General features: G+C 34.9%; 3 protein-coding genes across 8 annotated transcripts; 1 reads left to right on the top strand and 2 right to left on the bottom strand.

Moving 5' to 3' along the window:
• Window positions 1-24,288: 24,288 nt before the first annotated feature.
• Window positions 24,289-27,406, bottom strand: LOC121739330. The gene is made up of 2 exons (XM_042131721.1): window positions 27,148-27,406; window positions 24,289-26,889 (listed from the first exon to the last, which is right to left on the bottom strand). Exon 2 carries the CDS (start codon window positions 26,886-26,888, stop codon window positions 24,642-24,644), a length of 2,247 nt encoding a protein of 748 aa, XP_041987655.1. The 5' UTR covers window position 26,889; window positions 27,148-27,406; the 3' UTR covers window positions 24,289-24,641.
• Window positions 27,407-35,056: 7,650 nt separating this feature from the next.
• Window positions 35,057-92,085, top strand: LOC121738705 (gamma-aminobutyric acid receptor subunit beta). 6 transcript variants are annotated; one of them, XM_042130926.1, is made up of 10 exons: window positions 35,057-35,200; window positions 79,956-80,056; window positions 86,024-86,091; window positions 87,532-87,758; window positions 87,870-87,952; window positions 89,385-89,522; window positions 89,907-90,191; window positions 90,674-90,846; window positions 90,926-91,057; window positions 91,242-92,085. In XM_042130926.1, the coding sequence occupies exons 1-10, from the start codon at window positions 35,124-35,126 to the stop codon at window positions 91,404-91,406; spliced, it is 1,449 nt and encodes a 482-aa protein (XP_041986860.1). In that variant the 5' UTR covers window positions 35,057-35,123; the 3' UTR covers window positions 91,407-92,085. The 6 variants fall into 6 exon arrangements, with proteins under 6 accessions (XP_041986860.1, XP_041986862.1, XP_041986859.1 ...); XM_042130928.1 differs by lacking the exon at window positions 89,385-89,522 and adding an exon at window positions 88,992-89,129; XM_042130925.1 differs by lacking the exon at window positions 86,024-86,091 and adding an exon at window positions 85,694-85,761.
• An 8,814-nt stretch (window positions 92,086-100,899) lies between these two features.
• LOC121738649 (UDP-N-acetylglucosamine--peptide N-acetylglucosaminyltransferase 110 kDa subunit-like) lies at window positions 100,900-141,155 on the bottom strand. The gene is made up of 7 exons (XM_042130851.1): window positions 140,761-141,155; window positions 116,712-117,106; window positions 113,228-114,459; window positions 112,854-113,145; window positions 112,536-112,716; window positions 112,032-112,136; window positions 100,900-102,048 (listed from the first exon to the last, which is right to left on the bottom strand). Exons 1-7 carry the CDS (start codon window positions 140,892-140,894, stop codon window positions 101,895-101,897), a joined length of 2,493 nt encoding a protein of 830 aa, XP_041986785.1. The 5' UTR covers window positions 140,895-141,155; the 3' UTR covers window positions 100,900-101,894.
• Between the last annotated feature and the right edge of the window lie 3,024 nt (window positions 141,156-144,179).

Below are 144,179 nucleotides of genomic sequence, written 5' to 3'. Positions count from 1 at the left end.
ATTTATTAACGTTCGGAATTAAACACGTCACTTTGTAATTCACTGAGTAAAATGACAAATATTTCTTTGAATAATTAAGACCTTGAAAGGGGAACTTTTAATTATTGTATTATTTATACTTATAAACTACAGTGGTAATAATTTGTATCTTAGATTTTAAGGCCTTTTGACGACCTCTGTGGCTCAGTGGGTGGGCTGTCGGTAGTGTCGGTAGTAATAAAAATCTTAAAAATATGTATAGTATAAAAGTATTTATATATATATATATATATATATATATATATATATATATATATATTTATAAATACTTTTATACTATACATATTGAAAGGGGAACTTTTAATTATTGTATTATTTATACTTATAAACTACAGTGGTAATAATTTGTATCTTAGATTTTAAGGCCTTTTGACGACCTCTGTGGCTCAGTGGGTGGGCTGTCGGTAGTGTCGGTAGTAATAAAAATCTTAAAAATATGTATAGTATAAAAGTATTTATAAATATATATATATATATATATATATATATATATATATATATATATATATATATATATATATATATATATATATATATATATATATATATATATTTATAAATACTTTTATACTATACATATTTTTAAGATTTTTATTACTACCGACACTACCGACAGCCCACCCACTGAGCCACAGAGGTCGTCAATATATATATATATATATATATATATATATATATATATATATATATATATATATATATATATATATATATATATATATATATATATATATATATATATATATATATATATATATATATATATATATATATATATATATATTTCCACCCCGGAGTTGATATTGCGTCCTACATGGCGGTTTTTACCGATGATATTGCGTCCGACTGACTTGTTGCATCCTGTATACGGACGCAAGATTGACCATCTCTCAAATTCAGCCAGAAGTAGTGTTAAGGTTAGTACAATGGCTGGGTGAAATATTGGCATGGACGTTGTTTTGTCACCGGAGTGCTTTTCGGCGTATTTCTTAGTTCCGCTATTTGGCGCGCGAATTTTGGAGGTCGCTACTGTGCGCCGTATATCGGTGGCGTATATGCGATACTTTGTTTACGTATAACACGCCGATAATGTGGATTCCTGTATATAATAAAGTTTTTATCAATTCTAATGTGTGATTTAATTACGTCCCACAAAACGACATCGTCCCAGAGGAGACGCGGGGGTGACAGAGGCGAGGGGGCGGAGTTCGCACGCGACATGCAAGGGCATGTTTTTGTTTATATTTTTTGCCGGCCAGCGCGGACGTAATGACGCTTGTGGTATAAATATTGTGTAGTGGGGCGAATATTTGAGAGACACTAAATTCATGTCTTCAAAGTTGGGTTCACAACGCCTTCGTAAATTTGATGTAACATTACACATTTCAATGTCTAATTAACTTACAAAAATGCTGCTAAAACTATTTGAAAGTAGAGTTAATATTTCAAAAGTTATTATAAAAAAAAGTACCAAATTATGAAATTTTTGCGTGTCGTTTCGATACTGCCGCTTACAATTTATTATTTATAAAAAAAATGAGCTAGAAAGGATTAAAAATTTAATGTTAATTTGAAGATAAAGAAGAGAAGAATCCGATACCAACAAATAACACATCAACTTACATTAAATAACTAAAAATTATATTTTTAAAATGTTCATAAAATTCGCGTCATTGTCCTGCGCATTGTTTGTTTTGAATGCCTTGCTACTATACTCAACGTGACGGGTTGAAACCTATTTTGCGATAAAATCTGCTGGCTCACTTTATTTGATCGCAGTGCTTTGGTGTGGATAGAGGTCTTCGTTTTATGCTCTCTCTCTCTCTTTGAAATACGTTCTACAAAAATTTCCAAATAAGACGTCATTTACATTTCTCGACTGTGCCAACATTTGTCTGTTTTTCACTACTTTTTTTATACCAAGTTATAAAGGCCCGCAACATTTCTAAGTTCTTAATAATTTTCTTTATATCAATACTTAATTATAAACGAATTTAGTGAATTCCTCATTTTCCTGAACGTCTTTTTCCTGAATAGCCCTAAAAACATAATGACGATCATTCAGAATAATGATTAAATCTGTAACTGTATTTCAGGAAAACAGGAACAAATATATCGAATCGATGCAATGTCGATATTACAATTAGGTAGTTATTTGACACATTTTCGAAAAATAGTAGTAGAATAGTAAGAAAAGTAGTAAAAATGTTATCTACACTTCAATATTATAAAGCAGGAGAGGTTGTTTGTTTGTTTGAACGCGTTAATCTCAGGAACTACTAGTCCGATTTGAAAAATTCTTTCAGTGTTAGATAGCCCATTTATCGAGGAAGGCTATAAGCAATATTTTATCACGCTAAGAATAATAGAAGCGAAGAAATAGAGGAAAATGTGGAAAAAACGGAGGGAAATTATTTGAAAGGGCTTATTTGAACGCGCTTATCTCAGGAACTACTGGTCCGATTTGAAAAATTCTTTCAGTGTTAGATTGTCGTGTCAATGGTTGTTGTGATTGATGTAGATCGTTTTTTTTAAAAGAAGTGATTTTAAAAACTATTTTAAAGACAAAATAAAATGGCCTTGGCCGTCGACCCATTTTGTAATACAAAAAAAATGTTTTAATTGTGGTGCAACGACCAAGAATAATATCAATATTATTACAAATAATTTTGTTCTACCTATGAAACGAAAGAACATAAAATCGCTTTATAAATCTTCATTTTTCTGGTGCAGCATATTTATTTACAAATAAATATGCAATTTACGATCATTATCCTGACGTCCAGTGTCCTGTTTGTTGTTGAACTGTTTATATACTTACCAGTCTAAAAGTATTTTGGATCGATTGTATTAACTACTATGTCCCTACCTACATACCTACGTAAATGATTTTCTTTGATAAGTACTTACCTATTGTATATTTTAAACAAAAGCCCATCAGTGAGTGAGTTTAGACTGCGAATTGGGTTGGGACTAATGTATTTTTAAATATCTATACTTACTAATATTGTAGAGACGAAATATTTAATCGTTTGCTTATTACTATTTAACTTACGAGTTACGAGACTACTGAACCAATTTAAATAATTCTTTCGCTATTAGAAAGCCACGGTAATGAGAAAATAGCCCAAAGTGCATCGAAACTCAACGTCAAGTGGTTACCGGGTCATGGGCTAGGCTGTACACTGTACAGTGTTCTGAGATTTTTTTTAAATCTTGACTTTGTTCATTCATAAATCGACACCCTTGACAAGATTTATAGTAACTGTGATGGCATACTTATAATAATAATAATGTACTTTTATTCAGCTCGATAACATAAAAACCTTGATCTAGACAATTACAACATGCAAATTATTTTATTTTCAATGGTTTTTTATATTAGAATGTTAAGATCGAAACCGGCAGCTTAGCTAGGTTACAGTATAACCTGTGTTAAAGCCACCGGACCCTTTCCCAACTACTGATCGCATATCGCTGATTTTACATTTCAGGCAATTAAAATTAGATTACAAATCAAATCAATGTTTAAAATTAATCAAACTTGATACAATAAACGGGGGCGGTGGTTACTCGCGTCCGTAGGAATTACCTTTTACTACCCTACACGTGTCCTCCGGGTGGTGCTAAACGAGTAACAACGCCGAGTCTCAGGCGGCGGATATGATAACCTGACTCCTAGGCAGTAGTGGCCTTGAGGACTAAATACCCTCAAAAAGTCTAGCGCGGAAAGCAACGGGAAACTACCGCGACTATAATCCCAAGAAAACCACCATGATTAAGAACGCCACCAGAGATAATATGATGTCACGTGACCCGACTAACGCTCGGCGCCAGCTTGGTTCCGGGCCGACTGGTGTGAAATTGGCTACCGGCTGCAGTTGGAAACATAACATCTTGCTCTAGCAAACTAACACCCAAGGGAAGGGCAATAACAATAGGAACCTGGAATGTCCGTGGACTTTTAAGGCCAGGAAAAATCGAAGTTGTTGAAGCGGAGATGGAGCGCTATAATCTGGCTATACTAGGATTGAGTGAGACCCATGTCAAAGATAACGGATACCACATCACACCTGAAGGAAATATGGTAATCTACTCTGACAGGCAAGACAATAGTTTTAGTGGTGTGGGCTTCATAGTTGCTAGCTGGCTACGAGACAAGGTATTGGGGTATAATACCATCAACAATAGAATTATATCCTTAAAAATTTCAGCCCATCCACACCCAATTAACTTTGTACAGGTCTATGCGCCGACCACTGCAGCCACCGAAGAAGAGATGGAGGAATTTTACCACGAGCTAGAATTAACCTGCAAAGCTTTACCAAAGAAGGAATGTACTATCATCCTGGGAGACTTTAATGCTAAGATAGGGCACACTGATAATGATCAACACCTAAGGAATGTTATTGGGGAATACGGCTTAGGAGCCCGCAACAGTCGAGGTGAGATGTTGTTAGAGTTTTGCATTGAAAAAGGACTATTCGTAACTAACACGGCATATAAACAACATCCAAGACGCTTATGGACATGGCGATCGCCAACAGGTCATAAAAATCAGATTGACTTCATATTAATCAGCAGCAGATGGAAGTCGTGCATAACTCTCTCAAAGACTTTTCCGGGTGCAGATTGTGGCAGCGACCATCAGCTGTTAATAGCTCAATACAGAGTCCGCCTCAAAGTAGTTTCAAAGCCTCCACCATCCAAAAATATTCTTCTAACACAAGAAGCGAAAGTTTTGAGGACACACTACAAACTCGACTGGACAGTGAAACGTATTGCCCATTTGACTCAGCCAATACATCATGGAATCAGCTTAAGGCCGCATTAGAAGAGACAACTAGAACAATCACAAATGGACGGAAAGTAAAACACCCTAGATCTGAGTGGATGACCACTTGGGAGGCAATCGCACAAAGAAAGGCTCTAAAGACTGGAGGAATTCGTTCAAAGGAAGAACAACAGCGATACTCTGAACTTGACTCACTAGTACAGCGTCTCTGAAGACATGACAAGAATGCATATATCAATTCTATATGTAGAGATATACAAACACACTATGATACCCTACATCCAAGAGACATGTTCCAAAAGGTAAAAATTCTCACACGGGAACGAAAATCAAAATCTTGGAACATAGAAGATGAAAAGGGTAACCTGATTTTAGACAAGAACCAAGTGATGACAAGATGGAGGAACTACTGCCAAGACCTGTACAAATATGACGCTGATGAACCTGACACTAGATTAGATTTTACAGATAAAGAACCCGACATCGTTCTCCATGAAGTAGAAGCAGCTATAAATAAGCTAAAAACAAAAGCTTGCGGTGGAGATGGTATACAGGCACAAGTGCTTAAGAGCTTGGGTAAGTGTGGAATCAGAGTAATGCATTCAATATGTCTTAAAGTATGGAGAACAGGACAGTGGCCAGACGATTGGACAGAATCTCTCGTGATACCACTACATAAGAAAGGGTCGACTAAAAAGTGTGGAAATTATCGGACCATCTCACTAATTTCACACGCCAGTAAGATTCTTCTCCATGTTATAAACAACAGATTGGCACACTATATAACTAGACAGATATCCAAAGAGCAGGCGGGATTCGTAAAGGGCAGGGGTACCCGAGAACAAATCCTAAACATCCGTCAGCTGATAGAAAAGAGCAGAGAATTCAATGTCCCAATAGTACTCTGTTTTGTGAATTACGCTAAGGCCTTTGACTGCATCGTCTGGTCCAAAATGCTGGAGGTGATGAGAGAGTTGGGCGTCCCCGATCATCTCATATTTTTGGTACAAAACCTCTATCTAGAAGGTCGATCAAGGGTGCGATTAGACAATGATCTGTCAGAGCCGTTTGCTACAGAGCGTGGTGTCAGACAGGGTTGCATCCTCTCTCCACAGCTGTTCAACCTCGTAGGCGAATATATAATGCGTCGAGTGTTGGAAGATTGGGAGGATGGTATTAAAATTAACGGATACCTTCTCAACAACCTAAGTTTCGCTGACGACACCACGCTTATAAGTACTTGCGAAGTGAAACTTGCTGAACTTCTAGCGCGGCTCGAAAAGATTAGTCGAGACTTTGGCCTCCAAATCAATCGCAATAAAACCAAACTGATGTACGTCGATAAGCTGAACCAAATACAAAAGACATCCTTACTACAAGATCTCCAACCCGTAGAGGAGTTTGTCTACCTGGGATCGTTGATTAGCAACAATGGTAACTGCGAGAGGGAGGTTGTCCGACGGGCTCAGATGGCTAAATCTGCGGTTGGGCGCTTAGAAAAGATATGGAAGAATAAGAACATCTATCGTAGCACAAAAATAACACTAATGCGTTCCCTAATCTTTTCAATATTTTTATATGCCTCCGAGACATGGACACTAAAAGCACGTACTCGAGCTAAGATTGACGCTTTTGAAATGTGGTGCTGGCGTAAAATGCTCGGCATCCCTTGGACCGCACACCGGACCAACACGTCTATACTTCAGCAACTCAAAATTACCACCCGCCTGTCCACGCTTTGTCTACAACGATCACTTGCCTTTTTTGGCCACATAGCCCGCCGGGAGCCTAATAATCTTGAGAGTCTCATACTAGCTGGGCAATTAGAGGGGAAAAGAGGCAGAGGCAGAGTGGCTACACGATGGACAGACGCGATTGTCAAGGCTGCTGACTGCACGTTCCAGGAGGCATTTCATCAGGCCAAAAATAGAGACAAGTGGAGAGCCCTATCCCAAAAAGCAAATTTTGGTGGTCACGTCCCTCAGCCATGAGGATACGACTAGGAAGAAGAAGATACAATAAACAATACAAAAAACGATCGAAACGATCTACATCAATCACGACAACCATGATTGACTATGACTATCACAGCACAGAACGCAACGTCGCGTCGTGTTTGCTTACGCGCGCGCGTTAACCAACTACTTACGAAAAAATTTATTATTATTGTGAACTTGTATTATAATCAAATACCGTCCTCTTTTTGTACAAAACAAATAAACAGAAATAATAGGTACTATTATAGATAATAACCATAATTTAAATTTACAAACAAAGTATATATATTGTTGTGTAATTTTTGTGTAGTTGTGTAATTTTTTGAGATTTTGGACTGTTTTATCTTATTTTTGATAGGTACGTTAATAATTTTTTAAACGTTTTTATTTTTCTTTTCGACGCCTAAAGGGCCTTTTTTGAGACTTTGTACTGATAGGTATGTCTGATATGTGATTCTTCAGGTTAATATTTTTCTAAGCATTTTTGTTTTATTTTTTTAACGCCTAAACGGCTAATAACGAATTTCAATTTGTTAAATTTTATCAACTTGTCACGTGGGCAGAGCCACGATTGAAAACTAGTATTGCTTACATACACAAGTTAACTATAGTCAATGTCACAGTAAATTAGCCTCTCAACTGGTCGTTCTTAAAATTGTTAATTTCTTAAATTACTTTTATGTTCCTATTTCGGTGTATTTGATTTGTCCGACACTTTGATTATTATGACTATGGGTTTAGTATTGTACTACTAAAAATACCTACTACCGAAACAATTGTTTTATTTTGTGTTCATACTTAAGTTCAGAAGAAACACGCTCACATAAATAAAATGATCATATCTATCATAATTATTCTTTATATTTTTTAGTTAGCCTAGCGGACTTACCTAATTATAATTTAAAATTTAATTAATCTATGTAATATAGGGATAACTTGTTTTTAATGTCTGTTATGTACTCCAAGTTATAGAAATAAGTATTTCATTTTAATCGACTTCATAAAGAGGGATGATTCTCTATTTATACATACATATCGTCACTCCTGTCCCTCATTGGGGTAGACAGAGACCACATCACGCAATGAATTTATTGGGATCTATTATATAGGTACCTATGTATGTATCGATATAACATATAAGGTTAGGAGGAAGCAACAAACTCAACAGTTTATGGCGTACATAAAAAAATAATATACGGTACCGATATAATCTCAAATATAGTAAGGAGTCATTTAATTAGTAGAATGCATGGAATTAATATAGTACAATATACGGTATCAATATAACCATACATTTAAATGGATGTAGGAAAAACGATTAAATGCATGGAACGAATACAAAAATATACAATGTGTCACATTATTTCCATCGAGAACGGAAGCAAGAAACCAGCGAGAATTATTTGAAATTGAATATCTAATTTTCGTACGTAAACAAAATTTCTCGTCGAGAATAGAATTCACATGACAGCAATGTAACTATATTCGCACGGATAACAATTAAAAAGTCATTGGGAATGGTAGACGCCATAGGGTTCGACTTTGAAAAGACGCAACAAGTCTTCGGCGATTTAAATATATATATATATATATATATATATATATATATTATATATATATATAATTATATACGAATTTTTTTTTTCACTTTTGTATGGGCAAGGGCCCGAGCGTCACGAGTTTCCCCATACAAAAGTGAAAAAAAATTTTGGTCTTTCAGCGCTGCTACTTTCACAGTGAACTCTCTACAAGGAACACGTACACACCCTAAAGTACTATCACTAAATTTTTGTTACACCCTGTATATCTAAAAGTAATTAAAAAAAAATTGGACATAAAAAATGTCAGTTCAAAACTAAAACCATAAGCCATTTCGCTAGCCATGTAACAATAAACCCAAATATTTCACGAAAAAAGTGTCTGTTACTTTAGTTTGTCGTGAAAAAGCTGTGGCGGCCAAAGCTCGTTAGTACCAGGTGTATGTGAGGCTGATTGATTGATACACCGGAAACTATTGCACATAACAGCCAGGCCCTGGCCTATAAAGCGAAAAAAGTAACCAAAGTTCACTTATACAAACGGTTGTGAGAGTTTGTGGTTTTTAGACAAGGTGATGCTGTTGTATAACTTATTTACTCACGCGACGCGACAAAATTATGTAAATTTGAGACAAACAAAGAATATAGGTGACTGGCCCACAGACGACCCTAATTATTGTAATAATAATAATATTCACTCTCTTTGTTGCTACTCTCTCTACTCGAGAAGAGAACCATAATTTTCCTTAAAATCATGTCTGTCTGCTCTTCTCTTGAATAAAGAGAATAACTATAATTATTCCTTTTTTATAAGTGGCCAAATATTATACAAAGTGATTCTCTCAAAGAACTCGAATCCTTTTGAAGGCAATTTTTTCAGAGCTTCAGTCTCTTTTGCATGGTAGTACTCAACCAAGTTGATTATTCTTATCTTTATATTTATATATTTTATATTTATATTATACACGAGCTTTTGCCCGCGGCTTCGCTCGCGTTAAGAAGTATTATTATACAGTGTGTAACAAAAATAAGTGATAATACTTTAGGGTGTGTACGTGTACCTTGTAGAGAGTTCACTGTGAAAGTAGCAGTTCTGAAAGACGACTTTTTTTTTCACTTTTGTATGGGCAAGGGCCCGAGCGTCACGAGTTTCCCCATACAAAAGTGAAAAAAATTTTTGGCCATGCCAAATTTCAGCCCGATCCGTCCAGTGGTTTGGGCTGTGCGTTAATAGATCACTATGTCAATCAGTCAGTCACCTTTGAGTTTTATATATATAGATAGAAGATAGATATTAGTTTTCCTCACTTATGAATGTATATTACTTATTATCAAAAAAGTTTGTGAATTCAGCAATCTCCTTTGGGATCAGTTATCCCCGACATGAGTGACAAATTGTTAAATATTCCACAGCAAATTTCGTATTTATTGTCGGAATAATTTATCGCTAAAATCTCACGGGGCCTCTTTGCGGAAAAGGGGACGAAAATTACGTGAGACCCAATTATTGCTGTATAAAAAATAAAAGCTTCAAAATATTCGCTTCCATTAATTTTATACTCGCGCGTTATTCAGAAATTACATAAAACAAGAGGTTTCCCACAGAAACGCATAAATAAATTTTCACGCGATAGCTGCAAAATAGCTTATATTGTCATCTTAATTTCATCAAATTAGGTACAGCTATTCAAATTCATATTATTTTTTATTATACTTATACTTTGTAAGGTTGATATAAAACTTAGTTACTTAACTAAAACAACATCTTATTCGTATGATTTTACTCATTTTCTAGATAATATAATATAGAAACGCTACAAAATACCATTAAACTAAGAAGTACGTTTTACTAGTTTTGTAATCCTTGCCTTTTTCTAACCGAAGGGTGACAAGTTAATGGATTTAGCCTTATCACGAATTGAAAACCATTTAAGACCTCGTTTACTTTTAAAATAAACCACAAATTCCTATGTTAAACCTTAAAATGCACTGGACATTTGAAAACTCCTATGGTTTAGGTTTTAGTTTTTTGTTTTTATGGGAAAATCTCCCGCCGGAAATGGAATTTTAAAATACGTTTTAAAAAACAATATATCCGGAGTTGAATAACACTGATATTTTCAACTTTGAAGATAGATTTTGCGTTATAGCTTTAAACATAGTATTCTGTCTGGGTGTCGCAAAAATACCTATCAGTATTTACTATTTAAATTGCTGCTTTGAAATGCCTTAAAATTATAACCAGCATTGAAGTAAATGAAGTATGTGTTTATGGTTCAAACAATTTTCGTAAGTGTCGAGTCTTTAAATGCACCGCAATGCGACTTTACTCACGTTATAACCGTCACAGACGTACGAGTATTTTAGTAAATAGTTTGGCCATGCTTGTAGCTTTCTTCTTTATAAATAATATTATGTTCCTGCATAATAATAATATTATTGTTAAACATTTTTCTACTTTTATTAATTACTTACTCAGTGTCATTGCAATAAATCACACCTAAATATGTATATATAAAACTCAAAGGTGACTGACTGACATGGTGATCTATCAACGCACAGCCCAAACCACTGGACCGATCGGGCTGAAATTTTGCATGCAGGTTGTTATTATGACGTAGGCATCCGTTAAGAAAGGATTTTGATCAATTCCACGTCCAAGGGGTTAAAATAGGGGATGAAATTTTATATATAATAATACTTCTTAACGCGAGCGAAGCCGCGGGTAAAAGCTCGTATTATATAAAAAACCTGAAAGAAAGGTTGCAGTGTCAACCAATTTTTGAGATTGCCGTTTATATAAAGCCACCGAACTTAAAAAACTTCGATATCGCGATGCAGTATTGTCGCGCTATATTTTATGTACGCCACAAGCTAAATTATAAGCGTCTTAGGCTTCGGAATAGGTTATTTATTATTATAATAATCTATCCAAAGTTAAGGCAATTATTTGGTTCACTACATGATCGTATATATGGGGCATAAGCTTGTACCGCATCAAGAACTTTATGTTAGCGTAAAGGATCTAAACTTTGGAAGTTATTATTTTTTGTTGGCATCGTTACTGCAGATATTCTTACGCCATAATTTTACACTTATAGTCGGGGCATTTCATAGGCCACATTTTACATAATATGTCAGTTTTGTCTCCATAGTGAGGTAACCTGCTTAAAACATCGAATAAAGTGAGAATCGATACGGATTTGTAACACATTTGTATTATTTTTAACAGACTACAAAAAAGTAGGTTATCAATGCGATTCGTACATTGTCCTACGTAATATTCCCCAGTTTTCGTATGTCATACATTTATTGTTTATTATTGTTCTTGTTTGCTAATCGTCCGCGGAAACGCGTTCGTAAATCAATCGTAAATCCAGTCGTAAGCAATTAGAGTCAAATCACAGAGAGCACACAATAAACGCAGTCACTTCGCAGATCACATTGATAAGTTTAACTTTTAAGGTTACGTTACTGCATAGATAAAGTACTGAGTTATTTAATAATGTAAAAAAGTAATAACAATCGAAAAAAATCGAAAGCCGAATGTAAGATGATACCACCTCTTATAGAAAGAAGTCTGGGCAAGCGTCACCGCGATGTAGGAGACGCACGGCGCCATCTATTATGAATTTTTGGATTAATTTGAACAAATTTACGAATTTTCACCCCCTTACAACCCTTTTTTCCAGTAAAAAAGTAGCCTATGTCCTTTCTCAGGCTTTAGACTATCTGTATACAAAATTTCATTACAATTTGTTCAGTAGTTTTGGCGTGAAAGTGAGACAGACAGACAGACAGACAAACAGACAGACAGAGATACTTTCGCATTTATAATATTAGTATAGATAGATAGCATAGATTACCGTTGATGCAACTTCTTCAATCTGATACATTTTAAATTAACATTTCATAATAATTATCTTATTTTAACTTGCAAGTTATTTTTAGTCTTTAGTCTTTTTATAGTTTTATTAATGATGGTCTCTGTATTAACAGTATCAGTTACGCCGATGATATGGTGTTGCTCAGCCCATCAATAGCCGCCCTCAGAAAAATTATAAGTGTATGTGAAAGTTACGCCAGGTCGCACGGTCTTATATACAACAAGCTTTTGCCCGCGGCTTCGCTCGCATTAAGAAGTATTATTATATACAAATTTTCATCCCCTGTTTTAACCCTTGGAGGTGGAATTGATCAAAATCCTTTCTTAACGGATGCCTACGTCATGACATCTACCTGCATGCCAAATTTCAGCCCGATCCGTCCAGTGGTTTGGGCTGTGCGTTGATAGATCACTATGTCAATCAGTCAGTCACCTTTGAGTTTTATATATTACGAGCTTTTGCCCGCGGTTTCGCTCGCGTTAAGAAGTATTATTATATACAAACTTTCATCCCCTATTTGAACCCCTTGGGGTTGGAATTTATCAAAATCCTTTCTTAGCGGATGCCTACGTGCATCTACCTGCATGCCAAATTTCAGCCCGATCCGTCCAGTGGTTTGGGCAGTGCGTTGATAGATCACTATGTCAATCAGTCAGTCACCTTTGAGTTTTGCGCATTGCGCTTGCGCTGTGTTTCGCCGAGTAAGTGAGTTTACCGGAGGCCCAATCCCCTACCCCATTCCCTTCCCTACCCTCCCCTATTCCCTTCCCTTCCCTACCCTCCCCTACCCTATTCCCTTCCCTTCCCTACCCTCCCCTACCCTATTCCCTCTTAAAAGGCCGGCAACGCACTTGCAACTCTTCTGATGCTGCGAGTATCCATGGGCGACGGAAGTTGCTTTCCATCAGGTGACCCGTTTGCTCGTTTGCCCCCTTATTTCATAAAAAAAAACGGGTCTCCTGATGGAAAGCAACTACCGTCGCCCATGGACACTAGCAATATCAGAAGAGAATTGTAGGTGCGTTGCCGGTCTTGTAAGAGGGAATACGCTGTTTTCTAGAAGGTTTGCAGGTCGTATTGATCCGGAAATAATGCTGGCGACCGTTTGTTTGATTGTTTTAATTATTATTATTAATCACTAGATGACGCCCGCAACTCCGTTGCCCCAAAACTCGTTTATCGCGCGGGAACCGTACATTTTTCCGGGACAAAAATATATTATGTCCTTTCCCGGGACTCACAGTATCACCATGCCAAATTTGAGCAAAATCGGTTCAGGGGTGTGGGCGTGAAGAGGTAACAGACAGACAGACAGACAGACAAGCAAACGGACAGACAGACAGACGGACAGACAGACAGACACACTATTTATAATATTACTATTAATTTTATGCCTTTAATAATGTTTTATTGTATATAAAACATTATTAAAGGCATAAAATTCGTCGTCGTATTTATCTAGTCTTAACGTGTATGATCCATGTGAAATACAATATCTGTTGTTACAGTATCCATAGCTTTTAGATATTGCTCGAACATTGCTGATATGTCTATTAGACATGCTATCGGAACCATAATTACTCGGGTAGTGTTTCGATATTATCCTCCATATTCCTGGTTCAGGGAAATAGTAATTGGCATGTGCACGTATATTGTGGATATCCTGGAAATTGTCCTAGCATCAAGAATTGAGGTAATCAAAACTAAGCTTAGAGCTAGCGTGTCAGCATTTGATATCTCTAATCAATAAGTTAATGATCAGCCATTTTCGTATATTGTAGGCAAAAAAGTAATCAAAGTTGATAACTGTCATTCGGAACGAGTTTTATACGACCACTAGGAGTAATTTAACATTATTAGATGCTGACTTCCTTGTTTGCTTAAAACGTCTTACAAGTTCTGGATTGTGCCAAAGAAATAACCTAGGTATGTCCTTTTTTCGGGAAAATAAAAATAAAATGTGTTGTAATTATTTTTATTTCATATCAAATTTTCTAATAAATTAATAGTTATTATGATAAAAAGTGGAGTAGTTAAATGTTTTATGAGTATGCTAAGGTCGACTTTTGCATGCAATGCACAATGCAACTGGTCGTAATTATTAAAATTATGTTCATGTGAAATTGCACGCTAAGGGAGATCGCTGACGACAGACTATTTGTGCGATCGAGTCTGCGGCGCCCTGATGGCGCGGGCGCGGCCATGCCGACTGTATGGGCGCCGCAGACTCGATCGCACAAAAAGTCTGTCGTCTGCGATCTCCCTAAGTCTAATCGGCATAAAACAAATTGTATTTTTTCAGTACACACCTTCATTTTTTAACCTTGGATACTATTTTTATAACATTATGTTATAATTTAAAAATACGCGAGGATTTTAAACTAAAGCTGTATCAACCTCAAATTTCTTCTGCAATAGAATTATAACGCTAAATATTTTATTGTTTACTTATGTTATAAATAACAGCATTTCTGTATTCATTGCATGTTACACCCAGCCAATTATTTTTAAAAGTGTGATATTATTTCTAGAAGCTTCGTGGCGTAGGTAAATAAGGTAGCTCTCCGATCTCGGCGACCGCGACTCGCGACTTCGATCAGCAAAAATTCGTAACAAATACATAAAAATCGAAAAATCGAAGCAAAAGGTTGAAAAGGAATCAAGCGCTTTAATAATTTTTATTGTTTAGTAAGATGCATGTAAGTTGTAACTATTATCTCTTACATTTTTATTTCCTTTACATTCAAACTTATTGAAAGCTAACTAGCTTACTTATAAAACTTTATAAAAGTATGCTTTTTTTCTAGCTTTTCTGATCGATCGTGTAACTATGTTGGCAACGCTCTCAAGACGTCATAGCGTTTTAGTAAGACATTGTGCTATAATTTGGAAGAGTAATAGATAACTTAATATAATAATTAATAAATAATGAAGTTGGTAGTTAAAAATATTATATACCAACTAAAATATTCACTGATTTCTTAATGTACCGTTACATGTTTTTTATAATATTATGTATGATCCTATGGCTCAACAGCGTAGAGTAGAAGGAGCGGCAGTAAGTGTCTAAGGTTCAATGCGCGCGTTGCGGTCTGAGTTGACCCTATAACGCAAGTCGCGAGAAGTTACTGGTCGCAGTCGCCTGAATCGGAGAGCTACCTTACCTGCAAATTCTTGTAGGTTTACGTGACATTATGTCGTGATCAAACCGAACATATTCCAGTACACAAATGTACTCAATTTACTTATATCGAACTTTACATCTAGAAATTTTTAATTGACCTTATAAATGCTAATTTATTCAACAACAAGTAGGTCAAATTATTGTTAATTAAGCGACTTTTGAACGCGAAGGATATTAAATCATTTTTTACAAGCGTAGGTAGATAAGAGCGCATATAATAGCTCCCACGCCGGTTTCGGTGACGGTGGCCGGTTTCATTGAAACCAGGACGCAGGAGTAATTTTATAGTGCCCAAGTGTGTGCGCAGTACACAAGAGTACTCTCTATTCCTTTACTCCCATAACCCAGTGGGACGGAAGACCGACACGACCGGCGAGAGATCAGGCGCAGGACCGACTTTTTACATGCCCATCCGACGCATGGATCATCTTACTTGTCATACAATGAGGTGATCAGCCTGCACTGCCCTAATCAAACTTGGAAATAACATGTTCCCAACGCGGGAATCGAACCCACGACCTCCGAGTCAAGAGCCTCGCTCTATACCACTAGACCACGGAGGCGTTAAAGAGCGCATATGAAAATTGTTGAAGTGGGTAACATACATTTGGCCGCGATAAAAAGTGGCATGTGACCTTCTCTTCACTCTACATTTGTGAAAAATTTAATTAAAATTATCAATACTTATATTTCGACTTTGTGTAGAGACTAGAGTGTACTCCGACTCCTTACATAGGAAGCATTACACGGACAATAAATACTACTAGGGTGGTGGTATTTTTTTAGAATACCATTCATTATAACACTAACAGCATTCCTCTACAATTACTCTAAAATTATAATAATGATGGGTTTAAACCCATCGATGCTAAAATAATATATCTATAATGCAAGAAAAAAATTTTACTCTGAAATTTGCAACTAGGCTGAAACAATAAAATTACTAATTTTAATTTCTAGGCAGAAACAAAGTTCCCAGGCAACTAAAGTTTATAACCTTTATTATAATCAGTTAAATATGATGACTTAGCATTTAATGATATTCCAGTGCCTAATATTTTAGGATTTAACATTATTCAAATACTAAATAATTACTTACATTGAGTAAATAAAATGTAAATAAATAAAAGTAAATAAAACAGATCGCGCACAAAGGTCAAAGCACCAACTGAAAGACAGCAGGAAACTTACTTATCAAAAAGCGGTTTTTAATATCAAAAACCTTTCAAATCCACCCGGTTACTTCCTCATAATACAAATCCGTACCCATTAATATAATAATTATGACGTGTTGTGTTATGTAAAAAATATGAGCGGATGAAGTGGGTAACTAACATTTTACAAAAAAAAAAGAGTAAGTAAATATTATATTTTTCCCTCATAATTTTAACAGACCTTGTAAAAAGTTAAACATAGAATTCCCTTATTTATTTTAAATAATTTCCTCGATCCCTACAGCCTCTATATACAAAAAAGGCAATTTTTAAATTGTTAGTTACACACTTCACCCACTCATGTCTTCAAATCTGGGTGAAACGTCCGAAACCGTTGAGGATTTATCATGAATTTGACGTGAAATCGATATGGATGCAAAGCGCCATCTGAGCGAGGTGCTGCGCAATGGGCAGGTGCCCCCTGACCCCGCTCTACAAAGTTACAGTTTGGGAATCACAGGTTTGCGATAATCGTAGTAAGCACTATTTATATACTACTAGATGACGCCCGCAACTCCGTTGCGCCAAAATTAGTTTATCGCGCGGGAATCCACTTTTTCCGGGATAAAAGTATCGTATGTCCTTTCCTGGGACTCAAAGTATCTCCATACCCATTACCCAGCAAAATTGGTCCAGCTGTTTGGGCATGAAGAGGTGACACACATATAGATAGACAGACACACTTTCGCATTTATAATATTTTTAAGTATGGACAACAATATTACGAAGGGTAAACTACCCAATCGTTGGCAGTAATCATAATATTATTGGCATCTCAGATTTTTGTTTGAAAATAACGGAAATGCTAATAATCAGTTTTTTGTATTATTAAACTTTAAAGTGCTCACAGTAAAATTTGATATTTTTTTTAACTTTTTGGGAAGTACTGTATATCAGTATTATTATTTTTTTCATTTATTATTATAACGTATAGAAAAGTGTTATTAAGGTGCTCCCTCACCGGAGGCATTAGCTTGTAATGTAACGTTACAGAGTCGAGCATTACATTAGTTTGGGAGGAGAACCGAGCATTACAATGTGCACCTTGTAATGTTACAATGTGTAATATCTTGATACAACTTGTAACATCAATGCTACGTGGCAGTGAAGTCAACTTGCTATGGAATGCTCAGTCGAATCTATAATGCTAATTACACGCCAATGCCAATCGTCAGTCAGGGAGGTAGTATTGTAATGTAGGTACTGCATAAAATCGAATCTTTAATGTTACATTACCTTTATAATAAACGAGCTTTTGCCCGCGGCTTCGCTCGCGTTAAGAAGTATTATTATATACAAATTTTCACCCTCTATTTGAACCCCTTGGGGTTAGAATTTATCAAAATCCTTTCTTAGCGAATGCCTACGTCATAACATCTACCTGCATGCCAAATTTCAGCCCGATCCGTCCAGTGGTTTGGGCTGTGCGTTGATAGATCACTATGCCAATCAGTCAATCACCTTTGAGTTTTATATATTATTTTGCCCGCGGCTTCGCTCGCGTTAAGAAGTATTATTATATACAAACTTTCATCCCTTTTTTGAACCCCTTGTGGTTAGAATTTATCAAAATCCTTTCTTAGCGGATGCCTACGTCATAACATCTACCTGCATGCCAAATTTCAGCCTGATACGTCCAGTGGTTTGGGCTGTGCGTTGATAGATCACTATATATATATATATATATATATATATATATATAGATACGGTTTTTTTAATTTGCTACAAATAATTTAAATAAGACTTGGCAGGACATAAAAAAGCGAATAAAAACCAACCAAGTGCGAGTTTCACTCTTGCACTACGTGCTGTTTTTAATTTTAAGAATTTACAAAGTTTCAAATAAAAGTTCTTAACTCTTTTGATCTGACAATTCAGCCTGAAGATAATCATCTTAGATAGGAAATTGGTATTACGTCAAAGCGAGTGCGATGTCTAGCCAATAATTTGATAACCCACGTTGGGAATACTTGAACCATCTTTTATGAAAAGATGTTATAATATTTTATAATGGGTATTGTCCATTTTTTTTTATTTTTGCTAATTACAAAAACATTTCGAGGAATAAGGTCAGTGATCGTTTTTCTGTATATAAACGATAAAAATACCTATTAGTTACTTATTTTTTGAACAGATATGTTTAACCTTAGTTTGACCTTCAATGGCGTTAAATTAGCAATAAATTCGACCAACATTACGTTTCGAACTTTTGGTAAGCTTCTCGTATCAGCTTTCACATATTGAGAACTTGCATTTGACGAACCAGCCATTATAAATAAAATGGAAAGGAAATTTAAAACACTGCAGAGGTCAATTGGCCGCCGTTGATGACGTCAGAGCGAAACTTTAAAAATGTATTGAGAAAAAACTAGCCAATGAATTTCAAAATTATTTAATTTGTATTCGTAAAATACCCTATTTTAACGAAAAAAAATATAAAAGTACATGTGATTTTTTTGGTCAAAGCCCATTCAAGACGTGACGTGAAGGAGCATAATAAAGTAGAAGTAATAGTAAAAAAATTGCCATTTTTTGCATAAATAAAATCTAAAAACTGTGAATCGTATGTGTCGCCAGATATATTAGGCAGATGATGAAGTTGGTAAGTTACAAGATTTGTTCAAATAATAAAAAATGCGTAATTGTTCTTCTGTTGTAAAATGTTAGTTATGTGGTTCTTCTACATACGTCTTCAATTTATATATTAAAATAAGAAACCTTTATAGTATAACTTTCTACCTACCTGGCATGCATTGACGGTTTTGATCCATTTTTGATACCTCAACTGTTATTATTTATTTATTTAAAAACTTTATCCAAATAAAAAGTACAAAGGTGGACTTATACTCGTAATGCCTAATGGCATTAACTACCAGTCAACCTTTGGGCGATGCAGGAACAAAATTGTGTAAATGTGTAGGTGCCACTCAAGTTACAAAACAAGAATAAAGAAAAATGTACTTATACAAGAAACTTATCAAATAAATTATTTTTATCAATTATACCAGAGACCAGCCATTATACTTATCAAATTTTAACTTATGCTTATCAAAAAAGTTATTACATACACACGAGGAAATAATACAAGAATGAATTTATTCTTTTATCACTGATAAAACATGTTCCTTGTCTCTCAAGTTGCTTTTAAAAAATACGTACTCAGGTTTTCCATTTCTGTGCTACTGCACTGTATAGCTATGTCAGTACTGCAAGGTAGCCAATTAGAATAAACAAAGGACAAGACCGGCCCACATATCACAATATACGGTGCAGTTTTCTGTCTTACGAGACGCGTACTTCATTTGTCAAGTTGTTGAGGTGGAAAAAGAAAGGCTTTTCATATGGAAGTGGCTCATGACTGCAATAAAATAATGAAGATAATCTTGAAGAAGAATTCCGCTATGATTGCCAGAATTTTAAACGTGAGATAAAAGCTTTTAAAGTAGACAGCTTAAAAATAAAGTTTACTCGTAAAAATAAGCTACAAATATTTAAGCTACTATATAATAACCTTTTAGAAATTAAAGAACATGATTTTGCTGTTTATCAAGTAAATTATTATTATAACATCCTTTTTTAAGTCGGTTAAAAAAACTTTTCTTTTTGTGGAGGTCGGTTAAATTTTTCAATAGAATATGAAAAAGTTTTGCTTGCGCATATCCTTAAAATGTCAGAAGTTACGAAGTTGAATGCAAAGAGAATACAAATTACAATTTCTTGCTTCTTTAAAATATCATTGCCTTTTAAAGTTTGTTGGCATCAATTTAAATGTAATTAAGAAAACTGCAGACCTTCAGTAAAAAGTTCTTTTAAATATTTTAAATAAAATGTCTACATTGTAATATTTTAAATTTGATAGTAAGAACATAGTATTGATGTTTTTTTATGCTTTAATATTTGTACTTTCCATGAAATATACTTTGCAACGAAATAAAAAAAAACCTTAAATTAACAGCTGTAAAATAATTGTTAAAAGAATGAAAAATTGTTATAAATATTTGTTGGTAAAAAAATGTTTTATTTACCAATAGATAAAACCTGATAACGTTTTTGGAGGAGAATGTCAATAAAAAATGCAGTGCAAATTATTTTGTAATATTTAAAGCGTTAGTTAATTTTAAAGCGTTTGCTATAAAATTTTTCGTAGTTCAACTATTTAATTACAAAGTTATGCAGTAGGTACTAAATATAAATTTCTTCAAAAAGTTACTCAAACACAGAAACACTTGCAGTTCTTTAATAAAAACATTCCTCCATATTTTAAAATAACAAAAATGGTCGAGAGCTTGTGAAACTGACAGGAGCTTTTAAAATTTACAGCTTTTAGCAACTTCTATTGTAGCAGTTTATTTAAGATATCGAGAGGGACGTTCAGTTAAAATATATAGCACACTATTGTCGGGTCGGGTCGCATCACATTGACGGATTTTAATTGATTTTGCTCACTTGAGGGTTCATTTATATTGTTTGTTTATTTTAAATATTATTAGTTACTATCTGATCCAGAAATCATGGTAATGATGCCGTATGGTGTGTACCGTGTATACTTGAGCATACTGTTATTATTTCAGACGTTGTTTATATCACACCGATCTCATAAAATCTTTGATAGCGTGAAAAATGGATGTTGGAGAATTCTTACATATCTATTGTTCATACCCAGAGAATACGCTATTATTTAAACACAGATCCAGCCGTTTTATTGGAGTTTGTCAACTATAATCGCGACACGAGTTTATATGCAGGCTGTAACAACTAACAATAATACGTATAATATTATGGGTGTATATTATGTCTCCTTAAAATATATTTAATAATATAACTAAGATAAAAGTAGCCTTTCCCTCAATGCATAATATTTCTATCGATTACTAGTAATAGTTTTTCTGCTTATTTTCTAGCGCATTTCGGTAGAATAACAAAGAAAAGAAATACAATTTTAGTTCCTGCATATAATTAGATTATTATATCTGAACTCTCAAAGTCATCCATTGATCTGAAGTGTGATTATTTTCAAGTATTATACGATTTGCATTAAGGGGATCTTGCGACTGGAGGGCTTGAACAGATGGTATCAATTATGTAAATATGTTGCCTTATGCTTATTAAAATATGATAATAAAAATCTGATATTATAATAATTCTACGTGGGAGAGCCATGCTTCGGCACGAATGGGCCGGCTCGACCGGAGAAATACCACGTTCTCACAGAAAACCGGCGTGAAACAGCGCTTGCGCTGTGTTTCGCCGAGTGAGTGAGTTTACCGGAGGCCCAATCCCCTACCCTATTCCCTTCCCTGTCCTCCCCTATTCCCTTCCCTTCCCTCTCCTATTACCCTATTACCTCTTAAAAGGCCGGCAACGCACTTGCAGCTCTTCTGATGCCGCGAGTGTCCATGTGCGACGGATGTTGCTTTCCATCAGGTGACCCGTTTGCTCGTTTGCCCCCTTATTTCATAAAAAAAAAAACATCAGAAAAATACAGGTGGGAGATTATGTCTACTCGTGATGTCTAGTGTCTACGTACTCTTGAATAATAAATAAGTAAAAAGTAGTAATAAAAAATACTCGGAAAATACTATGTAAATTGTAAAGTCTGCTTGTCCTTATCCGATATAAAATATACATTTGAAAAATTGAATAACAAGCATGATCACGGTCCTTGAATAGTTATAATACGAAAATAATATCTTTATTTGTTGTGAGAGGTAATCTGTAAAAAAATGTAACAATCAGTCTTGATTTTCGAAGTTTTTACAATGCTAACAAAATCTTAGTCGTCTACAGTCGTACGCATCTTATTGCTGAATTAGTCTATATACATAATATTATATAAGCTGAAGAGTCTGTGTGTTTGTTTGTTCGAACGCGATTATTTCAGGCACTACTGGTCCGATTAGAAAAAAAATATTTCAATGTTAGATAGCTCATTAATCGGGAAGGCTATAAGTATAATATTATTATCACGCTAAAACTAATAGGAACGAAGAAATCGAGGAAAATGTGAAAAAAATGGGGAAAATTATTTATAAGGCTTATCTCCCGTAGTTCGGGAGTTCTGGAGCAATTTTTATGTGATTTGGCACAGATATAGAGCGGACCACGTGAAGAGATAATATAGGCTATTTTTTTGCGGGAAAATGTACGTATTATGTTAAATTCTTAATTTACGCAAGCGAAGCCGCGTGGAACGACTAGTACATAATAATATATAAGCTGAAGAGTTTGTTTGTTCGTTTGTTTGAACGCCATTATCTCAACGACTTCTGAACGGATTTCAAAAATTCTTTCACCAATGTATAGCTAAGATGTCCCTCAGGGCCTCAGTGCTGTATGCTATGTAATATTATTACGGTACATGGTATACGGACATGTGGTGCCATCTAGCGGCAAACTAGCGAAACTGATCAGGGGACACACTACACATAAATCCCCTACTCGAAACTAGATGGCGCTAGGTGGTACATGCTCGAGCCTCCTAGAAGGTTCCCATACTTGTTTACTTGTTTACGTGAATCGGGAACTTTCTGGAATTCGTCTCGCCATATAAAAAGCCGCAGGTAAACGGCCCGAGAATTCAGTTCGATCTGAGCGATCTTCGAGGCGACAACAAGTGATCAATAGTGAGTGAACCAGTGAAACCTGCGACTTGGCTACGACCTAGGACAGTGATAGTGCTTAGTGATTGGACCTAGTGATTAGTGTTTGGACTTAGTGCTAAGTGTTGTGACCTAGTGTTTAGTGCAGTGTTAATAAAGTCTTCAAGAGGGTCACCAGGTCTTTCTCTCCAAATCCTCGAACCCTAGCACGTAACAACTGGTGTCAGAAGTGGGATTTGGAGATGCCATTGACTCCGAGAGAGGACTTCAAGGGGAGTGTCAGGACAAGGGCGCAGCGAGCTGCTGCTATTGACTCCGAGAGGGGAGTTGCGGAGGCCACACCCACTGGGGACCAAGTTCCGCCCACTGAGGGACAGGTCTCACTCACTGGCCCCGCCCACCTGGCTCCGCCCACTGACCACGCCCACCAGGCTCCGCCCACTTTGGGTGAAGCCACACCCACTGGCTCCGCCCACCGGGACACGCCCACTGGCCACAATATGTACCAGAGTAGACAGAACTAAGTAGTACCACGACTTCAAAGCAACAGGCGAATATACGCGAGTTGGGCGCTGATGTCATTTTCAACATGTTTCACAATACTGAGTAAGGGTCAATTCAGACCGCAACGCGACGCGTAGATGCATTTCTAAATTAGTATGGATTTGACAGATTCGCAAGACGTCTCACGCTGACGACATATCGCACCTACGGTGCTATAACGTCACTTATGTATCTAACGTATTTTTTCAGGAGAAGCGTTTGAAAATTGAACATCCTATTAAATTGTATAGTATTACTCGACTAAAAAAATAAGTTGATAATATCTAAAATAAACTATTAAACCTTACTTTAACATAAAAGCAAACATTTCACTGTTTACTGTTATGAAGATATAAACGTCTAAAAATTACAACCCTCGCAGAAGTGACGTTATGGGTCTAGAAAATAATTTATCGGTCAATTATGTCAAAGCAAATAAAACACGTCATCATGCATTTCTAAAAATATTTATTCAAATAACAAAAAAAAGTAACAAAATTTCTGAATTCTAAATAGTAACTTTTATACTAATCAGACTTTTTAATGGCAGATTATCTTCTTACTATCTAAACTTGAACAATCGTCCCCATTCCAAATTAACCAGGGGGTTAATTTGGAATTGGGAATCGTTCAACATCTTCGTAATTGCAATTATCCATAGAACTTAACTATTGATTAATCTATGAATCACAGTCATTGTACCCTTATTTAAATATAATTAATAAATGAATCAACAGTAGGTATCACATACCAATTACTTCACTTATCCTAGACCTACTAAAAATAACTGTTTACTTTAAACTTAGAATCACAGGCTTGGTAAAGCTTAAGGTAAAATACAAAAATTAAATTAAATCATTATAAAAACTTTCATAGTATCTTGGCACAAGATTAGCTTCCAATAATTGCAATAAATCACGCTTTTTACGTTCTGAAATTGGTATTTTGTTGTTGTAAGCTTGCTTCAATGTAATTTCGTCTATTTTTCGATTGCCTCTATTGCCGCGTAATTTTTTGGGTTGAAGAATAGCTTTTGCTTCCTCCCAATTATCCGTTTTGTATGTGGTTCGATAATGGTAATTTTCAGAATTTTTGCTAAATTTAATACTTTTGATATCACCGGTCTTGATAACACGATCATTGACATTTTTCGCCATATTAAAGTTTATGTTCTCTTCAAGTGCTTTCAAATCGAAGAAATCGTTAAAGTTCATTTCGTTTACTACAAACGGTTTGCCAGTTTTTTTGGCCCCACGGATAAGGGAAATGTATTGATCGGGTACATAAATACATCCAGCATTTTTGGCTCTAGTCACAGATTTTTCTATTACAGAGTGAGCTGCATCACCTTCGTTCTGCGTGTGGCCTCGAATCAAAAAGTTGTGTTGAATGGAGTTAATATTTAAGCGAGTCACTGCATAGTAGTACATAGCAAAAACAAATCTATTTTTTTGCTGACCACAGCAATTGTCAGAGTAAATAATGACATCGCAGCCTGGTTTTTCGAATGCAATCTGTTCTAAGTATTTATACACACACGACCCTATTTCAATGGCTCCTCTATTGGCCAACCCTTCGTGCCAAAAATAACAGGTGGTTTCTTGCTTGTTTGCATTAGATATAGTTAAATTATAACAATTCAGTCTTGATTTGTAGTAAAAAGAGCTTGATTTGCCAACAGGGCATGGTAACACCGCTTGTAAGTCATAGGTGAAAACAATTGTGTTGTTATTAGGTTCATGACATCTTTTCATATCCCTTTCTTTCTCAAGTCTACTTAAGCTTTTTTCTTCTTGATGCAGTTTGAAACTATCACGTAATTTATTTTTTTCTTCTTCAGAGGCATTTTCGTATGCTTCACACTCATCGCACCGATCTTTTTTAGGTTTAAAAAATCCAATGTTAAAATCTTGGTTGAAAATTCGTGAGTAAGCGTCGTAGTTCACAATAGGCTTGTTCTGTTGTTTCTGACTTTCTGAATAATTTCTATGTAGTTCTGCCACTGTCAAACCCCCATCAATAAATTGTCTGCTAGTACTAGCCCTGAGATAGTGACTCTCAATCCTTGGAATTGATTCGATATGATCCTTTACTGCTTGTATAACTTCAGGTCCCAAGGTACATTGTTTTCCGTGTTTTCCTCGTTGATCAGGTGGAATGAAACCATCATTCTGAGCTCTGCCGTCGATAACAGTCCGTATAACCCGTTGTGTGATACCCAAAGTGTTAATGAGAAAAGTTTTACAGACGCGGATTTCTTTATTCTCATTCAGCAAGTAAAATGCGTTGTTTGCTTTTCTGTCATACCTTTTGTCAGTCTTTATGCGGCGGTAAGCACATTTTAGTGGTCTTGTACAGGTGTTTAAAAAACCCCGTTGCCTCTCTAAACTCTCCAACTTCCAGTAAGACTCAAAGATTTCCGTCCTTTTTTGTTCAGTAAATTTAGCAGCACAGGACAACCGACATTTAGTTGTACATGTAGGTCCTATTGTTTTACTTTGATTTAGTTTTTTGGTTTTTATTGAGATATACGTTTTTCCAGAGTTTTTCAATCGCTTAGCAACATTTTTTTTCCAGTTCGTTGGATTACGCGTACGCTTTTTGCCTCTCGGTTTAGTTATCGTTTCCGCTGGTTGGTTATACTCGTGAACTAGACTCTCATTATTAGAATTATTGTTTTCTGCAGGAGAATCACTGGAACTGCTACTAGAGCTACTGGAGCTACTGGAGCTACTGGATGAAGACGATCTTGAACGAGGGCCAGGCCTGTATTCATCTCCTGAATCAGTGCCGGAGAAATCGCCTGTTTGAAAGTCGATACCCTCTTGTTCATACGATTTATTAGTCGCAAATAAAATAGATGGAGAGTTACCGTGGTTCTCGAAGGTAGTGTCATGCTGCTCTGGAGTAGTTATTGTTGGGTCTTCTAGGTTGGATGGTGATACTGGACATTCGGAATTTGTAATAGACAATGCATTTTCTGTTTCTGAATAAGGTAACATTGTAAAATTGGCTAAATTTTGAACTTCAATCGAGTTTTTGTTGCCATCAGAAAGTGCAAGTAGCACTAGGTGTTTGCCGCGTTGGTTCATTCTAAAAAAAAATACAAAATAATGATAATAAATAGGTGCTCAATAAAAAAATATGATAACGATAAATTATTGACTGATTTTTTTATATCAAAAACAATAATCCTACTATACTGGAGCAATATCGTCACAAGTGTAAATATAACGTTAAACTTTACACCATGAAACACAAATATTGGGGAAACAACGTCATTACTTCACTACCTCACTACACAAGTGTCGTTATTGCTCCAAAAACATAAAAAATAATTGTCACAATTACCTTAGTAACGTTGTAGCTCCAGAAGACAACTACTCGTGCGGGGGGCCGCGCGCAACTGAACGATGAAACGTTGTTTCTCCCAGTGCCGTCCAGATTCGCGCCAAAACCGTAACGACACTAATGCCCTCACGTGGACAGTTTGCGTACTACACAAATGACAATAACGCACCAAGTAAAGCGGTGGATTTGGAGTATTTTCTCATAATCAGTTAAGTTTTGAAAAAAATTGCATAAGTGACATTATTGCACCGTAGGTGCGATATTCTGTCAAATCCATACAAATTTAGGTCGCGTCGCGTCGCGCCTCGCCTCGTCACGTTGCGGTCTGAATTGACCCTAAGAGCATGTCCACACGGGCGTTGCGTCAGCGTTGCGTAGACGCAGCGCTGCCGTTTGACGCATAGCCGGTCACACGGGCGCTGGGTCATCGCAGCGTTATTACGAAGCAGTCTTAACGTCAACACCCCTTCCTGCTTCGTCTCGGGGGCTGCTGTGCGTCATTTGTGCGGCCGTGTGAACACCTTGGTTATTTGTATGTAGACCAACGCAACAGCAGCGCTGCGTCGACGCAACGTTGACGCAACGCACCGTGTGGATCGCATTTATACGCCGCGCGCCGGCCGATATGACATACTACGCACGCCTACTCGTTAGTTCTGTTTACTCTGTATGTACCACAGGCGGACCACTAGTAATAAATAAATCTCGTGTCGCTACGGATTATGTCGGTACTGTACCGAGTTACCGACTATAAGGTATACGTCATTATCTCGTCATCAACAAAACAAACATGACAATGAACGAAAATCGTTCAGTCGTAATAATTGTGATGATTAAATCACGAATCAATCGATGACAGACAGTAAACAACGGAATTTTTATATAAAGTATAGTTAATTTTAGTGCACTAGTAAATTGAATTTTTAGGCTTCAGCAAAACCAAACAGTGGTTGGATTTTATTTTCACCAAAGTAAATATTTTGTAGTTTGTTCAACAATTATTATTGTACATGAACGAATATTTTCACTTTATATTTTTGTGTACATACATGATCTAAATGTACTTTGTATTTAAAATAACAGACGAGTATTAATTTTGTAAGGCAGAAGGATTCAAAAATGAATAAGAAAATTTCTTCCGATACTAATTATGTTGTAGAAAATTTATGTTCCCATGTTATTTGATTCAAGATTAATATTATAGATTTTCATATCTAAAAATATATTTCCCTAGTAGCGTAATCCATCTATTGCAATTTGCACTTGATCAAACATAACGCCGCTTGGGAGTTTCTGATCTTAACTAAGAAATAAAATTCATGATAAGAATGACGTGTAATCATATAATTTACTTTACATTATAGAAGCGAAAGTCTATCTGTCTGTCTGACTGTATTTCTCTACCTCTTCACGCCCAAACCACTAAACCGATTTTTTTAGAAATTCGGTATGGAAATACTTTGAAGCCCGGGGAAGGCCATATGATACTCTTTACCCCACAAAAATGTACGATTCCCGCTCATAAACGAATTTTTACCCAATGGAGTTGCGGCCGTCATCTAGTGATATTATAAGGGACTGTGAACAACTTTTACTGAAAATACCACAGACTACCAAGATAGATTGACGACCTCTGTGGCTCAGTGGTGAGCGCGTTGGTAGCTCAAGCCGGGGGTCGCGGGTTCGAATCCCGCCGACGGAACAGAAAAAGTTTTCAATGTTCCCGGGTCTGGATGTGTATTAAATATGTGTATGATATAATAAAAATCTTAAATATATGTATAGTATAAAAGTATTAAATATATTTCCGTTGTCTGGTACCTTAGCACGGGGCCAGACTGACGTGGTGTGAAGCGTCCATAGATTAAAAAAAAAGATCCGCATGTGTATGTGCTTCGGGTGTCATACAAACGACGAGCAATACTCGTCTTTCGAAAGTCTGTTCTTTATTCTGCTATCGGAATCGGACGTCAATCGGAATTTTTAAAATGCCTAAATGCCTAAAAGTGCCGTATTGAGCTGTAGAAATTCAAATAGAAACGTTGGCCTTGATAATGGACACGTTTCTTATCACCGGTACGTCACAGTTGGTAGGAAAAAAGTGGCACGCTCGTTTTCATACAAATGGAGCGACATGCGGTATCTAGTGGAAAATACTTAGATTTTTTTTGGCAGCTTCACCTATACGCTTATAACACAGATCATCGTTATAACTAGGAGTGTATTTAATTCTTTGATAACAAACGGACACCCGCAACTCAGTTGCAGAGATATTTTTTTTATATCAAGGGAATCGTATATTTTCTGGCATATAAACTATCCTATCCTGGGAAAGGACTATACTATGTCCTTTCCCAGCATTTAAAGTATCTCCATACCGAAATTTATCTGACTGGGTTCGGAGGTTTAGGCGTAAAGGGGTAAAGGACTAGGTATTATATTATAAAGTATTTATTATACCTCTTGTATGCAGGATTTATAATAGATAGTAATCATTGAATATTTTAAATTTAAATAAGAATTGAGTATTAATAATATTATAATAACAAAATTTTGAGATACTACATTATCATATCAAAACGATGATAATACTCTTCGTAGTGCGAATAATTATAATATAATATTTCCCAAAAATACTTTTAAAAGTATTTTTGGGTAATATATTTTAATTATTTTTCCCTATCCATACACTCAATAAGCTCTTATAAATAAAATTAAAGCTGAAGCACCAATAACATAACAAGCTTTCAACAAAACCAATTAAGAGGGCGTTAAGCACCACTTCATAAAGAAAGCTCATCGTAAGCCTGTTTCTGAAATTTAAACAAACTAATTTTCAAATTAGCTTTTATATTCATAGCTAGTCTTACCCACTTTCGCTTAAAATTTGTATATCGCGCAAAAAATATACATTTATGGGCTATTTTTCGTTGCAATAAAATGTATGTTTACAAAACACTGAAGGTAAACTGGTCTTGAAAGGCTAGCTCTTATTCATATAGGATATCTTCTAAATGACCCTTCAGCATTTAGACTTCTCAGGCTTGGTTCACACGGCACAATTCTGGACGTTTTTTTACAGTATACGTCTTAACATTCATACGCCTATTGTACTGCAACAAATCGTGCAGTACAATCGACGTGTGAATGGTTCTATAAACATTGTATGCGCCACTATTTATTCGTAAGACGTATACTGGCAAAAAACGTGCAGGATTGTGCCGTGTGAACGTGACCTTAGGTTTTCCTGTAGTTGCAAATATTTAGAGTGGGTTGCACCACAGGCATTGTTATAGTTACAGTTATAATATTATTTTAGCAATAATCTATATTATAACAATGACCCCAGAACTTGGCAAACGTCACTTGCACCAGTATTTTATTGTTAACAGTTAAAGTTAATTCATTTATTAGGGTTCCGTACCCAAAGGGTAAAAACGGGACCCTATTACTAAGACTTCGATGTCTGTCCGTCTGTCTCTCCGTCTGTATGTCTGTCTCCAGGCTGTAACTCAAGAACGGTAATAACTAGAGAGTTGAAATTTTTACAGAATTACAATATGTATTTCTGCTATAACAACAAATAGGTACTAAAAACAAAATAAATTAAATATTTAATAAACATGATTCTTTGCCATTTTTTGGTCTCTATATTGATGACAACAAATAGGCACCTGAAATGTTCACAAAATATATAATTGTATTTACACTTCAATAATAGTCTATATATTATATTATATTATCAATGTAAAAATGAATCCATATTTCACTGTTCACGCCTGAACGGCTGGACCGATTTCACTATTTCTTTTTTTTGATGTGTTTGTTATTGTCAGGAAAAGAAGAATTTGATAGAAAAAACTAAAAAAAATTAGAAAATTTAAAATTTCGTATTTCTAACTTTAATATTAGAGCTTTGGACAATATTATGTACTAGAGATCGCCCAATGGTCGAAATTCGACCTTAGTTTCAACGGACTACTACCTATATTTTGTAAACAAAAATATTGACTTTATCATATTTTTTTCAACTCTTGTCTCTGGGACTCAGCTGATCTCAGACTGGCCGTGTAAGCATTGTCTAATAGTAAGTATCTAACATTAAAAAAAAAACTTATCCATTTTCAACATTCAATTTATCACCTTCACCTTGTTGTCAACAGACTTCAACCATAAATAAAAGAGTATAATTTGTATGTATAATGTATATAGGCTTGTCACCCAAAAATCTGTCATTTTTCCTAATGTGTGAAATGTAATGTTTTATTTGTTAAAAAAATATATGATAAAAGCATAATTTCAAAATAATATTAGCTCGATTACTAATATAAAATAATATTAGCTCGACACTCCTTAGTCCTTCATCATATAAACTATAACTGTGCAAAGTTTCATTCGCCTACGTTTCCTCATTTTTCGTCAAAAGGGATACAAAGTTTTTGGCTCACGTATTGATATATAGATAAACTTTTTTAATGTAATATGACATTTGACATAGAAATTGATATAATATTATATCAATATAATATCATAAATCAATATTGATATATTATTGGGATAGCGATGGACGTTGCCAAGCTGCCGTACTTATTTAGTCACTTCAATAAAATAATATGGGTGAAATCTGAAATACTTAATATGGCAAAACAATGTTTGCCGGGACAGCTAGTTCATAATAAAATTTTAATAAAAAACGTGTTTTTTTTATTACACAAAAAAAAAACAATTTTGTTCCATAATGGCACGGAACCCTTCGTGCGCGAGTCCAACTCGACCTTAGCTGATTTTTTATTCTCAAACCCATTAGGATTGAGAGTATAAAAAATGAATTATCCGTAAAAATGGCAGAAAAAAATAGTTTTGATAAAACTGTGAGCCTTTATAATATTATGTAAAATTTAACATTAGTTTTAACCGACCAAAATTGAGCTGTTACAGTTTTCGTTATAATATATGGTGTTATTTTAACTATTGTGTACCTTAGGTACACATTTTTGACAAGTATTGTAGAACATGTTTTTTGACGGAGTTACTTTTTCTTAGTTTTTATTATTCGTAGAGTGAAACCCTTTCTTAAAGTTTTTTGTTATAATTGAAGTAAGTTGGTGCAACACACATTTTCTGAGTGTAAATTGTTATGTCTAGAGTCTGGAAACCAAGTTATAAAATTTAGATTTGTGTTCATGTGGACCATAGACCAAAAAATATTGAATGTTTAAGGACGCTAACACATTTTTTCACAAATATCAGCGATTTTCAGGTACCATTTTAAATAATTAGGAGTCACTCTGCGAGGATATTTTGGATTCAAATGAAAGATAATATATTCATCTCCACGTCTACACTATAAAAAAATTATAGCCGCAAACAAAATACGTTTTAACCATCACAATAATCGCAAAAGATTAAAAAAGGCATGAAACAGCGCTTGTGCTGTGTTTCGCCGAGTGAGTGAGTTTACCGGAGGCCCAATCCCCTTCCCTACCCTACCCTATTCCCTTCCCTTCCCTACCCTCCCCTATTACCCTATTCCCTCTTAACACTAGAAAGACCGGAATTCTGAACTTCCTAGAAAGACCGGAGCGGTCAAATGACCGCATTTTCGTTTTTAAATTGCGATATTTTTGTTACCGTTGCGTGAAATTCGTTTTCCTCTCGTGACATTTAAAAAACCGGCAACGCACTTGCAGTGAGTGTCCATGGGCGACGGAAGTTGCTTTCCATCAGGTGACCCGTTTGCTCGTTTGCCACCTTATTTCATAAAAAAAAAATACTAGCGATTTTTGTTACTACCCCTTTGGAACAAAAAAATAAAAATATCAAGCCCCGGACTTATCCGCTAAACTACCTAAAAATGTGAGTTGCATTACGCATTTGAGGCAACTGGTGCGCTCGCGCCCGGCCGATCGCTTACCTCACCCCGCCGCCCCCTACCTCATACCACACCCGTTGTCGGCTTGTAATTAGTGCGCCCAAGCGGTTTTAGATTGGATAAAGGATCAATTATTAATTGAAATAAAAAAATGTGAATTAATATACTTACTCTATTTTCGACACCAATGACGTGGTAAAATTTATTGTACTGGTGAAAAAATAATCCTGTATTAATACGCGAAAAACTTAGGATCCCTTTTGACGAAAAATGTGGAGACGTAGGTGATTGAAATTTTGCACAATATGGTGAATATGAAGGAGTGCATCGAGCTAATATTATTTTGAAGTTATATTTTTATCATACATTTTTTAACAAATAAAAAATTACACGCACTATGTAGAAAAGCGTTAAAATTTGAAACGTATAATTTTTTTTTAATTTCATGTCGAATTTCGACCATTGGGCGATCTCTAGTCACAGTTAATCGATCCTAAGAGGGCGACTAACCCTAAAAATCAAACCTCGTCCTTCTCTCTTTACACTCACGGCCGTTTTTCATATGCCAGGTGAAAAATAACGACGCGGATTCATCGCCAAATTAGTTTTTTCTCAATAACTCGATAAATATACAACATTTTAAAAATCCGCTAGGTTGATCTCTCAATGTTAGAATTTTATACAATGTGTTAAAATATTAACTTAGTTCAATGCACGGTTACAGAAATAAATGAAAAATTCGTGAAAATTAGATGCATCTTTGTGATTTTTTTCTATCGAGAAAATTTTAAGATATCGTGTTTTTGCTCAGATCGAATTCTCGGAAATATAATGTAGTATCTAATTTTAGAAAATGAAACAACTCGGGGCTTATTTTCAAGTATAAAAATGAATTATAAAATCGACACTTGAGGGTTAGTCGCCCCCTTAAGAGGCTCGATTCTTGTACCACGAACTAAATTTTCTTAGGATACTGCTTACTTGCATAAATGGAGGTACAAAAAATTTTTACTAATTTTTTACAATATTTGGTCAGTGTCCCGGTTTTCAAATCAAATGGCTAGGCTTCATATTATGACCCGACCAAAACAACTTAAAATTAAAATTGTTTTTCAACTAAAATGTTGCAATATTTTGTTTACATACAAAGTTTAACACTTTAAGTGGCGAAATTGAAAGTTGTATGTCCGAGTATTCGGTGTCAAAATTCCAAATATAATTTAATTTAACTCTAATTACTTTGCACTAACTGAACTAAACTTTCTAGAGCTCGGATGTGTTTAAATGTTTAAATGTTAGATGTAAATTTGAGTGTTGAGCATTTGTAAACAACTTAGTTTGGATGCGCTTTTTGCATGACTTCGGTTGAGTTTGAGCTTGTCAGATCCTTTCTAATTTAATTACACTTGCTTGGATTTTAACACTATCTAGTAATTAATATTATTTGCTCTTGCTTTGGTCTGTTCTTTTTTTATTGAGTTGAATAAGGATGTCTCTTTCAGAAGCTATAACTGGTAGTAAAGACTTTTTTGTAAGACATAATATTAAGTAGTATTTTTGTCACCTAAGTGATATAATATTTTTTCGATTCAAAATTGATAATTTTAGCCTCAATATAGTCCAGATTCCATCAAACAGAAAAATATATATTTTTTTATATTTTTATATTTTATATTTTGTTACTAAAACTATATCGAAACTATATCACAGCTGTTTGAATTAAAATTGCAAAATTAGGGTTTTATATAAGTAATATGTTTTATTTTATTTTTTTATAATAAGTTTGTTATATATCGAGACTGCATCGAAGTTATATCGCAGGTATTGAATCATAATAATTGCAGAATCGAGGCACAGCCCGCGAGCAGCCGCGCGCCAGAGAGGCCGAGCTTCAGGTGGCAGTTTTTTGGTCCGCGCATCACGCTTCCACCGAATTGTCCCGCCACTCATAAGGCCGGAGGAGGTGCTTAGAAAGGCACAGCCAGGGTCCCAGTTGTTGAATCGATAGTAGGGTTGTAGGAGTCGTGAAAACTCGTCACTCCGCCGGCAAACTTCGGCGGTCGCGTATATTCTACAGTACCAACTCCATGAGACCGCACGCACCATGACTCGCCGCCCTCGCAGCGCGCCGCTTCTTTTAGCGATCGCTGCGACTTTTCTGCCGCAAGCTAATTTTGTCGCGTGAGTAACGAAAAAAAAATTTTTGAAAAAAAAAAATTTTTTTGTTAATTTTTTTCCGTTTGAACACACCGAGCGATCGTTAAAGTAGCAAAAACGCGCCAAAACATTTCCACCCCCCCACCCCACCCCCCTAACTGCCGAAAATTTCAGAAGAATCCGAAACAAACAGAAAATACCGGGCGTAAGCTAAAAAACGCTTACAACCGGTTGAAGCAGTATAGTAAATAAAATGAGTAAAAAATAAAGCGGTAACATTGGTGGGCGGCAACGTAAACAAAGCTCATGCTGATGTTTACGTTCCGGTAACACTCCAAAACCAAGCACCAATCAAAAAAAACCTTGGGGCATCCATTTTCATTCTATAACTATAGAAAATTAAAAAAAATCAAAAAAAGAAAGCAAAATTATTTACAATTTTTGCAACAACATTTAAGGTGTTTATGTTGGTTTTGGAAACAAACTCTTCTCAATATCAAGACTTTATTAATTGAGAAGAATAATTAAAAGTATTTATCACAAATATTATGAAAAAACTATTATAATTTATATAATTTTTAAGTAGTATTTTAGCGTCATTTTCTTTTGAACAGTCATTATTATAATTTTATATTTCCTATATTTATAATATTATTTAGATGTAGACTGTAGTAATCTTAATCACTTAGAATTCCTTTCAATGTTATTGTTTGAAACAAACATATTATTAAAAACAAATGAAACATTTAAGGTGCCGAATTCCATAAAGATTTATCTGTAAAATATAATTTCATTTTTAAAAAGAAAAGCAAAGCAAATAAAACTTTGTATTATCTGAATTAAAATTGTCACAAGTGAAATTAAAAAAAGTTATTTCCTAAATCAAATGTAATCCAAAATATCACATTTATTTGCAAAGTTACTCTCTTGTAAACTTTGGTTTGCACCGGAATTGCAACAAAAGTTCAATTCAGTTAATATCAAGGACGTTGGGACGGATGTACCATCAATGCATATGTATACTGCACCTGTATACTATATCAACTTTACTATTCTAAAGCCCTAATCAAAACGTCTAAAATTCCTCTACTGCGAGTCAATACCGACGAACTAGCTTTGATCAATTTGATCGCCAAAGGCTGTCACTGAACTGGGCGTTTATAGGCATCAATTCGTCACCAGCCTATTAGATCAGTTTACAACTATCAAAGCCTATACGGGCTATTATGTCTTGTATCAGTTCCACTATAAAATAGATATTCAGTAGGATAGAAGACCGAATTAAAATAATGAAAGCTTGTTGTTATAGAACACTAGATGACCCGTAAATTCTTAACATTTCCCTCCTAATCATAAAGTTAATATAGGTATATTAACTTTATGCTCCAAATATAAACCTTCCCTGACTTTAACGAATATTTCAAGAATAAAATTAGCCAAATATAGCCAAATAAAATTATAAAATACAATATTTAAGTTCGCCAAATGCTTTTTTTTGCAATTTGATCTGTTGTAAATAAAGGCTTGTTTTATAAATATTAAACTTGCTATGCATCCAATGTAAATAAATATTCAACGTCTGAGTATCGGCAACAGTGTTTATTTAACAAAAAGAAACAAAAAAATAAAACACAATTGTAAGCTAGGAAATTCTACATTGTTTAAATTGCTTTGAATCGCCTCAGGATAATTAATATTGTCTTTACAGAGTTTTAAATATTTCATTTGTTCACCGACTACTATAATATTATTATTATTCATTTTAATAGAAAGCAAAAAGAGAGACTTAAATTTATATGAATGTCGGTGTTATTAGACACATTTTACAATTTATATATTATATAATTTAACACAAGTTTATTTTTTAATAAGCAGGTAAATTAATATTATTTATCGCATATAATATACTTTTTTACTTCTGGATGTATTGTGTGTGTGTGAAACCATAATAATATTTTGTATTACCTAAGCTGTAGAAATTGCAGTATCGCTATCCAAGTTAATGATAGTGGTATTGTAGTCAATACCGTCAGACCTTGTTTCACTGCCAAAATCCACAATTTTAGGTCAAGGAAACTGCATTCGTGAGGTCTCATAATATGAGATAGCAATAAAATACTTATGTTAAACATCATTTTACACGTTTTCCAGAACCAATTCAAAGTTTCGAAATCAAGATTATCCATGGGCTACGGTAGTTGCTTTGGTGACCCGTTGGCACCTAAATTTTATAAAAATTAGGAGGTAAACCGGGCAATGAAAAAAAATATCTAGGAAAATCTCGTATCATGGTATTTGATCCCAAACTGCTCCGAAAGGACCGATTTTTATGAAGTTTTGCGTTCTTATAGGTCTGAGAATCCAACATACATTTTATAACCCTAAATAACTTTTGTTATATATGTCTGCTATTTAATAATGCTTTGGTTCATAAAATAAATGTGAAAATTTGTACTTAATTGTATTTTTCAATGAGTTATGAAAAAAAGCCGAATAAATTTTGGGCCGCACCAACAACTCTTCGATCCATAAATATAATAATACGTATTCATAATATTATGAGTACGCTAGATTCGGTCAAAATTGATCCAGCCGATTTGAAGGTGTCTGGCAAAGAGCACCGTGATACGAAAATAAAACAAACGTAATGTAACGGTCGGATTGAAAACCCTCATCCTTTCTTAAGGTCGGTCAAAAAATAAAGAAAGAAAAATGTAATAAACATTGTTTATTTGATGACAATAAAACGCGCAATTAACATTATAAGTTAAGTTGTACTTTTCATTATAAGCACTTAATTAGTTATCAGAAGTTTTAGTTGTCTTAGATTGTGAGTTTGGTATTTTGAACTAATTATTAAGTTCTCACAACTTATTCGATTTATTGAGACAACTTATTCGATTTATTGAGAAGTTAATAGCTTAACTGTATAATCGAGTTGATCAAAATTTTTATAGTAACCAAAGATCACCAAATGGTCGGAATTCGACCTCAATTAAAAAATTAAATTATGTTATGTTTCAAATTTCAATGCTTTTTATTTTAATTGATATTCTTTTGTCAAAATATTGACTTTATTATTTTTAAGACTTAATTCCTGCAACAGTCTCAGATTCATAAAGTCAAATTTAAGATTATATTTAAGAATTTGACAACAGACTTCAACCATAAATAAGAGTACAATTATTCGTGTGTATGATAATACACACGAATAATTGTATTCACTAGTGTGTGTGTTTTAGTGTGTGTAATGTTTTATTTGTTAAAAAATGTATGATAAAAGCATAATTTCAAAATTATATTAGCTCAGTGCATCGACCATATAAACTATAACTGTGGAAAATTTCATTCACCTACGTTTCCGCATTTTTAGTCAAAAGGGATTCAAAGTTTTTCGCTCGCGTATTAATATTTAGAAAGTTTTCAAATTGTTAGCTACCCACTTCATCCGCCCATGTTTTCGAATAATATTATGTTTTTATACACCAAGGTTTTGTTACTATAACTTCATCACTAAGAGGGCGAACAAAGCAAAAAATCAAACATCATCCTTCTCTCTTCACACTCACGCCCGTCTTTCATATGCCAGGTGAAAAAGGACGACGCAGAATCATCGATATGTTACAGAAAAATGTACACTTTTTCGGGGATAATTATTGCAATTGACAGGACCTGCAAAAGGCCAGAAGAGAAAATGATTTCATTGAGAGTCTCATGTCAAATACACCCACACTCCACTCTTTGGTTCATGTTAATGGACGAATCATTCAATTTTCAAGAAAAGCTCTTATAGTTAATTGATTTATTGTTTGTTCCCGCTGAACTTTTGTGCATTCATGGCAAATACTTATCAAATACCAGTTGTTTTTTTAGGTTATTTTCGAAAACCACTTCAAATTTCATAATTTTAATACCTTTTCAATGCAAACAATCCTTTCTATTTCATAGTTAGGTAAATATAAAAATTCAGATACCCACTGCGGTCTTTTTCACAATTTACTTGGATATTGAGGTCAGTGACTCTAGTTTATACCTGGCTCTTTGCCAAAAACGGCGGACATTACTGACGTAACTGGAAATCTTGGCAAGACCCCGGATTATGCGTGAATTATCCTAAATCTGTAGCCAAACACGTATCCATAATTTAATGGCACTTAGAATCAGGTGCTTGCGAAGCTCGATAATACTGCATAATGTTATGACGCATTGGGAAGACTCTCAAACATGCGTAGAATAATCCTTGTTTATGCTACGTTGTAGGAACGCTACGACGTAGAGACGCTACGTCGTACGGCAGCTACGTCATAGAGGGGTTACCTCGTAGAGATGCTACGGCGTAGAGATACTACGACGTAGAGCCACTACGTCGTAGAGGAGTTACGTCGTAGATTCGCTACGACGTAGAGCCACTACGTACTAGAAGAGCTACGAGAGGTTACGCAGACTGCGGTTAAATAGTGTTACGTTTTCTTAGACCGCTTTCTCGAGTCTTAACACGTCTTTGTTGATTTATTGTAGTTCTCGTTAGATTACAGAAAACAATTTATAAACACTAACATAAAAGCGGAATACAAGCTCTACAAGTAATGTTACCGTAATAAAGCTATTACAGAAATATTTTGTACACAAACTCATCACAATGGACTTAAGAACTCTCATGTCTTTTGATGAAAGAGCCACTCAATATCAAAGAACACTTCACTTTTCTAAAGACGCTTCAAGATAATTCCACTTAAAAGCCTTTCAAAGTATTCTTTTATGTTTTTAAATAAACATTCCGATTTAATTTAATATTGAGTTTTATATTGCCATTCAAATAACAGTTTTTCAAACAAAATGAGGCTATGTTTAAGTAAAAATTATAAAATAATAATTTTACTTACTATTAAAATTTATAGTCAGAGAGAAAAGATTTGAGGCCTTATTAACAGGCTACTTGACTGGACTGAATGACCAGACTGGACTAATTTTTATATTGACAAAATATAATATAATAATTTTAGTGTGAGGCAACGAAAAAAAATGGACGGCAATTTCAGCTGGCAATATTTTTTTATCTCGTGATTATTGTTATCTTGTGATTAAAAAAAATGTTGATATCTAGATATTAAAACCCATGTTTCTTCTGGTGTTATCTTATTCTAATAAATTTTAAATAATAATTCCAAAAAGGAGGAGGAGGAGGCAATGTAAATCATTAGATGGTACACCACTATTCATGCAATCCATGTCGAGGAATCAAAATAACGCTTGTTTTTTTTGTAATTTGGGGCCGTTAGCGCTGTCTATGGGCTATTCGCCCATATCCTTTTTTTGCTATCTTTGTATAAGTATAGGTTTTTCGCACCAAGGATAATTTAAATACAATTTTATTCATTGTAGTCTATCACGTCGTGGTTTTCTTTTTTTTTACGATTTGTTTATTTAGAAACATAATAATAATATAGTGGTTTTGACTTTTCTGCAGAATTTCAAGTATATGCTACGGTGCTACCAAAAAGAAAAATTTTGCACCAATTTATACCCTGGTTCCGAATGAGCTGTACAGAACTCTTGAATCCTTATCACATTGAACATCATCTATGTTCCGGGATTTTTGGAGATTAAGCTACGTCCACTATGTCATAAGACTTTTTTTTGTTTTGTGTGCTATAAAGGTACAAATTATTAGCAAACTCTATCAATTGGCGGTTAATGGATCCCCGAATCCAGAACATTTTAAAACTAAAGATACTTTTTTCGAAAAAATTTAGAGCATACAATAAAACGTTAGAATGAGCAAAAAATCCTAACGAAAACGATTTTACAAGCTATTAAGTCTTTTACCCTTTTAATAAAATCCTTTTGGCGTTCAAATCGTTTACAAATCGAGATTCCGCGTTAAATTTTACAGCAAAATTCCCGTTCCATTGTCGCCATCGTGTTACGTTAGCTGTTTTGAAAATATCACCGAACATGACGAAATGTATTCTGAATATTTCCTTTAATAAACTTTTATTCACGTGGGAGAGCCATGCTTCGGCACGAATGGGCCGGCTCGACCGGAGAAATACCACGTCCTCACAGAAAACCGGCGTGAAACAGCGCTTCCGCTGTGTTTCGCCGAGTAAGTGAGTTTACCGGAAGTCCAATCCCCTACCCTTTTCCTTTCCCTGCCCTCCCCTATTTCCTTCCGTACCCTCCCCTATTCCCTTCCGTACCCTCCCCAATTCCCTTCCCTACCCTCCTCTATTACCCCTTAGAAGGCCGGCAACTCACCTGTAGCTCTTCTGATGCTGCGAGTGTCCATGGGCGACGGAAGTTGCTTTCCATCAGGTGACCCGTTCGCTCGTTTGCCCCCTTATTTCAATAAAAAAAATGTAACAATTTTTCGTTACCTGATTTAAAAAAATATAATATTATATTGAAGAAAGATTAATTGCGAAGAGAATTTTAGTAACGTTCATCAAGTTAATGATTATAATTAATCGTACGTTATTATAATTGGTATTTGTCTAAAAAGTAAAGTTTCTAGACTTTTTAGTTAGTTTTGTGAAATGTAATTAGCATCACTTTTCACTTTAACGTCATACTACGCGCGAAACAGACAAAGGATCAATTAATGAAGCCCATCAAACACTAACACACAAAATCCCAGAGCATCGAAAATGTAAATCTGTATCAACGGTGCCCGAGGGCATTTCACAAGTGAACCAGAATTGATCCGAGTTAAAAAGAGACGGCATGATGTACCCTCACCGAGGGAAAGAGACAGGTGGAGAATAAATTAGCATGCAAATGTAATTTGTGTTCAGTACGCCGCTACAATACTGCTAATTGTAAGAGAAAAATTTAATGGAAACTAGATTCAGTACTGCAAAGTTTGATGGAACTTTGCTGTTATGACGTCATGAGTCACATAATATTAAGCAATAAACTCGCACTTTTTCTATGCAATTTTTATAGAGATATTCAGTAATAATTCTATTATAAAGAAACAATATGAATGCAGATTCGTTCCTCGTGCGGTCTAGTTCGTTCCTTTATAAACGACAATATAATATTTTTTATGAAAATTTAAGCCTACGACATTTATTATGTTTCTAATACTTATATTATGATGTATTCTACGAATAATAAAAACTAAGGAAAAGTAACTCCGTCCAAAAACATGCTCCACAATACTTGTCAAAAAAGTATACCTTAGGTACACATTTCAATACATTTGCAATATTTAGGTGACCTTGAGCGGTACTAGGCTGACGTTACATGACAGATCAAAAGGAACCAAATTTAAAACGGTAATAGTATGGGAGTTACGATTCCTTAGTTTTTATTATTCGTAGGATGTATTATAATATTATGTCAAATGTTTCCTATATTTTTAGGTAAAACAAAAACAGCAAAAAATTGGTGTCAGCTCTTCAAAAAATGTTTCTATGATAATGCAAACGTCTAAATGACGTATAATAATTATGCAGCAACTCATTTGCCTAAGTGGTCGGTGACCATTGTAAGCTGAGATCTTTTGTCATCACCAAACAAAGGATAAATTATCCACACAAAATTCTCCTTCATAAATTATAGACTCCCACTTTGGTTGTTATCTAATTAAAGTGATTCGAAAGCACAAAAATATTATAAATTAACATTATTTAAGTTATTTTAAGTAGCGGTTATCTATGTGGTTATTATGGGCAAATAATATGTGGTTGATATACGCATCTCTCTTCTAATGAACTTTGACGACAAACTTTGTTAAATGTAGATAATAGTAATTTTATATTACGATACGTAACGTTACGTAGCGTATCGTAACGTAACACCTCCGTGGTCCAGTGGTTAAGAGCGCGGCTCTTGACTCGGAGGTCGTGTGTTCAATTCCCGCGTTGGAAATATGTTATTTCCAAATTTGGTTAGGACAATGCAGGCTGATCACCTGATTGTCTGACAAGTAAGATGATCCGTGCGTGTGATATTATGTTGTAATATTCTGTACCTATATGTATGTATTTTTGATGGACTACTCTGTTATTGCATATTACATACCTAGTTCATTCTATCATCATCATAAATAAAGTAAAATATGAAATGCTATAAACAGAATCAATCAATACCTTTTTTTTTTGCCAATAATTGATTATATTGTATTATGTAAGCATCGGGTGAAAAGTATCAAAATCCATTTCAAGTGTTCATTGAACCCTAAAATAAAAAGGTTTCGAAACGTCGATCGACAGCGCCCGGATTTTTGGCTGGAGCTGAATGCTTTCGAATAGAAACGCGTACTTTACGATTGTGGGCGAATTTTCTAGCCAATTTCCCAGTTGTTATTCGCTATTGGAAAGTCCAATATTCTTCATTTCTTATGTGAATTAAAATATTTATTTTAAGAAATTAGAGGTTGTGAGAATTGGAAAGGAGCTTACCGTACATATATAGAAATATAATAATTATATAGAATTGTATGTATTCTATAACGCTTTGTTAAAAAAATATTCAATAAAATTTAAACATCTTTATTATATATTATACGTTACCTTGTAAGTAAGCTGTTAAAAGATAAATAGACAGTAAAGTTATTACCTATAATAATTCATTCACAAAACATACTTTCAATTTAATTTAAAAGATAAACATAAAATATGATAAAAAATATATATATATATTTGACGACCTCTGTGGCTCAGTGGTGAGCGCGTCGGTAGCTCAAGCCGGGGGTCGCGGGTTCGAATCCCGCCGACGGAACAAAAAGTTTTCAATGTTCCCGGGTCTGGATGTGTATTAAATATATGTATGATATAATAAAAATCTTAAATATATGTATAGTATAAAGTATTAAATATATTTCCGTTGTCTGGTACCTGTAACAAAAGTCCTTTAGGTACTTAGCACGGGGCCAGACTGACGTGGTGTGAAGCGTCCATATATATTATTATTATTATTATTATTATTATTATATCCACAATCAATAAAATAATTTTTTTTCTTCGGACAAAACGTGAGTTCAATAAAATATAATATTATGTGATTTGATTTTTTTTTGCCGTTACCTTTACTTTCCTATTAAACCTTCTCAAAGATACCTTTGAGGGACTATAAATAAGATGAAAGGAGGTATTACCATGACTTAATCCGAAACACGTTTTTAATAATATTATGCTTAATGCTTATAGACTGATAGTACCTACATAATATTATATGCTTACGTTTCAAATAACATTGTGTATTCAAATCAGCAGAATCTTATTATGTGCTTTTAAGTAGTATATACTTTATATAAAAAATTAAGTACCTACTATAATATACAGGGTGTAACAAAACAAAGTGATAATACTTTAGGGTATGTACGTGTTCCTTGTAGAGAGTTCAGTTGTTGAAAAAAATTAAGTACCTATTATAATGTACAGGGTGTAGCAAAACTAAGTGATAATACTTTAGGGTGTGTACTGTGTACGTGAGGTTAGTCGCCCTCTTAACGTGATTCACTATAGCCACATGGTAGTGCTATGCATCTGCATTTCACATGATATTGCAGATGCCATGGCTTTTTAGTCCATCAACACAAATAAATTGTATAGTCCCGGCAAATGTTGTTTTGCCGTAAAATGGTTTTCCCTGTTTTCCTGCCTTTCTCTTGAAGTTTTTTCAGAGAAATGTTATAGGTTATAAATTATCACGCTAAGATAAATACTAGCAGGGAAACAGAGGAAAATGGGAAAAAAGGGGAAGACTATTTGAAAGGGCTTATTTTACCGTCTATCGAATGAACAAGGAGTGTTTTTATAGTTTTGAATTAATGTTACATTATTCATTACCTGTTTTATATAAAATAAATAACATTTCATTAAATACATAAACAATTTAACGAATGATAAACTGTGGAAATCGGTTCGGGCGTTCTGGAAATATAGCGTCAGGAAGGAAAACCGGACTTATTTTTATATATTAGATAAAGTTGTCAGTAGCCAGTTGTAGTTAACCCGAATAACGTTAATAACGTTAAAAGCATTTAAATTGCCTTGCAGCAATCTTTAAATTGCCTTGATTAAAAAAATTCAATCCTATTTCTAGACTAGTCTGTTGAATAATAATTGATAAAAATAATTATTCTCAAAACATAATAGAACTTTTAGCGTGATCGCGTGCTCAAAATAATTATAATCCAGGAAAATACAAATGACTCAGGTCATATTCATTTTAGAACCTAGTGCTTTTAGGCATGATTTAGTACTTAATTTAATTATTACTATACTCAGACCCACTTCTATAATTATGTGTAAAAATTAATAATTAAAAGTGCTTACTTTCCCCGTTACTTTTTTCCACGACATTTTCCTCCATATCTTGAAATACTTTTCCTTACAAATTCCGACTTTTTGATAATAATTATACTGGTAAAATGTAAAAGATAAAGTATAATATTTAACTTCCTGTGTAAGTTGGTGTTTTCTTTTCCCATTGGCAAAATTAAGAAAACGTAGAAAAACTTTTTTACTCTGTTTACATAAACGGCGGTTAACATCCATACTAATATTATAAATACGAAAGTGTGTCTGTCTGTCTGTTACCACTTCACGCCCAAGCCGCTGAACCAAATTTGCTGAAATTTGGTATGGATATACTTTGAGCCCCGAGAAGGGACATAGGATACATTTTATCCCGGGAAAATGTACGGTTCACGTGTGATAAACGATTTTTGGCGCAACGTAGTTGAGGGCGTCACAATAAATATTATATGATAATTATTTTAAGAGCTTGCATTTCATTAATTTTGCTTCAAACAGTAATAATATTATAGAGGTAATTTATTAGAAGTCAGGATGTATAAGATATTCCCGTGCTACGAATTATGAGAAACTAGATGACGCGCGCAACTCTGTTGCGCCAAAATTTCTCTATTGTGCGGGAACCTTACATTTTTCCTATCCTGGGACTCAAAATATCCCCATACCAAATTTCAGCAACATTGGTTGAGCGGCTTAGGCGTGAAGAGGTCACAGACGGACAGATACACTTTCACATATTTTGTAATATTAGTATGGATAAGCATATCTAATCTATACATATAAATAAAATTGAAGTGTCGGTTTGTAATATTTAAAGAACCGTTTCTTACTACATGCATATGAATGTACTTACGATACATAATATACCAAAATAGCATTTTTTACAATTTTTGTAAACGCCGAAACGGCTGGGGCGATTTTGACGGGACTTTTTTTGGCAGATAGCTGATGTAATAAGGAGTAACTTAGGCTACTTTTTAACTGACTTTCAATAAAGGAGGATGATATATTTTATTTTTTTATATATTTTATTCGGAAAAATTCTCTCTTTTTTATTATCTTCGTCATCACATTTTGCTGACGCGAACGAAGTCGTGGGCAACAGCTAGTATATAATAAAATTCTCGTGTCACAGTTTTCGTTGCCATACTCCTCCGAATCGGCTTGACCGATTCTCATGAAATTTTGTGAGCATATTGAGTAGGTCTGAGAATCGGCCAACATTTATTTTTTATACCAAAAATTATTTATATGGCAAAACAACGTTTGCCGGGACAGCTAGTTTTTTATAAATTTACTACTGTCACACGGAAACACTCTCTTTCAGCGGAATTTTCTGACCTAATATAAGGTGGACTTTAATACCCCATTATATTAAGTTTGCACCCTTTTTGCTATGATGCAACGATTTGAACCTTAATGCTTTAAAAATAGGGTTGATGTTGGTACACGGTAAGCTGTATGGTGTACATATGATTAAAGTCAGCATTGAGATACGTGACAGCAAGATAAGGTTGAATGCGACGGCCTTATAAATAAAACTTTGTATAGAACTGGGTTGAGTTGAAATGATTTTTGTCTCACTTTATTCACTACCGTTTACTACGTACGTACGTACGGAAAACAGAGCAGATTGGCGCAAATGGATAATGGAGGGTAGTAAGCTTTGCGATGATGCCTGGTTCCAAGCTCTCAAAGATAAAAAATACAAAAATCAAAGTTCTGTACCATGAAACTCTAATTTCTCCTGACATTACTGTGGTCGTCTATGTCGTTCACGTATCGGCTTGCACAGCCATGAAAAGAGCTGTTACACAGACCAATATGCCGTGAATCGTCTGACACAGACGTAAAGGCCAATGATGATGATAAAAGCTATACTTAATATTATAAAGCGGAAGAGTTTGTTTGTTTGTTTGAACACGCTAATCTTAGGAACTACTAGTCTGATTTGAAAAGATATTTCAGTGTTAGATATTCCATTTATCGAGGAAGGAAAAATATAGCCTATAATATTTTATCACGCTAAGACTAATAAGAGCGAAGAAGCAGAGGAAAATGTGGAAAAAACGGGGGAAATTATTTGAAAGAGCTTATATTCTCATAAATTTTTATATTATTTGGCACCGATAAGAAGTAGACCACGAGAAGGATCATAGGCTATTTTTTGTGGACTAATTTGTCTGTAAAATATCTAATTTACGCGGGTGAAGCCGCGCGTAATGTCTAGTTAACTTATAATAACTGAAGACTTAAGTATATGAAGAGGATGACCAACACTTATAATATTTTATAACATAAGTATAATTGCTTATTTTTCCCTTACAATTTCAACAGACCTTCATCTGGCTAATATATAAGTAATAAGTATATTATATCGACGGTCCCTACGTATAAAGCGACATGTCAAAATAGTGGTTTTCAGGAATGCGTTTTTAAGATTCAAACTGTTATTGTAGATTATTATAAAACATAAGCACAATGTTTTTGGTTGATTTGTAAAACTTAATGTAGGCCGTTTGTAATGACAATTCAAGACTGGGTTGTCTTGAATAATTGTCAGCGTAAAAACCTATAAGTCGTAAATATCCGTATTTACGTTGAAAGAATAAAAATATTATATTAGGGTCCTCAATTCATTCAGCACTTTATAAAATGATTCTTATTTTCATATTTATTAACTAATTTTGTTTTCACTAAAGGGTTAAAACATCATAATATTAAAGTTGCCTTTTTCTTCTTCTTGGAAACGTCTTGAGCAAGGTCAATTTCTTTTCCAATTTCCCTTCCCTAGGTGGCCATTGACGACCTCAGATTTTTATTGCATCTTACATGAATAAATTCTTTGTTGCTTCGTTATAACTTCTACAGTGGACAAGTCTGGACGGTAAAATATAATACTGAGTCGATAATAATTATATTCAGCTTTTACTGACTCTTGAGAATTTATGAAGGTCGTAATTTTGAACATTACCGTTGAATAGACAGCTGCATTGATATAATCATCTTACACGTTCCTCACAGGAAGAAAATAGTGTTTCAGTCGAATTTGCGACTGCCAAATTGAATACAGAACACCTTATCTATTCTAATATTATTGAGCTGCAGATTTTGTTTGTTTGAACGCCCTAATTGCAGGAACTACTGGTCCGATTTAGAAAATTCTTCAGTGTTACGCTTTGTTCAAACCAGGCAACTGCGAAGCGGGAGCGTCAAATTGCGTCAAGTTGTCAAATGTGTGTTTTGATTCAAAACACACATTTGACAACTTGACGCTCCCGCTTCGCAGTCGCCTAGTCGCGTTGGTTTGAACAAAACATTAGATAGCTCATTTATCGACAAAGGTTATAGGTTATAAATTATCACGCTAAGATAAATACTAGCAGGGAAACAGAGGAAAATGGGAAAAACGGGGAAGACTATTTGAAAGGGCTTATTTTACCGTCGTTAGTCCGTCTATCGAATGAACAAGGAGTGTTTTTATAGTTTTTAATTAATGTTACATTATTCATTACCTGTTTTATATAAAATAAATAACATTTCATTAAATACATAAATAATTTAACGCGTTTTGTTCGCAAAACAAATAAACAGTCGAAACTCATACTCAATGTTCTTGCAAAGCCGCAAACATAAAAATGTTTTATTTTATTTTTTTAAATAAAGTAACCTATCAAACTTCGCTTTCTATATGTGGTCCGTCCGTCTATCACCAAGGTTCATCTCAAGAACCGTTATAGTAGAAATTTTCACAAATTACGTTTCTTTTTTGTTGGCGCTATAAGAAGTATATTAAAATCAAAATAAAATTAATGATTATTGTGGGGCCTCAAACAACAAACGCGATTTTTTAATCTCCATCCATACCGGTAAGTCCCTGATGGTTGTTCATCATGAAAAGAAGCCTCAGCCTCCGTTCCAGCTATTTTTTCACGTCGCTGATTATTTATAATACTTAAATATTCATATTGGTTTAAATTTGATTGAATGTGTGGCACTAGTTCCACTAAAAACGAACAAAAATCCCATAATAATTGAACGTAAATGAAAACAAGTCTATAAATAATTCTCTACCTTTGAGGTAGAAACGGACATCTACGACATGACGCGGAATGGCGCGTAATTTCCAAGGCAGTACAAGACGATTAGTACAGATGTCCGCATCTACCACAGTAAAATCTAATACAAGTTTCAACTTGTCGTCATTTACGTCTTTTTATCTTTGGAATTAATTGTGATAAAAAAAAAGTAGGAATATGTGTCTCATTATATGGACTTGTACATGATGCAATAATTTTTTTTTACTATTTTGGTCATGACCTTTTATACGTAGGGACCGTCGATATATTATAATATAATTAACTTCTTTTTTTTACAGTAGGCCGTTCCTAAACTCTCTCCATTTATGCAAAAAATAAAATTTTCAAATTACTAGCCAAATTTTTATTAAGTATTAATTTATTATCAAAATCAAAATATTATTCATTTCTAAATAGGTTAACAAATTAACACTTCTAGAACGTCTACATGAGGCCCACCACCGGTTCGGGAACTAACCCGGGGAGCAGAACCGTACTGGATTATGCTTTGATCCTGAGGGAGTAATCGATTTTAGCTACACGAAGTAAGTTTTGCGAACCAGTAATTACTAACCAAAATACATAATATGATTAATTAGGTTATAGTTTAATATTTGTTTAAAACATCTATACATCACATGAATGAAATTTTCAACTTGAATTAAATTATTATCAATGTCGTTTGATTTAATTACGGTGTTAAACACGATGGTCGATCATGTGATCGACCATTCACATCGTATTGATTCATTTTTGGTCGTAATAATGTTATTACGACCAAAAATGAATCAATACGATTTGAATTCTATCACATCTACATCTACAACAATGATTGGCTATACTATTTTGAAGAACATTTAAGGCAATTCTGTAAAAAAAAAACTTGAATTTCCATGCTTTCATACTAACCCTTAAAGGCTACATACAATGAATGTGTGTAATACTATGACTACAACGGGTGCAAAACACCCTTCATCATATCATCTTAGAATTGGAAAATAATGACTTGAAAAAATCTAACTATGCCAAATATTTGCTTAAAAGTAAATTTTATTTGGATTTTAACTCTAAAATAAATTATGCAGAAAAACACATATTAATTATCTATATCTATATATATAAAAATCAATTGCTGTTCGTTAGTCTCGCTAAAACTCGAGAACGGCTGAACGGATTTATCTTATCTTGGTCTTGAATTATTCGTGGAGGTCTAGGGAAGGTTTAAAAGGTGAGAAAAATTCGAATAATTGCCGGGAAAATCCTCAAAACAGCATTTTTCTATTTCCCATACAAACGTTTTCTAAATAAAATGGAGAGTCAATTTGTAATTTATTACCGCTGCATAAAGTTCAAATTCGCGTGCGCGTTGGAGGACCTAATATCGCGTTCTGAAACTCAACAAAAGTGAAAGTGAATCGCGAACGCGACAAAATTGCATAGTCTCAAAATACATAGTACATAAATAAACACAATTTTAGCTAACTTCAGTTGTTACTCTGTCCGATTATTTTTTTATTTTAGCTAACTTAAGTTGTTACTCTGTCCGATTATTTTTTAATAAGACTATATAGAAATCGAAAGATAAATCTATATATATAAAAATCAATTGCTGTTCGTTAGTCTCGCTAAAACTCGAGAACGGCTGAACGGATTTATCTTATCTTGGCCAATTTTGATGAAATTTTTTGTGTGTGTTCGTGGAGATTCGAGAATGGTTTAGATTTACAGTTTGGTCTACTGGAAAATGTTTTTTCAATTGATTTCTTATTTATAAGGAGTTGTTGATTTTGGAATGTTTTACATTAGATCCGGCGGACGGCGCTATCATCGCATTCAATATTATTCTATTTCAATTTTAGTTTGTCCTGACAGATGGTGCTACGATTAATTTGAAAAAAATTTTGTTATTCAATTCATGTGCTGATTAAAATATTAAATAAATAACACATAGGCTACAATTTTAACCGACTTTCAAAATGGGGGAGGTGTTATGTTCGTTTTCTTATATTCAACGATTACTCCGCCGTTTGTTAACCGATTTTCAAAATTTTTCTTTTGGTATATAGGGTATCATCCCAATTTGGTATTATATTCAGAAAAGTGATGATCTGATGAAGGATCCATAAGTAATCGAGGGAACTCCTCAAAACTTATAGGGAAACATATGGTGACTTCGGTTTCGTGAGAAGTATTCTAAGCATATGCTACCAACAAGTAAGATTTTGCACCGAGATATACCTGGTATACTGTGGTTCGGAAGGTGCTGAGAGAATTCCTGATTCTTTATAGATACAAGTTTGGGAGTTTCGGCGTTGTTTTAAGAACAGAAAGCATATGCTACTATGCAAATTACATTCTTCATCATCATCATCATCATCATCACTACCATATCATAGTCTTTTAGATCGAGACTCGAGTTTGTCAAGCGATAATTAAAAAAAATCTATATCTACCTAATATTATAAACCTGAAGAGTATGTTTGCTTGAACGCGTCAATCTCAGAAACTACAGGTCCGATTTAAAAACTTATCTCAGTGTTAGATAGATCATTTATCGAGTAAGACTCATCATTTATCGAGAAGGTTATATTATATTATTACTCTAAGACTAATACGACAGAAGAAACTCAGGAAAATGTGGGAAAAACGGGGGAAATATTTTTTATGGGAAAATGTACCTACGGATTCTGTAAAATTTCTAATTTACGCGGGCGAAGCCGCGCGGGACATCTAGTCTATATATATAAAAATCAATTGCTGTTCGTTAGTCTCGCTAAAACTCGAGAACGGCTGAACGGATTTATCTTATCTTGGTCTTGAATTATTCGTGGAGGTCTAGGGAAGGTTTAAAAGGTGAGAAAAATTCGAATAATTGCCGGGAAAATCCTCAAAACAGCATTTTTCTATTTCCCATACAAACGTTTTCTAAATAAAATGGAGAGTCAATTTGTAATTTATTACCGCTGCATAAAGTTCATTTTGTTTGTTTTAAAATCATTTTATACAAAAGATTAGGTCTTTTATTTATCGATGAGGCAGTACGAAGTCTGCCGGGTCAGCTAGTATTATATATAAATGGATTTTTAAATGAGTTAGTCGCGCTAAAACTCGAAAAAGGCTCAACGGATTGGACTGATTTTAGTCTTAAAATATTCGTAGAAGTCTAGGGAAGGTTTTAAATTGACACGAAGTTCACCGGGACAGCTAGTGTATTATGAAAATACTACCATGACAATGAAACAGAATCCTGAAAATTGAAGAATAGTTAGTTTTACTTGTATATAAACCCTACTCTATTGTATACACAAGTGTTTTAATTTACTGATAAGTGACAAGTCTTATTATTTTTTTATAATACGACATACTAAGACTTATCAGTAAATTATTCATAGTAGAGACAATAATAAGGCGAAACAAAATATTTAGGAACATTCATAATATATTAATTTGAATACTAAAAATTTGATTTACTCGAAATCAGCTTAGAAAGTTTAACTTGACAGTCTGTTTTGGCGACAATGCTTTATCTATAATGTGTTATGTGATGCACATAATGATTTACTTCTTCCATGTGGTCCTATTTATTTGACTGGTCGATGACCGAGGCAGTTTCTGAGACAGCCTACAATCGAAAATGAAATATATGAAATATTTTAAAATTATAAGTTAATTATAAAACTAGGAATCAAAATAAACATTTTACTGTCGAAAAATTGTAATACCTATGACTACAACGGGTGTAAAAATACCCGGTCCACGCTCGTATAGCAAAAACTTGAGAGGTTTCTAAGGACACTGGATGAGACGAAGTTATATAACAAAAAATTAAAACTGACTTCCAAGGTAAAAACAATAATAACATCCTTATAACATGAACTAAAAAGTATTAAATAATTTTTTCTATCTAATAGTGCCTTTTTCCGTATTCGGCTAAAGCTCAACTATTTCTGTATCCAATCATTTTGAATTAAAACTAGCCATGAGCACTTTTAGGTAGGCAAGTAATTATAGGCATATTTGTTTATAAATTATATTTGATAAAAAATATGTCTCATCTGGTTATCAGATCGGTGAAGGTCGACCTCCCACGGTCTCCTCTACTATAGAGATCGTACAATGTTCGACCTAAAATAAAAAATTAAATTAGAATATTGACTTTATTATTTTTAGACATAATTCCTGCGACAGTCTCAGATTAATAAAGTCAAATGATGACAGACGGGCCGTGCATTATTTGTCTAACAGTATTTAAGATTCAATATTTCAATTTCAATGAAAAAAACTAAACAGTCAACGCCCTATGCCCCTACTATGCATTTACTAATAAAAAAGTGTCGTTACAACTTTTTCGGTCTAGCCCCTGCAAGGCGCAACGCGCGATAAGGAACTACGAGTACGTTCCAAAATCTGTGTGTGCTAATCACTGTCTTTCCTTTGCATTTGGGGGCAATTTACTATTCGAAGAACACACGGAACCACAGAGTGATCAGCTAAAAAAAACTATAGCTAAAAGATTACATGGCACCGTAGTAACCTTTAAGGGCTAATAATAAATTATAAATGCGAAAGTGTGTCTGTCTGTCTGTTACCTCTTCACGCCTAAGCTGCCGAACCGATTTTTCTAAAATTTGGTATGGAGATACTTTGGGTCCCGGGAAAGGACATAGGAAAATGTACGGTTCCCGCGCGATAAACTATTTTTGGCACCGAGTTGCCGGAAACTATATATCATCTAGTTCAAATAAATAAATCCGAAAAGACCACAATTTCACCACCCAATCGATACCGAAAATCGCTTTGAATAAAATACAAAGGAATAAAAAATCACCACTTGAACCGTCGATAAGTGAACATTAAAGTGAACCGTCAGTTAACACCTGTCATCGATAAATCCAGTTTTAATCAAACTTCGTTTTTCACTTTGAGGGTCGCACGTGCGGTTTTCCATATTTCATATTTTTTTACTCCCGAAATGTTCCATCGGTTTTCGGAGCGAGGATTGAACAATTTGCTCAAAGTCGCACAGCCATTTCGAGTGTGAACACGATTGAATTTACCCGACTAAAATAACAAACCCTTTTGATTTTTAAATGTTTTATAACAGTTTCAATATTATCTAAACGTAGTCTTTGCTAAATAAATAGTACTATTTTTTTTCTGCTTGCAATTCATTCATTCGTAAAGTTGGCAGTGGCGGCCTTACCCATTGTGAGGCCCGGGTGGACGGTCTTTTCGAGGCCCTGGGTGGCAGGTATTTGCGAAGCCCTTTGTCGTATGAAAAAATACCTTATGAAGCCCCTGCAAGAGCGAGGCCCCGGGCGATTGCCCCGTTCGCCACCCCCTAGGGCCAGCACTGAAAGTTGGTATTGCTTGAGTTATCCGATGCTTGAGTAATTATGTAACCACGCTGTTCAACACACTTCTAATGTGTTATTTTGGTCTTAGTTTTTACATTTCTTCCTTTTATATTAAGTTCTTGTCTGTAAATAAATATTATATTAAACCTATCGCAACGTACATAAGCAGAGTGACTTCGCTCTTAAAGATCCGACCAGATCGGATTGATCTCAGGCCGATCTGACTGAACTGTGTGCGCTCTCGAATGTGCATTGTGCACGAATGCAGACCGTATCCGGTATATTATGAGGGACTTAAAACGGTGTGCTAGCAAAATTAGCGATTTTATAATTCATTTTTATACTTGGTAGCACCTGCATCTGTTGTGTCTGCAATCGTGGGTATTGCAGACACAATAGATTTTCAATTGTTATGCAGCAGCCGGCTGCCGCTTGGGGATTGATGGGATAATAAGCCACGAATTGTTATTTTTTTTTAACCAAGAAACTTATATTCTATACTAGATGACGCCCGCAACTCCGTTGCGCCCAAATTCGTTTAAGGCACGGGAACCGTACATTTTTCCGGGATAAAAAGTATCCTATGTCCTTTCTTGGGTCTCAAAGTATCCCTATACCAATTTTCATCAAAATCGGTTCAGCGGGCGTGAGGGAACAGACAGACAGACAGAAATACAGACAGACAGACACACTTTCGCATTTATAATGTTAGTATGGATTTTTGAGGGTCTGTAATAGTGAGAAAAAGATTTCTTAAAATATTCTCGATAAAAAATGACAAAGATATGCATTTAATTTTCACATTATTTTAATTTATTTCCAAATCGGTGCATTTAATTGAATATCATAAAACATGATGTAAAATTCTATTGCCGAAGGACCGGACTAGCGAATTTAAAATTTTGTGTATTTATCAAGTTATTACGTAAAAAACTACTTTGGCACCGATTTCAGGTTGTTCTATTAACCAGGTGCCTTACTCCCGAATAACGGTTTTTTGACACTTTAGCCATCTAAAATATGTCTAAAAAATGTCAAAAACCGTTGAAATCGATAATCGAAATCGATATCAGTTTCGGGAGTAAGGCACCTGGCATGACGAGCGAAGAGTGAAGAGACAAGGGCGATGTTTTATTTTTTGCTTTATTCACCCCCATATAGCAGTTCAAATGTACCATAAAATCATTATCAGCCCTTCATCTATCATGTGGCCAATAGAGCTTGCATGATTACACACATTACATATTAGCATAGCATGCAATTCGTACATATCATCACATTTCATTATTGAAGGTCTAACTTATTTGCATATGTGCGGTAAGATCACGCAAGCCTTTACTTAGTTCTAATGGAAAATGGTCGGATTAAGATTTGACTTACACAATGTTGTGTGAATAATTATTTTGGGTAAAAAGGTCAAAAGAAACATGATAATAAAATTGCAGGTTTTCATTAGAAACTAGCTGCTCTTATATAAAAGTGATAAGCACGAAGTATAATATTTCAGATGGTTTTATTTGAAGAAAAAAGTTTCCTTTTCAAATTTTTCAAATAGATACTGGTGCTATTTAGTGAAAAACCCGATACTCACTTGGCTGGGTCCCGCAGTAGCACATAATTTTCGCATGGTCAATGATGGTACATTCATAACGTCGTGATTTACACTATTTACAACATCATATCAGTTACGTTCAAAGGAATTTGAACGAAAAGTTCGTTTATTATACTTCTTACTATATATATATATATATATATATATATATATATATATATATATATATATATATATATATATATATATATATATATATATATATATATATATAAAAATTTTAACAGCAGCCTTAACCCGAAACTGATAGTCTTATTAGGTACAAATTGAGCCGCAGCATGATTTTGCTCACTAGAGCAATCAACAACACTACTACTAAGTAGTGTCGAATGTAGCAAAAGCTATCGAGATCGAGCTGATTCGATTCTAGATTCGATTCTAATTCTGTCGGGAGTAAAGCTCACAATAAACATTGACTTAACATAACCTGACCTTTCGTAGCCGCACCATAATATTAACTTGTTTGAATTATCTGATTCTACCTAAAGCTGTCAGCTACAAATATAACATTGTAAAAATAGCAACAAATACTAAAAACAAAATAAAATTAATATTTAAGAGGGGCTCCCAATTCCCATACAACAACCGTGATATATTTGGTCTTGCTTGCTCTATATCAATAATGGCAACAACTTGAATTTTTCTCAAAGCACTTAGTTATATTATGTGTACTTTAATAATAATATTAAAATAAAATTAAAATAAAATAAAAAATTAAGAGGGGCTCCCATACGAAAACGCAACGTTTTGGCCTAATTTTGCTCTATAATGGTATGGAACCCTTCTTGCGCGAGTCCAACTCGCACTTGGCCGATTATTTATTTGTCACAAGAAGTATTTTATACTATTCTTAATTTTGTATCTAGCACAAGAAACGGTCTCATACTAACATCCTCCCTTTATATTATCAAGGAGATGGGATAAGTTAGGTTGGGTTTGATAATTTTTTTTTGTTTCTGCACTATTATGTGTTATGTTAAATATCAAATTTCAGCTTTCTAAGACTTCAGGAAGTACCCTATCTATTTTTATGATCGGTGAGTCAGTGACAAAATTACGGGTTTTTGGATACCTATAAAATCTAAAGAATAAAGATATTCAAACTTAGTGCATTTAATTACTATTATACTCATGTCATTATATCTTTTTAATTTGACATTACTGGCACTATCCAAACCAAAGTTACGAGGGTTCAAAAATACGACGAAACGATTCCAGAAAATAAAGGTAGGTAGTGCCCTTGCGCTTTGCTTGGCTTGTCTTGGGGGGCTCACAATCTTTATATAAAGATTGTGAGTTGGAAAAGTTTTCTGAAAATTTCAAGTGTCTATATATTGCCATTATGGATTACGAGCCAAAAAGACCAAAAAAATAACGTTTGTTGTATGGTAGCCCCCCTTAAATATTAATTTTATTTTGTTTTTAGTATTTGTTGTTATAGCGGCACCAGAAATACATAATCTGTGAAAACTTCAGAAGTCTAGCTATAGCGGTTTTTCAGTTACAGCCTGGAGACAGACGGACAGACGGACAGACATCGAAGTCTCAATAATAGGGTCCCATTTTTACCTTTTGGATACGGAACCCTAAAAATCAGACGTTGTTTGAATACCTTAATAAAATTCGGCCAAGTGCGAGTAGGACTCACGCACGTTCTAAGTTCTAACATCAGCCAAACTATTAATCGTCATTTTAATAAAATAGCAAAATAGTAAACACATTCCTTTGACATCAATTAATATGTTACAGGTATAATGTATCTATATATTATTACGTGAGAGAAAAACTTTGTGACCCTTTTTACGAAAAATGGGGAAACGTAGGTGCATGAAATTTCGCATGGTTATAGTTTATATGGTAAAGGAGTGCATTGAGCTAATATTATTTTAAAATCATGCTTTTATCATATATATTTTTAACAAATAAAACGTTACATACACTACGACACTACTACTAGGGAAAATGATAGATTTTTGAGTGACAAGCCTATACATACGAATTATACTCTTTTATTTATGGTTGAAGTCTATTGACAACAAGTTGACAAATTGAACATGGATTATTGCTTTTTTTATTTAATTTTAGATACTATTAGACAATGCTTAAACGGCCAGTCTGAGATCAGCTGAGTCCCAGAGACAAGAATTGAAAAAAACTATGGTGAAGTTAATACTTTTTACAAAATATAGGTAGCAGTCCTAATGTCGTTGCAAGTAAGGTCGAATTTCGACCATTGGGCGATCTCTAGTTTGTATTGACACGCGAACAGAGTTTAAAATTAAAACAATAATTTTATGCATTGAATTCCGTCAGAACAATATTATTGCAATTGTAATAAATTGCAAATAATTTTAATATTGACATGCCAAATGACTATTTTATAGCTGAATTTTTGAAATTATTACAATGTTATATTTGTAGCTGACAGCTTTAGGTAGAATCAGATAATTCAAACAAGTTAATATTATGGTGCGGCTACGAAAGGTCAGGTTATGTTAAGTCAATGTTTATTGTGAGCTTTACTCCCGACAGAATTAGAATCGAATCTAGAATCGAATCAGCTCGATCTCGATAGCTTTTGCTACATTCGACACTACTTAGTAGTAGTGTTGTTGATTGCTCTAGTGAGCAAAATCATGCTGCGGCTCAATTTGTACCTAATAAGACTATCAGTTTCGGGTTAAGGCTGCTGTTAAAATTTATATATATATATATATATATATATATATATATATATATATATATATATATATATATATATATATATATATATATATATATATATATATATATATATATATATATATATATATATTTTGACGTTTTGACGATTAATAGTTTGGCTGATGTTAGAACTTAGAACGTGCGTGAGTCCTACTCGCACTTGGCCGAATTTTATTAAGGTATTCAAACAACGTCTGATTTTTAGGGTTCCGTATCCAAAAGGTAAAAACGGGACCCTATTATTGAGACTTCGATGTCTGTCCGTCTGTCCGTCTGTCTCCAGGCTGTAACTGAAAAACCGCTATAGCTAGACTTCTGAAGTTTTCACAGATTATGTATTTCTGGTGCCGCTATAACAACAAATACTAAAAACAAAATAAAATTAATATTTAAGGGGGGCTACCATACAACAAACGTTATTTTTTTGGTCTTTTTGGCTCGTAATCCATAATGGCAATATATAGACACTTGAAATTTTCAGAAAACTTTTCCAACTCACAATCTTTATATAAAGATTGTGAGCCCCCCAAGACAAGCCAAGCAAAGCGCAAGGGCACTACCTACCTTTATTTTCTGGAATCGTTTCGTCGTATTTTTGAACCCTCGTAACTTTAGTTTGGATAGTGTCAGTAATGTAAAATTTATAAGATATAATGACATGAGTATAATAGTAATTAAATGCACTAAGTTTGAATATCTTTATTCTTTAGATTTTATAGGTATCCAAAAACCTGTAATTTTGTCACTGACTCACCGATCATAAAAATAGATAGGGTACTTCCTGAAGTCTTAGAAAGCTGAAATTTGATATTTAACATAATACATAATAGTGCAACAACAAAAAAATTATGAAACCCAACCTAACCTATCCCATCTCCTTGATAATATAAAGGGAGGATGTTAGTATGAGACCGTTTCTTGTGCTAGATACAAAATTAAGAATAGTATAAAATACTTCTTGTGACAAATAAATAATCGGCCAAGTGCGAGTTGGACTCGCGCAAGAAGGGTTCCATACCATTATAGAGCAAAATTAGGCCAAAACGTTGCGTTTTCGTATGGGAGCCCCTCTTAATTTTTTATTTTATTTTAATTTTATTTTAATATTATTATTAAAGTACACATAATATAACTAAGTGCTTTGAGAAAAATTCAAGTTGTTGCCATTATTGATATAGAGCAAGCAAGACCAAATATATCACGGTTGTTGTATGGGAATTGGGAGCCCCTCTTAAATATTAATTTTATTTTGTTTTTAGTATTTGTTGATATAGCAGCAACAAATCTGTGAAAATTTCAACTCTCTATCTATTACCGTTCTTGAGTTACAGCCTGGAGACAGACAGACAGACGGACAAACAACGAAGTCTTAGTCCCGTCCCGGGTCCCGTTTTTAATCTATGAGTACGGAACCCAAAAATTACGTGTTAGCCTTGAGAGACCACAGACTCACAGAGGCCCGGCGTGAAACAGCGCTTGCGCTGTGTTTCGTCTAGTGAGTGAGTTTAGCGGAGGCCCAACTGCACCTAATACCTTACTAGCGACCCGCCCCGACTTCGCACGGTTCAAAAATATATTATAGCCTATGTCACTTACTGAAAAAATGATTAAAATCGATTCAGTAGTTTTGAACTTTGATTTAATACTCAACTAAGTCCCGCATTTAAAAAAAAATCTGTAATATCTTCGATGATATTCATTTAAATCATATTATGTTGTAAAGGGACTCTTTATTGTACCCAGCTTTTTTCAAATGCGCCAAAGCCATTTTGTGGTCAATCCCAAGTTCTTCAGCTACATCGTAACTACTAATATTATGCCGATCTTGCTCCACTTTTTCAAAAATGGCATCAGTTTTGTCCGTAACAGGGCAACCAGAGCGACGTGCATCTTTGATGTCTGGGGGCACGGCAGTGCCCCCGCCAAGTCGAGCAAAAAAGCGGCACGGCCGTACCATCCTTTTCCCGAACCAATTCAGGCTCTTTTTGACCCCCTATAACTTCATTGTCAATAAACCAACAAGCCTGAATTTTCAGTTGCTAAGCAAGCATTGTATAAACACGGTATATTTAAAATTGCATTCAATTTGCACCAGTAGTTTAAGAGCTGTAATTTGTTAAAGTTTCTTAATTTTGTCACTGACTGACTGACTGACTGACTGACCGATCACCAAAAGTCTAAGGCACTTCTAGCAGACATAGAACCTTCAAATTTAGAAAATAATTAGTGTTTAGTGTCTAATATAAAGGAAAATTCAAATATTTCAAAATTTCTGTCCATTTTTCTAGATACACTAACTTCGTAAATAACTTTGTAATCCCGAATAAATGTATAGGATTACAAAGTTACATATTTTGCGGTTTATGAATCATTGTACCCGTACCATCAATATTATTACCTGTTTATCGTCGGTAGAGAGATATCTAGCTAGTGTTTAGTGTCTTAATTAAGGGAAAACCTAATAAACATTTCATAATTACTATCCAGTTTTCTTCTTCTTTCTCTAACTTCGTGAATAACTTTGTAATCCCATATATTGTACCATCGAGGTAGTTGATTCCCATGCAATTGACAGACCAATGTTATTTGGACGAATATGTCAATTCAATGTTAATTGTGATATGTCAGCTGGGTTTGACGTAACGCAACCAAACTACTTAGGTCTGCGATTTACATAGGAATCAACTTCTCTGATAGTACATGTATAAGATTACAAAGTTACATTAATTGCAATTTATGAATCATTGTACCGGTACCATCGATATTTCCGTACGTATATTCGAAGGAGTAATAGTTGTAGATAGATATCGATATCAAAAAAGCACTAGCTTTTGCCCGCGGCTTCGCTCGCGTGGAATTCAAAATTCGCGTAAAATACGAATATTCCTGTAAACTTCCTTGTAAAGCTACTTTAGAAACTGACGTTTTTTCAAGACCAAAAGTAGCCTATGTTACTCTTCATCCTTACAACTAAGTCTACGTCAAAAATCAAGTCAATTGGTTGCTTCGGTAGGCCGTGAAGGAAGGACAATCAAACAAACAAACACACTTTCGCATTTATAATAATATTAGTATGGATATTGGATAGTCATGAAAGGCAAGTAGTATTATAGTAATACTGTATACATAATCATTATATTAATATTAATTGTTAGTTTTATTTGTTTCTTATAAAAATCGTTATTGATATATTTTATAGTAGTAAAAGGTACCAAAAAGGAGAAAAGTAGGACTCTACAAAAATAAGTGAGATCCCATCAAAAACATCCTGTAAAAAAACCAGGTCTCGCAACTCAGTTTTTATACCGTAAAAATTTATGAGATCCATGCAATACCAAGTCGGTTAATTTATTCAGTCCCTACCTCGGGGACCTTCTGTCTCAAGTTATTTCGTAAGTTATTATCATATCAATATTAAAAATCTTTTACGTTTTAAATAAATAGATCGACTTGGACATCGCATAAAAACACAATGTATCTTACAATTTATACATAATTATTATATTATTAGATTGTTTAGTTTATTGCGCTCCATGCGATTGATGCAGGCCCGTAGTGCCGTGTGATACTGTATAGTGTAAAGTGTTATACTAAACAATCTAATCATGCGATGTCCAAGTCGATCTATTTATTTAAAACGTAAAAGATTTTTAATATTGATATGATAATAACTTACGTAATAACTTGAGACAAAAGGTCGCGAGCATCATTGTTACTGCCATGGTAACGCGCCAGGCGGTCTATGTGTACCACTTTGAATGTCCCTCTTGGTTGCTTTTGAATCCTGTAAGTCACATCATTCAATCGGGTAACCACTTTGTATGGGCCGTCCCACTTGGTCTGCAACTTTGGAGATTTGCCTTTTCGGCGAGTTGGGTTATGCAGCCACACCAGTGACCCTTCTTCGAAGCCGCTTGTATTCGATTTCCGGTCGTATCTGGTCTTCATGTTCTCACTTGACTGTAACCCATTTTCCCGAACCATGGCGTGTATATAACGCATCTTTTCCCTTAAATCGCAGACATAATCTGGTACGGTCTTTGGTTCTTCCGGTGATCCTCCTGTCAAAAGGTCTACTGGTACTCGTAGTTCTCTACCGTAATTGACATACGCCGGGGTAGCTTTTATGCTCTCATGCTCGGCGGTACGGTACGACAGAAGGAAGAGCGGTATATACTTGTCCCATTCCTTTTGTTTGTCATCTACCAATTTCGCCAAATGCCTCTCAAGGGTCTGGTTAAATCTCTCAACCATTCCATCAGACTGTGGATGGTACGCGGTGGTCCTCGTTTTATGCATTCCCAAAATTCTGCACACTTCCTGGAAGACCTGCGATTCGAAATTCCTGCCCTGATCGGAATGGATTTCTAGAGGCACACCAAAGCGAGATATTACTTCTTCGACTAGCTTAGAAGCAACTGTTGTAGCTTCCTGGTTTGGTATGGCGAACACTTCGGGCCATTTGGTGAAGTAATCCATGACAACCATAAAATACTTGTTTCCTGATTCCGTTACAGGAAATGGCCCAGCTACGTCAACTGCGATTCGTTCCCACGGTGCGCCAACGTTATACAAGCGCAGGCTCCCACGGCTCCTTGTCTGTGGTCCCTTCACTGCAGCGCAAGTAGTGCATTTGCGGCACCAATCCTGTACATCGTCTCGACAATGCAACCAGTAGAATCGTTCTCGCACTTTTGTTAACGTCCTCTTTACTCCTAGATGACCTCCTGATACGCCATCATGCATTTCACGGAGAACATCCGGTACTCTCGTTCTTGGGACCACTATCTGAAGATGGAACTCTCTACCGTTAGTCTTCTCCCATTTCCGGTAAAGTATTCCGTTTTGAAGAATTAGACTGTCCCATTGCGCCCAGTACGCCTTAGTGACAGCGCCAGTGGGTGCAACCTCACTCCAGATTGGCTTTACGTCATCCCGTTTCTTCCATGTGATGATGTGTCGAAGGTCGTCATCTCTTTCTTGAGCCTCTCTCATAGCATCATTCTCCCATGGACCCAAAGGACTTGTTTTCGTTAACTTTAATGTTACTTCATTAGATTCCTGCTTAACACAATGTTTGCAGTCTTCTGAACACGGCCTTCGTGAGAGTGCGTCGGCATTCCCATGCGACTTTCCGCTGCGGTGTTCCGTCTTGAAGTCATACTCCTGGAGTTGTTCTATCCATCGAGCTACTTGGCCTTCTGGGTTCTTGAATTGTAGTAGCCACTTCAAGGCTGCGTGATCAGTTCGCAGTAGAAACTGTCTGCCGATGAGATACTTGCTGAAATGTTGTAGCGTCTTTACGACAGCCAAGAGTTCTCTTCTTGTCACACAGTAGTTTCTCTCTGGCTTAGATAAAGATTTGCTGAAATATGCAATTACAACTTCTCTTTCACCCTGTTTTTGAGATAACACCCCTCCAATGGCCGTGTTGCTTGCGTCCGTGTCGACTATAAACTGACCTTCAGGTTGTGGATACCCCAGGATTGGTGTTTCACACAAATGTTTCTTTAGTTTCTGAAAAGAATCTTCGGAAGTCTCGTCCCAAATAAACTGTCGTTTATCTTCTGTCAGCCGATGTAATGGCTTGGCTATCTCAGAGAATCCCTTAACAAAACGCCTGTAGTAGGAGCATAGGCCGAGAAATGCCCGCACTTCGGTTTTGTTCTTAGGGGTTGGCCAATTTTGGACTGCTTCTAGTTTCTCCGGGTCCGTCTGAATTCCATCACTGGAGATAACATGGCCGAGATAGTTCACCTTACTCCTGAATAAACGACACTTCTTCGGATTCAACTTTAACTTGGCCCCCTCTATTTTGGCGAAAACTCGTTCTAAGTTTCGCAAATGGTCCTCGAAGTCGCGGCCAACAATGATGACGTCATCCAAGTAGACTAAGCAAGCCTCTCCAACTAAGCCTGCCAGTACACACTCCATGAGTCGCTCAAATGTGGCAGGTGCGTTGCACAATCCAAAGGGCATGACGTTAAACTGCCATAGACCTTTACCGGTGGAGAACGCTGTCTTCTCCTTGTCTTTTGGATGAATTTCCACCTGCCAGTATCCAGATTTCAGGTCCAGGGTCGAGAACCATTTCATGCCACTCAAGGTATCCAGAGTGTCGTCGATTCGAGGTAATGGATAGCTGTCCTTCTTAGTGACATCATTGAGACGTCTGTAGTCCACACAAAATCTTGTGCTGCCATCTTTCTTCTTCACTAATACAACTGGTGAGCACCACGGACTTGCAGACGGTTCAATTATCTTATTCCTTCTCATGTCCTCCAAAAGGCCTTCAACTTCTTTTTCCTTTGCAATGGGTATCCGTCTTGCTCGTTGACGAATTGGGTTCTCGCTTCCGGTATCTATCCTGTGCTGAACCATCGACGTTCTTCCAAGGTCGCCTTCCTGACTGGAGAAGATATTCGCGTGGCGTTGTAAAAACTTCTTAGCTTTCATGCTCTGCGAATAAGTCAGATTACTCTTGCAGTCATCGAGTAGCTCAGTCACTATTCCATAGTTGCTGGTGTTTGCTGAGTCTGAGCCTGTGATCGAATTACACTTTCTCATCCAGACAACTTCCTCGCACTTTCCAATGACGTCACCTTTGTTCAAGCAGATCTCGCGATCACCAAGATTCAAAACTCTGACCACAGCGTTACTGCTTCCACTAACAAAGGTTCTTGCCGTCATCAATTTTTGCGCTGATGTCTTGGTAGGTGTGTCTTCGATTAACACGCATCTGTTTGACTTCTTCTTTCCAGCTGGCGGTAGTTTCACCAGCACCCGAGCTTCCGCACGTCCAGGTATTATGACTTTCTTTACACATTCAACTTTCCCGCAGGCGCCTCCAAGGATGAAAATTTCTTCTTCGCCACACTTGAACACTCCGTCGGCGACATTAATTCTGCAGTTGTGCTTCTTCATGAAATCCAAACCCAAGATGCAATCATCCATAATCTCAGCCACAATAACGTCATGAGGGTATGAGAACTCCCCCACATTCATCGTAACTGACATTTCTCCCAGGACGGGTATTGGCTGACCGGAGGCGGTAAGAAGCCGACAGTTAATTCTCCTCTTGTGCCTCCTTGCGGCTTTTATCAAATTTGGGTTCACTATTGTTCTAGAGGCTCCTGTGTCTAGAGTCATTTTGCAATCCGTCCCGTTAATAGTCCCCTGAATCACCAGACTATTCCCGCTGCTTGCTTGGGAGACAACCGTTATTGGGGCTTCCTCCGTGTCAGCCAGCACTCGCCCCTTAGTCCTGGCTTTTATTCGTTTCCCTGCTCCCGGGCAGGGGATGAAGCCCCTTGCTTCTTCAGCTCCTCCATTTGTTCCTCGAGCCTTTTCATTCTTGCCATCTGGGTCTCTTTCTGCGGGCAGTTAAGCTGAAGATGGCCCCTCTCGCCGCACTTGTAGCACATGGCTCCAGAACTTCTCTTCGTAGGAGCCTTAACCTCCTTGACTTCATCAGAGACCTCGCGGATCTTATATGTCTGCCGTATGTCACGCCGAACAGCCTCGACCTCTAAAGCATGCGCCAATGCTTCCTTAAGCGAGGTGTGGTGACGTAGCCTTACTGCAGCTCTGACCTCTAGGTCCCTGATTCCGTCGACAAATGCTTGCACAATGTTCGTGTCGATCATCTTGGAATCGGCTCCTGGGTGTGCCTTCTTGACCAGTTTTTCTATTTCCAACGCCCATTGTTGTAGTCCTTCTCCTGGGCGTTGGACTCTGTCACGCAGTTGGGCACGGAACACGTGCTCCAGGTGTCGCTCCCCGTATCTGGATTCAAGTGCCTCCATCAGGTCTTTAAACCCATTTCCTGTATGCGCTTCTAGGACCGACAAAGCTTGCCCTCTGAGCGCAACTGTGAGAGCGGTCAAGCATTGTTCATCATTCCATCCGTTGGCAGAAGCAACCGTCTGGAATTGCTGACGATAAGCGTTCCAAGAAGTAGTACCGTCGTATGGTGGCACTTTAACTCTTGGTCCTTGTACCACTACGGAAGTTCCACTAGACGTCGCGATTCCTGTGGTTTCCACGCGCACTTTCCACTTCTGTAGTTCTGTGAGGCCAGTTTTCACATTTTCCACATCCACTCCTAGCCCGGTAACGCGTTCGTCCATTACGTCGACATCTTTACGAAGCTTAGTCACCGTGTCACTAACATCCTTTATAGCTCCAAGCGCTTTTTCTTGGAGGTCTTTTTGCTGCTCTTGTGATTCTCGAATCGCTCTGATTTCAGCCTTCTGAAATTCTTGCAAAGCGCCGAGCTTGCGGTCTTGTGACTCTTGTAAAGCGCCGAGCTTGCGGTCTTGTGACTCTTGTAAAGCGCCGAACTTGCGGTCTTGTGATTCTTGCAGAGCCTGAATTAACTCAATTAGGCTTTGTAATTGGGGAGCCACTTGAGGGGCCGCAGAAGCTACGGGCGATGCATGGTGGCTGGAGCCAGTAGGCAGAGGTTGAGTAGACGGAGCTCGGTGGGCGGAGCTAGTGGGCGTGGCCTGGTGGGCGGAGCCAGTGGGCGTGGCCATGCCCAAAGTGGGCGGAGCCTGAGGGGCGTGGCCAGTGGGCGTGTCCCGGTGGGCGGAGCCAGTGGGCGTGGCTTCCACCAAAGTGGGCGGAGCCTGGTGGGCGTGGCCAGTGGGCGGAGCCATGTGGGCGGGGCCAGTGGGTGGGGCCTGTCCCTCAGTGGGCGGAGCTTGGTCCCCAGTGGGTGTGGCCTCCGCAACTCCTCTCTCGGAGTCAATGGCAGCAGCTCGCTGCGCCCTTGTCCTGACACTCCCCTTGAAGTCCTCTCTCGGAGTCAATGGCATCTCCAAATCGCACTTCTGACACCAGTTGTTACGTGCTAGGGTTCGAGGATTTGGAGAGAAAGACCTGGTGACTCTCTTGAAGACTTTATTAACACTGCACTAAACACTAGGTCACAACACTTAGCACTAAGTCCAAACACTAATCACTAGGTCCAATCACTAAGCACTATCACTGTCCTAGGTCGTAGCCAGAAATTTCCCGATTCACGTAAACAAGTAAACAACCGTGGGAAATTTCTAGGCGGCTCGGGCATGTACCACAATAAAACTGCCGTCCTTGCGATAAGTGCAGTAAGTTGAATTTAATTTAGACCTTATGGACTCAGTCATAAGGTCTAAATTCAAACACGCTAACAAATAAAGGGTAAACACGTAAACAAACAATGGACCTTTTTAGAAGGTTCGAGTATGTACTTGCGCATCACGTGTCCGTATACCATGTACCGTAACAGTATGTATGTATGTTACGGTGAAATTTTGGAACTCAATTTTGAAGTAGATATATTTAACCGATTGAGCTGAAATTTTGCATGCACGTTTAGTTTGGATAACAATGCACGATATTGTATTTGACATCACTCTAAATTCAATATTGCCGACCATCCAAGATGGCGAAATAGTTATTTTCTATGTAGTCCTACAATATGGATATTAAATGAATGGGCTTTTTGAGAGTAACTCGAACTGTCTGTCTGTCTGTCTGTCTCGCTTTCACGCCAAAACTACTGAACCGATTGTAATGGAATTTTGTACACAGATAGTCTAAAGCCTGAGAAAAGATATAAGCTACTTTTTAACTGTAAAAAGGGGGTTGTAAGGGGGTGAAAATGCGTAATTTTGGTCAAATTAAGTTAGTTCCAAAAACTCAAAATAGATGGCACCAAGAGTCCCCTAGATCGCGCTAATGCTTGCTCATGCGTATTTCTATAACAGGTGGTACCATGTTAAGCTAGGCTTTTCGATTCTTTCGATTGTTATACACGTTATTAACTAGGAACTCACCTACCAACTTAGATTAGATATCAAATTCAAAAACAAAAGCGCGAAAACTACTGAACCGATTGTAATGAAATTTTGTACACAGATAGTCTAAAGCCTGAGAAAGGACATAGGCTACTTGTTACTGGAAAAAGGGGTTGTAAGGGAGTGTTTATGCGTAAATTTGTTCAAATTAAGTTAGTTCCAAAAACTGGAACAGATGGCGCCAAGAGTCGCCTAGCTCGCTTGCTCATATGTATTTCTATAAGAGGTGGTACCATGTTGAGTTAATAATTCGATTCTTTCGATTGTTATACATGTTATTAAAAACTCACGTACCAACATAGAAATCAGAAACAACAGTCTACCAATAATAAATACTAAATAGTTTATGGCCTATTGGAATTGGCTATTGGGCAAAGCTAAAGTTGTGTAATGCATTATGCAGCTAAGTTGTGTAACGCTAAATAAGCTTTAAAAGGTATAAAAAAGTTTAATTTAAAAAAAATCTTATTATGTGCACACTACACTGCCGTTTTGGGTATTTTCATTTAAGGGGTACCAGGGTTTTAAAAAGCTTTTGACACCAATTTTATTGACACCGCGCGCTATAAACTGAAGTCCACGCGGACGAAGTCGCGGGCAACAGCTAGTAAGAAAAATAAATAGAAATCTCACATTTACCTAATTTGAATTTGGAATTGCCTTCTATAAAATTAGAACTTTTCAATGATACCAAAATCATTAAAAATTTTAATTTTACAGAAGACAATTCAGAAATACACAAGACAATATTATTAGCACTTTGACTGTCGTCTCGTCATACGTAAACTAAGATAGAAGTGATTTGCTATTCTCGCAATTTTCAGAGTGTCTAGGGCCAGTATAAATAGTCAGTACTCAAGATGCATCTCGGTCTCGAGACGCGGATCGGCTCTATGATTGGTCCAAATTTTGACAGCACATCACAGAGCCTGAACCGTGTATTGAGACTGAGATCCATCTTGAGTACTGACTATTTATACCGGCCTAGGAATAAACTTACTCATATTGTAGAGACATACATATTTTAGTCTTAAGACCCAGTGCACATTAAGAGCTTCCTGGAAACATATTATGTTGAGTGTCTGTAGAAGAGCAAAGTCGACGCTAACCTTTAATTCATTATTTGTATACAATATTACGTCGCCCTTAATACATCACTACGGTACTTTGATTTAGCTAAATATTCTTTTCGTTCTTCTTCCATTTTTAACCGATTTAAAAATTAGGAGGTTATCAATTCGACCCGTGTTTCAGTTTTCGTATATTATGTTACTCTATAATATCAGTGTCTGAACAAATGTGCCAAATTTATAGAGTCCGTATTTATGTAATATAGTATTGTTATGTTTGTGATCGCATATATCCGGAACTACAAGTCCGATTTAAGTGATTATTTTGTTTTTGTAATAGGTATTGTTCAATTTATGGAATAATGCAAGTTTCATCTAAATCGGTTTAGTAATTATTGAGATAGAATATTTTAATTCCAAATAATAAACGATTTCGAGGTAGGTTATATCTTTTTAAAATACTATTATTTTACAATCTTGCCGAACACTACTTAAGTTTGATTGTACCTGTCCTTGTCATTTGCTATGCTAAAAATGCGGAAACTTTCTATGAGTGTTTTCAGATTTGGTTGACTTACATGAACATTAAAAGAGGCAATGGCAATGCTTGCTTGTTTTAAATGCGCTTTACTAACGATATCAATCTAGGAGGTTGAGCGAAGATCTTTTCAATTTTTCAATCTTTTTTTATCAAGATCATCAAAATGTGACATAAGACGAGTTGAACGTCAACGTCATAATATTATATTAACGAACACTTATGTCAATTCCATACATTTTGGTTGACGATTCTATAACGAAGCGATAACGTAAAAGTTTTGACCAAATGGTTCGGCCTAGATATTATTATGAATTTGGGTGTTAGAAAGCGTCGAATGTGTGCTAGTCCTAACTTAGATCTGATGTCAAATGCACTGAAATAATCGATAATTGATGTTAGCATAGTAGATTAATTACTATACTCCACTCGGGCTAACTTGTCGCTAGCGGTCATTTACTCCCTGTCAAAAACTTGTCATTTTCCATATAAACCGCGATTGACAATGAAGTGTCAGATATTGTTTATCGTGGTTTTATATAGAAAATGACAAGTTTTTGACAGGGAGTCAATGACCGCTAGCGACAAGTTAGCTCGAGTGGAGTATAGTCTGTTTGTGAATGCAATATGTTACTACTACAGTTATTATTCTTAACAAAAAATTAAAACCGACTTCCAAGGTAAAAACAATAATAACATCCTTATAATATGAATTAAAAAGTGTTAAATAATTTTTCCTATTTAATAGTGCCTTTTTCCGTATTCGGCTAAAACTCAACTATTTCTGTACTCAATCTTCATCATTTTGAATATTATATAACTTCCACGACGCGAAATTCGCGTATATATATATATATATATATATATATATATATATATATATATATATATATATATACAAGAATTGCTCGTTAAGCCCCAATTTCACCAACGTATGTTAGTGTTAACAGCTTGTTAAAATGTCATGTCTTCTCTTTCATTCATAAGAAAAATGAAAGAGGTAACGTGATACTAATTCGAGCGTTAACTAAAGATATAAGAATAGAACAAAAGCTTTGATAAAAGACACCGGTTCTCGTCCGATCACCGAAGTTAAGCAATGTCGGGCGCGGTTAGTACTTGGATGGGTGACCGCCTGGGAATACCGCGTGATGTTGGCTTTAGAAAATACTGATAAAATTATTTACTTTCAACAATTCATAATACTTGGGTAATTTTGGGCTTGATTAAAATGAAGGTACATTACATTCGCCATCAAAACTAAGTAAGTAGGGTATTGACACGGTTATTACAATTTAGCGAATTGCTTTTATGTGGAGATATGAGCTAGGGGTGGTTATTAACTTGTTACGTAGGGCTGTCACGATGCAATTACGAGCTAATAGTTAAAAAATATCATAATTATTAACTAAAATAAGAGCGTAAGGCACACATTTGACATTACTTCTGAGAAGTAAGCTGCTTCGATAATACAAGTAACATTAATTAAATAATTAATGTTACTTGTATCTCTCAATTAAATAATTATACACTTTTCTTGCACTTATTTCACTTTATTTTAAGATATTTATTACAAAATTGCTAAATACACGACCGGTTTCGAAAAAATACACAAACCGGTTCACAAACGGCGGAGTAATCGTTGAACATACACAAATAAAAAAATATCCACAGCCGAACATATAACCTCCTCCTTTTTGGAAGTCGGTTAAAAAATGAAATAAAGTACCACTTTGTGATATACAGGGTGTAACAAAACTAAGTAATAATGCTTTAGAGTATGTACGTATTCCTTGTAGAGAGTTCACTGTGAAAATAGCAGCGCTGAAAGACCAGTTTTTTTCACTTTTGTATGGGAAATCTCGTGACGCTGGGGCACTTGCTGCTTCTTTCACAGTCAACTCTCTGCAAGGAACATGTATACACCCTAAAGTAATATCACTTAGTTTTGTTATACCCTGTAGATATAGGGTTTTATTTGCAACCGACATTGGTCTAGAGACCCATGCCGCAGCTGCTTAGTGGCGTAAAGCAAAATGAATGCTATAGCGTACTCGAATATATTACTACCAATATTATTATGTTATACTAGCTGTTGCCCGCGACTTCGTCCGCGTGAACTTTAGTTAAATTTTGAAAATCGGTCCACAAATGGCGTAGTTGTCCTAGAACAAATACAAAAAAAAAGTAAAATATATCCTCCTCCTTTTCGGAAGTCGGTTAAAAAGTAGCCTAAGTTATTCCTTACTACATCAGCTATCTGCCAAAAAAAGTCCCGTCAAAATCGCTCCAGTCATTTCAGAGATTAGCCGGAACAAACAGACAGACAGACAGACAGACATACAGACAAAAATTGTAAAAAAGGTTTCATATGTATCTAGTAAAAACCGGTTCTTTCAATATTACAAACAGACACTCCAATTTTATTTATATGTATGTATGTATGTATGTATAGATGTATAGATAGATTACTTATATAATAAGAAATATTGTTAATAAAATAAAGTAAAAGCGAAATGTTATAACTTATGAGTATCTTACTCATAAATTATAACATTTCGCATTGTTAACATTTTGTAAAAATATATTATAAAGTATTTGTTCACAATTTTTAAGCAAACGCCTGCACAAGGTACTAAGTCTTTACTTACAATGTTTGTATATTAATTACTTTGTTTGCAAATAAAATCTTTGAATCCTTGAATCTATTTCATAAAGTGACATTTTATTTGAATTTTTGTCGGTCGCGGTCGCTTGCCGCGTTGATCGGAACGGTAACTTAAGATTCATCATGCAATGGATATTCAGTAATCATCATTAAATATCTCTGAATTTTATGTCCATAATTATTTATATCATAACCATAATGCCAAAACGGCATGAAATGAATAAATGGCGTTATAATCTGTTTCCATCACCAGCCTATTCATACAAAATTATTTCAATATATTTTGTATCCAAAATATCTAAGTCACGAATCACGAATAAAACGCTACCCTAAAAGCCTTAAATAATACACATGACGGTTATAGGATTAAATTAAAAACCTTTGCGTCCGTCCCTTTCATACCTCAGGGAATCCACGAATGTAAGAGAGATAGAGGATAAGGCTTAATACGTGGGTTGTAGGGTTGAAAATTTGCCAGTAGTAACGCATCAACAGGCAAGTAACGCCCCCGATGGGCCTTTCTATTTATAGAGAGCTCAAACCATCTGTACTTCTGAAATATGAACGAGTTTCATCCTTTCATGGAAGTAAATTCGATCGCTAACTTAATTTTGTTGCCCTATCTTATGTCATCCAATTTAGGGAATGTTACATACGTTCTGATAACATCTACATCATGCTGTTGTAAGTTGGCATCTTTGTAGATTGTTACGTTTGATTTGTTAACAAATATATTGTGTCACAATAGATATCACAGTTATATACTTACTTTGACGCTATTCTATAGTGTGGTGGTTTCTATACGTACTATGTGCTATATGAAATAATTTTATTCTATCTTAAGCATAAAGTTAATATACCTAGCGGAATAGAGCAACAACACAATAGACATAACTACAACAATCTCGAGCTGTCAAACGAAACCGAAATTGGTTTTCATCTGTGTGAAAAATATTATGTGTACGTATACACTTACACAAGCATGATCACATGAATTCTATTAGATTAAATTGTCGACGTGCGGCACGTGCCGACTGGACGCCAAAAAAGAGTGCTGCTGTCACGTACCACACCTCTCTTTTTACCACACAGTGTTACTGATAGTGACATCTCTCTTGCTCAGGCCTTTGTTTCTCTATTCCGCTAGGAATATTAACTTTATGGTCTTAAGTGATAGGTACGCCTTTTTTCACCATTTTGACCAGCAGAACACAGTAAGCATAATTTTGGCGGTAATGGTTTTCAGACAAAAACATAATAATCATTACCGCTTTGATGGATGACGCTAAGGAACCGTTAAAATATGTGTTATTATACGGTGCAATTCGAAGTTATAAGCTGTAGCTCTAACTAACACATCACATAAATTAGTTTGTTCCTAAATCTCAAGTCAAGCGCTACTTTGTAACTGTAATAAGCTTAAGTGCTAACTTTGTTGCAAGTGAAACGTACACAATACAAGTTTCTAGAAACTTAGCAACTTCGAGTTAGATTTGTTACATTATTGTTGCCTTACTTTACTGGAAATAGGTATTGTGCGCTTTTATAATTCTGGACGTCACGTTATCGTGGACGCCGGCTTCCACGATAAAACATTGATATAACTCCCTTTTGATTTTACGCACCGCGGTCGTTTTGTGGGGGTTCAAAAGAGTGTCGAGTGTAGACGTCGTGATGTCCTCTAACGTGCAGGTTAAAAAGTTATCGTTGACGGAAATTTAAAAGCGTCTTCACTCTTCATATACATTTTCCATACATTTTACTTCCCTATGTTATCGTTTTACCGCGGACGTCCACGATATTACCGCCTCGTCCAAAATTATAAAAGCACACATTATAATATTATGAAATGAAAATGTTTTATTTCTAAATAGTTTAAAAAAATTAACACTTAAAACGTCTTCATGAGACCTACCACTGGTTCGCGAACTAACTCCCCCGGGGCTTTTTACTACAAATATGGGAAAATATATATTTTTTTTAATTTGTAATACTTCAATGACGGTCACGCCTATAGTCTGTCAGAATATTTGTCCCGAGGTGTAAATCACACCTTTAGCCCCCTCCCAAAACAAAAACAAACACAATCCAGAAAGTCCAAAAGTAGGTTAGGTTAGGTTAGAACTTAGACCGTTGTGGTCTAAGTTAAGGCAGAGGGAGCCGAGCGAGCGAAGCGAGCGTGCTGCGGCAGCAGCCGGCGACCGTCATAAAAGAAAAGGGTGGCTTGGGGGGCGAAAACAAAAAAAATAAAGCCAGAATTTTTTGCTTATTCTCTGAGTGCTTACCAAAATTTAATTAAGTATAGGCTACAAATAATAAAAACTATAGGCCACTCATTGCAGCTTTGATGAATAAATAAAAATACTGCTGTTCAGAATGATATACGTTGCAGACTGATTTATAAATATTTGCTGAACACAAGTTGCTGTCCAACTATCAATTTTAGCTTACCAATTATATATTTCTGCTCACAAATATTCCACTACTTTGCTAACCGTTTAAATAGCACCCATTTAGTGGTATAATTTAAAAAATACTTTACGGATTACTAGGTTAAGTTAGTAATTAAATTCTTAGGTTTGGAGCAGTCCCCCAACGCGAAGTATTTTTTTGAAATTTTAATTACTTTTAGGTGCTTTAGGATTAATTTTATTTTATACTTTTTAAAGGTACATACTAGTTTAATGTAGATTTGGTCGTGGTTTTATAATATGCACGTAATGCGCTTTCATATTTTGAGACCCCACTAAATATATTAACAGACATTTGGTAATTATTTCCCACTTTCACCTCCCACTCACTTTTAAAAGGCTCAACTTTTAAAAGGCTCAACCGATTTTCATCAAACATGTCTAAGAACACTCGCACGTAAGTCACCTTTAACAGAAAAAAACATATTGAAATCGGTTCATCCATTCGGCAGCTATGATGCCACAGACAGACAGACTGACACGTCAAACTTATAACACCCCGTCCTCTTTTGCGTCGGATGTCGAGATAAAGATTTATTGGAGTAGAAACTAGCGATTCTAGTCCAATAAATCGAAGTGAATTCCAGTTACGGAATTGTCGTGCGGCTATTTAGCAAATTGCAGGAATCCCAATTGATCGGGCTCCCAGTAGTTTGATCGGGACACAATTATTATACTTTTATCTCCGGAGTTTGAACTTAATTAAAGACAACAGTGGAAGAAGTTAAAAAATTGTTAGGGTTCCGTAGCCTAACGTTAAAAAACGGAACCCTTATAGATTCAGTAATGTTTGTCTGGCTGTCCGTCCGTATGTCACAGCCACTTTTCTCCGAAACTATAAGAGCTATTGAAACTTGATATTTGTAGACATTGTAGTCTGTTAACCGTATTAACCCTCGGTTGGTGGCGCTTTTAAAATAACGCCGTTGGCCGCCGGTCTTTGAAAGCCCGGAAATTAAATGACATCATAAAAATGGCATACATTTATATATCTCTTAACTTTTTTATGTAAATTATTGTTATTTAATTCAATATTAATCAGATTTAATCAAAAGATTAATTATATTTATAATACTTATAACCAAAACTTACAAATTAAAAATTTCAAGTGGAAACCGTGAGTTGCGAAATTTAAAAAAAAATCAACATTATTTTGAAATTGTGGTAAAACGTGTAGATAACTAAGACAACAGTTAAATTTCCTATAACTTAGATTGAAATATAAAAAGCGAAGTCCAAATGACATATAAACGATTGAATGTTAAGCATTGACAAATTTTTAGCACCAAAACATTAAATTTTTTATACATTTTCCTGTTCTAATAATTAAAACGTATGGTAAATATACCGACAATTAGTTTCTTATCATCACCAAAAAATAATCATCATCATTTTGGTCTACAAAGCAAAATATGCATTTCTGGAAAAGTGCGTCTAAAACTTCTTATAAGCAATATAAAACGATAAGAACTAACTAATTGATTTATTATTAAAATACAAGGAAAATCACAAAGAAATCCATTTCGGTGTAAAAACTGAAACGGTATGAAAATATCAAATCGAATTTAGTTACGCGGTTGGTCACCTGGGGTCTTTAAAAACCCCAGCGTGAATAAACACATCTGTAACTCACGTGACACTACATTACTAACAATACATTCACGTGAGCTTAGATAAGTGGCAATTATATCGAATTATAATTCCTTTTAGGAAGCTACCTAAAGAGCGGAGTTGCTACGATTAATTTAAATATAGTTTTTGCTCGATTTCGCAAACTCTGGGCTTTTAAAGACCCCACGCGACCAACCGAGGGTTAAAGACGCTATCACATTTTTTCACAAATATCAGCGATTTTCAGGTACCATTTTAAAGAATTAGGAGTCACACTGCAAGGATATTTTGGTTTCAAATGAAAGATATAAATATTATATTCACCTCCACGTCCATACTATAAAAAATTTATAGCCGCATACAAAATTTTCACATAAATACGTTTTAACCATCACAATAATCGCAAAAGATTTAAGAAATGGGGTTTGATTAGGTACCATTATAGCTAAATACACTCAACTAAGTAAAATAAATATACAAAAAATTGTTGCTTATTTAGTCCCCTATACGAATAACTAAATATTTTATATAAAAATAAATAAAATTTCCATTTATAAGAAAAATAAGAGACGCTCTCAAATTTCTTCATACATTTTCGCCCTATCAAGAAAGCGGCGAGCGTCGTAACCGCCACTGTACAAGACGCGCTGATATTGAATGTTATTTTAATGTCCTTAACGTCGATATTCGTACTGACCTGCTAATTTTTGTCATAATTTTTGTGATAGCGTCCTTAAGATTTTGATAGAAAAAAGGAAAAAATATTAAAAATTTTAGGGGTCCTCATAGGTACAGCTGAAACAAAAAAAAAATCTATGGATAGGTCTTCAAAAATTATATTGAGGTTTCTAACCTGAATAGTTTGCGAGAGAGACTCCTTCAACGTGCTAAAATGTGTCTCGAACTTCTAAAGAACTTCATGGTAAGTCTAAAAAAACTCTTTAAATCAACTGAAATATAAAAATAAATCAATAACCTTTTGATTTCATAAAAATAAACCTTATTGCTGCTGCGGAACCCTTCATGGGCGAATCCAACTCGCACTTGGCCAATGTTTTTTTTTTCATAAATAAACGCTTTAGGGCCCATAAAGTGGTTTGAATTTAAAAAATGTGAATTTATATATGGTCAGATTACAAATATATTAATGGCCGTTCCCAATATTAGGAAAAATCACTAGTAGGGCAAAACCAGAGATAGATTTCTGGTTTTGCCCTGATTTTTCCTGAAAAACTTGACGACTTTGTTTGTTTGCAGGGAACCTTGAGGGAAATGCCAGATAATTTTGAAGCTCGTGTGGTATTCGGGGGATTATTTTTCCGTCCCAAATGTCGGCCAATAGAATTAGAATTTGTTTTTTATATATAGCAACAACCAGAGAAAATTTTCAAAAAATTATCAGTATAATACCATGTAGTTTGTACCACGTGACGTCGAATGGTGCAATTCTATTGGTCGATATTTGGGTCGGAAAAATAATCTAGAATATTTTTTTTATTACTCAAGCAAATTTGCGTGAGTAGCTTCATTTTGATAAGAAGAATAACAATTTCCTCTGCGAAAAATCTCGAAAGTGGTAACTAACAGATATAGTAAGGATTTAGTATTTCGATTTGATGGTCCTAAAATATGGATTGTTCTATTTGTAGGACAATGTTACTCTAAAATTATGTGACTATCAGATGATGCCTGCAACTCCGTTGCGCCTAAACTCGTTTATCGTACGGAAACTGTACATTTTTAACAACAAGTATCCTATGACATTTCTCGGGATTCAAAATATATCCCTACCAAATTTCAGAAAAATCGGTTCAGCAGTTTGGAGTTCAAGAGGTAACAGACAGACAGACAGACACACTTCCGCATTTATAATAATATGAGTATGGATTAACCTATCAATATACAAAAAATTTGCTGGTTAGGGTTCCGTTTCGTTCCGTAACGATGACTTGTTGATTACAGAACCCTAACCAAGTTTTTTTTTTTTAATGAAATAAGGGGCAAACGAGCAAATGGGTCGCCTGATGGAAAGCAACTACCGTCGCCCATGGACACTCGCAACATCAGTAGAGCTGCAAATGCGCTGCCGGCCTTTTAAGAGAGAATACGCACTTTTTTGAAGGTTTGCAGATCGTATATTATGTGCGGAAATACTGCCGGTGATAGTTTGTTCCAGAGTTTTACAGTGCGTGGCAGAAAGTTACGCGAGAAACGCACGGTGTAAGACTGCCACTCATCAAGGTGATGAGGATGGTATATTTGAAAAAGTCTGTATTAAAAGTAATCCTGGGATATTTATTTCTCCCGTTCCTCATATCATTTTTAACGTAATACGAGTAGGTACCTAGTTTATAGTATAATTAATAGATAATATTATTATGTTAACACAGGTATTTTATTCTAAATGGCGAAAGTGGGTCCTGGTCTAATAGGTTGTGATTTCTCTCTTTTTGCATTGTATTTAACCCACTTCCAAAAAATAGGATGTAAGTTCGGCTTTGGTATTTTTTAATTGACATGTTTTTTTCTTTCTTTCCAGGGGGGCTGGTGGGGGTGGCATGTTCGGAGATGTAAATATATCAGCAATTTTGGACTCATTTAGTATAAGTTACGATAAAAGAGTAAGGCCAAACTATGGAGGTTAGTGAACTATTACTATTATTCTAATTATTGTGATAAATGGGCGAAGTCACGTGTTGCTATAATTAACCGAGGATCAGTTCTTATCTTTGCAAAACGCGTATACAAATAAATGAAGTAATTTTGATGATATAGAACTAAGCATTTTATTTGACCTCCATGTATCTTTTTAGGCAGTAAATGCTAGTAAATGTAATAAAATTGTAAAATATACTTACTTAAATGAATACTGTGATTAGCATGTAAACTGAAATAGGTCTTAATCCTTCGATCGTGGATTCTTGGAAATCTATAATTGTTATTCTATTGTGTCTCGCTCACTAGTTAGCTTATGGGGCTTGATGGGTTAAACTGGCCGAAAACAACCAAGGGATTGCGATATGAGAGGCAAGCCTGTTGTTTAGTAGTACTTATGAAAATAATAAGTGAAATTGAGTTTCGTAAATTTAATTTTTTGATTTAAGTTTATTACTCGCAGTACCACAGCAACAGCTGATATTAAGAGTCCCCGCAGACTTACAATTTAAAGTTGGCCGACTATCGTACAAACCACAGAAATAGATCAAGAAGAAGCGCCATGTCACTTTTTTCATACCTACTGTGACGTCACAAGAGTGAATTTCGAATCGATTCCGCGCGTACGGGTATTCCCATCACTAAAGCGCTCTTGTGACGTCACAGTTATAGCCTATAGGTATGAAAAAAGTGACACGCTCGTGTTCATATAAATTGGAGCGACATGGCGCTTCTATCTTGATCTATTTCTGTGGTTGTACGATAGTCGGCCAACTTGAAATGGTATATCTGCGGGGACCCTAAATCCAAAACAATTGATACAAAAGCATACCTTTGACCCGATTACTACCGTTATTGGATTTTTAAAAAATTCAATAACGGTAGTAACTAGTTTTTTAGCGATTTAGTTATGGAGGTCACATAAAATAAAATTCTGAATCAATTTAAAATGTTAGATGCACTTTTTGTACAGCATACTAATGACACAGCTGTGTTGAAAGGTAATTTTGAGGCACAAATATTTTATCTTAAAGTACAAAGTGGCTTTGAACGCTATATCTTAACTTTATCTTTTAAACGTAGACTACGTGAAAGTTTGAGACCCATATGAAGTTGAAATTAGCGAAGTTGTTAACTTCTAAATGCCGAAATTATTCTTGAGGATTTTATTGTATGGCGTGGAGTTGGGAGTCGGGTCTTCTTCGTTTTCGGTCTATTCAGTGTTCACAGTTCAACGTTGTTTTCAACACCTTTAAATATATATAATATAATAATATAATAAATGATAAAATAGTCGTTATAATGATAAAAAAGGCGTTGAAAATTTAGGGACTGAAAAATGTTGTAGTTGAAAATTTTAAAATTTAGGGGTCGAAAATGTCGGGGTTGAATATCTAGAAGACGAAATTAAGCTCGATTTCCCCCTACGTCCATTAAAATAATTTAAATGTCAAATTGCATGTTTGTTGTATTCCTACGCTTCATATCAGCTTTATATGGGAAAGAACTCGGTTACTTTCGCTTAATATCACAGCAGCCCCAAATACGAGGCTGCGAGCTTCAACATAACACATGCATGCAAGAAAATTCATCATGATTTTTATGACAATGATGTCTTTTGAATACTTTAAGTATGTTTGAATAGAAAAAAATATCGTCACTATCGACATGTAAAAATGTTCATAAGTTTTATAAGTACTTATTTAAAAACTTTCTGAGTTTAATTTTTCTAGCTGCCTATATTATATCATGATTGAACTATAAGGTCGAATTTAAGGTAATGTTAGTCAACATTCATCTGACAATATTATATCTGGATAACATAAAATCGCCTAACGTTATTGATCTTAGTATGTTGAATTAATAATTTAGCCGTGGGAGCACGTAGCATTAATCCAGGGTAAAGTGCAGAATACGTTAGTCCACTTTAAAACTTACCGTTTATGTGTCTATATCGTCTTAAATATACATTGTAGGTATACTAATTATCTTATTTCTTAAAGGTATAATACAAGGCTTTTGCATTTTATTAATCATGTAATTATTTATAAAATATGTAAATAAATTAAATTGTATAAAAAATATTCAAGAAAATTATTTAAAAAAGCATTTTATAGACCTGCTACTGACATAATGACATTATAATAACTCCACAAGATTTATTAGTTTTGTTCGTGTATTTGAGCATAAAACACCGTTTTTTTTTCAGATTTTATATTTTCTCATTTTAGCAATAGTATGGTAAAGTTACTTTTATGTACAGTAATTCAAGTAAGTAAGTTGTGGAAGCCAAGAACATCTTGATGAAAATACCCTTTTGGAGGACAAAACTATTATTTTTTCGTGTCGTATTTTTGGTCACAATATAAAAATCTTTTATCACTTAAGCTAAAAAAGTACAAAAAATATGCTTTAGAAATGAAATATACTTAAAATTAGCATAAATATAACAATTTTTATCACATTATCATAGAACTACAATTCGCAACCTTTAGTTTGTTATTTTCTTCGTTGGTGTAGGTAAAACAAAAAATAAAATAACCTCAGCATAAACATTTTATTGAAATTCTAACTACTAATAAACCCTGGCTGTGTTAGGTCAACTCAGGCAACAATATTATGAAAATTTATTGAGATTTTTGTGGTAACGTTGATAATTTTCAAAAAACAGGGTTTCATTAGGCAAAAAACTTGAATTACGTTACAATATCAAAACAGGCAAGGCAATAGGTTTTATTTGTGCACATACTATATTTGTAAATATATTACCATTATTTTTACATATAAAAATGTAAAATTTTAGACCATTTATGTAAATAAAAGTATTTATCCCACTTTTTCCTATGAGTCATTGACAAATCTATTTCAGTCGAGTTTTTTTTTTATAAAATTTAAATCAAATTTCAAATACAATACACAAACAAAACATAATAATAATAAAAAAATTGAAAGAAAAATAAAACTTGCGAGAAAAACCCACTTTCTTTAGCAATTTTATTCAAGCGGTCAATAGACCGCTGCGGTCTTTTTAGGTAGGTTGTTATTTAAAACTTATAATTATTGAGCAATCATTAAAAACACGTTATCATAATTTAAACAATCGAAAATTATTAAATGTCACGAGAGGAAAACCAATTTCTCGCAACGGTAACAAAAATATCGCAAATTAAAAACGAAAATGCGGTCTTTTGACCGCTTCGGTCTTTCTAGTGTTTAACGATAACACGTTTTTGAGACATTAGTCTTTGAAGAAACCATTTATTTTAAATTGTTAATGTAAAAAAAAAAACTTTTATAAGCACTTAAGTTCAGGATCTCGTTAATTGACTTACGGTACGAGTATTATAATTGTATATATTATTCTAGTCACCCTGAACACATACATACTTACGTTACAGTTATACAACTTCTTAATTATTTTCACTTTTCTACCGTGTCACGTAAGAATTACAACTTTAACTCCTGTATATTTACAGCGTGTGTATTTTTTGCAAATGTTGGCTTATCGTAGGTCAAAGCTGGTGGCTTATTTTATTTTTAATTTCGTCCAATTACCGAGCACCCTAGTTACAAACCCGGCCTTAATGTCGGCAACAACATTACTATTAATTACCGAATTATGGTAATCTACTAAGTGGCCTTAAGCTAAATTTTATGCGGGATGTTATTTTTTATTAGCGTTTTCATTATTAAAATCCAGACCATCTATTAATATTTTCTCAGTAAACAGTTAACGAAAAAAAGGAAACTTTTCAATTATTATCTTCGAATTCACTGCTGCAGTATATAACATACTTTCTACGGCATTAACGATAAAGTTTAATTAGAAAAATACTTTCGGTGTTTTATGTCAAGTTTTGCTTCTAATTTTAATTTATAAAATATGCTACGTGTTTTGAAAGCAATCTAGGAGGTTTCATAAGAGTATGAGGTCTAGCTCAATAACAGTAAATATAACATATAAATAAAAATCAATGAGAAACACAAATAATATTGTATATCGGAAATAAAGCACTCTTCCGTTTAGAATACGTATCGACAATTTCTGTTCGCCGAACACTGCCATTCAAGCATGGACTTTAGCAAGATAATTTAAGACTCAGTTTTGATTCACTCCATGTATCTAATATTCCAAGCCACGATTGCTATTAATTCCGTTTTTGCCTTCGATCCTAACGTTCAAAGCGCTAATTTTCTCGCTTTGAACGTTAAAATTGAAGTCAAGCAATGAACAAGAATCGCACAACCATTCATTTTTACTTTATTTTATGTAGGTATGCTGGTTAAAATTGGTACACACACATTAGATTTGTAGACATAATTGTACTAACAATTTATTTAAAATTCCAAATATTTTTTACTAACTTCCAAAAAGGAGGAGATTATACGTTCGGCTGTATGTATCTTTTTTTTTTTTTTGTTGAATTATCATTTCTCTGATTTTTTATAAGGAGGTTTTTTATGAGGAGCATTCGTTTTTTTATGAGAGAGAGCATTCGTTTTTTTATGACGAGTATACCTAGCGCGAATTATAACCAGCGAATGCTTTAGAAAATTATAATCCCAAAAATAACACTATATATTGAACCTTTCAAACTCATCGTGGAAGTATCAATAATAACTTGGAATATTGTATTGAATTTATCGGATACGAGCGAATTTTAAATATTCATGCAGAGATTCAGATCATGCATGTTATGGAGATTGGATAATAGGGATCGACAGATTACCACAGCGGTAAAAAATGTATAGGAGAAGAAAATTTCACTAATTAAAAAAAAAACTGCTCCATGCCCAACGGTGACACTAAATTTAAATAATTACTTAATGCCTAATAGTGATACTACTAGATTGAAACATTGAAGGGGCTATTAAATTAAAAACCAGAATAACTATCTTTTTCCGTTCTTATTTAGAATTCGTAGGTACAGTTTACAATCATCTATCTATAATAATAATCTCTCATATTATATTTTAACGACTACTTTTAGACAATACGTTCTCGTCATAATAAAAATACTTTTTAGGAAAAAGGAAATTTAAAAACAAAGTAACAAAGATTGGAGCAATAATTATAATATCTTTTGAAAAGCAAAAATTTGGATAAGAGGAAAAATAGATTTTAAATAATCTTAAAACTGCTTTCATTAAAACAAAGAAATAATTTGACGAAATCGTGATTTAAAGAGAACAAAGAAATCGGCGTCTGAAAGAGAATTAATGGATTTCCCAATACCAATTAAATTTGTAAATAAAAAGACAGCTTCAATCACAACTGATCATAAATACTTGAATTTTTATTTGCATTTTTATTACATAGTATTATTTGAAATTTGGCTGATGCGACTTAAGTACCTACCTATTATGAGATTGAAAAATTATTGGTACTAAGATAATACAAGATAAACTTCAAAGAATAACGTCATAATAATATACGCTAGTAGATGTTCATAACTTATATTCACATGTACCATAGAAAAGGCACATTTTGGCATCACTAACCAGACTTCAGAAAATCTACATGGTACCGTAATCCTGTGATCCACTTCCAAATGTTTTAGACGAATAGGTAGTAGGTAGCTAGGTCTCTATTGTGTGTCACGTGTGTTATATCATTTTCAGGACCACCCGTGGAAGTGGGGGTTACCATGTACGTGCTCAGCATCAGCTCCTTATCTGAAGTGAAAATGGTACTTAAAGCAATTATAAAGACACAGCGCATACATAGCAAGAATCTCCTTTAGTACGATCACCATTACCGTTCATTGTAGCACCCGTGTCCACGGTTCGATCGCAAAAGGCGCGATGCGATGCGCTTAGGAATGTACTGGAACGAATCCCGCACGCACCCCGCGCCTCTTGCGTCCCCACTCCGGCTAGGGGCATCACCTCGTTGGTTTGGTTTTCACGGCGCAGGGCGCGCGCGCGACTCACGATTGGGCTTGATTGCAGGTCCGCCAGTGGAGGTGGGCGTCACCATGTATGTGCTCTCTATCAGCTCCGTCTCCGAAGTGCTCATGGTACTCGCCACTGTCAACTAACGCTTGACTCGGTCCTCCGGCTCTGTGCCGCCGCGACCGAGCAGCCCTAGATACGAGGCTGCGAGCATGTTCGCGTTTTGTGGAACAGAACGCCCTTTGTCCGCAAAATTGTTTTCTTATTATGAGTCACAGAGCGCTTAAAATTATTCAAAATTTAATATTCGGATCATAATAAGAAAGGCAATTCGTTGTGATCTTAAAAACTATCAGGTTGTGTGTCCATCAGTTCTCGTAACTCCAAAGACTTACGCGTAACGTTTAATTGCCGCGTTGTTATAGATTGAGCAAATTATTACACTAATTAGATATTTAGTCGATGTAGGAAAATTACTGGCAGACTAGCCTAAATTCTCTATGGATTTGCGACGACTGTTAAATTCTTGGTATCTCATTTCGTAGTTTGATGTGTATGTATCTATCTGTGTATCGATTGAAATTGCCATCATCGTTTTTTCCAAGCTCTTGGACCAACTTGGAACACCGGTGTTTTTGTCCTCTTGCTATTTGATATTGCATTTGCTTGGAATTTTTTCACATTAATGTATTTATGTAACAATATTAAAATTACACTAAAACGGATCCGGTCTTCCAAAGTGTGTATCACGAAAACGCGAGGCTTTGGGGTAAAACACTCTAAAGTGGAAACCAAATCAAGGTTAGAAGGTCACAATATGACGTGGCCCAATGCCGTGGAGAGGTTACCTAAATATTCATTTAGGTAAAATAGAGCTCGCGATCTTGTATGAACCAACGCTGATTTTGCAGCTCTGGACTTGAATTTCTATCGTGGCAACTAGTACAAGTGACGGCTTCAGCTTTTGTCAAATGATTGCCTTAATCGAGCCGTGGGTACCAAAGTACGCCACAACCTACTCACCCTGCCCTTCCAGTAACTAGCACCGATACCTGTTCTTTTAGACATCACCTTGTTGCGTAGACTTCGTACCACAAAACACAATTGCACATTTTTTGTTTGTGAAGCTTCGCTCAACTAATGAATGTTGTATTCTATGTATTCGATACTAGTATTATTATAGTTTATTCTAAGCGATACTCAGCTTATGGATCGTTGTTAGAATAAGTTCTTCAAAGAACTCCGTAGGTTCCTTGGATGCAGATATCGATAGCATGCATAGTCATAGTCCATACAAATGTGGTAATTTTTGTTAGAATCTAAATTTTAAAATCAATCTTGACATACAATGTTTGCCAAACTAACCTTTTGTTTTTAAGTTACATCATTATTATCAATCTTTATTTCATTTGATTTCTCACTAACGACTTTATCGAACCAAAGTGTCTTTAATATTTAGACAAATTATTCAGCTAGTAAAATCATTCATTCATTATTCATCAATTATATGCGAGAAAGCCATTTTCTACTTTATGATCACATACTAAAGTTTTATGTCGTTTCAGGATTTTACACTAGATTTTTACTTTAGACAGTTTTGGACTGATCCACGATTGGCTTACAAAAAAAGACCCGGTGTGGAAACTTTATCAGTGGGGTCTGAATTTATTAAGAATATATGGGTTCCAGATACTTTTTTTGTTAACGAAAAACAATCATATTTCCATATTGCCACCACTAGCAATGAATTTATTCGTATCCATTACTCCGGATCTATTACAAGGAGTATCAGGTATTATTTCAATAAACATAGATTCATCAATAAAATTATCTAATTCAGATAAATATTTTATTGTTATATTTAACGTAGTATTTAACTATTTAATATTTTGTTGTTTTCTAGATTGACGATCACTGCATCATGTCCAATGAACTTGCAATACTTTCCCATGGATCGCCAGCTGTGCCACATAGAGATCGAGAGTTGTAAGTACCTTAACAATAAATAAATTGTGAATTTGTAAACAATATGTCAATAGTCACTTTATGTGGACCAAAATCACGTCGTGTTAACGAAGTATATATTATGATAGAATAATATATTATATACTAGAATAGAAAAGTGTATTAAAGGCACGCACAATATTATAATACTAACAACCAAAATATTATGTTTGTCAGTGTTGTATTTAGCTTGAATCCAATTTACTAATGCGTAAGTGTACCTGTTTCATGTATTTGACGATGATAGAAAAATAATTTGTATAAAAAATACAATAATTGTGTGTTCACTTAAAGCAATCATTTATTTAATTATTATTATCACAGTGCAAAATTTTCACTAGGCTTACAAATATTGTGTTGTGATCACTTTCTTGTATCACAGATACTATAAGGGATAACCTGAGCACAAGCGTACAACCTTATCGTCGACACGTGCTGTGATTTCCCTGGTGTTTTCATAAATTGGAATGTCTCCTTCTCGCATACAGCACCCGCAGAAGGCAGACACATTATAGTAAGCCTTGTCCTCACAAGCATTAAGCGAACGAAATGATATTGAGACATCGACGCTGCGATAGCTGAGCGGGCCGAAGGAGGCGGGAAAGGCCGCGGAGTCTGCACAACCACAGAATGCCGTGCCGCAGACGCGGGCCTAACGCCCAAACCCATACCACACCGCACACCCTACCGCATTTCATTACGCTACGCGGCAGTGTGGTGCATATCCACCCTGCACTACGCCCGCTTATGCACGTTTGTATCACCTATTATAGCGTTTATTGCACTTGCATGAAATTCGATATTGCTTTCTTACATTTCTTCATTTGCATTATCACGTAGGTAGTATGGTTAGATTTTATATTTTTCTATCATCCACAAACCGATCTGAGCAGAATCCAAATTTTCATCTATCTCAACTCAGTTCGGATAGTCTCGCTGTACGTCCACGAGCCGCGTGAGGGATACGCGATGCTTCGCAGCGTAAGTGATAGCGTTTTGTGTGTTTGGCATGTCTCCGGAGTCGGGTACACGATGAGAGATATTCGGTATCATTGGAAAGATGGCCTAGCGAGTGTCGGCATGAGCAACGAAGTGCAGCTTCCGCAGTTCAGAGTGCTGGGGCATCGGCAGCGAGCAACTGTGGTAGCGCTCACTACAGGTAACCAGATTTATAAGTCGGCTACCAAAGCATTATCCATCCATACCTATCACAAACCCCGTCTCCCTCAGCCCGTGTGCAGTATATCAATAACGCGACACTAGCACACGTCATGCTAATAACAACACGACAACCGCACGACAAGACGCGAAGCGGATTTCGCGACTTCCCGCTCTTGCCCCGGTCGAGAAACTCGAGGCAAAACCCATTGTGATGGGCCTGGGGTCATTTCATTTATTTATCCGCTGCGCACAGTCGGCTACACCATGCGAGACATCCGATACAAATGGAACGAGGGGCCCAACTCTGTAGGCGTATCGAGCGAAGTGTCATTACCGCAGTTCAAGGTCCTTGGGCATCGTCAACGAGCTATGGAAATCTCCCTCACAACAGGTACTAAATGGGGAAATACGATGAGTGAACAATACAAAAATACTTATTAAATAAACACTGGACAATTATTATATACTGTCACGTTTCTTTCACGTCCTGCTTTTGTTATTTGCACTATTGACACCGAGTGGTTTTGTAATAGAGACAACTTCTACTGTAACAAAGCACTTGTTATTGTGACTAACAATAGTGATTTAAATGATAGATTTTGAAGTAAATTGACATTGGGGACATTGGGAAACTTGACATTGTAAAAGTAAGTGAAGTAAGTGATACTATAAATTTTAAGTAACAAAAAAGAGCATAGTGATTTTAAAATTTGAGATAGTAATAATATGAAGTCCATAAATCTACGTATTCATGTTATGAGTTATTATTTTACAGGAAATTATTCAAGACTGGCCTGCGAAATCCAATTCGTGCGATCGATGGGTTATTATCTAATTCAAATTTACATCCCCTCCGGTTTAATTGTGATCATATCATGGGTATCGTTTTGGCTCAACCGAAATGCGACTCCCGCTAGAGTAGCTCTGGGTGTAACTACTGTGTTGACTATGACCACTCTCATGTCATCGACCAATGCTGCTCTTCCGAAGATTTCCTACGTGAAGTCAATTGATGTTTATCTTGGAACCTGCTTCGTGATGGTCTTTGCCAGCTTACTGGGTAATTTAAATTTGTTTCTTTTAATTAAAATATAAGTATTTCATTGCAAACTAAAATTTTGTAAATGTAATATCGTTTTGCTTTAGTTTACAAATTTTTGGGGTATAATTTGTTCAAGTAAATAAAGTTACATTTAAATAGCACTCTGATTATTTCGTTTTCACTGCGCTAAATTTTTCTATAACAATTTGTGAACCCATAATTACTTACTTCTGTTCCAGGTTTTCTATCACTGGTTTGTTTTTGGTGACTTTGTGAATCTTTAAAAGTAGACGTTTCAGCGACCGAATTAATAACAAGTAATAGTATGTTATGAAGTAAATGGTTATGGGTCTAGCACTGCGAATTTTCTCTGTGCGATATTTTTGACTTATATGCTATGGCAACATTATGATAACGAATTAAATGAACAATTTAATTTTAACTAGCGAAGCACATCCTTCAGGAAGCTATAATAGTACTAATGGTTTGAATTTTTTCAGAGTATGCTACTGTAGGATATATGGCGAAAAGGATTCAAATGAGGAAACAAAGATTTGTTGCCATTCAGAAAATAGCATCGGAAAAGAAAATGCCAGAATGTCCCCCTGTCGGGGACACCCACACTTTATCCAAAATGGGAACACTAGGAAGATGTCCTCCCGGGAGACCATCTGTATGTTGACAATTTAAATAATTCCCAAGATTACAACGACGCTAGATTTGAAGACACTAAAATAATATTCTATTTGCAGGAGGTCCGATTCAAAGTTCATGATCCAAAAGTACATTCTAAAGGTGGTACTTTAGAAAATACAATAAACGGAGGAAGAGGTGCTGAAGAAGACAACCCTGGTCCACCTCCACATATTTTGCATCCCGGGAAGGTAAACAGTAGCAATAAAGATATTTGATTTACAAATTAAATATTGCAATTTGCATTGCGAATGTGTGTTAAATGTATATGTATATTTGCGTGTATTGTGCAAGCGAATTCTGTGTATACCTAAAACCGAACACGTTGCGCATTTCTATGGGAACTATAGGACAAATAATTTCTTACGATTTCAGGATATAAGCAAGCTCTTGGGAATGACACCGTCAGATATCGACAAATACTCCCGCATCGTGTTCCCAGTTTGCTTCGTGTGCTTTAATCTCATGTATTGGATCATTTACCTCCATGTTTCTGACGTCGTGGCTGACGATCTCGTTCTCCTGGAAGAGGATAAATAGAGGGTGTTGACGAGAATCCACTTATTTTGTCCACTTCTAGTGGTGACGTAATAATTTGAAACATTGTAGGTAATCAAGCCACAAAAAGTGTCAAAGAACAGCACGCACTAATTATCTGAAAAGATGTGAAGGTGATATTGTAGGTAATGAGAACGATATCCCTAAGCGCATTGTCATTTGCCTACAATTAAATAGCAAGTATTGTGACTGTAGTGATGCCTGCATATTTGAATGAAACAAGGAATAATTATGTGAATAAAATGCGTTTAGTAAATTATTGTAGACATGGGGTTGTCTTTGGAGTCTGAAGTAGTAACGATGCGACTGAAATACTGTCATTTACTTCTTTGCAGGGGGTTTGTACGTCCATAGGGCGACTATAGGAGTAGGTACAAATTTTTTACATATGTACTTGTCTATAATAAATTATTGTAAATAGATAAGCAGATAGTAATAATTTATATACGCGCATAATCATCGCAGACTCATTTAAGAAAAAATGCTAGACTAGTCAAAAATGATAACGCAATCAAGTTCCTAAGTTATATGATACTTTAGAACCGCTAGTAGAATTATTATGAGCAGTTTCAAATTATTATGTGCGGCAAAATAAGTGGCATTAGTCTATAATGAAACAAAAATATGATGCTCAACAATGCTTTTATTATTATTAATTAGTTGTAGAAATTATTATACTTATATGTTAAAAATTATTTTATTGTTTTGCAACTTTTTCATTGTGATATTAATAACACTAGGTGTTTTATTTTAATGTAGTGGCTAAAATTTATTACTTATAGTTTAATTTGTTATCTTAGCTTTATTTTATAAAATTTCGGATGGATTGTTGATCTTGATTAAGTAATTATTGCTTTCCATTAAGTCTGCATGTAAATTCTTTATTGATTTTGATTCAAATCATCAACAATATAAACCACAATGATTTATGAACAAGTTCATTATTTTTTCATTAAATCATGACATTCTTCGGACATTATTATTCAGATTTGCTATGGGTTTATCGATTGTGTAAACTTATTACCCGTAGCATTATGCATGCAACTCCAATTCTAATGCTTTAAGCATGTGTTTTCTACTTTACGTATGAAATAGAATATTGCCATTAAACTTAAACTGTAAAACAACTAGCCTAGTTATTAGATAACTAAAATATCCAAAAATAGCTCCAATTAACTAAGACTTCATAATAAACTAAACATATAAACAATAAAAGAAGGTGAGCACTCTTCCAATAGATATATCGATTTGGTAGTATATAAAGTGGGCGATGAATGAAACACACCAGTGATATTGTTACCATAAGATTGTCATCACAAGCTTGAGAACAACGCAACTTTTGTAATGATAGACATGCACAGTAGACAACGCTTAACCGAATTAGTTTTAGAGGCGTTTTTTTGCTAGCTGCCATCGAAAATAGATATTGGGCATTGCATTTCGCTGGATTGTTTTTATGGGAAACAGAGTTGACATTACAATTTTGTTAAGACATTTTGTTTAAACAATTTTGTAACTGAACAACATTTCCTGTTCAAACAATTAGTTCCCTCTGTTATCTGAAAAGCAGGGCTCCTTTCTTCAGCTACGACATCACTAATAATAATAAGCCGAAGATGTGCCGGATAAAAGTCAGATTACTGAAAAGGCATTTGACAATGTCTGCCCCACCACACTGCCGGTAGTAAAACACCAAATATTTTATAGTACAGGTTAAACAATATACATCGGTTCTCTATAATATTTTCATGTAGGTGAACAATATACATTTTTGTTGTGTTTTATATTAAAAATATTATAGCAAAAATGAAAGAATTAGAGGTTGTAATTTGTTATCGTTGTTTATTATATACAAATTTTTTGTTATTGATCGGCATAAATTTATATTTCACAAACTGAAATTGTATAAAGTATAATAATATATTATTATGATAAGGCTATGTTTCTTTTACATTTATTATATTTAATAATCTATTTAATATGTTGTGATTTATAAAATTTGAGTGGTTATATTTCAGATTGTAAGAAAGACATTTTTTGTATACATTTTGTCGAGAAATCCTTCTATTACGTTGGTTGTATGCAATATTTTAGAATATCTAGATCATAATATACAACACTTTGTGAACAATTATCATTATGCACTCAGATAAAAGCACTAAAATGTACTCCAATTTTTTATTCGTCATAAGATTCCCAAATTATTTAGAATTAGGTTCTATTGTAGGTTGTTTAAATGTAGAATCTATGTATGACATTGTCTCTCCGAAACGAAATTCTAAAATATAATATTATGTCTATATTAGTAATAAGTACGGAGTAAATTAAGTGATCTTTAGATATCTTTAGATAATTGATATTTATGCACATTAAGTATTATTGTCTTTTGGATACCACCAAATTTGGTTATTGGTTGTATAATACATGGAAGCAATTTTCTTTATTTTTGTAAACAAAAACTATGAGAATATTATTTCACATTATTGTCTATCTTAGTAAACTACACCCATAAAACAATCTTACCCGTATCTGAAATAAAGTAAAAAAACTAAAAATTAACTATTTTTTATTTGTATTCAATCCAGTATCATGAGTAAGTATTACATTCTATAATACAAAATCAGTCAAATATAATAAAAGAATAAAAAAATATTTATTTCGTAATAATAATTTATAGTGTAATAAAAAATTAAAAAGTGTTTTACATTTCATTTTACAAATTCCTTGGTTTTTTATAAATGACTTATTTCTAAAACGAATATTCGTACAAAATAATAACCACTATTATAATAAATATTATACATTTCTAGATAGTAAATATTTATCATTAATATAAAATTATATTTTGTTTATTTGTCTGTCAAACAATTTTTAGGTGTTATGTTATGTTCCAGTTAGGTATTTTCTTGAAAATTTGTTATTTCCGCATGGGATTAAAGATGGCCTTAAAATAGTAAAAAATGCAACTAAAGTGCGGCAGAAGTGTTTGAGTGATAGCAATAAACAGCTCATTTTTCGGTGCTGTTCCATAGATAGATAAACCTCAAAGCAGCAATAATAATTTTAATAGATAATTAATTGTAGTTCAGCTAGTTGCAAATGCCTTTTAGAAAATAAATAATATAATCAGAATGGAGTCATAAGTATTATTAAGCAATATTTTTATAATATAATGCAATTAGAACGAATCTAACGAAATGCATTTTACAATAAAAGTGGATGACTGAACAAAAAAAAAACGTTTTTTTACTGTGTTAATTGGTGTCAACTATTTTAGCCTAAAATTAAAATGTATTTTGCATCCTTTTGTTCAAAATGTCCTAATCTTGAAAATGACTCTTTTTTACTTAATATTTAACACCAAAACCCTATAAATCAATTGAAAAATAATAAAAATACTAAAATATTCGAAATCCAATGGCCACCAACCGAGGTTATCACAGTGCAGGTGGCGCCTCTAACGGCTGATTGTGAAACTAGTATTGAATTGGTGGTTAGTGGTAACCCTGGATATTATAAATGTGGCTATAAAATGTGCCACTGGCTATAACAAGGCGTGCATATTTCTCATAGATTTCACGGTGAGTGTTGTAATATTTTTTGATATTCTCACCTGTGTCAGCACCGAATTTCGTGTGCAAGGAATAATAGTAGGTATGCCTACAATTATCACGCTACATTTTAATAAAATTCAGTTTGTAAGCATTAATAATATCATGTTAATCCTTACTGCGCAAAAATAGCGAAATCTACCAGGGTCAACCATGATCTGAAAAGCAACAGATTCTAGAGAACTAGTAACGCCACCGTTGGTGACTAACGGCCGTTCCCAATATTTGATATATCTCTGGTTTTGCCCTACTAGAGATAGGAATAGCTCACAATTGACATACAAATTAAAATATATGTCTCTAATGTCTAATGTGAGCTATTCCTATCTCTAGTAGGGCAAAATCAGAGATAGATCAAATATTGGGAACGGCCATTAGTGAAATTACCAATTTCACACATGAAACTATGTATTCCAAAATATAACTTATAAATTTTAAGATTCGAGAATTCAGAAGTGTTACTTTCAGTTACCAAAATTATTAATTATAATTCCCAGATGTTAATAAAATAAAAAAATTAAGAAACATCCAGTTCATATAAGTTCTAACTTACTTTTATGCCTATTATTTAAAAAGATGTAATAATATTAGTTCTAGTTTTCTGCCATACTTATGATATGATTGAAGTTAAGAAGTCTACTGCCCCAACACAATATCATACTTACTCAATACTTACTCTTCTTTCACGATATTCTTTTTCAGTTAAATTGTTAGGAACACCTATTTATTTAAAATAAAATGACAAATATGTTTTATTTGTGACTTCAATAATTCTTGTTTATTTATTTAACCTACTGATTTCATCTTAATTATTAATATTAGTGTCCTACCAAATAATATCTCAGTTTTAGCTGTGTCAAAATCTTTATAAAAAAGTAAAAAGGTAACTGACACTAAGCTAAAACAAAATTGTGATAATATAACAAAAATTAAAAACGTAATCGACGGCTTCTTACAGACGAACGCACAGTGTTTATTGTAGCCCAAAAAACGGACATCACTTTTTTATGAACGCGGGATTGGGATTTTCTTTTCGAGATAATTCAAAAACTATTAAAGCGAGACACCTGGGTGTTTTACTCGGGGATTTGTAATTAAGTACTCTTTCGAATCAACAAATAAAAAGACGATGTCCGTTTTTTGGGCTACAATAAACACTGTGGAACGGCACGTGTCGTTGACAGTTTATGACGCTTGCGCTGCCGATAAAGTGGACGTACTGTAAAAAAATTATCCGTTTGATGCGAGACGTCCGTTGCGTACGATACCAACCTGTGAACGCTCACCTTCACGCGGTACGTCACAACTGCAAGCGTGATAAACTGTCGAAGGCTGCCGTCGACTGCCGCCGACACGTACCATCGACTGCTGCCGACACGTGCCGTTCGTCTGTAAGCACTGTAAGAGCTGACGATCAAATCGGTCATGTGGCTTCAGCTGTATTAAAACTCCGTTAGCTTCTTCCCTGAACAATCTTTTCTGATAATCTGCGTGCTGGCTTTTTTAATTTTTTTCCCCACCCCACTACACCCGTAGTGGGGTGGGCAAAAAAATGGCAAAATTTTAGGTTCAGCGACTTAATTTTTTTTCCAAACAGTTGCTCTGTACTTCCTGTGCATCCAAAAAAAAATTTAAATCAATCGGGTGGTGGGAAGGGGTTGCCAGCGTTAATTAAAAGGGCTTTTTGAGCGGGTACACATTGGGCGTTTTGAAGCGCGCGTTAGGCGCGCGCTTTGCTAACGCGCGTTTTGAGAACCCCGGATTTTATTGAAGCGTACACATGCAAGCGCGCGTTTAACGCGCCTACGCCTAACGCGCGCTTCAAAACGCGCAATGTGTACCGGGCCTTATTCTGACGCGAGATTAGTTAGTATGTAAACCCAAAAACGCTGGCAACCCCTTCCCACCCGATCGATTTAATTTTTTTTTGGGTGCACATCAAGTACAGAGCAACTCTTTGGAAACAAATTTAAAGTCACTGAACCTAATTTTTTTTTCAATTTTTTTCCCAACCCCACTACACCCACCGCCTACGGCCTTCCAGCACGCAGATTATAAGAAAAGGTTGTTCAGGGAGTTTTAATACAGCAGCTGAAGCCACATGACCGATTTGGTCGCCAGCTCTCCGTCGATTTAAGTACGTCTCAAAAATAATTTAAAAAGTTTAATGAATAATGAATGTCAATATGAACTTTTATTATTGCATCGTGTGAGACTTGAACTCTCGGAAGATTCGCAAGAATAATATTATATAATATTATGATGGAAATTCCAACTTACTCAAAACTCAAACTCAAACTCAAAATTTTTTATTCAGAATAAATTTTTTCAAATATTCTCTGAACGTCGGGGCTACACAGATGCCTACCACCGGTTCGGGAACTAACCCGGCGAGAAGAATTGAATAGTTCGTTAGAATAATGCAACAATGAAGTCGAGTTTCGCAACTTCTTAAATAAAACGAGAACATCACATTACCTAGTGCCTGATATTATAAATATACAAAATACTAAAACGCTCAAATTCAATAAACCAAATCCAAGTATATTCGATATACTTTTCCAAGAGGAAAAGGCAGGAAATACTGCAAACAATTAAATAAGAGGAGATAAATAAAATTCAGTACCTTACAAAGCAATACCTCACACGTAGATGAATTAAGTTTTATATAATATTATATTTGCTAGAGAATATTATTATTTACACGAGATTAGCAGCTAGCGATCATTGTTTATGGAACAGGATAGTATAAGAGAGACATTGTCAGGCATTTCTTATACATACCATTGCTATGTGGGATTTGAATTCAACTGGACCTATTTCGAGCTGAAATCAACATTAGGCAAAACTCTAATATTTTAGAGCTTAGAGGTCATCAGTTCGAAATTAAAAATCTAGTTGGTTTTGCTACAGAAAATTTTAAAATTAAGTGACTTACTGAATACAGTAAAATTGGTTCAACTTGGAAAACTTGTTGTTATTCAAACACGGCAGGTTAGGAGAGATTCATTACAAGATGAAATAAGAAAATAAAGTAAAGAAAAATGAACGAAAAAAGAGAAAAATGTGATCAGTAATCAGTATGTTGGTAGAATATTCATTTATATTGAGCATGGCAATGGTGTGTGTTATATTGTGTATGTTAATAGTAGGACCATTGGTGACCACATTTGCTAGTCTACTGGTATAGCTTTATCCAGTGCTGTGCAAGTTGCCTGACTTGGCACCTACTTCATTACAAATGTAATATACCGTAGTTAGTAGTAGACTGGTGACAGTGGTCTCTCTAAGGAAGAACAAGGCACAACTTTGCTAGATGTCCAAGAATACAACCTAATGTTTCATTTGGACTCACTCAAATCTGAACAAGTAATGCTGTTCTGATAGCGTCACATAAGTTTAAAAAAATAGATGTACGATGACGAAAGTGAAAAACTAGATTGAAGTTTTTTATAAAAGTAAATCTAGTTGAGAACTACTCAGTGTTACTATTGGTATACTCTAGATCAGGGGTCACCTATTAGTCTCGCTCGGGGTCCATTTTCAGACATGAAATGACCTTCGCGGTCCACACATTTTATAAAAAAAAATGTTTATTAAACATAGGTAATTACGGAAATGACAAAGGTATTTATTTAGATATCAATGACAATAGTAACAATTTGTAGCTAATTATCTCTCTGAAGTTTGGAGTGAAATATTGGTGCAAGCTATAGATATTGTCATTAAATCCTGGAGATGTTGAAGTCATAAATTGAACGAAGATCATAGTTCTTCGAACATGCTTGGTCCGCACACAATGGGTCGGCGGGCCGGATGCGGACCCTGCTCTAGGTATACCAATATATAAAATATGGAAACTTGTTCTACCTTATGTGGTCCGATATGGCAATAAGAAAACTGTGAACTATTCGGAGTACCTAATATAAGAAATATTTTCATTAGATAAAAGTCCCAAAGACACAAAAATAAAAGCAATAATTAAAATCGCGATAATCAAAATGACAATCGTAATAATATATAAAATATACGCTTTATAAATGTTATTGATGTGGGATTAATAATTTAAAATGTCCGTTTATACTTATTTTAAAGAAAAAGATATTTCTAAAATGCATAAAATATAATATGTATGCTTTAACTTATATAAATATTATCTAACGCTATTTAAACTGAATGGCAATAAAGCATTGACTTATTAACATTTTTAAATAGTTCAACTAGAACTTCAATTATTATGTTTTGTAAGTCTGGAGAGTTTCATAATTATTATTTTATTATACGGACAATTTAAATTACCTAGTCAATTGAAAGTGATTAAATACCTGTTCATTATAATCTTTTTTATAAGAGACAAGAAAAGTGCATTTAATTGTTTTAAGATAATATTATAATTTAAAATTTATTTATGAGTCTAATGTATTGTAAATATTATTTTATAAAAATAAATAAATTTGGAATATTTATTTGTTTCATTCCCGTTTTTGTATCCCAATAAGTACATAAAAAATCTCATTAGTTTAAACTAGTGAGATTTTTTTATATGTTAACACAACTTTTTCATAAATCTGTTACGTAAATGGGAGCTCGGTCACACAAAAAGTGTGTCGTCTGCGATCTCCCATTTGCTGTAGATTTTTGCAAAAATCAGTACTCAGTACTTAATATTATACAGGGTGTAACAAAAACAAGTGATAATACTTTAGGGTGTGTACGTGTTCCCTGTAGAGATTTCACTGTGAAAGTAGCAGCGCTGAAAGACCAAATTTTTTTTTCACTTTTGTATGGGCAAGGGCCCGAGCGTCACGAGTTTCCCCATACAAAAGTGAAAAAAATTTTTGGTCTTTCAGCGCTGCTACTTTCACAGAGAACTCTCTACAGGGAACACGTACACCCTAAATTATTATCACTTGTTTTTGTTACACCCTGTATAACCCGCAAAAACTGCAAACATGGTACAGCAAATTAGATAAAAGTATGTACTATATTTAGTGTATCGTAAAATTAACAAGAAAAAGGCAAATGAAACAAATATAGTTCAAGCCAAAATTCTGCAAACTAGGTATTAATAGTAACAATAATAATTGTTAGTCCGTCAGGCTAACTACTATTATTACTATGTACTTCGCAGCATAGGAGCAAGCGCACTAGCGGCTTCGAGATAATAATATAGGCTGCCTTCACATAGTCGCGCGGCTGCCGCACTACTCGCGACATGTGAAACCGCCAAGATCACGCGCACCTGGTCGCCACGCGGCCAACGGCCACACCAAGCTTTCGATGGCCGCTGCGACCTAGCCGCTAGTGCGCTATTGCTCAAGGTAGATCGAGGAAAGAAAAAAAAAATAATTTCCCGAAATCAAAATATTTGCTCACACTTACCTGATACATATAATCGTTTTAAACAAATCAAGTAGCTGACAATAATCTTGATTGAGTAGTATTTTATAAAACTATAGAATTATCTAAAGATCTTTTAATATCTTCATGTACTTAATTTATTAACACCCTGAGAATTTTCACATTCAACACTTTATAGTTTACCGGAGGTTTTATATCTGAATCTGAAAATTTTATAAGCTACATACTAGATTCTAAATCCCTTGGCAAATTCAGTTAGTTATTTAGAAAATAACTTATTTAAATATAATTTCACATCATTCCTTTAAATATATTTTAAAAAAACCAATAATATAGCCTCACTTGAATAATTATATCACAGTTGTAAAGTATTTAATAAAATTTTATAACTCGTAAGATAAAATATAAAATAATTAAAAAAATAATGACTCATAAATTTGGACAAAATTTTTCTGTAGGAGTATGGAAAAGTTTAGGATTAGGTTGCCAATGAAAACGCACCATGTAAAACATTTAATATAACCAACGAGGATCAAACATACAATTTCACACTACCTAGTAAAATGTGGACGGAAAACAAACATAAAACCAAACACGGTGCTTTCAAAATGCCACAGACAAATTAAACTAGAAATGTGAAGTGCAGACAACAAAGAAATACACATTTTTGTCGTTTTTCCAAAACACTCCTTTGACAACGTGTACTTGCAAAGTTGAATAAAGCACTATAAAAATTTTACTTCATCAATTATTCGAAAATTTTGCGTAACAAAAAATAACATAGTTTTTTATGCAGAAACGTTAAGATTTGATAGTGTTCGTAACATAAAAATTTTAAAATAGAGTCACCACATCACATTTACGTTTTTATACTGTCTTATAAATATTTAACTATATTTTTCTTTGGAATAAAATTTTACAGAATATAGCACACTTACTTAATTATAGTCGAAATGGAGGGTCATTTCCATTGACTATCACATACGAAACCTGTATGTTAAATATTATCAGCTTAAACCCTGGTCAGTTTAAAAGTGAAAAATAAAACAAGTAATGTGTATTACACAATGTAGACATGCCAAATAACGTATCAACTTCAGGGTAGTAAAGATTACAAAGTAGTTTCAATCTGAGAAGATTGAAGAATTAAATAAGAATCACCTAATTTAAATAACATTATCTAAAAAATTCATTGTAGTGTATAGTCCGTTTAAAATTTTGATCTAAATATAAACAGGATTGTGATGTTGACTACTGCATTTCTTTAATTCGATTCGCCGTTAATAAGACGTAGCATTTGATTACTAAATCAAATGCTACGTCTTATGTTATTATAGTTTAACCATAAACTTTAAAGGATATTCATTTGCATTTAGGTCAATATTATATTCAACGGGGTAAACTTATAGCATTCTTTCAACTTTTCAAAGTTACTAAACTAAGGACGCATAATATTCAGACCAGTAGTATTCATTTCAACGGTTTATGATTTTCCTCTTCACCACACTTCTATGTGATCTGGAGGTTTTCCGTTCTTGTATCTCTCCCACATTTTTCTATAGAGCCTTTCCAGTCCGCTTGCGTAGTGCTTACAATCAAATAGGGTTGATTCTAATCGCGCGTGTGACACCTTAGCTCGAATGTAGTTGCGACTGAAAACAAAATTATCAATAATTAGTTATAATTTTAAAATAATATTTGCTCAATGCACTCCCTCACCATATAAACTATAACTGTGCGAAATTTCATGCACCTACGTTTCCCCATTTTTCGTAAAAAGGGTTACAAAGTTTTTCTCTCACGTATTAATATATAGATTGTTGAAGTAGAGATCCATATCTATATGTACGCGAGCGAAAAAGTTTGGATCCCTTTTGACGAAAATGCGAAAACCTAGGTGAATTAAATTTTGCACAGTTACAGTTTATACTAGCGACCCGCCCCGGCTTCTCACGGGAATGCAATATATTATAGCCTATGCCACTCATTGAAAAAATGATAAATGTCGATTCAGTAGTTGTAAAGGGCCATATAGATCTATATTAAATCATGAATGTATTTAAAGAATTTAATTGGATATTAGTAGCTAAAAGTAAAATATTATGACAAAAATATTACTGTGGGATATCCATAGGAGATATATATATATATATATATATATATATATATATATATATATATATATATATATATATATATATATATATATATATATATATATATATATATATATATATATATATATATATATATATATATATATATTTAAATCGCCGAAGACTTGTTGCGTCTTTTCAAAGTCGAACCCTATGGCGTCTACCATTCCCAATGATTTTTTAATTGTTATTCGTGCGAATATAGTTACATTGCTGTCATGTGAATTCTATTGTCGACGAGAAATTTTGTTTACGTACGAAAATTAGATATTCAATTTGAAATAATTCTCGCTGGTTTTTTGCTTCCGTTCTCGATGGAAATCATGTGACACATTGTATATTTTTGTATTCGTTCCATGCATTTAATCGTTTTTCCTACATCCATTTAAATGTATGGTTATATTGATACCGTATATTGTACTATATTAATTCCATGCATTCTACTAATTAAATGACTCCTTACTATATTTGAGATTATATCGGTACCGTATATTATTTTTTTATGTACGCCATAAACTGTTGAGTTTGTTGCTTCCTCCTAACCTTATATGTTATATCGATACATACATAGGTACCTATATAATAGATCCCAATAAATTCATTGCGTGATGTGGTCTCTGTCTACCCCAATGAGGGACAGGAGTGACGATATGTATGTATAAATAAAGAATCATCCCTCTTTATGAAGTCGATTAAAATGAAATACTTATTTCTATAACTTAGAGTACATAACAGACATTAAAAACAAGTTATCCCTATATTACATAGATTAATTAAATTTTAAATTATAATCAGGTAAGTCCGCTAGGCTAACTAAAAAATATTAAGAATAATTATGATAGATATGATCATTTTATTTATGTGAGCGTGTTTCTTCTGAACTTAAGTATGAACACAAAATAAAACAATTGTTTCGGTAGTAGGTATTTTTAAGTTTTATTGTTTAAAATCAAGTAGGTACAATAATAAACCCATAGTCATAATAATCAAAGTGTCGGACAAATCAAATACACCGAAATAGGAACATAAAAGTAATTTAAGAAATTAACAATTTTAAGAACGACCAGTTGAGAGGCTAATTTACTGTGACATTGACTATAGTTAACTTGTGTATGTAAGCAATACTAGTTTTCAATCGTGGCTCTGCCCACGTGACAAGTTGATCAAATTTAACAAATTGAAATTCGTTATTAGCCGTTTAGGCGTTAAAAAAAATAAAACAAAAATGCTTAGAAAAATATTAACCTGAAGAATCACATATCAGACATACCTATCAGTACAAAGTCTCAAAAAAAGGCCCTTTAGGCGTCGAAAAGAAAAATAAAAACGTTTAAAAAATTATTAACGTACCTATCAAAAATAAGATAAAACAGTCCAAAATCTCAAAAAATTACACAACTACACAAAAATTACACAACAATATATATACTTTGTTTGTAAATTTAAATTATGGTTATTATCTATAATAGTACCTATTATTTCTGTTTATTTGTTTTGTACAAAAAGAGGACGGTATTTGATTATAATACAAGTTCACAATAATAATAAATTTTTTCGTAAGTAGTTGGTTAACGCGCGCGCGTAAGCAAACACGACGCGACGTTGCGTTCTGTGCTGTGATAGTCATAGTCAATCATGGTTGTCGTGATTGATGTAGATCGTTTCGATCGTTTTTTGTATTGTTTATTGTATCTTCTTCTTCCTAGTCGTATCCTCATGGCTGAGGGACGTGACCACCAAAATTTGCTTTTTGGGATAGGGCTCTCCACTTGTCTCTATTTTTGGCCTGATGAAATGCCTCCTGGAACGTGCAGTCAGCAGCCTTGACAATCGCGTCTGTCCATCGTGTAGCCGCTCTGCCTCTGCCTCTTTTCCCCTCTAATTGCCCAGCTAGTATGAGACTCTCAAGATTATTAGGCTCCCGGCGGGCTATGTGGCCAAAAAAGGCAAGTGATCGTTGTAGACAAAGCGTGGACAGGCGGGTGGTAATTTTGAGTTGCTGAAGTATAGACGTGTTGGTCCGGTGTGCGGTCCAAGGGATGCCGAGCATTTTACGCCAGCACCACATTTCAAAAGCGTCAATCTTAGCTCGAGTACGTGCTTTTAGTGTCCATGTCTCGGAGGCATATAAAAATATTGAAAAGATTAGGGAACGCATTAGTGTTATTTTTGTGCTACGATAGATGTTCTTATTCTTCCATATCTTTTCTAAGCGCCCAACCGCAGATTTAGCCATCTGAGCCCGTCGGACAACCTCCCTCTCGCAGTTACCATTGTTGCTAATCAACGATCCCAGGTAGACAAACTCCTCTACGGGTTGGAGATCTTGTAGTAAGGATGTCTTTTGTATTTGGTTCAGCTTATCGACGTACATCAGTTTGGTTTTATTGCGATTGATTTGGAGGCCAAAGTCTCGACTAATCTTTTCGAGCCGCGCTAGAAGTTCAGCAAGTTTCACTTCGCAAGTACTTATAAGCGTGGTGTCGTCAGCGAACCTTAGGTTGTTGAGAAGGTATCCGTTAATTTTAATACCATCCTCCCAATCTTCCAACACTCGACGCATTATATATTCGCCTACGAGGTTGAACAGCTGTGGAGAGAGGATGCAACCCTGTCTGACACCACGCTCTGTAGCAAACGGCTCTGACAGATCATTGTCTAATCGCACCCTTGATCGACCTTCCAGATAGAGGTTTTGTACCAAAAATATGAGATGATCGGGGACGCCCAACTCTCTCATCACCTCCAGCATTTTGGACCAGACGATGCAGTCAAAGGCCTTAGCGTAATTCACAAAACAGAGTACTATTGGGACATTGAATTCTCTGCTCTTTTCTATCAGCTGACGGATGTTTAGGATTTGTTCTCGGGTACCCCTGCCCTTTACGAATCCCGCCTGCTCTTTGGATATCTGTCTAGTTATATAGTGTGCCAATCTGTTGTTTATAACATGGAGAAGAATCTTACTGGCGTGTGAAATTAGTGAGATGGTCCGATAATTTCCACACTTTTTAGTCGACCCTTTCTTATGTAGTGGTATCACGAGAGATTCTGTCCAATCGTCTGGCCACTGTCCTGTTCTCCATACTTTAAGACATATTGAATGCATTACTCTGATTCCACACTTACCCAAGCTCTTAAGCACTTGTGCCTGTATACCATCTCCACCGCAAGCTTTTGTTTTGAGCTTATTTATAGCTGCTTCTACTTCATGGAGAACGATGTCGGGTTCTTTATCTGTAAAATCTAATCTAGTGTCAGGTTCATCAGCGTCATATTTGTACAGGTCTTGGCAGTAGTTCCTCCATCTTGTCATCACTTGGTTCTTGTCTAAAATCAGGTTACCCTTTTCATCTTCTATGTTCCAAGATTTTGATTTTCGTTCCCGTGTGAGAATTTTTACCTTTTGGAACATGTCTCTTGGATGTAGGGTATCAGAGTGTGTTTGTATATCTCTACATATAGAATTGATATATGCATTCTTGTCATGTCTACAGAGACGCTGTACTAGTGAGTCAAGTTCAGAGTATCGCTGTTGTTCTTCCTTTGAACGAATTCCTCCAGTCTTTAGAGCCTTTCTTTGTGCGATTGCCTCCCAAGTGGTCATCCACTCAGATCTAGGGTGTTTTACTTTCCGTCCATTTGTGATTGTTCTAGTTGTCTCTTCTAATGCGGCCTTAAGCTGATTCCATGATGTATTGGCTGAGTCAAATGGGCAATACGTTTCACTGTCCAGTCGAGTTTGTAGTGTGTCCTCAAAAGCTTTCGCTTCTTGTGTTAGAAGAATATTTTTGGATGGTGGAGGCTTTGAAACTACTTTGAGGCGGACTCTGTATTGAGCTATTAACAGCTGATGGTCGCTGCCACAATCTGCACCCGGAAAAGTCTTTGAGAGAGTTATGCACGACTTCCATCTGCTGCTGATTAATATGAAGTCAATCTGATTTTTATGACCTGTTGGCGATCGCCATGTCCATAAGCGTCTTGGATGTTGTTTATATACCGTGTTAGTTACGAATAGTCCTTTTTTAATGCAAAACTCTAACAACATCTCACCTCGACTGTTGCGGGCTCCTAAGCCGTATTCCCCAATAACATTCCTTAGGTGTTGATCATTATCAGTGTGCCCTATCTTAGCATTAAAGTCTCCCAGGATGATAGTACATTCCTTCTTTGGTAACGCTTTGCAGGTTAATTCTAGCTCGTGGTAAAATTCCTCCATCTCTTCTTCGGTGGCTGCAGTGGTCGGCGCATAGACCTGTACAAAGTTAATTGGGTGTGGATGGGCTGAAATTTTTAAGGATATAATTCTATTGTTGATGGTATTATACCCCAATACCTTGTCTCGTAGCCAGCTAGCAACTATGAAGCCCACACCACTAAAACTATTGTCTTGCCTGTCAGAGTAGATTACCATTATACCATTTCCTTCAGGTGTGATGTGGTATCCGTTATCTTTGACATGGGTCTCACTCAATCCTAGTATAGCCAGATTATAGCGCTCCATCTCCGCTTCAACAACTTCGATTTTTCCTGGCCTTAAAAGTCCACGGACATTCCAGGTTCCTATTGTTATTGCCCTTCCCTTGGGTGTTAGTTTGCTAGAGTAAGATGTTATGTTTCCAACTGCAGCCGGTAGCCAATTTCACACCAGTCGGCCCGGAACCAAGCTGGCGCCGAGCGTTAGTCGGGTCGCATGACATCATATTATCTCTGGTGGCGTTCTTAATCATGGTGGTTTTCTTGGGATTATAGTCGCGGTAGTTTCCCGTTGCTTTCCGCGCTAGACTTTTTGAGGGTATTTAGTCCTCAAGGCCACTACTGCCTAGGAGTCAGGTTATCATATCCGCCGCCTGGGACTCGGCGTTGTTACTCGTTTAGCACCACCCGGGGGACACGTGTAGGGTAGTAAAAGGTAATTCCTACGGACGCGAGTAACCACCGCCCCCGTTTATTGTATCAAGTTTGATTAATTTTAAACATTGATTTGATTTGTAATCTAATTTTAATTGCCTGAAATGTAAAATCAGCGATATGCGATCAGTAGTTGGGAAAGGGTCCGGTGGCTTTAACACAGGTTATACTGTAACCTAGCTAAGCTGCCGGTTGCGATCTTAACATTCTAATATAAAAAACCATTGAAAATAAAATAATTTGCATGTTGTAATTGTCTAGATTAAGGTTTTTATGTTATCGAGCTGAATAAAAGTACATTATTATTATTATAAGTATGCCATCACAGTTACTATAAATCTTGTCAAGGGTGTCGATTTATGAATAAAGAAAGTCAAGATTAAAAAAAAATCTCAGAACACTGTACAGTGTACAGCCTAGCCCATGACCCGGTAACCACTTGACGTTGAGTTTCGATGCACTTGTTTGGGCTATTTTCTCATTACCGTGGCTTTCTAATAGCGAAAGAATTATTTAAATTGGTTCAGTAGTCTCGTAACTCGTAAGTTAAATAGTAATAAGCAAACGATTAAATATTTCGTCTCTACAATATTAGTAAGTATAGATATTTAAAAATACATTAGTCCCAACCCAATTCGCAGTCTAAACTCAGTCACTGATGGGCTTTTGTTTAAAATATACAATAGGTATAATAGGTACAATAGGTATAGGTACAATAGGTAACTTATCAAAGAAAATCATATACGTAGGTATGTAGGTAGGGACATAGTAGTTAATACAATCGATCCAAAATACTTTTAGACAGGTAAGTATATAAACAGTTCAACAACAAACAGGACACTGGACGTCAGGATAATGATCGTAAATTGCATATTTATTTGTAAATAAATATGCTGCACCAGAAAAATGAAGATTTATAAAGCGATTTTATGTTCTTTCGTTTCATAGGTAGAACAAAATTATTTGTAATAGTATTGATATTATTCTTGGTCGTTGCACCACAATTAAAACATTTTTTTTGTATTACAAAATGGGTCGACGGCCAAGGCCATTTTATTTTGTCTTTAAAATAGTTTTTAAAATCACTTCTTTTAAAAAAAACGATCTACATCAATCACGACAACCATTGACACGACAATCTAACACTGAAAGAATTTTTCAAATCGGACCAGTAGTTCCTGAGATAAGCGCGTTCAAATAAGCCCTTTCAAATAATTTCCCTCCGTTTTTTCCACATTTTCCTCTATTTCTTCGCTTCTATTATTCTTAGCGTGATAAAATATTGCTTATAGCCTTCCTCGATAAATGGGCTATCTAACACTGAAAGAATTTTTCAAATCGGACTAGTAGTCCCTGAGATTAACGCGTTCAAACAAACAAACAACCTCTCCTGCTTTATAATATTGAAGTGTAGATAACATTTTTACTACTTTTCTTACTATTCTACTACTATTTTTCGAAAATGTGTCAAATAACTACCTAATTGTAATATCGACATTGCATCGATTCGATATATTTGTTCCTGTTTTCCTGAAATACAGTTACAGATTTGATCATTATTCTGAATGATCGTCATTATGTTTTTAGGGCTATTCAGGAAAAAGACGTTCAGGAAAATGAGGAATTCACTAAATTCGTTTATAATTAAGTATTGATATAAAGAAAATTATTAAGAACTTAGAAATGTTGCGGGCCTTTATAACTTGGTATAAAAAAAGTAGTGAAAAACAGACAAATGTTGGCACAGTCGAGAAATGTAAATGACGTCTTATTTGGAAATTTTTGTAGAACGTATTTCAAAGAGAGAGAGAGAGAGAATAAAACGAAGACCTCTATCCACACCAAAGCACTGCGATCAAATAAAGTGAGCCAGCAGATTTTATCGCAAAATAGGTTTCAACCCGTCACGTTGAGTATATCGGCAAGGCATTCAAAACAAACAATGCGCAGGACAATGACGCGAATTTTATGAACATTTTAAAAATATAATTTTTAGTTATTTAATGTAAGTTGATGTGTTATTTGTTGGTATCGGATTCTTCTCTTCTTTATCTTCAAATTAACATTAAATTTTTAATCCTTTCTAGCTCATTTTTTTTTATAAATAATAAATTGTATGCGGCAGTATCGAAACGACACGCAAAAATTTCATAATTTGGTACTTTTTTTTATAATAACTTTTGAAATATTAACTCTACTTTCAAATAGTTTTAGCAGCATTTTTGTAAGTTAATTATACATTGAAATGTGTAATGTTACATCAAATTTACGAAGGCGTTGTGAACCCAACTTTGAAGACATGAATTTAGTCTCTCTCAAATATTCGCCCCACTACACAATATTTATACCACAAGCGTCATTACGTCCGCGCTGGCCGGCAAAAAATATAAACAAAAACATGCCCTTGCATGTCGCGTGCGAACTCCGCCCCCTCGCCTCTGTCACCCCCGCGTCTCCTCTGGGACGATGTCGTTTTGTGGGACGTAATTAAATCACACATTAGAATTGATAAAAACTTTATTATATACAGGAATCCACATTATCGGCGTGTTATACGTAAACAAAGTATCGAATATACGCCACCGATATACGGCGCACAGTAGCGACCTCCAAAATTCGCGCGCCAAATAGCGGAACTAAGAAATACGCCGAAAAGCACTCCGGTGACAAAACAACGTCCATGCCAATATTTCACCCAGCCATTGTACTAACCTTAACACTACTTCTGGCTGAATTTGAGAGATGGTCAATCTTGCGTCCGTATACAGGATGCAACAAGTCAGTCGGACGCAATATCATCGGTAAAAACCGCCATGTAGGACGCAATATCAACTCCGGGGTGGAAATATATATATATATATATGTATATATATATATATATATATATATATATATATATATATATATATATATATATATATATATATATATATATATATATATATATATATATATATATGTATATATATATACCATCGCGAAGTTTTCTGTAGACCTTTTGACAGTGTACAATACTTAGTACGTAGTAGTAGTAGGTACATTATTTTGATAATACTCGTAGGGTTCAGCCTGCGTTTGCAATGTAAGCGGGAAAAATGAAATTATTTACGACATCACATTAAAAACCCTAAAAATAACAGGTTTTCTCCACTATTTAATGAAGGTTATTATACTTAAAAACCTTCCTCTTTAATCCTTCGATCGTGGATTCTTGGAAATCTATTGTTATTGTATTGTGTCTCGCTCAACGGTGAGCTTATGGGGCTTGATGGGTTAATACTCTATCTATTAAAGAAAACTGCATCAAAATCCGTTGCGTAGTTTTAAAGATTGAATGAATGAAGGGAGGGGAAAAAAGCGACTTTGTTTTATACTATGTAGTGATGGTGAAGGAGTGCATCGAGCTAATATTATTTTGAAAATAAATAAATTATGCTTTTATCATACATTTTTTAATAAATAAAACATTACACACACTACAACACGCACACTAGGAGATTTTGATTGGCAAGCCTATACACACGAATTGTACTCTATTATTTATGGTTGAAGTCTGTTGTCAAATTGAAAAATTCGTTATTGAAGTTCTAACACTACGTAAGCCACTTTTGCCTATACAAAATTCAATCAGTTTTTTCTCTTTCCTGAAAGTTGCTATTTTTTACTTACGTGGTGTTACAGTTTCAGATTAATAAATTGTCTACCAGTATTTAAGATTCAATAAAAAATATTTTCGTCGTTGAGTTAACGACGAATATATTTTTTTATTGAATCTTAAATACTGGTAGACAATTTATTAATCTGAAACTGTCGCAGGAATTATACTAACGCTTTACTATTGATATACAACATAATATCAATAGAAAAGCGTTGAATCAGTTAATATGGCACTAACTGATATTTTTAACTTACAAAATTAATCTTAAGAAAAATATGAAAATACCAAATAATCTTCCACGTCTATCGATATTTATTTGAATAGATCAATATTATTATGGTCCAATAAAATAATTCTTAAAGTTATTCTATCCTAAAGTTATTTAGTCTTATCCATATTATCGTACAATAGCTTTGTCCACACTGTGCCTTTTTTTGTTCATCAAGGGCATGCGTTATAACACAGTCAACATCGCACGTGAGGCATGCCCGCGACTCTATGACACTTTTCTTTCCAACGCATTAGCTATGTGCACTTTCATCTTCAATTTTTGTCATCAACTTTCATATTGGCGCATTCAATAATTGAATGCTTCAAGGAACGCAATGCCAATATTTCATTTTTGAAGTTTTGGATACGGTCAGAGGGCTGCGCTGTGCCTTTTTATGTTCGTCATGCCCTTGACGAACATAAAAAGGCACAGTGTGGACAAAGCTATTTAGATTTTGACGCATTCAATTATTGAATATGCCAAATGAAAGTTGAATAAAAAGATGATGACGAAAATTGAAGGTGAAATTGCATAGTGTGGACATAGCTAATACAAAATACATAAATGATTATTGAATATTTCACAGATAATATTATGTATGCCAAATTAAGAGAAAACGGGATAATTTATACGTACTATTCCACATCGTTTCCCAGTTTCACAGCTATATGTTCATAGTCACTTTTATTTGTCGCTATGAGCTCCGGACAATGTAGAGCATTGAGTTGGGAAGCAGCGACCCTGAAAATTGGATTCCACATAATACGACTGTTGTGTTTCTGCTATGAGTTCGCGAGCAATTACATTTGAATATACAAAGAGGTTTAAATTGTATGTCAATAAGAGTTGGCTTGCAAAGGACAAAAAATAAAATGGGGAATTACTAGGAGTAGAAATATTTTATGAAGTAAATATATAAACGTAAAATAAAATATGCTAGCTAGTAAATCTAAGTTTTCTTAATTAAGGATTAATTAATCAATTATTATAAAATGTTGATGATAGACTTACATAAATTTTAAAAACTATTCGCTATAAATATAATAAAACTTCGCATTTGCTTTAGATTAATAAAAGTTTGAAGATAAATATCAAGAAAATTGCCAGCATATCACAGAACTCAATTTTTTCTATAGTTACCTAGACGCCAAAGTGTCACCAGGTAAGGTAACAACTGGAGTACCGGTCCATAGAACATCCATAGTGGTTGTATGACCGTTGCAGAGGGGCGTGTCCAAACACACGTCTGCTAGTTGTCCCCGTCTGACGTGCTCTTCCTTGCACGCAATCTTTGAAAATATCACTCTATTGGTCGACATTTCTAGAATAAATAAAGATTAAGGTTTTTACTTAATTTCGTACAAAATTTAAAATAATATGAAAATATTTCGCACAGAAACGTTAAGAATATAGTAGCTTTGAAATTATATTTTAGATTTTCTTCCACCTAAAACTTACCTAAACTTTTTACGTATCGCAATAAATTTGGTTCCCCGAGTGTGGGAAAACTTAAAAGCCATAAAACACTATTTGGCACTCGCTTTAAAATTCTAACCCACATGCTCAAAATGCTAGGGTCAGTTTTGTATAGTTGATTAAAGTTGCAAAATACCACAGCCTCGTCAGGAAGTCCATACTGTTGCCTTGTAGTCATAATGATACTCTTAAATATGATTTCTCCTGAACCAATATTATTGTGTAAATTATATATTGTTGTACCATTTATTATCATAACGTCATCCATACTAACCTGAAAATAATTAAAACAGTTATAAGCTTTTTTTTCAATCTTAAACGAGAAAGTATTTACATTTTACTTATGTGTATGTTACCTGTTCTTCTCTTGAGTTATTAAATTTTCTAATCACTTCATTAGGAATGTCTATTTCATTATTAATTATTTCTATTGGTTCCATGTTTTCATAAGAATAAGTTTTTTTCTCTCTTCTTACTTTAAAATATGCATCTATATCAATATCCTCAGAAACATTTAATATTGCTACACATTTACTATGTTGTTCCCCATTTACACAAACCTCATATCGCGTTTTCAAATGAGGAAACATATTTTTATGATCCCCAATGAAATACGTATATGGCATGTACGCAAATTTCTCACTAAAATCATCTTCACTAGACATAGGACTCGACGTTTTGTCAGTAATAAGATAATCCATGTAATCAGCTCCACTTGTTCCAGGGTAGCCTAACCACATTATTTGTATAGGTGCACAATTCATGGCAAATAACTCATTTCTAGCACCTTTCGTATAACCATTCATGTTTACTAAAATATGAATATTGTCACTATAAATTCTTTTGGCAGCTTCAATATTACACTTTACAAGTGATAAATCAACAAAGTGCTCTGCTTCCCTAACTATTTTACTACGGAATGTTGTTCCATCGTCTGGATTTAGAGCATAGCAATAAACTTCTAGGTTTGCTCGGTCATGCATTCCTGGTATAGATTGCATTAGATGCGATGTTGGATGATTACCGAAATCACTACTAACGTAGCCTATTTTTAACCTACCGTTACATTTTCTATCGTGGACAAAAGTAGTTTTTTGAACCATTGTTACCTTATCCCTGTACAAAGTAGCATGTCTCGTTGAGATTTCTTTTCTTGCTCTATTTGACAATGGATATAAAATGGAATGATGTGGATGTACAGATAACAATTTGTCTCCCTCTAACTGGTCGTTTACTATTGATATTATGTTATTCATTCGCTCCTCATAATCATCCCAGTTACATATGATCTGTAGGCAATGTGTTAAATTACAGTACGCGTCGGGAAAATCTGGTTTTATTGCCAGGGCATTGTTATACGATTGAATAGCTTCATTAATGCTACCCACATCTTTGTAAATACTCGCTAAGTTACAATGAGCATCAGCGAAATTCGGATGAATTTCTATTGCCTTCTTGAAACATATTAAAGCACCTTCTATGTCTTGCATTTCCCTCAGCGTATTACCCATATTGCTGTAGGCGTCTGCAAACTTTGGTTGAATTTTAATAGCCTGTTTATAATGCAGCAACGCTTCTTCAAGTTTCCCTGTAAACATAACTTAATTTATAACAGCCATATGAATATCCTTATTTTAGAAACTTCCCAACTTAAATAAGAGTTTAGCAAGATAATATTATAATGGGGCAATATAATTATTTACCATCTCTTGATGTTTAGTAACATACATTTATATACTCTGAATTCTGATACAATTAAGTAGATGTACACAAAATGTTAAGAAGTAATTTTATTAAATTATTTACGTATACATCTGTCTATGTATACTGTAGACATCTGGAAAAGTTTACTAAAATATGGTTTGGTATTGTAGTTGCAAGTAATTCTTTATAACTTTTAACTTATCAGTTTTACTACGAAACATAGAAAATAAACTTATGCAGTAATTATACGTTTATACGAATAATATACTACGAATAACAAATATTTGTTATTCGAAGCGGGCGCTCAAAATATCTAAGACGATACGAACTAATATAAATTCCCTACAAAATAATGGTGTAAAGGCAGTATTATCTTGCTAGAAAAATAATGTGTCTCTTAGAAAGGCCTATGTAACTATAATTATTTTAAAAAGCCTTTTAAAACATTATTTGTAAAATAAATTCACATTTTCTATCCACGATATTTTACTTTTCTTTCCTTTTGTCTAACTTTGTAAATCTCTTACTAATAAGAAGATTTACATACCACACAACGTAAAGAGACGTTATATTTGTACAATGTGTCTTTGTCCGATACGCTATATGCTTAGAAAACAAAAACTGTATAACAATGTGTATTATTTAACTTACAAACTTTTTCTCCAACCAAAACCTTTAACGTCACGGGCGGGGTCTACGCAGATCCCACGCGCAGTTTTTTTACGGTATTTTTTTAAATTGGCAAGTTACGTTCGGACGTTTTCGGCTAATCTCAATGCAATGCGAGGTCTTTCAGTGATTTAAAGTCCGCCGCTCCTCTGCTAAGGGAAGTTACATTTTTGCTTATGTGGGGATACCTGCAGACCCCACCCGTGATTTAACGTATATACTTTTTTCACATTGGTTATGTGTTTATTTGTTTGTTTTTTGAATTGGTTATGTATAAATGGAAAAAATTGTTGCCGACTACAAGAAAATCAAATTGCACAAATCATAATATTACAAAATTTTAATGTCTCTGAAATTTTTTGGAATTTGCAACAGTTAGATGTAGCTAGACCTAGTGCACCAAAAATGAAGCGAAGATGCTATTGTTGTCTCAGATCTAATTATTATTGTCCATAGCCTTGCTATAAAACTATTTGCAAGCCTCATTTAGTAAAATTATTTATTACTTACCTCGCCTATTCAAGAAATAATTTTAGTTTGGGATAGTACTTTTCAAGAATTGTCAATTTTTTTTCTGTACTGTTTAGTGTTAATTTTTCGTTTCATTACTTATTTCTAAGTCTTATTTTGTTAGAAAAAAATAATAAGTTAGTTAGAAGCAGACATTTTTGTTGAATCTGTACATGAAACATGTGCCCTAAAAATTCTATGCATGATATCGGTTAGTTCATAAAAATGTTCTTTACTGTCTAAATAATGGTTAGTTTATTATTTATAAATGCTTTTCATGAATAAAATAATATCTTGTCTTATAATATAAAACGGGCTTTAAAAATTATTAAACAATTCTGAATTTATATGTATATTTATATTGGGGTACTTCTAGATCCCACGCGTGACGGAACTTTACCCAAAACAACGCGTGTACTTAAAGGTTATTATTTATTATTATACTTATGAAGATCACCTGCCTATACTATAGACCTATCAGACTTTGGATCAATTTTTAAGTAATAATACCCTATATTAAAAACAACATATTTACACGTTTCATGAAAGAGTCAAATCAGTTTCGTGAAGGAATCAAACCCAGGATCCCTGCAGGGTTCGGCTCCGAGCTAAAACTTATTACTCAAATGACTAAACGTAAAATTTTCAGTAATTTAAACTAACAAGTATTAATTGAGCTAGAATAATAACGTGGTAATGAATTTGAATCATCAAAGCGGTTTTCACAAATTAACAATTTGTTGAAAGCATGCTAATTAACATAATTACATAGTCACGTCCAATTTGATTCCATATAGTTTTACCCAATTCGGTAAATGGAAAGGAGGTTGTTCTAAACAAATCAACATAACCGAATTTGCAAAGAAACAAAACTAACATTACTTTGACATTGAGAATGCCATACAAATTATAACGGAAATATTTATTTTAGTCAGTAGAATGGAAAATTGTAGTTACCTTGTTGCTGCAGTAGCGATGCCAAATTGCTGTGTGTGGCAGCGAAATTAGGAAATACGTCCAGTGCTTGTAAATACAGTTTCGTCGCTTCTTCGATCCTTCCTTGTTCCCGTTTGACATTGCCAAGATTGTTTAGCGTATCGACGTGAGAAGGACAGAGATACAGCGCTTTATTATAGCAGTCTTCAGCTTCGTTAACTAGCCCTTTCTCTTTCAGTGCATTAGCCAAATTGCAGTATGCGTCGGGGAAATTAGGTTGGAGCTCTATTGCTCGGCGGTACGTGTCTATGGCTAGGTCTATGAAACCCTGTTTGTAGTACAAGCAGGCGAGGTTACCGTGTATGATCCCGTTGTTTGGCGCGAGCTTCAGTGATTGAAGATACACTGCTACCGCTCTGAAACAATAAACACAGGTCACTCGATGACGGATCGCATCTGCTAAACCACGGCCGAAGATATACAGATCGTAAAATTAAAAACATAATATTAGTGCTAATTTAGTGCGTTTAGTCTCAATAAAGAGTCGATAGATGCGTAAACCTTATACGTGGGAGAGCCATGCTTCGGCACAAATGGGCCGGCTTGACCGGAGAAATACTACGTTCTCACAGAAAACCGGCGTGAAACAGCACTTGCGCTGAGTTTCGCCGAGTGAGTGGGTTTACCGGAGGCCCAATCCCCTACCCCATTTGCTTGCCTTCCCTACCCTCCCCTATTCCCTTCCCTTCCCTACCCTCCCCTATCCTAATACCTCTTAAAAGGCCGGCAACGCACTTCTGATGCTGCGAGTGTCCATGGGCGACGGATGTTGCTATCCATCAGGTGACCCGTTTGTTCGTTTGCCCCCTTATATAAAAAATAAAATAAAAATTGTACAACTACGACTACAGAATTTGGTTTGGCTTAGCCGAAGAAAAACAGTTTGACGTAATAACGTAGACATGCCATCTGCCTAGATGAATCAATTTGTCCGATGGTACATTACACCTCTAATTATAATAGAGATACATTAATTAAACATAAATTGGCATTCAGACGGTTAATTATCACTGTTTCCAGACAGCCGTGTGAATTCCCAATAACAGTTGTCAATAATAATTAATTAACGTCAGCTCTTCGCTCCTACTATATAACAGCTATCACTAATATCACAATAGACAGAACAAACCAGTTGGCCGACTTCTAACAAGCTGACAAATCGGCGCGTTGATCCACGTGGTACCGCTGTAAGCACATTATGAACGGCTCGCAACATATTAACGGTCAATTCAGGCTACAAGGCGACGCGTAGATACGCGTAGATGCATTTCTAAATTTGTATGTCAAATCCATACAAATTTAGAAATGCATCTACGCGTCGCGTTGCGGTCTGAATCAACCCTTAGAGTATTGACTCTAAGGGTGTCAACAAGTCGTCTCGCGCAGTTGAAATCTTTCAAATCCATACATTCAGACCGCAACACGACGAGACGAGGCGAGGCGAGGCGCGGCGCGGCGTGGCATTTTGTATGGATTTGAAAGATTTCAACTGCGCGAGACGTCTTGTGAATCTATAGACTATAATATAAATCCGTATAAATTTAGATATGCATCTACGCGTCGCGTTGCGGTCTAAATCAACCCTAAGGCGTAGGCGACGTGGACGACCGCCCACGGCCTCGCGGTCTAAGGGACCTCGCGCTCCTTGAACCACGAGGTTTTTTTAAGAATTAAGATTTGTGGTAATCAGTTATTCATAAATAAAAAGTGTTATAAATAAAAGTTTGTGCACCTATCAAAAATTCTTTCTCTCAACATCCTCCGTCCTCTTGCGTCATCAATCAGGGGGCCTCGCAAGAATATATTATATCTTGCCCCTATCAAATTTAGGTCTTGCCTCGCCACTGAATTGCGATGCTACAAGAATACACAGTCATCTCAAACGCCATCTTCTGTCGAAATTTTATATTTCGCCCAAAAATCATACACAATCACACATTCGGAATGTATGCTTGTAGAAATTAAATTGAAAACATAACTCTATTGGTTAATTTATCTTTTCTACTAATCTGTAGTTAAATCGCATGTCATCTATTCATGTCAGTGAGGTGGCTATGTTATTTATAGTGCTGTGCATTTGAATCAGGTCATGGTGTTTCGATACTCTATACTCTATAGTTGGCCTTCTACAAAAACTACACCACTACCACGGAACAAAAGTTGTATTAAGATTTAATCGTATGCGTAATCGTAATAATTAACACAATATTTGAAAAAGCAATACTCTAGTGTTAGAGTATTGCTTTTTCAAATATTGTGTTGCAACTATTTTTAGGATCCCGTACTCAAAGGGTAAAAACGGAATCCTATTATGTCTATTGTGCTATTAGTATCAAAAATCGTTGGATTGTTTGACAGTCAGTAGATGTATAACGTCAAAGTGGGAATGAAATTATTTTCTTTCGATGGAATTGGTGAATGATTTAAATCGTAACTATTACTATGACGTATACGCTTAATGACCGTTCCCAATATTTGATCTATCTCTGGTTTTGCCCTACTACGGCCATTCCCAATATTTGACCTATCTCTGGTTTTGCCCTACTAGAGATAGGAATAGCTCACAACTGACATAAAATATATGTCTCTAAAGTCTAATGTGAGCTATTCCTATTTCTAGTACGGCAAAACTAGAGATAGATCAAATATTGGGAATGGCCGTAAATCTAACGTACAATTTGGATGAAATGTGCGTTTCAAAATGTGGATACCTATCTCACGTAAACACGTTGTCGTTTACGTGCGAAACCACATTTTGATAAAATAAAAAAAACGACTTTCAAACAATATACAACTAAAAAGTATTAAATAAATTATTTAGGGCTATAATGTGATGATTGATGATGCATGGTGTAATGGTAGTGATGACGATGAATGTAAATAGCACAATAGCATAATAATATTATGCTTTCCGTTCCTAAAACAACGTCGAAACTTCCAAACGTGTATCTATAAGGAGTCAGGAGTTCTCTCGGCACATTCGGAACCATGATAAGATTTTGCATCAAGGTGATGCAAAATCTTACTTCTTGCTTATAATAAATGCTTAGAATACTTCTCATAATACCAAAATCAGCATATTATGTTTCCATATGAATTTCCAAGAGTTCCCTCGATTACTCCTCGAAATTTATAATATGGAAGAAATGAATCCCATCATCAGGTTACCACTTTTGTGAACTTGGTACCAAATTCGAGTTAAACCCTATACAACAAAAAATAATTTTGAAAATCGGGCCACAAACTGCTGAGTAATCGTTGAACATACAAAAAAAAAAATACATACAGCCTAACGTAACACCTCCTCCTTTTTGGAAGTCAGTCAAAAATCTCACGTGCGATTAGGGGATGGGGGAGGGGGTTGAATAAAATCTCACGAAATCTCACCATCAGGAATTAACAAAAACACCTCACGTAATTTGTGGACAACAAAGAAAAATAACTTTTAAGTCTTATAACGCCCCCAAACACCCTATATGATCAAGATTATCTAATACATATAAAGTAAAAGATAGATTTCACTAGAAGCAAAAGCTTTTGTTAAAACTTTGAAATAGAAACGAAAAAAATTGTTGTTATCTTTTTATAAACTTAATCTCCGTATTTTTCTTTCTGAATGTAATAGGTTATTTTAATATTGCTGCTAATATTAACTCGTTGGACTTTGCTAATATTATTATGACTTTAATTAAAAGTTTATGAAAGTAAAACTTTCCTTTTGTTTGAGTGTAATTTGAACAGGTTTTAGAAAAATAATTATAATATTCTAGCTTTCTCATTTTATGTTCCTAATTTGTTTCATTTATGTCGTAAAAAGGCCACATGTCGGCTGATGAAAATAAATATCAATTTTTAATTTTGACAGTGGGTAAATAAGTATTATTAAGGTGTTCCCTCACCACAAGCATTCACGTGTAATGTAACATTATAGATTCATCTTTGAGCATTACATACGCGGGAGAGCCATGCTTCGGCACAAATGGGCCGGCTCGAGCAGAGAAATACCACGTTCTCACAGAAAACCGGCGTGAAACAGCGCTTGCGCTGTGTTTCGCCGAGTGAGTGAGTTTACCAGAGGCCCAATCCCCTACCCTATTCCGTTCCCTACCTTCCCCTATTCCGTTCCCATCCCTACCCTCCCCTGTCCTATTCCGTTGCGAGTGTCCATGGGCGACGGTAGTTGCTTACCATCAGGTGACCCGTTTGCTCGTTAGCCCCCTTATTTAATAAAAAAAAAATCAACATTAGCGATTGAATATTTTCTACGTGTATAAATCGTACCTCTAAAGTCTAAACCGTATTTCGAAATGACATGAGTTCAGCAAAGCGCATCATTCGATTAATATCTGAAATCGGCTTTTATCAAATCGTAACTACATTTGAACGGTTAATCAATACGCTAATCCAATAATTCGCGATGCAATTCCGTCAATATAGACAGGATTAGTTAAGTTAGAACATATCATCTTTCTTAAATATAAAATTCTCGCGTCACAATGTTAGTTACCTTACTCCTCGGAAACAGCTTCTGATTCTTGCCAAATTTTATATGCGTATTCAGTAGGTCTGAGAATCGGCTACTGGCTACTTTTTATGTAGATAAGTGCATTTTTTAAATAAAATGTTAATGGTAAATTATTACAACTCAAGACTGACGGCGACCATTGTTTGTGCAACGGGATAGCGATAGCCGTAGCCATGGTGCCATACTTATTTAGTCACTTCAATAAAATAATGTTGGTGAAATATTTTATATGGTAAAACAGCGTTTGCCGGGACAGCTAGTTATCATATTATAATATTACTGGCTAATCGCTCAGGCCTCAGACATGGTTTTGACATCCCAAGTAGCATTTCTAGATCTATATCGTAAGTACTCCACAAGATGTATAACCCAGCCATACAATAGCATTATATCCAGATATAATGTTCTTAAATTACCAGTTTGGGCACAAGTTAGTCAGACCTAAGTTCACTCTTGCCGTACAACAGCAGTATAATTATAGTAGTAAATCAGCAATGTAAGTAGTAACGTTCACCAGTGACCATTAAATTGCTAGTTCTAAATTAAAGAACAAGTGGAATGCATCTATTAACTGACAATGTGAGTTAATAGAATATGCATTCCCTCTATCTAGAGGGCCAGATGTTATCTAGCCCTCTATGATGCTCTTAATCAGCCAGCTAACTAATGGAGTATTTGTAGTGTATTATGTTTCCAATAGTAGTTTATACTCGTATGTATCAAATTTACACTCATTTAAGGCCTTTAGACAGGTTTAGGTGAATTTATCGCAATATAATTGCGATAAATTCACCTTACCTTACAGGATAAACATTGCGTGTAAACTAAATGTGAACTCTTAAATGAAGTAAAATGCTACTTGGGATACATATTGGATGGATATGACATACATAATATTATGTATACATACATAATATAGGAATGTGAATGTACGCAGCCTCAAATAAAGGTCAGAAGATCTTCCTTACGTCCATCTGAACACAACAGAACGGAAGTCTGAGTTGGAAGACGAAACTTGTGTTAATTTTTATATAAGTAGTAGCTGTCCCTGCACACGTTGTTTTGCCATAAAATTATTTTCCCTGTTTTCCTGCTTTTCTCTAGAAGTTTTTTCTGATTTTTTTTTTATATAGACCTCACGGTGCCCGAGTGCTCCAACGAATGCAAAACATTGGAAATCGGTTCGTGCGTTCTGGAGTTATAGCGTCAGGAAGGAAAACCGACTTATTTTTATATATTAGAAGATGGAATTTCTATTTAATATTTACATAGCTTATAAATAAAGATCAAATTTGTAAATATAATTCAGCATAAATCGCTTTACCATAAACTAAGAGAGAGTAAAATTCGCACTTTCGTTTTATCTCCAAGAATCTAACTTTATAGGAATTCAACACGGACCGTTTGAAACGTAGTTAATTGTTTTTTTTTTTTTTTTTTTTTAATGAAAGAAAGGGGCAAACGAGCAAACGGGTCACCTGATGGAAAGCAACTTCCGTCGCCCATGGACACTCGCAGAATCAGAAGAGCTGCAGGTGCGTTGCCGGCCTTTTAAGAGGGAATAGGGTAATAGGGGAGGGTGGGGATGGGAAGGGAAGGGAATAGGGGAGGATAGGAGCATGTATATAGATATATACATGTTCGATATTATAACGTCAATGTTAGTATAGATGTATATATTTTTGAAAGAAAAATAAAAACAAAATTAGAAAGAAAAGTAAATGTAATAAAATGAAATCTGTTAATTCGTCAGTTATCCTAATGGATTGTCAGGAATCAATAAGTGTTATCCAATTAATAAGAAGCCTTACAGAAAGTTCTTTTGACACCGAATAAATGTATTAGCTTTTCTTGAAAAGAAAATGAGAATTGTTTATAAAACGTAATTGGTATTTGGCAACAAAATACACTGTTTTCCTTTCGGTTAATTGATTTCAATTATTGTGATTTATACTTTGTCAAATTTCATGTCCTTTCCCGGGACTCAAAGCGGAAGGAGGAGGACTTAGGATACTTTTTATCCCGGAAAATGTACAGTTCCCGCTCAATGAATGTATTTTGGCACAACGGAATTGCGGGCGTCGTATAGTTTTATATTTATTTTAGTATAATATAAGTGAAAGTTAATATAAGATAAGTGCTTTTCATGCGAAAATCAATAGACCCTTATCCCAAATTCCAATTCCAGTAATGGACAGGATACATTAGAGAGGACTTCTCACGTTTGACCTTTCTCATAAAAGATAATCGCCATAAGTGAACAGATACTAATAATCAATATATTATGATAAACTTATTGTTCATACTATCAAATAATATAAAATTGCTAAAATGACACGTAGCTACATGTGTTCTAGTTTTCAGTACCTACGGCTAGACTTTTAGTAATGGGACGGGATATTTCACAGTGAAAATTCAATGTTTTCTTGCGATTAATTTTGCGCAAAGTATAGGAATTTAACGATAAATTTGGTCCCACTTTTATTGCTTTTAATTATTATTATTTTTAACAAAAATTAAAACCGACTTCCAAGGTAAAAACAATAATAACATCCTTATAATATGAACTATTTTTAGTTCATATTATAAAAAAATCCACAGCCGAACATAATATAATCTCCTCCTTTTTGGAAGTCGGTTAAAAAACTAGGCCTTTGCATCCGTTGTGGATGATTTATACAGTGTTTTCAGAGCGAAGTAACCACTCCTTAAATACTCTAGTGCCTGGAACAAGATTTAAATGTCCGTATAGTTGCCCAAGCACATACCGCATTCTCGCAATGTGTGGGTTTCCTTACGATGTTTTCAATTACCATACGAGCGTCTGTATTCACTTGACGTCAGAAAATGTCTCATTGGTACAAGCCTCCACCCGGGATCGAACCTGCACCCTCTAAGAGTGCGAACCATTATAATTATAGGTCTACCCATTAGGCCACGGACGCAGAGTCAAATGAATTGACCACAAAATTACTCGTTTTTTCGTAAAAATTATTATATTTTTATGATTATGACTTATGACATAGATAAATTACAGGCGTCTAAAATATTAAACCTAATAATATCTAGAATTTTTTATTTACAAAAATCCTGTGTGATTAATTTCTTCCAAATCTCCATATGAAATTATTAGATTAATTTAATCTACCTAAAAAGTACTTTGTTAGGAAGCCTAGATCGCAGCTTTCTATATTGGACAGATAATAATTTGAAGCGAGCTTAAAAGCTTCAGCTCAAAAGTTCGACGAGTATAAATGAAGTTCAGACTTTAGTTTAATAGATAGTTATTACAGCGGTTATAACAATATTAATCAAAAATCCCCCTACCCCCATTGCTAAACATTATTTTTTAATAGAACTTGACTCTTATTTTTTACATAAATTATGTTTATTAGGTATTTTCTTCATCATTGACAAATTCATTAGTCTTAGCGTGATATAATATAGCCTATTGCCTTTCTCGATAACTGGGCTAACACTGAGAGAATTTTTTTAAACGGACCAGAAGTTCCTGAGATTAGCGCGTTTAAATAAGCCCTTTCAAATAATTTCCCCCCGTTTTTTCCATATTTTCCTCTATTTATTCACTCCTATTAGTCGTAGCGTGATGAAATATAGCCTATAGCCTTCCTCGATAAATGGATTATCTAACACTGAAATAATTTTTCAAATCGGACCAGTAGTTCCTAAGATTAGCGCGTTCAAACAAACAAACAAATAAACAAACTAACTAACAAACTCTTCCGCTTTATAATATTAAGTATAGATACATTTTTAAACTTTAGGTGTCTGTGATGGTCAGTCTTTAAATAAAGGGGAAAAAATACAGCTGACATACTAAACATATTTTAAACTATTTAAACATAATATTCTTGATAACATTTTCGCTAATTGTACTATCAGAGAAGTTAATTCCTAGGCAGATGGGGGACCTACGTAGTTCGGTGGCGTTATGTCAAACCCAGGCGACAAATCACAATCAACATTGAATTGACATGATTCGACCAAATAACATTGGTCTGTCATCTGCCTAGGAATCAATTTCCTCGATGGTACATAAAATTCCACTTTAAAATACTATTACCGTATCTCAATTAAGTCTTGACTGTTTAAATACCCCTGAGCTTTTATATTTTCTTGAAAGTCCAGAGTAAACTAAAGCTAAAGCACATAAACCTGCATTATACCCGTGAAGCAGCGCAATTAATAACGTAAGTAGATAAATAAAGCTCAGTTCATAGACTTACAAGCTTTTAAAGAGCTTAATGCACTTCAGTTTAGTTCCGTCTTTAAATATGATCAGTGATCAGTGATCACCCAAGTGCTTCAAGTGCAGAGTGTTATGAGTCATTCAGTATGATTGAATTAATGGTTATTTTATTTATTGACTAGAGGACGCCGGCTACTCCGTTTATCGCCCTGGAAGCGTACATTTTCCAGGATAAAAGTATCCTCTGTCCTTTCCTGAGACTCAAAGTATTTCCATACAAAATTTCAGAAAAATCGGTTCAGCGGTTTCAGAAGAGGTATCAGACAGACAGGCGGACAAACACACTTGCGCTTTTATAATATTATTACGAATTTCGTAAATATAGGCTCTGTCTATTTATGACTAATGATGATAAGAATATTAAAGGATGTAGGATGCAAGGTAAAGGATGTACTAAAAGTATGTACATACTTTTAGTAATGTCCTTTATGAATTAAACGTTTAATTATTTATTTTAAAGGAGTGTAACCTGGAACCTGATTCACGATGGAATTCGACTCGGATTCGGAAAATTCACAACATCCAATCAACGCTCGCCACGCAAAGCATTGACCAACGATTCCGAATCCGAGTCGAACGGAAAGAGTGAATCAGCCCGCTGGACTCTTGGACGGGAATGCATAAAACGACTCCGCCCCCGTATCACGTATCTTGCGAGAGCAATGCGATAGCAATTATTGCGCGATAATTACTCCAAAATCGCAATTTTGTACCGGGTATCAGCCAAAACAATATGATTGCAATCGATCACTATACATGACACCATTGTTTGTGACACTCATGACACCCAGCAATCACTCGCGCGATTATTGCTAGTGGATTGTTGATCGCTATTTTTACGTGATAAGGTAGCCGGTCGATCCGAACCGGTCGAATTTCTTTTTAAATGGGTGCTGTGCAGTGGTTCCTGGTAGATTTTTTTTAACAATACGCTTTTGAAAACCTCTGGAAAAGAGTCAATGGTTTTCGGCTATGTTCACTTATCCTTCAAAAATAAAAGGTGATGCTACAAAATAAATTGCAGTTAAGAATACACTGCAATTCTATATTTCTTGAGTGTACGGTGCAAAATAAATAAAAACTAGAGACTATTTGTTCTCACATCTTGAACGTGACGAGAATGTATGTCACTGCAGACGCTTTATTATTTATCTGTCGCAGTAAAGAAATTAAATCCAGTTTCATTAAGGATTAAAAAAAAATATTATACTATATATTGTCATACGAAGACGTAGAATATTAAAATAATAGCTACTTAACGCGTATTTTTCCGTGCTCATTAAGTATAATTATAATTATTTTTAACAAAAAATTAAAACCGACTTCACAGGTAAAAACAATAATAGCATCCTTATAATATGAACTAATAAGAATTGATTTTTCTATCTAATAGTGCCTTTTTCCGAATTCGGCTAAACCTCAACTATTTCTCTACTCTATATATTATTATCTATCAACTAAAAAAAATGTATTCAGCGAAGTATGTAGTTCAAATTCCTTTGAAAGTAACTGAGATGATGTTGTTAGTAGTGTAAACACGTTATAAATGTACTATCAGAGAAGTTGATTCTTAAGCAAATCGGGGACCTAAGTAGTTTGGTTGCGTTACGTCAAACATAGCTGACAGATCACAATTAACATTGAATTGACATATTCGACCAAATAACGTTGGTCTGTCAATTGCATAGGAATCAACTTCCTCGATGGTACATTCATTGATCATATAAAAAAATATCAAAAACTATCGGTACTACGGAACCCTATAGCGCGTGACCCGACACGCAGTGGGCCGGTTTATTTGTATTAAACCCACTTAGTTGAACAAATCGAATCAGGAACTATTGACTTTCTCTGTGGTTTACCGATAATGGTACGAGGAAAGTTACGTAGTATGAAAACCATTAAACGCGTGCAAACGACATGACGCACTTCAAACTCAATTAAAATCCGAACAATGGTTGATTCCGAGTTTAGATTTTACTCGAATATTTCGTCATATTTGCCAATTGGCTTGTGGCTTTAGACTCATTGTGGGAAATCAACAAACAGTTATTATATCACTAAGTAGGTACTTTTATTCCTTACTAAAGGTGAAAATAATAAGTGCGAAAGTGTATATGTCTGTCTGTTTCCTCTTCACGCCCAAACCGCTTGACCGATTTCGCTGAAAAGAATGGAGATACTTTGAGTTCCGGTTAAGGACATAGGATACTTTTTTCCCGGAAAAAATGTACGGTTCCCATGCGATAAACGAGTTGTAGCCCAACAAAGTTGCGGGCGTCATCAAGTTTACAATAAACAAGTACTTTTTTTTCTTGTATTTATTGTTGTAAGTTTTTTTTCATTAATTTATATTTTTACTTTCTCTATGATAGTAGTATGCTGAAAGTGTGTATTTATGTCCTGTGATCTATCTATTCCATGAAATCGGGTCAAGTATTTTAGGAATTCAGCAGATAACTCTTTCTTATTTATAAAATACAAAATGCTTAAAAACAACAAGAAACTATCCTCTTCTGTAACTGATAGGGTTTATATATTTAAGGAGAAAAAATAATATCTTCTATTTCTACTATATATTCTAATATACTTATATGAAATTCACGTGTCACAGTATTTGTGCGCGAACTCCTCCAAAACGGCTCAATCGATTTTAATGAAATTTTGTATGTATAATGTATATTCGTTAGGCCTGAGTACAGGTTTTTTCAAATTTTTAGAGTTCCGGAGTCAACAAAGAACCCTTATAGTTTCGGTCTGTCTGTCCGTCCGTCCGTCTGTCTGTCCGCGGTTTTGCTCGGAGACTAGGACCTATGACTAAAATGTAATTCGGCATGAATCCACATATTAATTATGCCGACAAAATGGTATATAACAACTTAAAAAAATTAAGGTACCTCCCCTGCACATCAAGCGGGGATGAATTTTTTTTTACGCCCACCGTGTGGGGTGTCGTTGGATGGGTTTTTTAAAACATATTACGAGTATTGATAAATCATTTTCCGATTTAGGGATCTATTTGTGAAATATGAAGTTTTAAAGTGGAAAAAATCGTTAGAGTCCAGTGTCCCCCCTTCTACCAGCTAAACGGCTGCTTCTAGAAATGTGAAAAAATTCACGAGAGTAGGAAATATGCTGAATTCAAAAGGAAAATTATTACGCCTAAGAAGACTTTATAAGTTTTTAAGTATAATAGTCGATCAACTAAAAAAATGTATTTGGCGAAGTATAATGTAATTTTTCGTTCAAATCCCTTTGAACGTAACTGATATGATGTTGTTCGTAGTGTAAAACACGTTATAAATGTTCCGTCATGGACCAATAAAAAAATTGCGGTACTATAACGGAACCCTATATTGCGCGTGCCCCGACACGCACTTGGCTGGTTTTTATATTGATATTATGTACTAGAAATATTTCATATAGTAAAACAACGTTTGCCGGGTCAGCTAGTCTAATATATAAAATTCTCCTGTCACAGTGTTTGTGCGCGAACTCTTCCAAAACGGCTCAACCAATTTTAATGTTATGTACATTCGTTAGGACTGAGAATAAGGCTTTTATCTACTTTCTATGTTGATACTAAAATTATTTATATGACAATACAACGTTTGCCGGGTCAGCTAGCTTTATTGTAAAATAGTTCATGTACAGAATCAGAATCTATAAGGCGGGCCAAACGAGAGCCCGCCTACCGCTACACCCACATTACATCTGTAGGTTTCAAAACATATAATATCAGCTATTATACTATGCTACGGATTTAGCCCTTAGAAAACAATATTATGGAATATTTATAATATTCAGAGGTCGGCGCAGAGGGCGCTTTTAGCACATATGACTGGATTTCCCAAACCGCTTTTTGCGTGGCAAGGCTGAAAACTATCCTATTTTTTTAAGATAAGGTTTCATTTTTGATTTTAATAGTAAAACATAAAGCTTATAATTTTTCAAATAATAATTATTTTCTAACTTAGGTGGGGAAACGTAGGTGAATGAAATTTTGCACAGTTTTAGTTTATATGGTGAAGGAGTGCATCGAGCTAATATTATTTTGAAATTATGCTTTTATCATACTTTTTTTAACAAATAAAACGTTACACACACTACAACACACACACTAGGAAAAATGACAGATTTTTGAGTAACAAGCCTATACATACGAATTAAACTTTTTTATTTATGTTTGAACTCTGTTGACAATAAGGCCAGGTGACAAATTGAAAATGGATTAGTTTTTAGGGTTCCGTACCCAAAGGATAAAAACGGGACCCTGTTACTGAGACTTCGATGTTTGTCCGTCTGTCTGTCCGTCTGTCTGGCCGTCTGTCTGTCCGTCTGTCTGTCCGTCTGTTTGTCCGTCTGTCCGTCCGTCTGTCTGTCTGTCTCCAGGCTGTGTCTCAAGAACCGCTATAGCTAGACTTCTGAAATTTTCACTGATTGTCGCTACAACAACAAATACTGAAAACAAAATAAAATTAATATTTAAGGGGGCTCCCGTACAACAAACGTGATTTTTTTGGCTTTTTTTGCTCGTTTTACATAATAGCAATAGACAGGCACTTGAAATTTTTACAAAATATTTAATAATATATTTTGACTTTATTATTTAATAATGAAATTGAAATAAAATAAATAATTAAGGGGGGAGATATAAGAAACCCTTTTTTTTCTATAACGGTACGGAACCCTTCGTGTGCGAGTCCGACTCGGACTTGGCCGATTATTTTTTATTGAATCTAAGATACTATTAGACAACACTTACACGACCAGTCTGAGATCAGCTGAGTCCCAGAGACAATAGTTATATTTTTAGGGTTCCGTACCCAAAGGGTAAAAACGAGACCCTATTACTGAGAATTCAGTGTCTGTCTGTCCGTCTGTCTATCTGTCTGAAGGCTGTAACTCAAAAACGGTAATAGCTAGAGAAAATAATTTTTCACAGATTATGTATACAATACATACCCATACAATAAACGAGATTTTTTGGCCTTTTTTGCTCTATATCAATAATGGCAACAGGTAGGTACTTGAACTTTCCTCAAAGTCGTTAGTTATATGTGTACTTTAATATTTAATAATAATATTAAAATAAAATAAAAAATTAAGGGGGCTCCCATACAAAAAACACAATTTTTGGCCTAATTTTGCTCTATAATGGTACGGAACCCTTCGTGCGCGAGTCCGACTCGCACTTGGCCGATTTTTTTTTACAAAATATAGGTAGTAGTCCTTATGTCGTTGAAACTAAGGTCAAATTTCGACCAAAGGGTGAACATAAATAGGTGATTTCCAATTTTGATGGCTTGTCGTCGACCTATTTTATACTCAATATCTAGACCGACTTACAAAAAATTATAAATGAATGCTTGAATATTATTTAAATTTAAGCATACATTCAGTATCTCCCTAGTATTCACAAATTACGTTTATTTGAAACACACGCCAATAGATCGACAATAACTACGTATATTATTTGGCGTTTGAATTTTTTTAGGTCAATTTTGAAGTAATGTAAGTAAAAAAATAGGATTATTATTATTTTATTATTATTATTTTATTTATTTAGGTAAACTTACAGCTAGAGTAATAATTATAAAACGATAATATTATTTATTGTAAGTCAATTTAAGTAATAACTTTTGATACTAGGGGGGCTGTTTTATTTCAATGCAAATCAGAGTTTACAATTAAAATGCTCACGGTGAAAAGTATCAAAAACTCAAAATAAGCCCTCTGTTGTTTCATTTGCACCTATGCCTGCGAGTGAGATAGAGTGAAGCAACATTATACGAGAGTTGAGAATTAGTTCCGTCAATTAAGTCTTGACACAGGCACAGATTTAGTTAACAATCGTTCGAAATTGCCAGTTGCAGCCAGTCCAATCGCTATCGACTAATCGACCTACCTATCAACGTAAGAGCATAATATCCGCTTGGACTGTTCATTTGAGCGTTTAATCCCCAAGCGAATAGCTTTACGCCGTACATGTATTGTTCCGATCTGGTATGATCTAGTATGAACTGGTACGACAAAATTACAATAATAATAATTGTGATCGAAAATTAGTACATAAGTATTGAACTGTAAATGGACAACACAATAAATGAAAAAAACGAAAAATGATACAAAATAGCCAATAACTATAAGGAAATTGTAAAACCAAAGCATAAAACGAGCCCTGACTCCGGAATGGAAGTATGAAGTGAAATGTATATAAAAAGAAATATGAACTGGTATGAACCAGTTGAATTGAAATTAGTTTTACCCAGTTTTACCCCTGAAAACACTAAATTTAAACAAGAATCTTGCAAATTAAAACTATAATTATATTCAAATTTTCCTGCTTGATAGCAGTTTTTTTTAAATATTTTTGACACCTGCTGCCATGGCTGCATCGTTTCTAATTCCACTATCATTACCAATTTGTAAAAGAACTTTGTTTTACCGAATGTATTCTTCCAGTATAAAAAACGGAACAAATATATTTTGAGCTACGTTAAAATTTGTGTGCATCGGGCGTTATAATCGCTTAAATGGAAAGCCCAATATCGCGTTTTCCCAAATGTAGCCGGTTATTTACGACAAATGTAGGTCTACATGTAACATGGCTGTCTGGTTGCTATTTCAGAAATTGTTGGTGTTTTACAAAAATAAAATATGCTCTGATAGGTATTGATTTTGGACATACGGCCTATTGTACTATTATTTATATTAAAACCAGATGACGCCCGCAACTCCTTTACGCCAAAATTCGTTTATCGAGAAAACCGTGCATTTTTCCGGGATAAAAGAAGAAAGTCCTTACTAAATTTCAGCTAAACCGGTTCAGCGGTTTGGTCGTGAAGAGGTAGCAGACAAAAATACAGACAGACAGACGTACGTTAGGACGGACAGACGGTAAAACATAATTCATATTTTGCCTATTTTGCCCTATAGTGATACTGAACACTTCGTGCGTGAGTCCGACTTGGACTTGGCCGATGTTTTAATTTTATAGATGTATATGTATATTTACTCAGGCAATATGAAGTTAGGGGTTTATTCTCGAATTTCGAATTTCGAGAAGTCCTATTCACGCATGGGATAACCAAAGACAAGATTAATAAATAATGCATTAACGATTTTCGAACCTAGGCCAATTAATAAACCGCTTTTACCGCTAACTGGAATTTACTAAGATATTAATTAAGAGGTTGATTCTATTAAGTACGATAAACATTACTATTTAAGTCTAATTGATACATTCGCGAGTTCCTTATGCCGGTTCTTCTCGCCGGGTTATTAAGGTTAGGAAACCGGTGGTAGGCAACATATAGGACGTTCTGAAAATAATTGTTTCAAATTTATTCAGAAGTAAAACATTTTTTATTATTCCAGTGCCCGTTTACAATTCAATAGTTATCTAGCGTTGCATTGGATAACTGCATTGGAATTATTTAAAACGGCCATCAGAGTTTCTAATGGTCGGTTTACAGTCTGTCGCATAAGTCTTCTTACAGACGAATGACACTTGTATGCTGCCGTCGACAATTAGTGCCGTTCATCTATAAGCGGTGAAATAGCTGTGAAGCATCTGTAAACTGAAAATCATACTGAGATACGAGAATAGGGACCCTAAACTCCGAAGCTCTGGGACTGTTGTTTAATGTTTACTCAGCTCCAAGTAATTTTATTGCTTTTTAGGGCTCTGTTGCCTAAGACTGAAACTTTTACTTTGAGTACAGAACTTTGACTCGATTTGTGACTAGGTGATTCCCATTGGTTTGTGTCTCCATGGTAGCATATGTTACCGTTAATGCGTATTGCGTAAACCAGTTTGACTGCAGATTAACAATGTTGTGTGCAGATTAACTGGACGCGCCAGTTAAAGTGCAAAAAGTTTATTATCTTTAAATTACATTAGCTATTTGACCGAGCTTCGCTCGGTATTCGATAAAACACGAATAAAATGACATTTTCTAAAAATATAGCTAGATCGATTTATCGCCCCCGAAACCCCCTATATACTAAATTTCATGAAAATCGTTGGAGCCGATTCCGTGATTCCATTTATAAATATATAATATACAAGAATTGCTCGTTTAAAGATATAAGATAAAACGGATTCTTGTTTGAATTAAACATATTATTTAGTTGTAGAGTCGAATTATTTAATATTTTTTTTTGGACATAAACGAAGGAATACATTTGTTATTTTTTAAGTAAAAATAATAAATATGTTATTGCACTAATAAAATATAACAGATCGTATCAACTATCAACTTAAACCAATCAAAACAACGACAGTCCTAGGTTGACAAGCTTAAGTCAAAGTTTTTAGGAATTTTACGAAGGAAGAGAATGCAAACTAACTAGGTAAAGTGCAATAATAAGCCTTTTTAATTTTAAAATTTTACCTGCAGATTACCTAGGTAATGTGCACGTAAACGTATTCTGCATTCTAACGGTAATATCATATCCATTCCTCTCTCTAGACGGACAGAGTGAAATTATAAATTTTATTCCTGGACCCTAAAAACAGATCTCTACAATTATTTACCACGGCAAAGAAATCAAGCTTTACTAGAAATTCTTCTCTCTCTCACTCACATATGAATATTAACTACTTAACTGCAATTAAATTAATATTTTGACGTAAATCCTATCTGTCAAACTCTTCATAAAATTTAATTTTAATCATTATTAAATATTCCTCATTTCGGCTTTTTAGCACGCAGAATCTGTAAAATAGAATAATTCATAAAATTCATTAATATTATAGTTTTACTGAAGATATAGATACAATATATTTTAATGTTCACATTTTAACGAGAAAGACGTAGCAGACTGGTGTTATTTAATAATCTTCACTTAATCCCTGGTCGGGCTAATACTCGGCACCGTTTAATATTAAAATATGACGTCGTTTTATAATATTCTAGGATCCTAAGGGGATAACGTTTTAAATGAAGGCACAGAATAGATAATAGTACAAGTAAGGGTAATATTTTGTGTATAATAGTGAAATATTATTTAATGTCGTTGTTTTACCATATGGAACAATTAAAAAAGACTAAGGATAAGCTATCTGACAGATAGGGTATGGCGTATCTGTTAGATAAGTTGTGTATAGCCTATACGCCACTTATCAGGAAGTGGTGAAAATGCCCGTAATAGTCCAAATTAAAACAGAGGAATTTTATATTTTGTCATTACGAGAAATGCCATTCTCCAATGTCTATATCTGGATAATAGTTTGTTAAAATCCGTCTACAAATTTTGAGTCCATGCAATGCAAACAAACAATCTAAATTCTAATTATTAATTCTTGGTGAAACTTAAGTTTTAACAAAAGGAGGCAGACGATATGGGGATAGATAGTACTTTTATACTTTCTTTTTATAGATAAAAATACTCATTAGATGATAAAAGAAGATATAATTACAATAACAAAACAAAAAGATAAACTTTTAAGTCTGATGACTGATGAGTGATGAGCCTTTAGTATCAAATAGCCCCATTGTTCTTTATATATTACTCCTGTCTATAAAATCATAATAGAGTCTTATAATCCGGCCATTTCCATTGTTAATGAAAATTAAAATTATATTATCATAAAAAAAGCTTTTATTTTATGATATTAAGGACCTGTTTCACCCATTGAGAAATCATACTTTATCTATGGTTTCACCACTCTCTTATAAGTTCCGGATAGGCTATCCACAACTTATTTGAAATATGTAGTATGGAGTAACTGTCAGATAAGTTGTTGATAGCCTATCAGAAAATTATCAGAAAGTGGTGAAACAGCTCCTTAGGATTTTATTTGATTTGGCTTTGCGTTATGCTATGGTATATTATGTTATGGTGCTCATCGATCGTTCCGGTCGAATTGATCGCAGGCTGATCAGACTGGAATCGTTTCTGATATTCCCGTGTTTTCAATCAGATCGGCCTGTGTAAGACGGTTCGTCGTCATTTTGACTTTCCCGTATTTATTAATAGGTATTATGGTATCAATTATACATCGTTGAGGCAAGTTCTAACTTGATGCCATACGAATTCTAGTAATTTTCCACTAGAGACTAAAACCTACGTACAAGTAAATAGTACACAAGTTGCTAGACGTCGTACTTATAGTACGTAGTTACTGTACTAATCCTCCAGTAACTATGACTAATAGTTTTAGTTAGAGCTCGTTTCTAAACCAATAAATCACTGCGGTCCACTAGCACCAATCTTAGTTAAAGATAACCCTGTGTTAAATCATGCCTTTCTTTTCATAAATACGAGGAACGAGAGAAATAACATTTAACCCAGGGTTATCTTTGACTCAGATTGATGCAAATGGTCCTAAGATAATAATCTTTAGCTGTCACTGTCAGTGGCAGATGTTGGGAAGATCAGAAGACCTTTGTGCGGGCAAAATCTATAGCTAGGTTCATAATGACAAGCGTGAGACGTTTCTGATGATTTTTTTGACATCCCCTGGCAACTCCTCCTATAAGAGGCTGTCCACACGGGCGTTGCGTCGACGCAGCGCTGCCGTTTCACGCATAGCCGGCCACACTGACGCTGCGTCATCGCAGCGTTATCACGAAGCAGTCTTAACGTCAACACCCCCTCCCGCTTCGTCTCAGGGGCTGAGCTGTCCGTCATGTGTGCGTTGCGCCGTGCGCGCTGCTGTCACGACGCAGCGCGCCGTGTGAACGCCTTGGTTATTTTGTATGTAAGGGTTGATTCAGACCGCAACCCGACGCGTAGATGTATTTCTAAATAGTAAATTTGTATGGATTTGACAGATTTCAATTGCGTCAGACGTCTTGCGAATCTGTCAAATCCATACTAATTTAGAAATGCATCTACGCGTCGCGTTGCGGTCTGAATCAACCCTTAAACAACGCAATGCACCGCGCACCTTGTGGGCTGTGGCCTGTGGGCCTACTACGAAACCGTTTTGAGACTCAAACAATCGAGTGAGAATGCTGCGTCCTGCTCTAACAACGTCATTTCTCGTTTGTTAGAGTAGGACGCGGCATTCTCGTACGATTGTTTGAGTCTCAAAACAAAACGGTTTCGTGGTACGGCCCCTGGCTGTAACTTAACCTCATCCCCACCTTATATGACGTTTTGCCAAAAAAATATATAATATAAAATAATTGTTCTTTTTCTCAATCAAGTCTTGTAGTCTACTCAAAACGACTCCAACAGATCACCATTCACGAATTATATTGACTTGACAAATAACGTAGATCTGTCACTTAATTATTTTTTTTTTAATCTTGTAATCTGCTATCGACGTCGTCATAATCAGATGTTTTGGCTGTTAGGAGCTGTCACTTAATTTATGTAACAAAAATTAAAAATAGTAAGTAAGTACTGTATTACAATTATTCAAACACCAAAATCGTAATATTAAGAATTCAATCTCAATTTATTTTTAAAATCTGGTTTAATTAACAAGTTAAGATACAAAAGTGGTTGTAATAATATTATAATACGCTCATATTAAAGCACGTAGTGCATGCATGCGTTGATTTTAATTCATATTGCAATTTTATTTTTAGCTCTGCTTTTTGAGTCACGAAAACAGTTTTAGATTTTATGAATGTCCATCGAATGTATTCCATGGATTATTTAGGATTAATTCAAATGTTTGTTTTTCATGAAAATCATTTTTTTTTATCACAGAGTTATGTTAGTTATTGATTTATTTAATAATCGATGTTGTTCCATTTCATAATAATATATTATTCCATTTTTATTTCCGAAATAAGGTGGCAAACGAGCAAACGGGTCACCTGATGGAAAGCAACTTCCGTCGCCCATGGACACTCGCAGCATCAGAAGAGCTGCAAGTGCATTGCCGGTCTTTTAAGAGGGAATAGGGTAATAGGGGAGGGTAGGTAAGGGAATAGGGGAGGGTAGGGAAGGAAATAGAAGAGGGTAGGGAAGGGAATAGGGTAGGGGATTGGGCCTCCGGTAAATTCACTCACTCGAGCCCGTGGTATTTCTCCGGTCGCGCCGGCCCATTCGTGCCGAAGCATGGCTCTCCCACGTCAAAAATATAGTTACAATATTTCATTATTCACTCAAAAGGGAAACTATTTGTTTTGTTACAGTCTGAATTCCGTATTTTATTTGGTGAGCAAAACAAGCGTGCCTACATTATTACTATTATAGTGAAGCTTACTTCATTGCGCTAGATTTATATCTAAGAATTATATATTATGTAGGTTACTCGAATATAGCAATTTACTTTAATAAAGCTTTTTTCCGTGGCTTCACCTTATATTAGTGGAAAAGTAAAACTGGTAAGCAAATTTTGGAAAAAATAATTGAAAATGCAAATTTTGAAAACCAAAAATATTTTCAAATTTTTAAATATAGGTAGGTGAATGTGAGCTAAGTTAAGCGTTGAATGTGAGCTAAGCTATCTAGCTTAGCTCACATTCAACGAAGCTTCTTATTGATGAAATATTTACTAAATATATGGATTACAACGTCAAACACACGCACTTAATAACTATTAGTAAATATTTAAATACCTATACAAATTATAATTAATATGCTGAGGAGAAATCAGCAAGACCTGCATGAAGAAATGCAAAATTCGGTACAGGTAAAGTTGATTTCAAGAACTGGAATAAACTAATATTATATATTTTGTTGAAAAACTCTCTAGGATAGGTTAAGATTTAAAAGAAGGTTCTTTTTTTTTTGCTCTCCGTATTATTTATGTTTCAAGGGTTTATTTAAAATAAATAATGGCTTAGCAACAAACGTAATAATAATTTATTGGTAAACGTAATAATAATTAAAGTCTAGATGTAGTGACATAATATCAAACATTTAGATAACCATAGCTCGAGGAATGGGTTCGCAAACTGAGCAGGAAGCAATGGGTTGAGACCCCTGGCCTTGAACACTCTAAGGCACTAATTTCTGGTTTCAACAAGAAACTGTCAGGAATAGTGCTCACCATGAGTAGGAATCAATTAAGATTCCTTAATTGATTCCTATATATATACACCTTCTCCTTGACTGCCCTGCTCTACTACAGAGCAGGAACAGACACCTTCGTTGCTACGAATACACATCCACCGAGGAAATTCGTGGCACCAACCCCAACCACATCGTTCAATTTATGAGCAGCATTGGGTTGGGGACGGTACTCTAATGCGAAGGAGTCACAATAGATCCTCAAGGGTCGCAGTGACATCAGGGCTACTTGACCTGCCTTCAGCAAAAAAAAAACCATAAACGACAATTGCGTGTTGGAAATAGCAGTTGAAATTGGAGGGAAGTGAGCTATTATTAAATTATTACTGTTCCATTTAAATTGACTATATTTTAATATTTTTTCCCACTGAATATTATACGTCATACTAGCACAGCTATAATATTATAGCTAGTCATCGAAATATTATTATTATACTAGATGACGCCCAAAATTAGTTTTTCGCATGGAAAACATAAATATTTCCGTGATAAAAAGTATCCTTTACCCTTACTCGGGACGCAAAGTGCTCCATACCAAATGTCAGCGCAATCGGTTTAGCGTTCAGCGTTCAGAGATTACAGACAGACAGGCAAACTTTCGCATTTATGTAATATTATTATGGATAGTCTGAAAAAATGCAAAATCTATGTATACTAATATTATAAAGCGGAAGAGTTTGTTTGTTTGAACGCGCTTATCTCAGGAACTACTGGTCCGATTTGAAAAATTCTTAAGTGTTAGATAGCTCATTTATCGAGGAAGGCTTAAAGGCTATATATTTTTATCACGCGAAGACTAATAGGAGCGACAAAATAGAGGAAAATGTGGAAAAAACGGGGGAAAATCATTTGGAAGGGTCTATTTGAACGCGCTAATCTCAAGAAATACTGGTCCAATTAGAAAAATTATTTCAGTGTTAGATAGCCAATTTATCGAGAAAGGCTATAGGCTATATTTTATCACGCTAAAACTAAAAGAAGCGGAGAAATAGAGGAAAATGTGAAAAAAGAGGGGAAATTATTTGAAAGGGCTTATCTCACGAACTACTGGAGCAATAATTTTTCTGTTATTTGGCACAGACAAGAAGTAGACCACGTGAAGGGTCATAGGCTATGTTTTTTGTGGACTAATTTGTCTGTGGAATAACTAATTTACGCGGGCGAAGACGCGCGGAACGTCTAGTCAATAATAACTAGCTATTTGACCGAGCTTTTCTCGGTATTCGATAAAACACGAATAGAATGACATTTTCTGAAAATGATTCCTAGCTAGATCGATTTATCGCCCCCGAAACCCTCTTTATACTAAATTTCATGAAAATCGTTGGAGCCGATTCCGAGATTCCAATTATATATATACAAGAATTGCTCGTTTAAAGATATTAGATAATTAATTATTGATAGGTTTGTCATAACAATGACTTTTATTATATTACGCAAAATTCAGAGGTCCGCAAAGAGCGCTACTAGGACACACAGTAAATAATCCGTCACAGCACATACAGTGTAATCAAATTGCACATATCAGAACACAAAAATGTTGTCAAACATCGAATAAAACTGTCTGTGCTGATGCTGCTGTCTTAGTGAAAAACATTGAAGTAATATAATAAATGCACATGCAAGTCACCGCAAATCAACTTGTAGCACATTGGTGCGGGAACATCCCGTGCTTTCAAAATATTTATGAAAGAATTTTTCAAATGCGAACATAAAATGCAACGTAGAAAAACATTGAACACGGTATTGTAGGCAAAAAATAGAGTTCCAAAAATGATAAAATATTTTATACGATGTTATTTTTATTAGATAAATATACGGAAAAAAGTATCTGAAACAATAATTTTTATTTTCTACTTTAAAATTACGATCCATATTATGTAAATAATTGTTTATATAATAATAACTAGCTATTTGACCGAGCTTTGCTCGGTATTCGATGAAAATGACATTTTATACAAATGATTCCTAGCTAGATCGATGTGATATAAAATTACAGTGAAAAATATATTTAGAAGAAATCGCCAAGCACTGAAGTTATTAAACTATTTAAAAGAAAATTCAGATTGTAATAATCTACGGCGTATATAATTACAATTCTACGCTATATCGAATTTTTAATTTTATTGTAACAGTGAAGATATATTTTTCGTTTTTTTTTTAAATTATTATACTGACCAACCACTCTGTAAGGTTAATAATAATCATTATAATACTTGTTGCGCACTAACCTTTTGATTTTGTTTTTGATCCAGTCGACGCATCCATTCGACATCGACGCCTGCGCCGACAGCCGCGGTGGTGCGATGTTGATGACGGTGTACACGACCACGCATTGGTAATCCATAACGCCGACATCTCCCATTCGCCGCCACACGACAAATCTCGCCGACACGTCACCACCGCTCTTGCCAACTCCGCGACCTTCGGGGAGTTTTTACGTAAAATTCAAAATGGCGCGAAATTGTTTCTTATTTACCCCCATAATTTTGGGAATTTTTTCGGTAGGTGGTGAATTTTTTTTTTCGATATGAGTTGAGTTTTGGCAAGTTTACGGAGTTATCGATTTTGGGTGCGGCACGGCGTGACGGCTCGAGCGCGGCTGGCGACTGAGTTCTCGCGGTCTCGCGGCCCGAGTCCCGACGATACATCAAACGCACGTCTAATTTACGTATGTTTACGTCTTTAGGACTTTTAGTGGAGCTGTTTATAAAGTGGGAATGATATTATATACATCTCGTACTAAAGAAACTTTCATATAAATTGTAGAATGTTTTATATACACATTTCTAGTAATTTTCTATATTCTGTTTAATAATACAATATATTTTATCTGCTTCAGTCAAGCCACTTTTGAAAACGCTCTTATTATTGTGAGAAAAACGTCCCTATACAGTTTAAATCTTATGTTTGTAACAACTTAAATCTGTACATTTCTGACACAAAAGCTGATTAATAATATCTTAATTTGTGTCAGAAATATACAGATCTGCTACGGCTTAATGAAGTAAAATATGATATTATCTCTTCTTATTTTAAGCTTATTAGTTTAAAGCATTTGTAATAAGCGTTTTGTTTTTATATTTTATTTTCTTTGTTATTATAATTAATACTTAGCCTTCATAAATCACCTTATTATTCTTCAAATCAAATAATAATCAATATTTCTCTTTAGTACGGCATCATAATATTATTGTATTCATGAGTGAACTGTTCTAGAGTTTTTCATCAAAATAAGTCTACTGAATGGAGCAAATATTTGGTAAACCACAAAAAGGGACATTTAGTGTACTTTTTATTCCTGATTTCTGTGGCATTTTATTTTACCCGGAAAAATTCGCGGTAAATATCTAGACTATAGTACCTATATTATTAACACAAAATATACTAGACTAGAATATAATATACGTGCGTACTACGTCTACGTCTTTAGTCTTTACGTACGTATGTACGTACGTACGTTCGTACGTATTATCCAAGTGAAATCCTGTTGGGTATATCATTTCCTAGCAATCATGCAGGATTCAAATAACAATCGATTGAACCAGTAGATTTATTTACCTTGACTGTGTGATATTGTATCCGATTTGTATAGATACTACCTTTACTTTGCAACGCGAAACTTTAACTACAATTTGAAACGTTCTACGTATCATACTTTACTTCTTTACTGACTTACTTTCAGTATTGTATATGTTTTCAGTATTTCTTCTTTTATAATATTGCTGACAACATGAAATTACATTTTAATTTCATTATTAAGTTAATAATATTATTATTCTGCACTTTACAACATTATTTCGGGTATGAAATGATGTTGGCCGATTCTCAGACCGATGAGCACAAAAAAATAATATAAATATTCGGTGTAGCAATTTCGAAGGAGTTTAGAAAGAAACACAGTGTTATGAGAATTTTTCATATGATATTAGATTGTGAAGTACATTATTATTATTATAAAAATACCCCCACGTGTACGTGAATGTGACAAGTCACAGTTCAGCCTACAATATTCATACAGTAGAGTAACTCAGCCGGGTCGTTCAAATCAAATTCATTCAAAACAGTGACAAGTTCGACGCGTATGACATCGTATGATAAAATTTTGTTTTACTTATCAAAGTTATCAGAAATCAGGCTAATGGATGTTTTTGCTTATTCTTGTTCAATACAGAGACAAATTTTACACGCGTGATTCTATTAATTTGCTACTTAAAGGTATGCTCTGAAATCACAGTTCTGAATGCATGCGCTGATTCAGGTGTTACGAGACTCGTATAATATAGAAAAGTTAAGGAAAAACTGTTACTAATCTACTAACAATTCATATGGGCTGTATTTTATTGCCTAAAATAAAGCATTATTTTTATTATATAACATTGGAAATAGCGAGAAAGTCTATAACTGTATGTTACTTATACTGTGGCCTTATGATGGACATAGAACGGTGATGAAGGGATTCCGGACATTTTTGGCAACCCGATGAAAAAATAATTGGGGCTACAATACAAGGATGAGTTGGCGCGTGACCGGAATTGGAACTAGTAAAGTATCTAGCTGTAGCAGTAAAAATGTAAGAAGAAATTCTGTACATCTTCATTAAATTAAAGTTAAGTAAATAAAATTATTAAAGTTAACTAATCAATTAATCATGCAATCTCTCTGAGTGCGGACTTTTTTATCAAGCGTCCAAAAACATCATTACATATTACTAGCACTAGCTATTCGACCGAGCTTTGCTCGGTATTGGATAAAACACGAATAAAATGACATTTTTTAAAAGTGATTCCTAGCTAGATCGATTTACACCCCCGAAACCCCCTATATACTAAATTTAATGAAAATCGTTGGAGCCGATTCCAAGATTCCAATATTCAAATTCAAATATATATATATATATATATATATATATATATATATATATATATATATATATATATATATATATATATATATATATTAGACGTCCCGCGCGGCTTCGCCCGCGTAAATTAGAAATTTTACAGAATCCGTAGGTACATTTTCCCATAAAAAATATTTCCCCCGTTTTTCCCACATTTTCCTGAGTTTCTTCTGTCGTATTAGTCTTAAAGTAATAATATAATATAACCTTCTCGATAAATGATGAGTCTTACTCGATAAATGATCTATATAACACTGAGATAAGTTTTTAAATCGGACCTGTAGTTTCTGAGATTGACGCGTTCAAGCAAACATACTCTTCAGGTTTATAATATTAGGTAGATATAGATTTTTTTTAATTATCGCTTGACAAACTCGAGTCTCGATCTAAAAGACTATGAAATGGTATAATATGGTAGTGATGATGATGATGATGATGATGAAGAATGTAATTTGCATAGTAGCATATGCTTTCTGTTCTTAAAACAACGCCGAAACTCCCAAACTTGTATCTATAAAGAATCAGGAATTCTCTCAGCACCTTCCGAACCACGGTATACCAGGTATATCTCGGTGCAAAATCTTACTTGTTGGTAGCATATGCTTAGAATACTTCTCACGAAACCGAAGTCACCATATGTTTCCCTATAAGTTTTGAGGAGTTCCCTCGATTACTTATGGATCCTTCATCAGATCACCACTTTTCTGAATATAATACCAAATTGGGATGATACCCTATATACCAAAA

The sequence above is a fragment of the Aricia agestis genome, chromosome Z (genome assembly GCF_905147365.1).
Source record: "Aricia agestis chromosome Z, ilAriAges1.1, whole genome shotgun sequence".
NCBI classification, from domain to species: domain Eukaryota; kingdom Metazoa; phylum Arthropoda; class Insecta; order Lepidoptera; family Lycaenidae; genus Aricia; species Aricia agestis.
This window is presented reverse-complemented; position numbering and strand designations above follow the sequence as displayed.

Coding starts and splice junctions, on each gene's coding strand:
- LOC121738649 (XM_042130851.1), bottom strand. CDS start 140,894: ATGGGAGATGTCGGCGTTATGGATTACCAATGCGTGGTCGTGTACACC. Junction 114,460..116,711: donor ATCGCTACTGCAGCAACAAG/GTAACTACAATT, acceptor TTATGTTTACAG/GGAAACTTGAAGAAGCGTTG. Junction 112,717..112,853: donor GCGATACGTAAAAAGTTTAG/GTAAGTTTTAGG, acceptor TATTTATTCTAG/AAATGTCGACCAATAGAGTG.
- LOC121739330 (XM_042131721.1), bottom strand. CDS start 26,888: ATGAACCAACGCGGCAAACACCTAGTGCTACTTGCACTTTCTGATGGC.
- LOC121738705 (XM_042130926.1), top strand. CDS start 35,124: ATGACTCGCCGCCCTCGCAGCGCGCCGCTTCTTTTAGCGATCGCTGCG. Junction 35,201..79,955: donor CCGCAAGCTAATTTTGTCGC/GTGAGTAACGAA, acceptor CTTTCTTTCCAG/GGGGGCTGGTGGGGGTGGCA. Junction 86,092..87,531: donor CCGTCTCCGAAGTGCTCATG/GTACTCGCCACT, acceptor ATGTCGTTTCAG/GATTTTACACTAGATTTTTA.